The sequence below is a fragment of the Barbus barbus genome, assembly GCF_936440315.1.
Source record: "Barbus barbus genome assembly, chromosome: 47".
Classification (NCBI taxonomy): Eukaryota; Metazoa; Chordata; class Actinopteri; order Cypriniformes; family Cyprinidae; genus Barbus; species Barbus barbus.
In genome coordinates this window covers 3,618,346-3,762,524 of record NC_136725.1, presented here as the reverse complement: position 1 = coordinate 3,762,524, position 144,179 = coordinate 3,618,346, and the positions used below count along the sequence as shown (strand labels likewise).

The 144,179-nt window shown below is 37.4% G+C and overlaps 1 protein-coding gene across 1 annotated transcript; it reads right to left on the bottom strand.

The window, feature by feature from the left end:
- Nucleotides 1-30,640: 30,640 nt before the first annotated feature.
- Nucleotides 30,641-114,007, bottom strand: LOC306865524 (ephrin type-A receptor 5-like). The gene is made up of 17 exons (XM_079410185.1): nucleotides 113,741-114,007; nucleotides 108,734-108,798; nucleotides 98,264-98,927; nucleotides 75,750-75,905; nucleotides 74,341-74,676; nucleotides 58,134-58,258; nucleotides 55,761-55,920; nucleotides 53,975-54,077; nucleotides 45,566-45,633; nucleotides 44,572-44,697; nucleotides 43,254-43,439; nucleotides 42,861-42,922; nucleotides 39,775-39,984; nucleotides 38,423-38,572; nucleotides 33,511-33,704; nucleotides 32,325-32,480; nucleotides 30,641-31,545 (listed from the first exon to the last, which is right to left on the bottom strand). The coding sequence occupies exons 1-17, from the start codon at nucleotides 113,829-113,831 to the stop codon at nucleotides 31,440-31,442; spliced, it is 2,958 nt and encodes a 985-aa protein (XP_079266311.1). The 5' UTR covers nucleotides 113,832-114,007; the 3' UTR covers nucleotides 30,641-31,439.
- Between the last annotated feature and the right edge of the window lie 30,172 nt (nucleotides 114,008-144,179).

The window sequence follows — 144,179 nt, the reverse complement described above, 5'->3', positions numbered from 1 at the left end:
TCTTTGATTAATTATGTTAATTATGTATTTTATCTCATAATTTTTTTTTACCCTCAGATTTGTGTGATATTAAGTCACAATTGTGAGTCATAAAGTTGAATTTGTGTGATAGAAACTCGCAGTTCTGAGAAATTAAGTCAGAATTGTGAAATATAAACTTGCAAGAAAATATCAGTCTTTTGTTCTCCTCAGAATTAGACTTATTTTTTATGTTTTTATCAGCTGTTTGGACTCTCATTCTGACGGCACCCATTCACTGCAGAGGATCCATTGCTGAGCAAGTGATGGAAAGCTAAATTTTTGCAAATCTGATGAAGAAACAAACTCATCTACATCTTGGATGACCTGAGGGTGAGTAAATTTACAGCATTTTTTTTTTTTTTTTGGGGTGAACTATTCCTTTAATGCATTTAATAAAATATGCACTATATTATAATACTATACACTATTTCTCAACTTTTGCAATTGAAACTACACTACTACTGTCTTCTACTACACTGAACCCAGTCTAAAACCTGTTTGTTAGGTCTCCTCAGGCTTGGGTGTCATAAATATGTCATAAAAGTGTGTGTGCGTTCACATGTGTTTGCGTGCTTTACAGGGTTTGGGCATATGGGAGTAGCCCAGTTGGATTGGTAATAGAGCTGTCTCGTGCCTGACAGTGAGTACTGAAATCACTTTAGCAATTTCTTCCTTTGTCAGACGATTGAGGAGTAACTCGTCAAGCGGAGACGGCTGTTAGCGAGAGCCATGGCAGTATCGCTACACCTTCCCCAGGAGAAGGTGAGTCCTCATCCACTCTCCTCCTTTTCATCAGGTCATTAGTTCCAAACCCTGCTGCCTCACTGTCCTACCCAGCATCCTTTGGGAGAGCAGAGCAAAACCAAACCAGCAAGGAGAAAGGGAGGACATTTGTTAAGAGGAAGGAGGCAGATAATCACAAAGGCCACTTGAGTGGGAACTCGACAGTGAGAATTCCCACTGTAAGAGTGTGAAAAGAAAAGAGCTACACAGAGCCGTAGCGCCGGAAGCTCTCCTGTCAGAGGAATGATAAAAACGTTAAAGGGATTAAACTCTTTCTCCGAAGAGGCAAAGGAGACGGTGCTTTCTCAAACTAGTAATAAATAAATTAAAATGAGAAGAAAATAATCAACAGTACAAAAACAAAACACGATATATTACAGTAGTAATACACGTAAACAGTAAAATAGGTATTGTTATAGTTATCGTTCTTAGTGTGAGCTTTAATAGGTCGAACTATCATTGCGACAGTTAATTGCAGAACTATATATAGTATAGTGTTAAATTAAAGACACGAAGCAGAAAATTTTTTAGCTAAATTAGTAAAATTTGAAAAAGGAAAAAGGTAAAATTTACACTTTATATACTTTTCTAGTCATTTCTGTAACAGTAAATACTCTGTCAGGATGAATGAGTCTTTATTCTGCCCGTTTAAGTGTCTGTTGAGTTGTACTTGCAAAAGCCGACAACAAAAACCCAAACAAATCACTGATCAAATGTAAGAAAGAGTTTGTGTGAATGTCTAGCTCTTTTCTACAACACTTATTTTTTCTATTTCAGGGATGCTTATTTAAAATGCATTAGCCCATGGAAGGCACATAAAATATGCATCCTTTGGACTTTTCACCTTTTCAGAATTTATTTATTGTATAAATCAAAGGGAAATTGAGTCTTTTATGGGTAAAAACTCATCCATGTTTCATGAGGTGCCAGAAGCAAGACCTAGATAATAGAATCCCTATCACAGGCGCTTTGTGTTCGGCTCTACCTTTCCCCAGATTCCATTACATCTTGCACATTAAAAGGCATGCCACATTACAGGAGTGTTTCAAGTGTGCTTCACTGAGAAAATGCAATAAACAATCCACTAAGCTATTGTTTTAAGGTCCAAAGCATCTAGTTAGACTGCAAGATGTTCACAATTGCATAAATGAGCGCAGAATGACAACAAGCTTCTACAATATTGTAGAAAACTTATGGAGCATTACCTTATTCTACTGACATGATGCTATAAGCAACAGGATGATTATGCCTATAAAGCTCAAATGGGGCACTTGACTATGCCATACAGGCACTGTGCAAATTAAACACTGACGTTCAAAAGGGATGCAGGTTTTTAGGGCAATTTCTGTATGTCATTTTCAGATCACATGTTGAAAATGCACGCTTTAAATTTGTAACTGCAACATGGTATGAAACCCCTGTTGAAAAGTTTCTCATATTGCGTAATTGGAGTGTTTATTTATACTAAGTGTAAATAGCCCCCTTGTTGGCAGAGGCTATTTACACTAACCCCAAGGTGTGATTGGGGTAGTCTGGACTGCAAAAAACGGTTGTCAAAAATCAGTTTCAGTGGCAAAGAGGGTAAAGCGCGTGCTGCAGTGTTTTTGATGCGATCGACCCGAGTTTGAATCCAAACGTATTTGGTCTCTCTTTTCAAATCTCATATATCATTGGCAAGGCATTTATTTTCAATAGAAATTAAGGAAATAATCAAAAAGTTGAAAATAACGTATTGGGTAGGGTAAGGGCAGGTGTACGGAGAGCTTATATTGTCCCAGTGAGGTGGCATCCATTTAATAATTTGAATTAAAATGATAATTTACCCTACTTTACTATGTTACAATAAGTTATTATAACATACTGTTTTATAATGTACTACAATACTGCGGTTCAGATAATTGCCATTATCTATTATAGATAATTGCCAAGTAGTATAAATAGCAGAAAATCCTGCTATTTTAACATAGTGTAAATATAATCTAAAGCCTAGCTATTTGAACTTAGTGTAAATAACATAGCGCTAAAAAAATACTGTTATTTGCACTTAGTGTAAATAACATATTTCGCTAAGAAAATATGCTATTTTAATTTAGTATAAATAGCATTTAATTGCAGTTTACATTTACAAAAAGCCACAGCCTTATGCAATATAAACTGGTATTCATCATACAGGTTTTCCTTTGTAATCAGTCACAACTTAACACAGTCCCCAGGACAAATTAGCTATCAAAAGGCTAAAGTTAAAATGTAAAAAAAAAAAAATAAACTAGAAAAAACAAATTGTCGTGATTATGGTATGGTGAACATAAGTCTGTTCTGCCCGTTGTTATGTTAAAGTCTAGTCTCAATTTCATAGGGCTCCATCAAATGTAAACAAGCAAAAATACAAATTCAAAAATTCAAAATACAAACGTATATCTTAATTTCCATTCAGTATTTATTGTTGTGTTTTCCAGTAAATATTTTAGCCTTAGATTTGATTTATTGATATGCTTTGATATGATTGATTGATTGATGTTTACAAATCAAGAATATATTGAATATGTACATCTTGAATATCTAGAAAATTGAGTTTCCTTTCAAATTTCACTTTCATGTTCATTCTTTTTAGTTGATTACAGTTTTTTTCTAACAGCATCTAACAAAATGCTGCTAATAATAATAATTGTGATAATAAATAATAATGATTATGATGATGATAATAATAATAATAATAATATGCTAGTAAGATCTTTAAAAATGTTTAAAAATTAATTATTTTATTCAGTAAGGACATATTCAATAAGGACAGACAGATAGATAGATAGATAGATAGATAGATAGATAGATAGATAGATAGATAGATAGATAGATAGATAGATAGATAGATAGATAGATAGATAGATAGATAGATAGATAGATAGATAGATAGATAGATAGATTTTTTTTTTCCTCTCAAACAATGATATTTTAACTTCAAAAAGTCCAATGATGCTTAAAAACGATTAAACCAACTAAATTGATGAATTGGTAGGAGGTCAAATTGGTGTTTTTGCTGACGGAAAGTAACCCTGACTGCTACACCATTTTTTGATGATTGATTACAGTCATTAGTGGCGCCACTGTAGAACAGAGCAAATACAAAGTGTGATGAAAGGTTAACCTTCTGGTTCTGGCCACTACTGAGCCCAAAGTTCATTTCTCACTGTCAAGTGACTCAAGGTGAATTACGCCATGATGCATTGATAAGACCACAGCTGGCGAGCACTTCCCATGATATCATTCATTACATGTCACTGCTATCATGTCCTTTCAAAAGCATGCCATGAAATATATATATTTTATTTTATTTTATTTATCCTTTATTTAACCAGGAGAAGCCCATTGAGATTAAAAATCTATTTTACAAGGGAGACCTGGCCAAGATAGGCAGCTGAATTACATCACATCATTACATACATACAGAGACACACAAAAAACATGAAAATAAAGACTAATAAATTAATAGAAACAGTTTGAAAGCCAATTATGCACTTACAATGAAATCTCAATTAAAAACATTGACATGTGAGGGAGTCCAACTCAGAACATCTCATTCTTAACTTAAAAACACTCAAAGGAATCAATTTACTACGTTTTAAGTTGTTCTGCAGCAAATTCCATGTAAAGGGTGCAGAATAAACAAAGGCCCTTTTACCCAGCTCAGTACTGACATGTGGGACAGAAAACAAGACAACAGCCTGAGAACGGAGAGAGTAACGACCAGCACTTTTTTTCATAAGAAGTGAACATAAATAGGATGGAAGCACACCAAGAATAGCCTTATATATAAATGTATACCAATGACAGAGCCTCCGTGTGGCCAGAGCAGACCACCCTACACGAGAGTACAGCTCACAGTGGTGGCTGCGAGCTTTACAATTAGTAATAAATCTCAGCGATGCATGATAGGCTGCGTCAATCATATGAAGGCATTGAACAGATGAATGCATATATAATATATCACCATAGTCCAGCACAGATAAAAAAGTGGATGCCACTAACCATTTTTTAACATTAAAAGAAAAGCACAGCTTATTTCGAAAGTAAAAACCAAATTTTAGCCTCAACTTTCTCACTAGACAGTGAACATGAGGCTTAAATGATAGGCAATCATCAATAACAATACCAAGATACTTATAAGTATTTCACGTCCGTCAAGAGTAATCACTGAGGAAACATTCAGTGGTCTATTCTGAGGGTCAGTAAAGAGCATACGTTTGGTTTTGTCTGCATTGAGCACAAGTTTCAGCTGTAGCAAAGTGTTTTGGACCACAGTGAAAGCATTCTGTAAATGTTCAATGGCTTGTTTAAGAGAGGGTGCACAGCAGTAAATAACTGTGTCATCTGCATAAAAATTAAAGTTTGCATCAGACACATGCCGATCAAGGTTATTTATATAAATAGTAAATAAAGAGGGCCTAACACAGAGCCTTGTGGAACCCCTTTAAGGATTGGTAAAATACCAGATTGAACACCATCATGCTTAATGCACTGGGTTCTGTCACTAAGATAGTTTGAGAACCAAGAGACAGTATTCTCTGAAAACCCCGAGTTAAGAAGCCTAATCTTTAAAACATCATGATCAACCGTGTCAAAAGCTTTTGACAAATCAATAAAAAGTGATGCACAGTGCTGCTTCTTATCACGAGCAACAGAGATGTCATTTATCACCTTCATTGCAGCTGTAATGGTACTATGTTTTTTTCTAAAACCTGACTGAACTGGGGATAAAATGTCCTGTACATGCAGGAAGTCTTTCATCTGATCACTCACCAGGGATTCAAGCGTTTTGGCCAAAACAGACAAATTAGAAATTGGCCTGTAATTATTTAAATTTGACGGGTCACCCCCTTTCAATATTGGACAAACAAATGCAGATTTCCATATTTTGGGAATAGTGTTGCTCTCTAAAGTAAGATTAAAAAGGTACGTTAGAGGCTGTGCTACACAATCAGCAGCTATTTTTAAGAAATAGGGCTCTATAAGATCAGGTCCTGGAGGTTTTTCAGGAACCAGCCCCTTTAGGGCTTTTTGAACGTCAGCCACTAAGAATGGAGTGAGATTAAAGACACTTGTAGAGACTGGTACATCTCTACAAGGTGTCACAGTATCAGGACAAGCAGTGTCAAACAAAGAACCAGACTGAATAAAATGCTCATTAAAATGGTTCAATATCTCCAGCTTGTCATGAACTAATGCAGACTCTTTCATAATAAAAGAAGGAACATTAATGCTATCTTTGTTTAGAGAAAGTAATTTTATAGCCTTCCAAAATTTTCTGGGATCATTTAAGGTGTCAGTAGTGGCTGACAAATAAAAGTCAGATTTTGCTTTCTTAATAAAAGAAGAACATTTATTTCTTAACTGCCTAAAAACAAGCCAATCAGACGAAGAGCCCGTTTTTCTTGCTTTGGCCCAAGCTAATTTGCGGTCATGAAGAATATCTCCAAGCTCAGAGGAAAACCAGGGATTGTCCTGCCCCTTAACTCTAAATCTCTTTAGTGGGGCGTGTCTATTTATTACTTGCAAAAAACTATCCCGGAAAAAGATCCAGGCTGACTCCACATCGGGAATCAGCTCTATTCTACTCCAATCACAATTAAACAAATCATGGTAAAAACCCTGTTCATTAAATTTTTTGAGATTCCTCTTACATATTACGCGAGGTTTACATTTAGGCATCTTAGTATTCCTTACAGCAGCAACAACACAGTGGTCACAAACACCAACAGCAGAAAATTTGTGCGGGACATTAGTCAAAATGAAATCAATTAAGGTGGATTTCTCAAAGCACTTAAGATTTGGACGAGTGGGAGAATTGATTAGTTGTGTAAAATTGACAGAATCACAAAATGACTTAAATTAATCTGAACAAGGTTTCAGCCAGTCCCAGTTTAGATCACCTGCTAAAATAATTTCAGAGTAGTCCAGTCTGGATAAAAGTTGAATAAGAGTCTGCAATGCAGTACTCAGGGCAGAAGGAGGCCTATAGCACCCAACAACAGTAACATAAAGGCCCTTAGCCAATTCCACCTTCACTGCCAGAAATTCCAGCTGCTTACTGATTGATTCTGAGTAGACTAACTTCACATTAAATTTAGATTTAACATAAATGGCAACCCCACCACCCTTCCTTGGTCTGTCAGCACGAAACACGTTATAACCACCCATTCCAATATCCATATCAGTGATTGATTTTGTCAGCCAGGTTTCAGATAACACAACAATATCTGCATCTGTTAAATTCACCCAAATTCTAAGCAGATCCATTTTGGGTAACAAACTGCGAACATTAAGGTGAATTACACTCAAACCAGACATGGATTTCACATCAGATGGCAATGGAATACACTGCAACTCAGGGCCTGGATTTGGCTGCACATTGCCAGACAAAAGCAGCAATAAAATATTAACCATCTCCTTTTACCATCAGTATAAGAGGAATCTATAGAGTTTTTAAAATGAGAGTCCCAATAATATCTGCCATCAAATGCAAAATAGTCATTTAAAATCAAAAGATTTTGAAGCTGAAGTATATCTCTGGGTAGAAACCAGGATCAATTTAAGTCCTCTGCCAACTCTTTTGGCATTTGAGGGGAATGCACAAAGACTGAACAGTTTAATCCATAGGCTATGTCCAAAGAGCCACAATTGTTGTAAGATGTACTCACCCAGTATAAATCATCAGATGTTAGCTGGGCTGCTAGGGCCTAGAGAAGCAAGCAGAACCTCAAGATCCAAGTAAAACCTGGAAAGGCTAGCAGGGCCTCAGGATCCAAACAGAGCCTAGAGATGGTAACTGGGCTGCTAGGGCCTGGAGCCTAGTGATGGTAGCTGGGCTGCTAGGGCCTGCAGAGGCTAACAGGGCCTCAGGATCCAAATAAAGTCTGAAGATGGAAACCGGGCTGCTAGGGCCTGGAGCCTAGAGATGATAGCTGTGCTGGAACTGGGCTAGAGATGTAAGATGGTAACTAGGCTGCTAGGTCCTGGAGCCTAGAGATGGTAGCTGGGCTGCTAAGGCCTGGAGAGGCTAGCAGGGCCTCAAGATCCAAGTAGAGCCTGAAGATGGAAGCTGGGCTGCTAAGGCCTGGAGAGGCTAGAAGGTCCTCAGTATCCAAGCAGAGCCTGGAGATGGTAGCTGGGCTGCTAGAGCCTGTAGCCTGGAGATGGAAGCTGGGCTGCTAGGTCCTAGAGAGGCTAGGAGAGCCTCAGGATCCAAGCAGAGCCTGGAGATAGTAGCTGGGCTGCTAGGGCCTAGAGGGCTAGCAGGGCCTGCGGATTCTTGCGGGCTGTTAGCGCCTAGTTAAGCTAGGTGAATTACTGATGTAAACACCTAGCCTTAAATTTAACCATTTTTCTACAGCAAAGTAGTCCATAATCCAATAGAAATTATTTCATTTAAAAAACAAAAGACCTCAATCATAGAATCTACTAAAAATTACTCCAAATATGAGCATAAAAGCAAACAAAATGAGTATAGATAAAGGGACAAACACACATCAGACCACACATGCCGCCATCTTGGATTTTTATTTTTATATTATATATGTATATTTCCAAACTTTTATATGTATTTCTAAACTGAATATATAGAAGTAAATCTGAATAAATAAATGTAAATCTGAATATATAGTTATAATTCTGAATATATACATGTAAATATGAATATATATTTATAAGTCTGATTATATAGATGTAAATTGTTAATATATAGAAGTAAATCTGAATATATAGTTATAAGTCTGAATATATAGAAGTAAATCTGAATATATAGTTATAAGTCTGAATATGTGGAAGTAAATCTGAATATATGGTTGTAATTCTGAATATAGAAATGTAAATCTGAATATATAGTTATAAGTCTGAATGTAGAAATGTAAATTGTGAATATATAGAAGTAAATCTGAATATATGGTTATAATTCTAAATATATAAATGTAAATCTGAATATATAGTTATACATCTGAATATATAGAAGTAAATCTGAATATATATAGTTATAAATCTGAATATATAAATGTATTTTGTGACTATATATAAGTGAATTTGAATATATAGTTGTAATTTTGTATAAATAAATGTAAATTGTGAATATATAGATTTAGGCCTTTCAAGCACCTCACATCGGACAGGCAGTGTGCCATTCACAGCGAGAAGCTGCTCAGTGCTCTGAATGGCCTTTGATGCATCAGAGCAAGTGTGACAGATGTAGTAGCCCAGTCGCACACCTGGAAGTAAACTGGAGTTATTGATTGTTTCAATAGTATGCACAACAGTTAGAGTCCTTAAAGGTGAAATTTAATTTAATCTACAGGGAAATGAGGGAAGTCATGATTAGAAATTAAAACAATAGCATATTCACCTTTCTAATCTAGGAAATAGATTCTTATTCTTTTTCTGTATATAAACAACCTATGATACAGTTGTGTACAGTTTATAACAATCACTACATTTGTATGAACAATTAATAGGGCTTGATATTGACACTGTTTTTCAGATTTTATATGACTCTAACGCACTAGTTCTCGGTTAAACTGATATAAATTAGCTTATTCTAGCTGTTCTACTAAATTAACATATTCTAGTTACAGTGTCAATAGGCTATGATGAACAGCAATAACAATTGTGAAAACCTAAACCGATTTGCTTCTATATATTCAGAAATATAAGTATATATTCAGATTTACATTAATATATTCAGACTTATAACTATATATTCAGATTTACCTCTATATATTCACAATTGACATTTATATATTCAGATTTATAACCATATATTCAGCTTTACTTCTATATATTCAGACATAACTATATATTCAGATTTACTTCTATATATTCAGACATAACAATATATTCAGACTTATAACTATATATTCACAATTTACATTTATATATTCGGACTTATAACTATATATTCATAATTTACATTTATATATTCAGCTTTACTTCTATATATTCAGACATAACTATTTACATTTATATATTCATAATTTACATTTATATATTCAAATTTACTTCTATATATTCAGATTTTTATATAATTATTTCCTGTTTAGCACCTATATATATATATATAATATTTCCAAACTTTTGGAGGGCAGTGTATACACATATATACATATACATAGATACTGTCATGAATCTGGTCTGTGGACTTCAGTTTACTCACCACCAGAGGTCACTCCTCCATCACATTGACTCTTGCACCACACTACTGTTGCACTTCACCCACAAACTACAATTCCCATCATCCATTGCACTGACGACACATATACAGCTGCTTGCACTTATCACGCTCACACATGAGAATTATCAGACAATCACACATCCTACTTAAACCATGGACTTCCTCTTCCTCTGTGCCGAGTATTGTTCTGTGTATAGCACTCCGCTAGTGTTAGCTGCCTTACCGAGCCATTCTGTGTTTTTATGTTTAGTTCCAGTGTTGTACTGCATTTATAACTCTCCTAGTTTAAGCTGTGATACGGAACACACTTTGTTGTCATAGTCTTGCCCTGTGTGTATTTCTAGTGTTTTGATTCTTGCCCGTGTTTCCTGGATTTACCCTTTGCCTTGCCGTTTGGACTCTGTTTGCACCTCTCTTTTGGACTACTGCTCATAAACCTGGATTATCTCTCTGCCTTGCCCTGTTGGATATTGTTCGCCGATCGTCCACTCTCGCTAGCCCTAGGATTGCTCTGTGTCTTGTCCGTACCATACCTGTTTGCTGTTGTTTGACCCTGCCTGTTTATTGACTAGGTTTATAAATAAAAGCTTGCACTTGGATCCGCAAGTCTCACATCTCGTTCGCCCCGTTACAGAATACTCGGCCACACTAGGATCCAGCAGCTTTTCAGATGGACATTGGCCAGGTATGGACACAACTAAAACATTATTTGCCCTTAAACAAGGTCCATGATCACTGGATAACCATATTCAATAGTTTTTAGCCATTGCTCACTATTCAGAATTACTGGACATTATTTTGATAGAGATTTTCTGCGATGGCATAAACCCACCACTCAAGTCTAAGCTTAGACGCGAGGGTCCGCGTTCATCACTCAATCAGTTTCTGGACTATGCTCTGTTATCAGTCGGTTCCTCATTCACTGTGGGTGTCACGGAGGAGGAACGCGACATCGCATCCGTGCCGATAATGGCAGCTGCGGTGTTTAGTCAGTCGCCAGCTCTGGGACATTCGAGTTTATTGACTGTAACTCGTGAAATGGCAGCCGTACCCGAGCACACTCGCGTAATGGCGGCGACAAAGGAACCCGTTCACAAAATGGCGGCCACAACGATGCTCCGTCATGTCACAGCTGCCATTCATGAGTCCAACCAAGTCACAGATAATCTTCATGAGTCAAGTATCAACTGGTCTGCCAGAGTGTCACCACGTCTCCGCTGATCTGCCAGAGTGTCACCACGTCTCCGCTGATCTGCCAGAGTGTCACCACGTCTCCGCTGATCTGCCAGAGTGTCACCACGTCTCCGCTGATCTGCCAGAGTGTCACCACGTCTCCGCTGATCTGCCAGAGTGTCACCACGTCTCCGCTGATCTGCCAGAGTGTCACCACGTCTCCGCTGATCTGCCAGAGTGTCACCACGTTTCCGCTGATCTGCCAGAGTCTCTTCACGTCACCGCTAACCGTCCAGAACCATGTCACGTTACAGCTGAGCAGCCAGAGTCTTGTCACGTCCTATCTGTCACACCCAGATATTCAAGGTCAGTCCTTCAGTATCCTAATCTGGTATGCAGTGTGAGGGATGCACCACTGGTGTCCGCACGTGCAGCTGGTATCCCCAAACCAGCTCACTTTAACCCTCCTGTTCCTGCACTAATTCCCCTGTCCGAAGTGCTTCCCATGATTGGGATCGTTTTGTTGCGTTTGGGCTGCATACACCCCCTCGGAACTGACCCAGGCGATGGCACCCGCTGCAGCTTCTCCAGAGGTGGCAGCACATGCTGCAGAACCTCCCAAAGCGGCGGTGCTTGCTTCAGCTCATTGTATGGTGGTGGCGCCCAGCAATGTACTCTCAGCCTGTCATGTCAAGTCCTATGGATGGCTATGGAGGCCATCTGTGAATCCTCGTCCTGCCCTGTCACGGCTGTGGAGGCCGTCTGTGAGTCCGCATCCTGCCCTGTGACGGCTGTGGAGGCCGTCTGTGAATCCTTGTCCTGCCCTGTCACGGCTATGGAGGCCGTCTGTGAACTCTTTGCCTGTCCTGTTGCAGCCAAAAGGGCTGTCCCTGAATTCTCGTCCTGTCTTGTCGTGAATGTTTGTCACTTATGAATGTTTGTCCTGTTGTCAACCGGCCGAGGAGGCCATCTCTGAACTCTCGTCCTGTGCTGATTTTGAATTCTCCATTTGTCTAGTCTCATCTAATATATCCTAGTTTTAGCTGCAATACAGAACCCACTTTGTTGTCATAGTCTTGCCCTGTGTGTTTTTCTAGTGTTTTGATTCTTGCCCATGTTTCCTGGATTTACCCTTTGCCTTGCCGTTTGTACTCTGTTTGCACCTCTCTTGGACTACTGCTCGTATATCTGGATTATCTCTCTGCCTTGCTCTGTCGGATATTGTTTGCCAATCGTCCACTCTCGCTAGCCCTAGGATTGCTCTGTGTATTGCCCGTACCATACCTGTTTGCCGTTGTTTGACCCTGCCTGTTTATTGATTATGTTTATAAATAAAAGCTTGCACTTGGATAAGCACGTCTCATGTCTTGTTCGCCCCGTTACACATACACATATATATATATATATATATATATACACACACTGCCATCCAAAAGTTTGGAAACGCCCTAGAAAGTGGGGCTTTGGACAATATTGGCATGAATCCTTTTTGATTTGTGATAATGTTGCACTGGTAAGGGACAACACAAACTAAGAAAACATATTTCATTACATAAATATATACGTAGATGCGTCATTCGCGACTGCTTCTGTGGGCCGCTATACGTAAGCCATCTGCCATATTGTAGCGGTAAACTTGACGTCATTCACCATAGTAATCACTGAATATTCGAAAGATGCCATAATCATGCACAGAACGGCTCAACGGCTCTGTACGAACTTACAGTATGGTCAATGGCATCAAAAATACTGTTCCAAGATAGCGGCCACATCTACGTGCCTGGAGCTGTCGAATAGGGAATCTATATAGACCCTTTTAGAGCCGACGTCACAATTATGTCACAGTGCTAGCTGGAGGCAAAGCAAAGCGAAAACTGGAGGCGGCCAATTCAAACCAGCACAGATTTGGCTACATAAGGAGCTTAAAATATCATCTTGTTGTGATGTTGGGTGCCCGAATCGATGTTGTAGAGGCTCCAATTTGAAATATTAAGGCATACCTGATGCCACTGCCAGACAAAAAAACAACGAAAAATGCTCACGTTTGCAGCGCACACTTCTTATCAGAAAAGGTTAATGTATTGTCTTTTGTCGTTATGGGCGCGTCTAAAGATTTCTTATGCATCTCACTATGTCGTGTATGAAATAATGTCTGTGTGCATGTGTGTAAAACAACAAACTGACGATTTATATGCTTAATCATATGTAATTGTATACATCGTTGTGATTAATTGTGGCTTGGAATAAAAATGCAGCTGTAAAAATAGTTGCCTGCTGAAATTGAAATATATATAATCTTCATGACTAGGTAGACAAGGTGAGTTTGTTTTAAATATACACGTTAGATCTGAGTCACTCAACTGGAGGGAATCCTGCCAGATCGTCCATCCTTTGAGTTAAAGCATGGTCGGCCAATCTGGTTTCATCCGTTAAAGTTAACCTTTTCAAATTACAATCGCGGTCCTGGACAGTGCATCTATACCTTATATATGCAGGTAAAATCAGAATTTCTCCAGTTATTATTAAACAACAAGCTAAATAGACTTCATAGCTTGCGCTAATGAAGCGGTCAGGGGAATCTTTCTGCCTCCACCTAAGCTCCGCCCACAGAAAAACGTCACAATGTTTACTAACAGAAAAAGGGTCTATATGTCTATAGTTTGAGCTCTGGAGGACTTGAAATGTTCCTATGTACAGCGAGTTTTTGCAGCGGTGAGAAATTTAGCCACAGGCATGTTTGTTGATCTCTTGAACCTGATGACCAATCAGAGATGTTTAAGTTAGAATCTTTATATATGCATGCATATATATATATCAAATCAAATCAAATCACTTTTATTGTCACATCACCACAGCACATGTGCCTTCGTGAGTGAAATTCTTGAGAGCGTGCTCCAGACACTGCAGAAACAATTTACATATAGACATTACCATACATACGTACAGACTTATACAGATGACAATGTGTAATATACACATACATATACTCAGTACACACAGTGTACTATTAGACAGACATACAGTTACCGATACACATTATACACAGTATGTAGTACACATTCTACGTTATATACACACAGTAATATGCGAAGATGCAGCAGATTATATATAAACCGGATGTGCAAATGTCATGGATGTGCATTGGATGGTATCCAGTGCTGGCAAAAAGATTGTTGTATTTGTGCAGTAGTGTACTGGTAGTAGTGTACTACTTTTTGAATCCTTTTTGATTTGTGATAATTTTGCACTGGTAAGGGACATATATATATATATATATATATATATATATATATATATACACACATATACAGTATATATATATTACGACTAAATTTCATATTTGAAATAAATCACCAATGAAATCTGACAACAACTGCATCATAAGTGTTATTTATTTTGCTAAAATAGCATAAAAAAGGTTATTTCTCAGGCTAGACCAGCCAGTGCGCATGTGCAGTCCTAGGGGCACGTCTCAGAGCGCTGACTGTTTCTTTTGCAAATGGGACTTCTAATTGTGACGGTTCGAGGAGAACAGAGGACTCAAATGCAGAGGGTAGAGGTAACCAGCAGGTTTATTCTCCGAAAAGGTGAACAAAACAAATAACACAAACAAAACAGTGCGCAAGTCTCTGGGGTAATCCAGCTCAGAGAGGAGCGAGGCAGAGATCGGCAGTCCTTCTCTCTACGCGTCCTGGGGTACAGACAAAATAGACGTGAGTAACTCCAGTGCACAACACAATCACAGAACACAAAACAATCTACTGACAACAAGGGCTGGTCAGAAGAGAAATATAAAGGAGAGGGAAAATGAGCGACAGGTGGAATAGAATCAGCTTGTGACACGCACAGCCCCACCGCCAGATCAGTGCTGATTGCGCCCGTCACGAGCTGCTGAAAAAGACATGACAACACAGACGGCAGAGGGAGCCAGGAAGGCCATCTGACCCGTGACAGTACCCCTCCCCTCAGGAACGCCTCCTGGCGTCCCCGGAGGACTCACCATGACGCCGATGGAACTGGTCGATGAGAGCGCGATCCAGAATGTCGCGAGCCGGAACCCAGCATCTCTCCTCCGGACCATAACCCTCCCAGTCTACCAGGTATTGGTGACCTCTACCCCTACGCCTGACATCAATCAGCCGCCGTACCGTATAAGCCGGTGACCCTTCAATGAGTCTGGGGGGCGGGGGGGCAGAGGTCTGGGGCTGAAGGGGGGAGCGAATGACGGGTTTGATCTTAGATACATGAAAAACCGGATGAATCTTCTTAAAAGGGGGGGTTAACTTGAGTCGCACCGTCACCGGACTGAGCACCTTAGAAATTATGAATGGTCCAACGAATTTGGGTCCCAGTTTACGTGAGGGGAGTCTGAAGTGGAGGTCCTGAGAAGACAACCAAACCTTCTGACCGCACACGTAAAGTGGGGGCTTAGTACGGCGACGGTCCGCCGACGCTTTGTTCCTCTCGCCAGTCCGGATGAGGGCTTCTCTGGCGGTCCTCCAAGTACGGAGGCATCTCTGAATAAAGGCATGCGCGGACGGAACAACAGCGTCGGATTCCTGGGAGGGGAATAATGGTGGCTGGTAGCCTAAACAGCACTGGAAGGGAGACAAACCCGTAGACGAGACCGGAAGGGAGTTATGCGCGTACTCGACCATGGTTAATCTGGAACTCCAAGATGACGGTTCGGCAGACGCCACACAGCGCAGAACTCTCTCTAAGTCCTGGTTAGCACGCTCAGCCTGCCCGTTAGTCTGCGGGTGATAACCTGAGGATAAACTCGCAGTCGCCCCCAGCTGTCGACAGAATTCTGTCCAAAACTTAGACACAAACTGGGGACCCCTGTCAGAAACCACGTTCACCGGGAGGCCATGAATACGGAAAACGTGATCCAAGACAACAGTCGCTGTCTCCCTCGCTGAAGGTAATTTGGGGAGGGGAATGAAATGAGCCGCCTTAGAGAACCTGTCCACCACAGTGAGGACTACCGTCATGCCACTAGACGGGGGTAGGCCAGTGACGAAGTCCATTGCTATGTGTGACCAGGGCCGCGAAGGAACCGACAGTGGCTGGAGTAGCCCTGCTGGAGGTCGATTGGAGCCCTTCCCCGCAGCGCAAACCGGACAGGCAGACACGAACAAGCGGGCATCCCGCGCCATGGACGGCCACCAAAACCGCTGCTTGATTAACATGCGGGTACGAGTAGCTCCTGGGTCGCAAGCTAGCTTGGACGAGTGGCCCCACTGTAGGACGCTAGTTCGGACTGACTCGGGAACAAATAACAGACCCTCTGAGCATCCCGCGGGAATAGTGGTGCCACGAAGCGCCGTGCAGACCTTGGATTCCACCCCCCAAGTGACCGCCGCCACCACCCGTTCGGGAGGCAGAATGGGCACAGGGAGGATGGAACTAGCCTCAGTCTCAAAAATCCGCGACAATGCATCGGGTTTGCCATTCTTGGACCCCGGGCGGTAAGAGATGGTAAATCTAAACCTTCCGAAAAACAATGCCCAGCGAGCCTGCCGAGAATTTAGTCTCTTAGCGGTGCGGATGTATTCGAGGTTCTTGTGATCAGTCCAAACGATAAAAGGAACCCCCGTGCCCTCTAACCAGTGACGCCACTCCTCCAGTGCCAACTTGACAGCAAGTAACTCCCTATTCCCGATGTCGTAATTCCGTTCCGAGGGGGTTAAACGATGAGAAAAGAAGGCGCAGGGATGTATCCTCTCGTCCGAGGGTGATCTTTGGGATAAAATACCTCCGACCCCCACCTCTGACGCATCCACCTCCACAATGAACTGACGAGACGGGTCTGGTGTAGTTAAAATGGGAGCCGAAATGAAGCGACTCTTAAGATTCTCGAACGCAGTCTGAGCCTGCGACGACCAACTGAAACGCGTCCTAGTGGAGGTGAGATCAGTCAGAGGCAGGGCGACCTGACTAAAGTTCCGAATGAACCGCCTGTAAAAATTGGCAAACCCCAGAAATCGCTGGACCGCTCTACGACTATCTGGGGTGGGCCAATCAGCAACTGCTTCTACTTTGGCAGGATCCATCCGGATACCCTCGGGAGAGAGGATAAATCCCAGGAACGGAACCGACTGTGCGTGAAACTCGCACTTCTCAATCTTGATGAACAAACGATTCTCAAGTAGCCGCTGGAGCACTCGCCTGACGTGCTGGACATGATCGCGCTCGTTCTGGGAGAAGATCAGGATATCGTCGAGATAGACAAAAACAAACCGGTCGACCATGTCTCTGAGCACGTCATTGACGAGTGCCTGGAAAACCGCCGGGGAGTTGGAAAGCCCAAACGGCATGACCAAATACTCAAAGTGTCCCGTAGGGGTGTTAAAGGCGGTCTTCCATTCGTCCCCCTCCCTAATCCGAACTAAGTGATAAGCGTTGCGGAGGTCCAACTTCGTAAAAATGGCTGCCCCCTGCAAGAGCTCGAACGCGGATGACATCAACGGCAAAGGATAATGATTCTTCACCGTGATGTCATTCAACCCCCGATAGTCTATGCAGGGGCGCAACGAACCATCCTTCTTCCCCACGAAGAAGAACCCCGCCCCAGCAGGAGAGGAAGAGGGTCGAATGATGCCTGCTACCTGAGAATCGTGGATATATCTCTCCATGGCCTCCCTCTCAGGCCTAGACAGAGAGTATAGACGCCCCTTGGGCGGAGAAGTGCCAGGCAACAGGTCTATCGCACAGTCGTACGGGCGGTGCGGAGGCAGAGAAGAAGCTCGGGACTTACTGAACACCGCTCTCAAGTCATGGTAAGCCTCCGGTACATCCGCCAGACTCACCGGCTCCTCCTGCAACACAGAACAAGACATTAAAGGGGAAAAAGCTGCCCCCAAACACTGAGATAAACAGAAAGGGCTCCAACCCAACACGGAGTTAAGAGCCCAATCAATGTGGGGGTTGTGCTTAACCAGCCAGGTGTGTCCCAAAACCACAGGCGCAGTGGGTGAATGGATGAGGAGGAAACGAATCTCCTCAGCATGATTGCCAGAAAGTGTGAGTGTGACAAAATAGGTGACATGAGTAATCCTGGTGAGGAGGGTGCCGCAAAGTGTTCTAGCCGATATAGGCTCAGCCAGGGCCACAGACGGAAGTCTCAAGCGTGTGGCCAGCCCATAATCCATGAAATCACCCTCTGCTCCAGAGTCAATCAAAGCCACAACCTGATAAGCTGTCTCTTTAACCAGTATAGAGGCTTGAAACTCACAACGGCCGCCAGAGGGCAATTGAGTGCTAGTAACGCTCACCGTACGTGCTCCCTTGAGCGGTGAACGCCGTCTAGCTGCCGGGCACGATGCTGCCACGTGACCTGCCTCCCCGCAGTAGAGACATAGCTGGTTGTCGAGGCGATAACGCCGCTCTCTGATGGTCAACCGTGCTCTTCCGACCTGCATTGGCTCCTCCTCGGAAAAAACGAGATGTTGGAGGGGCGTGTCATTCGCCGCTCTTGACGCGACTCTAGTGACCAGCTCTGGGGAAAACCCGCTCCTCCGATGACGAGAACGGAGAGAAATCCGATTCTCTACTCTGATGGCGAGGTCGATGAGCCCATCCAGGCTCGAGGGTAATTCAAGGGAATAGATCTCATCCTTGATGTTTTCGGCCAGACCGTGAAGAAAGTGATCCCAAAGAGCTTTGTCGTTCCAGCCACAGGATGCCGCGAGTGTACGAAACTCGATAGAATAACTGGATACTGAACCCTCTCTCTGTCGTAGCAGCGTCAAGGTTCGTGCCGCCTCAGTTCCCTGAACCGAGCGATCAAACACCTTGCGTAGTTCTTCCGAGAAATTGTTAAAGGAGTAACAGCAGTCCTGCTCATTATCCCACATCGCCGTTCCCCATTCTCTCGCTTGCCCCACCAAGAGCGTGATGGTGAAGGCCACCTTAGACCGCTCCGTGGGAAAACAGGATGGCTGCAGTGAGAAAATCAGAGAGCATTGGGACAAAAAGGAGCGACATGTGTTGGGCTCACCCGAGTAAGAGGCAGGAGGATTGAGCCGTGGTTCGGCGTAACGGTTACTCCTTCCATCGGGATCGGGAGGAGGAATTGCCAAAGGAGTCGCGGGAGGGCTGGCGTGCAGCTGATCAAACCGCTCAACCAGCTGCTCGAGCTGGAGAGAGATCTCGGAATAAGCGCGGCGGGAAGCCGCAATCTCCTCCTGATGACGACCCAGAAGAACGCCCTGCTGCATCAGGGCTCGGCGCATCTCATCCTCCTCTGCTGTGTCCATAATTGGTCAGTAGATTCTGTGACGGTTCGAGGAGAACAGAGGACTCAAATGCAGAGGGTAGAGGTAACCAGCAGGTTTATTCTCCGAAAAGGTGAACAAAACAAATAACACAAACAAAACAGTGCGCAAGTCTCTGGGGTAATCCAGCTCAGAGAGGAGCGAGGCAGAGATCGGCAGTCCTTCTCTCTACGCGTCCTGGGGTACAGACAAAATAGACGTGAGTAACTCCAGTGCACAACACAATCACAGAACACAAAACAATCTACTGACAACAAGGGCTGGTCAGAAGAGAAATATAAAGGAGAGGGAAAATGAGCGACAGGTGGAATAGAATCAGCTTGTGACACGCACAGCCCCACCGCCAGATCAGTGCTGATTGCGCCCGTCACGAGCTGCTGAAAAAGACATGACAACACAGACGGCAGAGGGAGCCAGGAAGGCACCCTGACCCGTGACACTAATGGCAACTGCAGTGACGCGCTGACCTCACCGATTGGCTCCCCGATAGGGATTGGCTCTTTTGATCAGAAGGCGGGGCTTCGTTCGATAGAGCGGCCATATTCAGAGTTGCATTTTTCCCCATTCATAACTATATGAGTGAAAGCTTTTTAGTGATTGTAAAGTGAGCAGTCTTTTGCACTTTTTCGTGGCTATATAGCTATAATCTGTTGAATAAAAGTATTGTTTTTATTGATGCTAAGAGGACCGACGGCCGAAATGCTGCAAAGTTTTGGAAGTGACATCCAAATGCGTGATTCACTCTGAAGCTGTGACTGACGGTGATACTAGCACATGACAAAAATATGGCATGTCAAAATAGATAGGCTACGCGCAAAGTAAATGCAGACTAATAGATTAGCCTAGCCTACTAGAAAAATATTAATATATTTGTAAATGCAAATTCATGTAAATGTATTTTTTTTAAATTCCTATTATTTGTAAAAGTAATAATATAATAATAATAATAATAATATTCAAACATCTTTGCGAGAGAACGCAAAGTTTTGCGAGGGAAAGCAAACATCTTTGCGAGAGAACGCAAAAGTTTTGGGAGAGAACGCAAAAGATTTGAAAAGTATTTTTTCCTCCCACCCCAAATTTTTTTCAGCCACCCCGAAATCTTTCCACCACCATGAGCTCTAAGGGGCTCCATATGAAGCTGATGTTCAGGTAATTGTAAATATAATAATAATAATAATAATAATAATTTGTTACATTTATATTGCGCTTTACATGAAAGGGGGGGGTCTCCTCATCCACCACCAGTGTGCAGCATTCACCTGGATGATGCGATGGCAGCCATATTGCGCCAGAACGCCTTCCACACACCAGCTTACTGGTAGAGAGGAGACAGAGTGAAGAAGCCATTCAGTGTATGGGGACGATTAGGAGGCCATGATGGTCAGAGGCCAATGGGCAAATTTGGCCAGGATGCTAGGGTAACACCCCTACTCATTTTTTGAAGGACATCCTGGGATTTTTAATGACCACAGAGAGTCAGGACCTCGGTTTAACGTCTCATCCGAAGGAGCTTTTGGTGCATTTTACAGTATAGTGTCCCTGTCACTAAACTGGGGTGTTAGGACCCACACAGACCACAGGGTTATCACCCCCTGCTGGCCTCACTAACACCTCTTCCAGCAGCAACCTAGTTTTCCCAGGAGGTCTCCCATCCAGGTACTGACCAGGCTCAGCCCTGCTTAGCTTCAGTGGGCAACCAGTATTGGGCTGCAGGGTGATATGGCACCTATATATATATATATAAAAAATGAATTGTGTAACTGCAAATTAAAATTGTTTTATCCATTAAAATAGTATACAAAAACTGCAAACAACTAATGAACTGTGATTTTTATCGCCACATTTTTTATGATACATAAATCTCAATTTTAACAATAAAATGTAACATACAGACAGTGATGCATGGGCAACAACAATAATTTGCATAGTTCTGATCCGCAGTCTTAACATAATATGTGATCATGGACCACAAAACTTTGAAACTATATGCCTTCATTTAATTTAGCCTTAGAAAAATAAATGAAGAAATAAAAATAAAAATATTAAGCAATATGTAAAAATAAATATTAAATATTAACTGTTTGGCATTGATAATAATAAGGAAAATTCTAATATATATATATATATATATATTTTTTTTTTTTTTCATTTCTTTATATATATATATATATATAGAGAGAGAGACAGAGAGAGAGAGAGAGAAAATTTAATAAATTATGTAAATTAAAGCAATATGTAAATATAAATTTCAGTGGGTTATATATATATATATATATGCAAGACCTCTGCATTCTTGTTGCCAATTCCAGGAAAATTATACTATAACCCAGTAAATTGGGCAATCAAAGTTCCCAAGATACAGTATAATCCTCCACTACTACTCTGAAATATGATTCTTTTTTAACGGCGTTTTAAAGCATAACTGTGAGTCCATGCAGATGAATCACATGGCGTCCCTGATTGCTCTTGAAAGTGCTCCCATCTGGAGTTCGCTGACAGATGATGGAGCGTCCTGGACCACTCTGGCTCTGAAAACTCCCCTCGCTCATCAGTATAATGAGGACGATCATTTGTGAACTCATGCTGTGGCTTATGGCTGCCACCGGTGCTCTCAAGTGATTTCTGCTACAAGAACGTCCACACAGCTCATTACTTTGAATATGTCTGCATACCGCTACCAGGCCTGAGTGTCTCTGGGTAGTGAGGCAGAATAAGTAGGCTGCAATCACATTTGCTTCACCGCAGGCAAAGTGCTGTGTCATTCAGCAAAAACCAGCCTTATAAGCATTTAGATGCCTGTGTTCAAGAGAGTTTAATTCAATAGCAAGAACTTTGGGTTATGGGACAGTTGTTATGGTGGATTAAAGGAAAAGTTCACTCGAGAATTAAAATTTGTTCATTATTTACTTACCCTCATGTGGCTCTAAACCTTTCCCCCAATGGGACAGCACTTTTCCACACAAAAACGGTCTTTAAAAAAGCACAGTTATAGTGGTCCAAAACCTGGGGAATAAGAAATTGACACTTTTATTCAGCAAGGATGCATGAAAATGATCAAAAGTGACAGCAAAGACTTTTAAATATCAATTTCAAATATATGCTGCACAATATGCTGTTTTAAAAACAAGACCTAGCCATAACCCCTAAATTTCAACTACTGCTATTATTATTATTATTACTACTATAAAAACTGAAAACAAACAAAAAAATATTCATTATTTTTAAAAAATACATTGTATTTTTTGTGTTTTTAAATGATCTTTTTATGAAAATAAAATTTAGAAATGCATACAAATGTTTTAAATGTATAAAAATGTATATAAATATATATATATATTTATTTATTTAATTGTTTGTGAACAGAAACCACCATATTTATAGTAATAATAATATTTATAATAATAACAATAATAATGACAATAACTCTCACACACTTTGATGCCAAAGCACAATACATTTTACTATATTGGCTGAGCTTGATTTTAGCCACATTCCCTGCAGTTTTGATCAGGAAGTGCCAGTACAATGAATATTTAGATCCATTTTTTTGTTTTCTTTTTTTTTTCCCACAAAGCTATTGTATGACTTCATACAACTTGAAATATATTACAAATAGTTGTATAAACTGCTTTTGTTTTGATCACTATGAACTCTCTATCACTATGTCCTATTTTGTTTCACAGAAGAAAACAAAAAAACGACAGCATACAGTCTTGGAATGTCCTAATTATCAGAAAATGATGAAAAAAGGCTAATTTATGATTAAAGGCTTTTATTTATAATTTATGAGTGAACTACTCCTGAAAGTTTACATAGTCGCACATAATGGCTTCAACGCATTAGCAATCCTTTATGATCTGCAGAAAAGAAGCGTAGAAAAAGAGCATAAATCTAAAGAGAAAAGCTCAGGGAGTAGATAGAAGCGCTCGCCGTGCCCTCTGAACGCCAATGACAGTGCTCATTAGAAAGAAATAATGGCGCCCCTTACATGCATTGGCCATTATTAATATGCCTTAGCTTGGGGATGTCACAGGTTAACTGCTATTTCATTTCACCTTGGACGACCTCCAGCGAAACATACCTAATAACGCTGTCAGCTCCCCTGCTGACAATAGCAATTCCCACACTTACTACAGGGATAGCACACTTTTAAAACATGGGAGACCTTGAGAGTTCTGCTGAAGTGACAAACACAATGACTCTCATCACACACTCGTGCAGTCTGTCGTCACACACACCTTTCAGAGTCTCCTGGGCCTGTGCCTGCGGGTGCTCATAACACCGCAGAGGCTGGCGAGCGCAGGCTAGTGACAAAGGCTGGAATTATTAAGATCACACGTCGCGGCCAAGATCAATACGAGGGCATTGGCGGGTAAATAAGAGGGAAATAACACTAGAGCCTGGAGCAAAGGAGCATGTAATTGCACTGGCTGTTTATGGCAGGAAAGATGTTAGCCACACAGGCAGATTAGCATGCGCTAGACAAAAAAGGGTTACTGGGTAATTGGTTGCGAGATAAGATGAATAACAAAGGTTATTGGTGCTAGGTGGATAAATGGTACATTTAAGTCGAGTCTTAGAGAACTGTTGCTAAAAATGTTCCTTTTAAAGCTTAGCGCTAAGCTAATATTAGAGCTAAGTGAATTTCTGTTTTGTGATTTAAGGGTTTGGTGTGGACAGACTTTTTAGCGAATTTGTTATTAAAACATATTTTTATGAAAAATATATTTTGTGTTCTTACGTAAATGTCTTTCGTTTACTTTTAAACAATTACTTTAATAACTTGCAATATAATTAAATCTTTAGCAACATTTATGAACACATTTTATTTTACATTATTTTATTACACGATTACTTAGTTTTAATGACTAAAAGAAACATTGGATATTAAACACGAAGTAAACAGTGCTGAACAAAAGCAAACGTGAGATAAAAGTGCAATTGCTAAATCAGCCATGCCATTAGCTGCATTTCGATTACCCTTCTAATTTCGGAAATTGAAATTGCGAATTGAAAATATGCGCTAGTGCGGTGGCTGATATATACGTAAACCTATTGTAAACCTATCATAAACCAACCTCCATCACCATGACTTATCGTGAGAGAAAAAAAAAAAATCAGTTTTAGTCGCATAACATTGGTTAATGGAAACGCCATAATTTCGCAATAGTTTTTTTTTTTTTTTTAAGATATTTAGAAAATATCACAAAAGATTTTTGCAAATCTGTAAGGGAAACACAGCTATAATTTAGCTTTCTACAAATTTAAACTCTTTTATCGCAACTCTTCTTTCACAGGACGTGTACGTGAACGCTTAGCATCGCAAGTGTAACTCCATACCAGGTGTGCTATGGAGCATGTTTACTACATCAGCAAAGCAATATATATGGTGCAGATTATGTGATGTAAATGTTAAAATGTTAAAATGCAAATGTTAAAATGTAAAACATGCACTGTGGTGAAAGGCCATAACATGGCTATAGAGCAAAAAAACACACATTAAGCGGTAATTAATCATTTATTAATCAATAATGTGATTCAAACTTGCTCTAGTGTTTCAGCTGGAAACTGCTGTGTATAAATGTATAGGTTTGTTTTTAGAAATGTTTAGGTTTTGCAAACATAAGACAAATTTTTCCAATGAGCCTATGTTAAAAGAAAACGTTTTATTGAGCAGAGCCATTGATACAAAGAGTGTTAAAATACGCTTTTAGTAAAAACGTGTCATATAAACCCCCCAATCTGCCATGACTGGAGACACTCTGATGAAGGTCATTCATAATGATTAAAATCCAAATGATTCTTAAATGACCCAAGGGATTGTGGGTCTAGTGGCACCTCTATACATGAAAATTGCATTACCAGTCAAAGACACTGTCCAGGGACTCGAACCTCCAACATTAGCACAGACAGCCCGCGCCGCGAGCAATGAGCCATCAAAGGAACAATCAAATATGACGTGAGGCAAGGCAGCACTCGCAGATGAACAGTGCGGAGGGGTTTCCTGCCTATTGCTGATATGGAATCTTTGGCCATTTCGATATTTGATATATGACGATGCCCTTGAGGTTGAGAAACATGGATTGATAATTAACACCCAAGGCGATGTTTAGCAATGTGATTTCCCAAAGGAGCGCAATGGTTAGATGAGATTTTGTGTCATAACAAACAACTGGATTGGTGTGAAATACAAAAGAGGTGATATTAACATATATAGTAGCCTACATTTATTGGGAGTTTAAGGTAGCGAGTGGTGAAGAGGACTAGTGAAGCACTTGATGGAATGTAGTTTCAGGGTCATTCTACAAAATTGGTGGCTTTTGTTTCCCCTATTAATATGTGTGTAAATAATGACTTGAACAATAAAGAGTGAAAATCCAGAATGGACAGATTCCTATTAAAGTGACTGGATTTCAGCAAAAAGTTTGCCCAACAATAGTAAATATGACCACATTTTCTAACATTACATTTGCAATACTCGTTGGTCTATGTAGCATCTTGTGCCATTTTTTGTTTTTGTAAATAGTGAGTATATACACAAAAGTTTGTTCTGGTCCTCAAATCTGATTGGCTGAGAGGTCTTTCCAACCATGAGATATTCACTTAGTATTGGCAATATATCTCAGCTCACCAAAATTGTCACAATTTATTCTACATTTGACAGAACTTTCCTTTTTGAGTAAACTATCCTTTTAATTAAGTATTCATCTGTCCATTAGCTGTGAATCTTTTCAAATTTAAACGTACTGGTCACGTTTTAGATAAATTGAAAGAAGTGGAGCACATAATACCCAGATTTTCCAGAATCAAGCTTTACAATGGCCGTATGCACTTTATTCATAATGCACTGTTGTAATTATACACACTCTGAGAATTTTAATTAAGTGATTCAGATGCATTTGCAGCAATGGGGTCAAGACAGTCTTGTTAATTCCAGTCGTTCCTACGTAGCTAAAAATAAAACTATAAGTTATTCATGTAAGATTAATATAAGAATACAATTATTATTGAAAAACTCCTTATAGCAAAAGCATAACTTTATAGATGTATCTGTCAGTCTGGAAACCTTTTCATCTGTTAATCAGTGGAGGCTGAACTTCTACAAGTATATACCATACGCAAATACACCCTTGTGAAAAAGAAGCACATATTAGCATACTTTTAAAAAGTGTACTTATTACGGAAATCATAATTTAAAAGAATATACTTAAGTGTGACGTGAATGTAATGTTTTTGGGCATGTTAATAGTAATTAAATGAAACTGTATTATAGTTTAAATTGATAATAAATACAATTAGTTGATTTTTTTTTTTAATTAGTTGAATTATTTGCAACTTCATAATTATTTTTGTCTTTGAAATATGGTTAAAGTGTACTGTCGAATGGATTTAAAAGTCATGCATTTAAATATATGTGGAATTACACATTAGTTATGATGAAGTTGCAATTTAATACATTTAAAATGTAATAATAACACACTACCGTTATTATTATAATCAAGTACCCTACATGTGCTTAAGTATGTTAGTCAACACATCAAAATAAGTGTATTTTAAGATAAGAAGTATTAATTCTTCTTTAAATTGATGAAAAAAAAAATCTAATATTTAAAATGTACTTTAAAGAATTTTTTTTTAATTTGACATTATTATTAGAAACGGTACTTTTTAAAAGTCTACTTAAGTGTGTAAAAAAAAAAAAACAAAGTCATAAATTCAGTGCGATTAAGTGTATGTTTCATAAGGCCACAAACACAAATGCATTGCATTGCAAACATGCAGCCATATCGTTTATGTTATTCAAAGAATATCATAAACAATGTTTTTCTCGGCACTCAAGGGGGCGATAGAGTTGCTTTCAAATATGCCATTAAACTGAATGTGTTATCATTCAGCAGCCAGATATGCATGTCTGCAGTTTAGCAAACTGTGACTAACTTGCTCAGCAAGATTCAAACTGTTGCTCCACCATGGCAGTGGTAGACCTAAAAAGAAAACCAGCTGTAGAAAACAATTTTGCCAGGGTTCTTCAGTTCTGCTCCGAGGTTCATTTAGTATTGCAATTGCAATGCATTGCATAGATAACTCAGCAATATTGGGTTTCTCTCCAGTTTATTCCCAAAAAATATAAAATTTAATATATTACACTACAAAAGACATTTACACAACAAAACACACAGCAGAAGGTAATAGACAAACAATTATCACATAGAAACTACTTTTTTTTTTCTGTGCTTTTCTTTCTTTCCCCGCTCTTTATTGGACCAAATATGATAAAAGATTCAAACATCAGTCATTATGTTGATAAAATGCATTTGCAATACAGCTTACCAACACCATGCATATCATTTTGTACTGCTATAAATGTTTGGAAATAATTTGATGCAGTCAATATCAGTGTTTTATGCAAAAATCAATGTAATCAGCATAATGTATTTCGAAGTGTTTTTGGAGGGTGGATGGCTAATTTAACAAAGATCAAATAGGTTATACGGGTAAACTGTGTTACCTTGTTGTTATTCAGAATCACTGCAAGGTTCTTAATTGCAGCTACATTTGACATTTGCGTGTGTGAAAGAGATGTATTTTGTGTAACCACAATCATAAATGTCAAATGAAAGGCATAACTCTTCTATGTTTATGACTATAACTTAAAGTCATCCAGATTTACATATTCTGCCTGATAATAGAGAAAACATGCTTGTAAAACAATCAAACTGGCTTTTCATTCGGGCAGATATGGTCAATGGTTATGAACAAATATCACTACAATAAACAACAGTCACAAATCTGAACGCGCTCAAGGATTTTGCAATAATAAAGCATGGCATGTGGGTTGGTCGCATTAAATGTTTTTCAGTCTACAGTATCATTTTGAAAATAAAATGGGGTTAAAACACGTATAAATTCAAACTTAAGCCCATTTTTTACAAAGTGAATTTCAGTGCAAAATACAAAATGAAGAGTAAAGTTCATTGCACACTGGGTCCGAAATTGTCATGTGTATTTCCATTTTTATTTTTATTTTTTAGTATTCCTCATCCGTTCCAATTATAATGCATGCTACGGATGTGAAAACACAGAAAATCGAACCTTATCCGAATTTTTTTTTTTTTTATAAAAGGACGAAAATTTCAGAGGCAGTGTGTAAACGTGATTGACACAACGTGAGGTCGTATTTATTTTTTAACGTGCGAAGATTTCGGACAACAATTTTGGACTCAGTGTGCAATGACCTTAACTGCATTGCGTAAAAGTTCTAAGTATTTTATAGTAACATTCATCGCGACAAATATCAAATACTCGATACTCATTAAAAATAAATAAAAAATTGTGCTGATTTAGATTAATTGAACATTTGTAACTAACTGTCATTAAGATTTTTGACTATTATTAATTCTGATCAATTAACCTTTGATTAGCTCCTCGATATCTATGGATTTCCATAATGTACTCACATAATCACAGGCACCTGAGTACTTTTCAGTTGACTAATTAAGGAGCATTATGTTGCTAAGATCAAATTTCAAGAAATAAAAATGTTGAAAAAAATCTAACAGAGTGGACTTATTGAAAATATTATACTGACCATAATTATAAGCAATTTTAAGGTTTTGAAAAAAAAAAATTTAACACTTGAGCACTTATTAATACAATCTTGTGGCCTTTCAGTAGTTTTAATAGCATAATAATGTGCTGTAATAATTATGGACCTGAAATATGGGTAGAAATTACCTAATGTCTGTAATTTGGTTTTGAATGATTCGTTTCTGACTATGAGCCTTAACATTCAACATTTTATTTTATTAAGAAACCTATAAAGTAGTATCTATAATGCATGTGTGGCATGTTGTTGATTACCACAGACAATCATTTCAACTTGTACCTCAGTGCACGTAAAAATGGAAGACAATGGGATTGGGTGACAATAAAACGCTACTTCTGGTATTTGAGAATTCAGAAAAGGACACAGCTATAGCATGCAAGGCTAACTACATTGTTGTCATCATCTACTATGTGCAATGCTTTTGCTGATGCTCTGTAAAATGAGTCATTATGTTGAGAAGTTGTCCAACCAGAGATGTTCTTTACAATAATAAGAGCTTTCAAAGGAATAATTCACCCAAAAATGAAAATTTGATGAAAATGTCCTCATCCTTAGCACATCCAAGATCAAGATGAGTTTGTTTCTTCAACAGATTTACAGAAATGTGGCATCACATCACTTGCTCAACTATGGATCCACTGCAGTGAATGGGTGCTGTCAGAATTAGAGTTCTGTTTAGCTGATAAAAACATCACAATAATAATTAATGTCTTGTGAACTGTTACTTCTGATGCAAATATGAGTCTATAATCCATTATAACACTTCCTCCAGTGAAAATATCCATCTATCTTGTCTCTCACGCTTTTGGCTTCACAATATGTTAGCTGATGGACTGGAGTGGTGTGGATTATTGTGATATTTTTATCAGCAGTTTGGACTCTCATTCCGATGGCACCCATTCGCTGCAGAGCATCCACTGCTGAGCAAGTGATGTAAAGATACATTTCTACAAATCAGATGAAGAAACAAACTCATTTGCAAATTTTATGGCATGACGGTGAATATATTATCTACAAGTTTTAAGTTTTTGGTGAAATACTCCTGTTATGTTCCTGGCCTATCTGTCTATTTAATGTAAATATACACAATTCAATGCTTGCCTGTACACTGAGGGATGAGTCGTAATTATTGCCTATAGTAATCAACAAATGCACGTAGAATTTTAACTTAATTTCACTGATTTTGCTGACATACTGAACCAACTTAAAGCCAACATGAAATGATTTTCACAACCCATTTTACTTCCATAATGTGACACATTTCACTGGATCTGCTCTTGTTGCCTAAATAGAGAATTTTTGCAGCCTAGCTAACATCAGCCGAAAAAGAAAGTTGTTGCATATGGAGCAAGTTGAAGATTTTACAGAAAACAATTATAATTTGTGCAAAATAAAACCCAAAATCTGAATTAGGAAAGAAAAATAGGGTCCATTAATTTCATGTTGACTTTAATATCAACCTAGCTTTGAAAACTGAGCAAGGCAAAATTATGGGTAGCAGAATACAGTAAAGCTCACACATCAACGGTAAAACAATTGTTCATTTTCTATCTAAAGAAGCACTGAGAGGCAATATAAACATTTATTGACCGGACTGAATATACATAGTATGTTAGCCCACCTGTGCACTAAAGTATATCAACCTCACATGAACATGGATGGATGCATTTGAGCTCCACTTCAACTACGCAACTGTACACTATTTACACATAAAACACCAAAACATCAGTGGAACTAAAATAAATTTGTGGTTTTGAAACGTGTCACATTTTTGAAAACAAATACATTTCCTCTGTCCTTCACGACACAGATATCGTGCAAAGGGAAACCGATCCTGTCCATTGCTTTGTCCTCTTATTGAAACAAGGATGCAACAATTTAGTAGGAAGTAAAATCAACATCAAGCTCGAAATCTACTATTGCTTTGTTTAACACTGCCATACGTTTCCTGGGCTTGTGATATGACTTCAGTCTTGCTGTCTGAATTTGCCTCAGGTGAACTTGTTGTGAAAAAAAAAACATCCGAGCTGAAACCAACTGCAGTCTCTTCCGGAGGTAATAATATTGTTGAATGAGGTCATGGAAAAATGCTATACATTCAGCCCAGAGACACCTGATCCCAAGTCAGTAGTCCTGCCTGGAGATGTGCCACACTTTTCCAAACAACCACTCAACATTTCAGTCACATTCCTCCAGTCACTTTAGTTTGGAGGCTTTGCACAAACTAAACAGTAACCGTTTGTCCATCTATCCAGCCTTTTGTTTTCTTCATCAGTGTCAAATTTTTCATTAAATAGTTCCGTTCAATAAATAAGTGTCTGTAGAAAGTGCTAGGCTACTGCTGGAGGTTCCTCTGAGGCCGCTCTCAGATGGGCATAGTAGCGTTCATCATTTGGACTCGCATCTCCTGAATGCTGTTGAGGATCTTTTTCTGATGGCCGGCCAAAGTGACTCCGACCCTCCTAAGATCTCTGCAAAAGAACAATAAATCAGCAATTTTTATAGCTATAATATATATAACTGATAATGATTAAACAACCTAGAGTCAGTCGTAAATCAAATTTGATCTACTTGAACTGTACCAAACTTTATGGACTTGTTAAAACGGAACTTATTCTAATAATGAAAATAAATAGTTTAAATTCAGTTTTTGTCTGTAACAGCTACTTTTGCCTCTACTTTTGTTTCTTGTTGTTACACAAAATAAAAGAATGGATCTTTAAAAAGTTTGATTCTCAATTAGCATTGTTTCTGTTCATTTACATATCTATGACAACTAATTAAAATTAAATAACGTGGTTAAAAACGTTATTGTTAACAAAAACAGAAACGTTTCCCTTGACATCAAACCTGCTGGAACATGGTAACATCATAAATTAGAATTAAAGCAATATTTGACATAATGCTAATAAAAGTAATCAGGGTTATAATCCTCCATTCACTTATTTTGTACGGAAAAAACTATTAGTTCTAAAAACGTCAATTAGTGTTAAACTCTACCCTTTATTAAGTTTTTATTAGTGCAGCCTATTCTGAAAGAGCATAAAGAGACATTTCAATTGTGGAAACAATTAGCCTAAATAACAGTTCATTATTCTGCATCTCTTTAGCATCGTAAACTGTAGCAATTAACAGAAAGTGCTTCCAAATTCCCCAGGATCAAAACACTTTCAGTATACTTTAAATACGCTCATTTCTCAAGTACGTGAAAGGCAAAGAGGCTCAATGACCTCCACAACAGATGACTTACTCCAAGGTCATTTGAGTGACGACTTTCAGAGAAGTATATCCACTTTCCATGAAAAGCTCTGTGTATCGACCCATTTTTATGGCCTCTAACCATTCCTCCACCGATCTGAATACACAGCTCTCAGGGCTCCCATGCTCCACTAATAAATTGGACACTCTGCGGGAGAGACAGGTACAGTGGTGAACAAATGGATGTACAAGCTGACATTACAGTTCTAGGTGAAGGCTGGATAATAAAAACGTTTACAGATCCAAGCTGACTCAAAGCATAATACATCATCTAACAAGCTTCTGAGGTATATCCCACATTTATGATGCAAGTTTTCCCTTCAAAATTGTGTAATATGATAATAACTATGTTATGCTAATGTAATAACTATGTTATTATACTGCAATAACTGTTATTATACAAAAGTTTAAAACCAAACTGGAAATCTGACATTTCTTCATACAGTTCTTGACTAAACTCAAATTAGTTTAACAATTTTTTTTAATGGAATTTGCAATAGAAGTGTTATATTTAATTAAAAGCATTTTATCTGGGGTCCCAGACTTTTCAAGCCCACTGTGTGTGTGTGAGTGTATATATTCGGAACAAATATCTGTATGAAACTCATCTTATAATTCTGCTTTCATATACATGTTTAAATTAAATCGCATTAAGACAATACATATTAATATAATCAGTGATCTCTTGGCCACACTTGCTAATATTATCATCCAAGGCAAATAAAGAAAATTACGGTGCAATAGCGCAGCTCCTGAAACCTTCCCAGACTCCAAATCAATTTCATATTAAACCTGGACATAATTGCATAACACAATTACAGATAATGGACGATTCCAACATGTAAGAATACAGACCGCAAATGTATTCGATACGTATAATCACAGTAATTGGAAGTCATTTGCACACTGTCACTTCTGTTTAACGCGACATTAAATCACAAAATGTGAGAGCGTATTTGTCACCGGTGTCATTAAAGCTTGATTTCCTGTGACAGTCGTGTAGCAGGGTGGTTAACCCTCAGTTATCAGTGCTTCACAGACGTCACGTCATTTGTGATCTCACAGTCGATGTTAATCACATGCTGTAAATAACAGCTCAATTAGCATATACTCTGATGGGAACAGTAAAGAACGAGAACAATGGAACACAAATTAACCAATAACGGCTGGTCGTTTACCTGTTCGAAGGGTTAACTAGACCCTTTAGGCTGCTGGGATTGCGAATGAGTTTGTCCAGTAAGCTCACAATCTCCTCGAATTTGGGCCGGCTGTTCCTCTCTTTCTGCCAGCAGTCCATCATGAGATGATAGAGGGCAGTCGGACAGTCCATGGGGCCCGGCAGCCTGTAGTTCTCCTCCACTGCCTTTATCACCTGAGACAACAGAAGAGATTGCAGGCATTTTACATCATGTTCCACGATAAATATATGATGTGCATTCAGTGTCCGAACACGGATTGTTCTGCTTCATGAATTGTTGTTGAGAGCAGGTGCTGAATTCACACACCGACTTCGCCGTCTACTAGATGCTCTAAATGAACTGCCACCTAAAAACAGATTTATTTAGCTGTAATGCAATGATTTGTACAGCATTATTAATATTAATATAGCAAACAGGGTAACACTTTATTTTAAGGGGTCTTTGTTACACGTTACATGTGCTTACTATTATAAAAACAATAAATTATGCATAATTAGATGCAGGTAACCCTAAGCCAAACTCTAATCCTAACCCTAACCACATTATTTGTATTAAATTTATCAAAAGTGTCAGTAAAGTAGCCTGCTTTATAGGTTTTCAACTGTTTATATATATATGAACTTTATATACTATAAATAATTTATACGTTATTTGTACATAAAAATAAATTACTACAGAAATATTAAGCAGCTGAACAATTTTCAACATTGATAATAATCAGAAATGTTTCAGCAAATCAGCATATTATGATTTCACAATATTACTGTTTTTATGGCCTTTTCGATTGAATATATGCAGCATCAGTGAGCATAGGAATCATGTTTTAAATGGGATATAGCATGTAATTTTGTAGTATATCAGTTGACAGATATTATATATAATTAATGAAGATGTCTTGTTTGCCTTACAGGGTGAATGCGATATGTCTATTAGATCAGTTTGACTTTTTCTGCGATTCAAAAACTGGCAACAGAAATCAGAGCGTGAATCAACAAAGAGCATCTTCTCTCTAAAATCCCCCTCACTCCCACATCACGAAGAGCAGCAGCAGCTCAGAAAGCAATCCCTCGCGGAAAACACTCAGAGAGAGAAAACACAGACAGAGAAAGAGACCGACTGACAGACAAACAGAGCCAGAGAAACACACCAGTGTCTAGCTGAGCAGAGGAAGCCGAGATCTGAGGGGAACCCTCAAGAAACCGCTAAATAAAACATCAAATGACTCTCCCTTCCCAAGCGTGTGTGAAACAGATTAATGATGGAGCACAGAACGAGATGTGAGGCGCAGATGAAGCCGTCACTGGCAGCTGTAAAGGAGGAAAAAGGGCAGTCGTGCTTGATAAAACCGTGACTGCTATGTGCACCTCCTTCTGGGATATGCTGGGAAAACTTAGGCATTGCCTTGTGTTTCATCTCTGCCTGCAAATATACTTGTCATCTCATAAGCTGACATATGACATGAGCATCTACATAACAAAAGACAGAGATGCGGCTGTTCGCTGTGTACTGTGTGTTTTTCAATATCTGAGGCTGTAGTGCTTTAATAATAGTTAAATAGATGCTTGCGATTTGTAATGCCTTTAGTGCATTAACATTTATAGCTATTTGTATTTAACATTTAGGAGTATATGTTTGTTTATTCGGATAGACACTGATTCATAAACTGCCATATACAGTTTTTTTTTTGTTATTAATAGTTTTTATTACATCTATTTATACTTTTTTCAATCAAATGCTGTTATTTTGAACTTCTGTTTATCAATGAATCCTGAAAAAAAAAGTGTTTCCATTTTCCACAAAGATATGGAGCAGCACAACTGTTTTTATAACACTGATAATAATCAGAAATATTTCGTGATCAGCAAATCAGCATATTAGAATGATTTCTGAAGGATCACGTGGCACTGAAGACTGGAGTAATGATGCTGGGAATTCAGCTTTGATCACAGAAATTAATTTGATTTTAAAATTTGTTCAAGTAAAACAGAAAATTTTTTTATGTTTTAATAATATTTCACATTATTACTGTTTTATTGTATTTTATTATTAAATAAATGCAGGCCTGGTGAAAAAAAATGAAATGTTTACTTGAATTATGAAAACAATATTTACTTAATTCAGAAATTCTTGGAGACAATTTTGTTATTATTTATATTAATATTTTGTTAACATATTAACATAATATATATATATTGATTGATTGATTAAAACGTTTATTTCGAACATGTAAATAAATATAGTAAAAACAAAACAAAACAATACAACACAATACAAAATAATTTTAATTTATACATGTCCAAAAAGGAGTAGGAAGAAGCATCTGCTGTTTTAATCCTACCCCTTCTCCACTCCACGTTGATAATAATAATCAATAACAATAATCATCAAATCAACTTCATTGTAACAATAATCAATAACAATAATAATCAAATTAACTTAATAACTCTGTCGTCTCATCCTTGTCTTAATACACTCTTTTGACTTTCCTACATATATTTACAGTATCAACACAACCTAAGTAAAAACTAAGACTAAATAATCTGTGTGAACACCTAATCAAATCCGTTCTTCCTCCAGATACATTCTGAGAACCATACGTTTATACTGCTTTTTAAACTGGGTCACACTTGGGCAACATAGATTTTTTTGCAACATAGATCATGTTGTAATGTATTACCCCAAACCTCTGAGCAATAGTTTAAGTATGGTAATATTAATGCACTATAAAGAATGTAGAGTGATTTGTGGTCCAGAACATGCTTTGCTTTATTCAGTACTGATATACTTCTAGATAATTTATTATGTACATGGTTTATGTGAGATTTACAACGTAATTTATCATCTATTATCACCCCTATAAATTTATTTTCATCTACCCTTTCTATGTCCACACCATCTATCTGTATCTGAACTTGTGTACTCTTTTTACTATTTCCAAATAGCATACATTTAGTTTTATTAACATTTAATTATAATTTATTTATATCAAAACACCTTTTTAATTTACTAATTTCTGAAGCAATAGTCTCTAATATTCTTTTAAATCCTCCCCAGAACATACAATGTTTGTATCATCTGCGAACAAAACTAACTTTACTAATTTTGATACTTTACAGATATAATTTATATAAAGCAAAAATCACTTAGGACCCAGTACTGACCCCTGGGGGATGCCACAAGCAATGCTCAAGCACAAAGATGAATATTCCCCCAACTTCAAAAACTGTTTTCTGTTTCTTAAATAAGTTTTTACCAATTCCAATACTACCCCCCTTATCCCATACGTTCCAGTTTATTAATTAATAAATTATGATCAATTGTGTCAAAAGCTATATGGCTATATGTGTGTGTGTGTGTGTGTGAGTGTGTGTGTGAGAGAGAGAGGCCCTAGACTACAAAACCATAAGGGTCAATTTTTCGAAATTGAGATTTATACACCATCTGAAAGTTGAATAAATAAGCTTTCCATTGATGTATGTAATTATTTATTTAAATTTCAGTTATGAGTTATTTATTTTTATTTTTTTTCAATATCCCTGGTATACACTTTTCTAAGCTGCTCATATGTTATTAGTTACTATATGCATCAGTGTCTATCCAGTGAGATCATATTTGTAATTAGACAGAGACAAGGAAACAATAGATGACGTCAGCTTCTGGTAAAAGCTACTGTACATAATGTATTTTAAAGAAACTCTATGCCTGATCCGAACTCCATTACACTGGCAGATTTCTGTCTACAGAGAGCTGATGCTCTTTCCGTGCAGAAAAGCTAAGAGTAAAATTATTGTGGCCAAAACCTGAAACTCCCATTTTCAACCCGAATATCCATTACCCAGCATCCTGTGTGCTCCTTTTCTGCCGTTAAGCAGGTGACCTTTGACTGGACCGCAGGCAGATGTACTGCGGTGGGAGAAAGAGTTCATCCAGCCCCAACCCAACCCCAAAATCTACATGGATCTCCCCCGCTGATGGTGTTCGATATGTCAGTTCAACTCAGATTTTACCCTCGCTTCCTGATCTATTTATAGACATCAGCATTCTATTGCTCTCATTTCCCCTAAGGCAAATACGAGAGAGCATGTGAGCGCTTAAAAACGGCCATGGGAAGCAATTATTGTGGTATAGTGTTAAAAGACTGCAGGGGAAAACTGCACTTTGGCTTCACCGCTGCCCAGAGACTGAATCGTTTCATAAATGTATGCTTTATCATCACTGGATATACCATAGTATTATATTTACAAAAATAACTTGTGTCAAGTGATTAAATTCTAAATTTAAAGTAATTAATTGTGCCTAAGAAATTACCCCCCAAAAGATCACTAAAAGCCATTATTGTGCTAAATAAGAAAAACATTGAATAGACAATTGTATTTTAATATTTAAATGATAATTTTTTAAAATAAAACGATACTCAATATGAAACACAAATCACCAGTAGGTGGCATCAAGTCACTGTCTTAATAAACAAGTACTTCAGACATGCATTCAACTGATTTGTTCAAATGGCTGATTCACTTAGAAACAAAGCAAATGACTGCCTTTATGAATGAGTCACTGAATTATTCACTCAATTGATTCATTCAAATGGCCAATTCATTTAGAAACGAAGTAATCGACTGTCTTTATGAATGAGTCACTGAATCATTCACCACTCGATTAAAAAAAAGTTAATTCATTCAGTAACAAAACACTGGTGTGTGTTGCTCGAAAAGACAACTGGACAACTGACTGTAACTATTTCCGTTTGCGAAATTGAACAAAACATACAATACTGACAATATTGTGTCTAAAATTGAACACAATTTTCACTTATAAAGACACTATGTAGTCCCAATAAGACCACATATGAACTGCAATTTAATCGAATTTTGGGCTCATTTCGACCTACGTCTTGATTGCTCATCTCCCAGTATGGTCTCTCGCCGTAAGACATCACTTCCCACATCACAATGCCATAGCTCCACACGTCACTGGCTGAGGTGAACTTCCTGTAGGCGATGGCCTCTGGTGCCGTCCACCTGATGGGAATCTTTCCTCCCTGCAAAACAAACAGCTTGCTGAAATCTCACATCATCTCACATCAGAAACATGTCTTGTCAGAGCATCTTAACGGGTGATTATCGCTGGGAAAGAATGGTGTCAGGCTGTGAAATGTGACAGGAAGCATTAGGTCTGTGGACGGCTGCTGCATGCTAATCGCTAATTGACTGTCCCGGTGTTAGCGCTCTCCTTCTCTGACGGCACTGAGGAGACATGTCTTAATTTACTTTGCCGACAGTTCACACAGCCATAAAACACTTCCCTCAGTGTTACTTTGACACACCAAAACAAGAAACAGACGACAAAGAGCGCTATGCTATGCTAATTATGACAGCCACCACTAAACCTCTAATTATCCTCTTTCAGAAAAAGGCAGCTCCATTTTCAGGGCTCAACAATAATTAGTTCTCACTGTGGAATACATTTTTTCTTGCTCTGGTATTTTTCATTACGTTCATCAGCAAGTCTTTGACAAGAACTGCCATAGAATCAGATAACACCAAATTCTGTCTTAGAAAATACTTAAGAAAATGCTTGAGAACATTAAAAAAAAAAAAAAAAACATTCTTAAAATTTATTTTCAAATATTCTAATTTTTATTTAATTTTTTGATAAGATATTTGCGAATCTGGCCCCTTGAATAATTTTAGCACCCTTCAGTAAAATAGCTATGTAACTCAGTGCAATGCCATCCAAAATATGCAAGTCTGACTTTGCAGATCAATTCAGTATTAATGATTATTTTTGCCACAGAATGAATGAATGAATGAATGAATGAAAGAAATTTCAAAATGTCAGAATTGTGAGAGTTGTGAGATAAAAAGTTGCAATTGTGAGATGTAAACATTATAACTTGATATTTATAACTTGCGAATGTGTGAAATATAAACTTAATTCTGACAATTCTATGGTGGAAATAAGCATCCATAGTTCAGGGTTCATTCATAGTTCTAGGTTGTGTAGGATGCAGAAGATGATTTTGTAGTGCCTGTAATGCACTCTGCGACAGAAGCGTCCAGCTTAATATGTTACTGCAATATCAGAGAGCAGGAAGACAACAATATTGAAAAGTAGGGTGCTAGTGGCACTGGGTTTGACTACGGGCTTAAAACAAAGCCCTGCTGCGAAGTAGCTAATAGATGCGAGATGTAGTAGGTTAGCCGTTAGCGTGATTCAGCATTTATCCTCTGTAACACGTACGCGGGTTGTGTAGGCCGCCTCTGGGTCGTCCTCTAGCACTCTTGACAAGCCGAAGTCGGACACCTTACACACCAGGTTGCTGTTGACCAGGATGTTGCGGGCAGCCAGGTCACGATGCACATAGCCCATCTCGGAGAGGTAGCGCATGCCAGAAGCAATGCCACGCAGCATGCCGACCAACTGGATGACAGTGAACTGACCGTCGTTCTTCTGTTGGAGCAGTAAAGACATATATTATACATGAATATAAGCATAATACATAAAGAATGAATGCTTATACTTCAGAAAGAAAATCAGGAGTAATCAGGTATATCAACTCTTCATATATATATATATATATATATATTAGAGATGCAGAGATATATCGGCCAACAATCAATATCGGCAGATAAAAGCAATTTATTTCACTATCGGCCATCGGCTTCAAAATCAGCAGATGATCAGGGCCGATTATATCCTGTCAATAAAAAGGCAGCGTAAAACCGTGTCAGGCTACAACTCATACTGTGAGTGAAGAAAATCTCTGTTGAATTTAGGGCTGTCAAAATTTATTTAACTATAGGACATTAACAGTTAAAAAAAGCGACATTAAAACAGGCTCTATTTGACCAGATTAATCACTCTTAGTTAAAGCCAGCATTGCCAGATCCGCAGTTTTTCTTTACACCAAGCATTTGTACCACACCTCACATCCAATAATCACAAAGAGTTCTGTGCTTTCTTACTTCTGATAAGAAACAAACTCTCAGCTTTCAAATCCTGTACATTCTTTCACGAAATACAAACAACGAATGCCGTTCTGACGCTTTTCAATGTGACGTGAAAGATCGCTATTGCATGTCAGTTCAAGTTCAAGTCTCTTCCGCAAAATACACATGAAAGTACTTCATAAGATGTTGAAAGATACAGTATGGCTTACCAAAATTTATCATGTCTGTCTAATGTAATGGGGGGGGGGGTCGTTTGAGTTTTCCCTCTTTTCCTCGCTTTCCTTCAGTTTTAAATAGCCTGCAAGTGCTATCTGCGTTTTACTTTCACTTTCAAATTAGTGGCAACTCGGCAGTTGTTTGCTATTAGTTCGTTTGAGTTTTCCCTCTTTCCCTCACTTTTCTTCACTTTTAAATAGCCTATTTTAGAAAAGCACCGTGCACATTTTACTTTCACTTTTAAATTTGCGTCGGTTCTGTATCAAACACTTCTTTTTAGGTTGTTTGAGTTTCCCCTCTTTCCCTCACTTTCATTTGCTTAAATAGCTCATAAAAGCATCACCTGCATTTTACTTTCACTTTTAAATTAGCAGCAATTCGGCATCAATTGCTTGAATTCAATTCAAGCAACAACAACATACAACATAGAACACAGAACTTTTATTAACAAAATTAATAAAAATACACCATGCTATGCCTGATATAAAATAACAAATAACTTACACAAAGTTTAAATAGGTATACAAAACAAAAAATCAGTAAAAAATGAGGAACAAATAATTATAAAACATAGAACGTTTATTAGCAAAATGAATAAGGATGTTTGAAGGCACGGACGACATACACCTTGATGCAAAACAATGAAAAAAAAAATACACCGTTTAAATAAAGTAAAAATCAGCAAATACTGTGGAACCAAATAAATGAGAAACAAATGTTTAAAAAAACTTGCATTATCACGTGGATTAATGGCAGAAGTCAACAGACTTCTCAAAATCCAAAATATTTTTAAAACAGGCGCTTTTACATTTCGTTTTGAAACTCTTCCGCCGTTGTCTTGTCTTTTTCGCCTCACTCTTCTTGACAGTCAGCTCGACTCACTCTCCACACATGATAAATGAAATCTGATCTGTAATGCGTGAATGTCGTACGTTTGGTGCGCTGAATTGAGCAGCCAGGTTCAGTTTTAATTTTAGTGTCCTCTAACTGAATAAAATGAATTTTATTACTATAAAAAAATCAAAACGACGGTGGGGGACGGTGCCGCGGTGGGCAAGTGATGTAACCGGTGTTGCGGCTTAACACCGCCAACACCGTCTATCACAGCAAGCCTAAAAAGTACAACAATAATAAAACAGTATGTTACAAACTAACTTATATAATGTAATTAACATAAACAAATAAGATAGGCATAGGGTACACCAGAACGTTTAGCAAACACTGAGGAATCAAATAAATGAAAAACATTTAAAGAAAGCGTAACGTGAGATAAACAGCAAAGACAAAACCAACATGTTCACCTTCTCTGGTTTAAGAAGCAGTCTTTTATTTTACTTTCACTTGAAAATCAAATTCGCGTAATTTTTGCCGCTGGTGCTGACGCAGCGAGTATAAACCAGGCTCTGCTCTCAAAGAGAACTCATACATATTTTACAAGGTGGCTAATTTGTATGAATTCGTACGACCTCACTCGTACTAATTCATATGATTTTTGCTTAAACGTATGTATTTTAAGAGTTGCCAGTTGGTATAAATTTGTACTAATGACCTACACCTAACCCCACCCCTAAACCTACCTGTCCCTGGGGTTTAGACAAATCGTACTAAATCATACAAGTGAGGTCGTACGAATTTGTACGAATTAGCCATATATATATATATATATATATATATATATATATATATATATATATATATGGTACAATGGGCCTAGAGGCCCCCCTTAAGAAAAAAACGTGCTATTCACTGCGCCTAAAATGTATAATTGCAGAAAAATATATATGTTGTATTGAACATTAGAAACAAATATATATAAGAATAAAGGAATATTTTTGAGAAACAAATATAATCCTATATTTCATGAAAAATGCAAAAACTTAATAAAATAATAAAAAATGTGTATGGATTTTCTCATTCACAAAACACAATAACTGGGTAATAACTAGGTACTAACACTGAACCATCCCCTAAACCTAATCCTAACCCATGTTGTTACTTTATATTTTCCAGTGTTCTTAGGCAAGTACACTGTAAGTACAGTTATGTACTGTAAAATAAAGTACAACCAGTGTGACTAAACGTAACTGTAATTATTCATGACATTCCCATAAAATTCACATAATGATTATTTACTGTACTTCCAAAAAGCAGAAAATGTACCTTCAAAAAGGTGTCCAGGGATCCATTCTCCATATATTCTGTTATTATCATCACTGGTTTACCTTACAGAAATACATCACACATAGATTTCAGCTTCAAGGTCATTGTTATGTTACTGTAATGTGACATTTTCTACATTAAACTGGTAACATACAAAATGTGTGTTGTGTGGTAACATCTAATTAACTGCTTGTATTTAGATCCAAAAACATTATTTAACATTACTGAATCAACCTAAACATATTAGGTTACACCAGCAAAACTAAACTGAAGGGTAAAAGCTGGTATAAGCAGCTCTTTAAGATAACAAATGCAGGTTAATGCTTTTTTACAGTGTAATACTGAAACAATCATCTCAAAAGCGATCATAATCAAAGGCATCCCGGCACTCACTCTTGGTGACGACCCCCTTGAGGTGGATGATGTTGGGATGCTCGAACTGGCCCATGATGCTGGCCTCGCCCAGGAAGTCCCTCCTCTGCTTCTCGGTGTAACCAGCTTTCAGAGTTTTAATAGCCACTGGGATCTCTCTCTTCCCTGGCAGGCGCAGCAAACCACTGCACACCTCACCGAACTCACCTGCAACCGCAAGCAGAGCCATCAGTGAACAGCGGCATGCAAAGAGCCAGACAATGAAACGCCTCATTGTGCTCGGGCAGATTTCCCTCGCGAAGCCACAAAGTGCAAAGCTGCTGAGGGATGAACTCACTTCCTTCTGAATGAATAAAGTCTGGCAGTGAATGCCTGTATTTATAATGTAACACTTTCAGAGCAGGATTTGAAACTGAACGTTTAGCCCAAACCTCTTGTTTTAAGAAGGTTACTATATTTTTTTATTGGAAAAGAAGAAACAGAATAATGAACTAGATTAAAAAGTCTGTCAAGACAAACTTTACATTGGCTTGAAAAAGCCTGACCTGAAAGTCTGAAGTAGAATCAATAGCTTTAATTAGGAGGTTTGAAGTTTGAAATAGTTAAACCTTGAAAGGGATAGTTCACCCAAAAATTAAAATTTGGTGTTAATTTAGGCATCGGAAAGTGAGATTTGATTGAGTAACTTGCAGATCTGAGCTGCCTTCGAGCATTGAACTGTTTCAGACAGTTCAGTCCGAACTGGTTCAATTAGTTCACCAAAAAGAATCGGTTCAAAAGAATGATTCATTTGTGAACTCACTCTGGACCATTTGCTTGAGACTCTGGATTACAGGTAATACGGTTTTAAATAATGTCCAGTTTCTTAGACCGATTTATTCACTTCATAAGATCTCAATATACTGCCAGAAGACACGGGTATTAATTTTGTGAAACCTTGATATGATTATTTTTTCTCAAAGTGACTTTAGCAGCTGACTTGCATTTTATGAATCACCAAGGAAAAATCTTACTGTTCTACTGAAGAACAAAAGTCACCTACATCTTGGATGGCCTGAGGGTGAGTAAATTAACATCAAATTTTCATTTTTGGGTGAACTATCCCTTTAAGTAGTGGTTGCTAGGGTGTTGCTAGGCAGTTTCTCAAGCCAACATAATGATCCACAGTATCTAAACAGATTTCATCTCATACAAACGCTGCACAGTCAGTCCTAAAGATGAGATATGAAAACCAAACCTTCTCACATTCTCCTTCTCAGTGGTGAAAGTTCCTCATGTAAGTTAATTGTACTTCTGTTCCTAAGGCCTGTTTTGGTTTAGTCGCTCATAACTCACTCACCGGCTCCAATAACCCGCTCAATGGTGATACAGGACACATCAATCTCCTTGGCAAACTCGTGGACGGCCTGGTTGGGATCTTCGTAGGTGTGAGGATCGATATACATGCGGACCGCTGGGAATTTGACTGTGATGAAGAGAGAGAGGAGGCAATGTTGAATTCTGGTCCTTCGCAGCTCTGGGGTTGGGTTATGTGATGTAACACGAGAGGATGTGCGCAGGAGATGCTGCTTGAGCTTTCATCTCTAGAGACCCTGTTTGTTCTTCCCTGCTGCGCCAAGCACAACATGTTGATGGATTGCTTTAGGACTACATAATAAGAATCCACCAAAATATGCCACACGTCTGTGTGTCACTGTATTATTGTGTACGTGGTTAGTGTGGTTGTAGCCTAATGGGCCAGTAAGGTTTGCGGGTTACAGATGGGTGTCTCAGTAACTGCAATGTTACTAAACAAAGAATTTAAGTATATGGGATTTTTTGTCAGTCCTTCTATCACTAATCAGTGAATAATAATAATAATAATAATAATAATAATAGTTTAACAAAATATGACTAAAAATCTAAATTTCTGTCAAAAATGTTGTAATTTTATTAATAAAAACATAATTTATTATTATTATTGTTATTATTATTCCCTGATTGTAAATATAATAATAATAATAATAATAATAATATTTATTAATACTTGGCAAACCTTGGCAGGGAAATTATTTATATTCTCTTTATATTTTCTGTTTGCATGGCAATATTTATGTATATATATATATATATATATATATATATATATATATATATATATATATATATATATATATATATATATATATATATATATATATATATAATAAGGGGTGTAAAACTGCTGCTAAAGTAAAAATCATTCATGCCCAACCGTCCTGACGTCATATTTAAGCTTATGAGAGGATAAGACTAGCCCACTGAACTCTGGCTGAACCCAGACGTGTCTGTCTGTCTGTTTCAGTTAGACTTACTGTGTCCATTGTGGAAGTGCATCTTCTCCTCGTCCGGGTCTTGCTTGGCTTTACTGTAGCCACAACGTCTGTGAAAAAGAAGAGCTGTGTTACTCTTTATACAGCACAGTTTTCCTTTCTCTAAAAGCCATTTCTCTGAAAAAAAAAACAGCCCTGCACTCATTTCCTTAATTGAACGGCCTGATAGAGAGAGGAGGGCTAGTAAACAGAGAGAATACGGGATGGTAATGGTTTTATCTGCTTTCAGCACAAGAATCCTCCAGAGAGGACTATCCAAACATGCACACATGCAGTATGACAGCAGTAAGTGAACCCAATGCATCACAGCTTTATCTGCCAGTAGTGTTTGTATGTGTGAAAAGAGCAAGTGAACATTCACACACAATAAACTGCAGAAACAAGGCTATATCTGCTTCAGATCGGAGATACAGACATCATTTTGCAAACAAGATGAGTGAAAACACAATTATTAGTGCATAAATATTAATTATTATTAAAAATATAAACATATACATTTTATTTATATTTTATTACTGATTTAAAATTATTGTCATAAAGTTATATGATAAATGTTATTAACTATAATTAAAATAAATGTATTAGAATGTAATGTAATTAATTTGATTATATTTTAAACCAGATTTAAAATGGAAAATAAATTTATAAATAAATGAATGAATGAATGAATGAATGAATAAATAATCGTACATATAATTATAATAAACTAACTAAAATAACAGACAATATAAAGATAAAAACTGATAAAACACTGATACTAAAATCACACTTTTTTAAACAAATGACAGTGTGAATTATTATTAATAATATAATTAATAATAATAGTTTTGAATATTATTCTAGAGTTTGAATAGCATACTACCACACTTTTTTTTGTTGCAGTATGGGAATTTTCTGCATGTGTACTGTGCATGTTGCCAGGAAAACTGTATTCAATATGCAAATATAAATGTGATTGTGTACTTGGCAAATATAGTGGATATGCATATTTCCTACTGTTTCCTTGGCAGCTTTCAGTATACATAATGCAGTATCCTAGTTCTCCCACAGTCTATAAAATAGCATTTACCGGACGCTTACTATGAATGTTAGTTTATGGCCCAGTTTTGTACAATTCCAAACAAGCCATTTCCCTTTCAGGCCGACCCTGCTCTGTTTAGGGGTATATTGTAGCCAATTGTTCTTATATGTATGTGTGTGTGCCCCGTGGGATTTGGCTGTATGGCTGCAGCCTAAGGGGAGATACACATGCAGAGCTGATGAGTCCGACCAGCATGTCAACCCTGAAGCCCTGCCTCTTCCTGCGCTCGACTTTCTTCGGATGAATTTGATTGGACCTCTGTGCTGTCACTCAATCTGACATATTAAGCTACGAAACCAGTCCTAACTGGAAGAAAAGCTACTCCTCTGAGTAGTATAAGCTTTATATGTTTATAAGGCTGCATGTATTTAATTAAAATACACAGTACAAATGCTGCTGAAAATTTAGCTTTGCATCACAGGGATAAATTACATTTAAAATATATTCAAATAGAAAACAGCTATTTTAAATTGTAAAAATTAGGGATGCACCGATGTATCGGCTGCCGATATTTATTGGATGATTTTGTATTATTTTAAAGCTATCGGCATATCGGAAATAACAAAAAAAGGGCAGATACCAATGGTTTATTAATTAACTGCATGGAGACAATGTGTTACATGTCTGTTGCATAATCCAACGTTTTTCTCTGGGCAAAATAATTAAATACTTGCCAAAACTAGGGATGTAATGATTACCGGTTTGACGATAAATCATGATAAAATTCCCCACGGTTAGTATTACCGTTTCATATTTTAATTATCATTAAAACCGTATTCGATTACCGCGATCTGAACAACTCACGATAAATAAATTCTGTCCAGCATAAAGCAGAGTGTAACAGTCTCAAGAGCGCACGGCAGCAGAGTAGTTTCATTCTGAGTGAAAACAGGCAGGAAAAACTGTTAGGTTTTAAAAGAGTGCTGAGGGAATTATACAAATGAATATATCAGTGAATTAATTATATGAATGTACCTCTGAAGGATCTGACTGTCTTCAGAAACGATTCGATGGCATTTTGTTTTCATCTTAGCTCCATGTAATACCTGAAGGAAGTGTTCCTAAACACAATACTGCTTTGTTCGCGGAGTTCACGGGAATCAGCTGTAATTCAGCTTTTAAATATAAAGCACCACCTGCTGTCAGAGAGTGGATTTACAGACACTTATTTACATTCAGCCTGTGGGCAGTTTCTGTCTGGCCAAAAAACGGACCAAATGTGCATGCCCTGCTGTAAATTTTAACCGGTTGATGAAAAACAAGCTTATATGGATTCTACACATTTAAACAATTCAGATAAGCTATATAGAATTATTTATGGAGCAGATAAGTTATAGAGAGTTGGACTTGTAACCTGAAGGTCATGGGTTCGAGTCTCCGGCCGGCAGGAATTGTAGATGGGGGGAGTGAATGTCCAGCGCTCTCTCCACCCTTAATACCACGACTGAGGTGCCCTTGAGCAAGGCACCGAACCCCCAACTGCTCCCCGGGCGCTGCAGCATAAAATGGCTGCCCACTGCTCCGGGTGTATGTTCACGGTGTGTGTGTGTTCACTGCTGTGTGTGTGTGTGTTCACTGCTGTGTGTGTGCACGTTGGATGGGTTAAATGCAGAGCACGAATTCCGAGTATGGGTCACCATACTTGGCTGAATGTCACTTCACATGTTCACTACTGTGTGTGCACGTTGGATGGGTTCAATGCAGAGCACTAATTCTGAGTATGGGTCACCATACTTGGCCAAACACCACTTCCCCCCCTCCCCTTCCCCTTATTAATCAATTATCATTTTGACTTAACTCTTTTCTTTAAAGGCTGAAATGTGAGGTTTACCTTTATATGAAACTTTTTCAAAGCTTTATTTGAACATTTACATTATTTATTTGAACATGCTATTAAACTGGTGTCAGTCAAGTTGTCATTTAAAATCCAGACCTCATTGGTAATGTTATTGTTTTAGTGATTATGCAAACAAAAATTCATTTTATTTGCTGTTTGTTAAGTATAAAACTTGGTGAAGTGATTTATGTATCGGTACTTTTTTAACATCTCCAGCACATTTTAACAATACCGTGATAATAATGATAACCGTGATAATTTTGGTCACTATAATCGTGATGAGAAAGTTTCATACCGGTACATCCCTAGCCAAAACAAAATAAAATCTGTACAAAATATAGTTTGTCAGACAGCATAGTAGTACGGTCAATGCAAGTGACGCTGTGACGCTATACACAAAATATATTTCACTTAAATCATTAACAGATTATCAAAATGAAAACAAATTGTGCTGAGTTTGGATCATTGTAACGTGCTCCTAAGTTCACGGAAAGCAAATTGAGACGGCAGAAAGCAGTTTTCTTTATTTTGCAAAAGCTTTACAGTTTTGAATCGCCTCGGCGACTTACATGCACATACAAAATATTTTTGCTAACTTGACATCGCAGCCTGTTCTTTATCAAAGTAAAATACAGTTATATTATTTTTTTTTTAATTTTTTTTAAGCCCTGCTTTATGCAATTGACCAATATTGGTGTCGGAATAGTTGTTTGTTAAAATCGGTATTGGTATCGGTAAAAAAATCCTATCGGTGCATCCCTAGTAATAATATTTCACAATATTACTGTTTTACCACCTTGGTAAGCATAAAATGAATGCTAGTCTATTTTACAATAGTCTAAAAAAACATTTAAATGGACCGGTAATATTTATTATTATAATTTTGTTGTTGTTGTTTGCAAGAAACAAATACTTTTATTCAAGGGACATAATTGTTAAATTGATCAAAAGTGTCCGTAAATATATTTATAATGAAAAAAAAGTAAACAACCATGGATAAATGCGTCATAAATATATGAGAATATGAAAATATGAAATATCAACTGTTTTCAAAAGTATACTAATTATTTATTTACTTACTTAATATTTGTATATTGCTTTATTGATTGACTTATTTATTTGAGCAGCAAATCATCATATTCAAATGATTTCTGAAGGAACATGTGACACTGAAGACTGGTGTAATGATGCTGAAATTTCAGCTTTGCATCACAGGAATAAATTACATTTCACAATATACTGTTGTTTTAAATTATAATAATATTTAATAATAATTCTGTTATTTTTGGCAAAATATATGTTGGTAAAATAAAGTGTGAATTTATGTACATTCTCAGCCAATGTCCTCAACTCAACCCAAAATCTTCACAGCATCACCTTCAAATGTCTGCGAGGATGGTTCTCTGACAGCTTTACTAACAGCCTTGTCCAGCAGGAGCTTGTTCTCCAGACAGCCTGCTGTAATGGCCTTCTGACGGAGCCCTGTAGCTCATTCATGAATACGTCTTGACCTAGTAAGGCCAAAGAGGCTATTAACAACCCTGATTGCTTCCTGCAGGAGAGAGCGTGCTTCAAACCCATCTGTGACATGAAAGGTGACGGAAGTGTCAAGGCTGTGGCCCGAGTGATACACTGATATACACTTTAAGAGTAATTGCCTGAAACCGTCGCACCCTTGAGGGAGATCCTAACCCTTGCTTAAACAATTCAACTGCCTTTCAAGTGGCTTGTGAGAATTCAGCCGGCTGATGTCTGCTTGAGGTCTTGCTCTCGTTCCAATTGTCAATCTCGATGAGGATTTGACAGGATCAAATTAAAGGCTGCGCCTCGGTTCAAGGGTAAGGCGAGACGAACACTGTTTGAGGTTAACATTAGAGAGTTCTCCACTGACAGACATTCAAAACCTTGAAAAAGTTTGCTTAATTTTATTGAATGTGCACTTGTAATGTACTTCAGATCTTACAAAAATATTAAAAATATTAATCTTATATGCACTATATTACCAAAAGTATTGGGTCACCCCCTTCTAATGAACATGTTTGACTGCTTTAGTAATTTATATGAGTACAAATATTAATGTTTAAGCATATAATGATATTCTAGGGAATTGTGTGCTTCTAATTTTATAGCAACAGTTTGGACAGAACCCTTTTCTATTCTAACATGACAGTGCCTCTGTGTATAAGACACGGTTCAAAAAGACATGATTGATTGAGTCAGTGTGGAAGAACTTGACCGGTCTGCAGAAAGCCAAGTCCTGATCCCAGCTGAACACCTCTGGTGTGACTTTATATGCAGACCTTGAGCCAAAAACTCATCACCAAACACCAATGACTTGTATATAAGGGTACTGTCATTTTAGACACGTCCAAAACTGTTGTAACAGAGATGGAAATACAATTTTTAAATACATGAATTATGTTTCCATCTTTGTTGCCACAGTTTTGTTAGTGCCTTTTTCTGTTTTAAAGAAGGAGGTGTCCCAACACTTTTGTCCTTATAGTGTCCTATACAAGTCATAGGTGTTTGTTGATGAGATTTTGGCTCAAGGTCTGCACTTAAAGTCACACCAGAGGTGTTCAGCTGGGATCAGGACTTGGCTTTCTGCAGACCAGTCAAGTTCTTCCACACTGAACAGGTCATGAAATAACTGTGATCAACCACATTATTTTAGAAAGCTGAGTTAAATTTCAAACAGGCCAAACCCAGGCCTGATTACTGCCAAACCTGTTGAATCTAGAAATCACTTAAATAGAACCTGTCCGACAAAGTGAAGCACGCTTAAAGAGCAACACATCATGCCACGATCTAAAGAAATTCAAGAACCGATGAGAAATAAAATAGTTGACATGTATTAGTCTGGAAAGGGTTATACTGCCATTTCTAAGGTTTTGGGACTCCAGTGAACCACGATCAGAGCCATTATCAACAAATGGAGAAAACTTGGAACAGTGGTGAACCTTTCCAGGAATGGCGAACCTACAAAAATTACTCCAAGAGTGCAACGACGACTCATCCTTCAGAACCTAGACAACTTGCCATAATTTATGGAACCATATATTCTGCACTCTATCAGAAAATCCTGAAGGAAAATGTCTGGCCGTCAGTTTGTGACCTCAAGCTCAAGCGCACTTGGTTTATGCAGCAGGACAATGATCCCAAACACAGCAGCAAGTCCACCTCTGAATGGCTCAAGAAAAACAAAATGAAGGTTTTGGAGTGGCCAAATAAAATCCGGACTTAAATCCGTTTGAGATGATTTGGCATGACCTTAAACAGTTCATTCATGCTCGAAAACCCTCCAATGTGGCGGAATTAAAACAATTCTGCAAAGAAGAGTGGGCCAAAATTCCTCCCCAGCAATGTGGAAGACTCATTGCCAGTTATCGCAAATGCTTGATTGCAGTTGTTTCTGAAAAGGGTGGCATGACCGGTTATTAGATTTAGGGGGCAATTACTTTTTCACGTAGTGCCAAGCAGGTTTGGACAGCTTTTTTCCCTTAATAAATGAAATCATTATTTCAAAACTGCATTTTGTATTTACTCGGGTTATCTTTGTGTAATATTAAAATGTGTTTGATGATCTGAATCATTCAAGTGTGACAAATATGCAAAAAAACAAAAACAAAAAAAAAAACTGGAAGGGGGCAAAAACTTTTTAACACCACTGTATGTATATAATATATATATATATATATATATATATATATATATATATATATATAACAAATAAATATTCTTCTGAGGTAGAATAGAGGTGTTTTGCCGTTAAATCAAACATTTACAGCTTAAGTTCATGTATATATTCCTTGGACGCAGGAAATCATTTTTCCAGACTATCCCTCTTTTAATTTCAAACTCAATATTTCATTTATTTAGAATAAACTTTGCATTTCATAAGCACAAACAAAGATGAACACACATTTATATCTGCACCTACTGCCCTCCCAGTGTAATTCCAGTAAATTGCAGACTGTTTATTGTAGATAGACAGAACGCGTCTCAGTTTGTTTCCTCTAGCCAGCGAGGACAATAGCATTCATTACTGTCTCATTTTAAAATGTTGTGCCTGAAATGTTAAATAGGACAGCATTGTATGAATCAGGATATTGTTGTTGGCTCCTCGTCTTTCTCTGCCATTGTGTTTTGTGTTTGTGCAAACAAATCTCCCGACGCTGTTTACATTAAGAAGCAAACAGGCACATATTTTCCTTACTGTTGAACTGAGGCCAGGGATCAGAGATGTAGATACATATGTGAGGTCTTTAACTAGCTCAATACATGACAGCTAAAACTGACCGATAAATTGATTTATATGTTAAATGTATTCTCATGGCTAAAAAGATGGCATTTTATATAAAGCTGTATAAACATATATTACATTTGAACAGCTATAATTACAGATATTTAATAATTATGTAATGTACAGATACAGATAATTATGTAATTCCATTTTTCCCTCCCACGTTTCTCATTTCGTGAACTTTAGTAGAAATGTCTGTATATGATGTGGTTAGTTTTAGACAAATACCACAATTATTAGGTTATAATCAGCAAAATTCCAAAAGTTATGAGGCCTCCTTCCAATATTGTAAGAAGCTTTCAGAATATTCCAGTAATTTTGTTTCTGATGACAACTTACCCCAGTTTTACTTTAGCAACAAAAATGTAGTAATTACATGAATTTCAGTGATTTTATCACTTTTGTCTTGATGTATCTATTGTTTTATTATAATAATTTGTGATTAGAGTTATTACTTAATTGAGGCTTTTTTGAAAAGAAAAAATGATTATCAAAATAATCATATAATTATATAATAATAATCAAAATAATGATATAAAAACAATTATAAAAATAAATACTGTAGTATTTTAAACATGCATTTATTGTCTAAAATAATGCAGCGATATTTATTTATTTATTTGCTTACTTTGTATTGTATTGTATTGTGCTTCATATTGACTTGACTCACTTGACTTTAACATTTGTAGATAAGGATCGAACTGTAAGACATAAGTTATGTTCTGAGGAAATCAAGTCTCACATGCATCAAACATCACACTTATCTGTCAAAGCAACTGATGGGCAAGCCGTGCTAAATACTTATGCGTTTGTTTGAAGTGCTTGATATAAAGCATGTCTCGTCATGTTTGTGACAGCTTGTGTCATGCACTTTTCCTGCAAGCTCTGCTGTTTTCCAGAAGCGTTTTGTCCATAGAAATGCATATTCACTACTGTAAAGTCACATGACAGACTGATGGATTTTCTGTGCACAAACCTGATTAACTGATAATCGTTGTTGATTATTTTCATTATTAGTTTGACTAGTTGTTGCAGCGCTACTTGTTATGATTTGAAACAAACCATTCACATCATTTATAGCAAACATTTGTGAAATAGTCCGTTATGGATTGTTCTGGAATGGATTTTTCAAATAAAAGCCACTTGGATTTTGTTATGACGTGTTCTTACCTGCCACTCATCAGGAAACCTGTGACCAATGCGATGAGGATGATGGCCACAGTAACAGCGACAGCGATGATGGGCACCTGACCCTGATCACTGGAGGCCGCTACTGCTGGAACAGACACCAGAGAAACACAAGAGCACGTTTGAGAGTTCATCACAATCACTACCTTGTTTCTTGCTAAATTCATAAGGAATTACTGTAAGTGTTGAGTGTGACATCCATTATTACCCACACCCAACATATGTGGCATGCTAATGCAAAATTTAGTTAATGTGTGGTCGGAGATGTGCACACTATAACAATGTTTTAGAAATGTTCCAGTTTATGGGATCTCTTGAGTCACAAATGCTAATAATTACATAAAGCTATATAAAAATCCATGTTAGGGATGCGGAATTCTCCATGATGTCCCAACTAATCAAACACAGTTGTCTGAACAAAGAATTTTAAATTGAACAATGTTGCTGAAATGGGTTTGTGAGTTCCCAGCATGCATTACAATATATGAATAAATAATGCTGTTACTGTTATTGGATTATTGTTTCAATGTTTGCTGACTTCTTAAATTTTTTTTGTTTTGATATGCATCAGCATTCTCAAAGTTTGAGTCTCAAGCGTTGACGCCTATCCAAACCTCCCATATAGCTTTGCTTTGTAAGGTAATTGCACCTTCAGAAACCAAAATAGCATTGTTTAATTCACATATAATCCTATTATATCCTATAACCTATAAATAAATGTCCAATTAATTAATATATAGAGATAAGAAAAAGTATGTGAACCCATTGGAATCGATTGTTTTTTTTGCATTAATTGGTATAACTGGCATGCCATCTGATTTTTATCAAAGTCACAAGTATATATATATATATATATATATATACTTATACAGAAAATAGAATACAGGTAATCACAACGAGGTAAAGTTCACTTACATTTCCCACAACACTACAAATATTTAATAGATTGCGTTTAATAAGACACAAAATAGTATACCTGTTTGTGTGTTGTTAGCTTAAGCATATTGTGTTTGTCTATATGTGTGACTTTGATGAAGATCAGATGAGATTTGATGACAAATAATGCAGAGAAACAACCAATTCCAATGAGTTACACATTTCTTCTTACTATTTGTGACCCTGGACCACAAAACCAGTCATAAGTGTCAATTTTTCGAAATTTAGACTTCTACTTCATCTGAAAGCTGAATAAATAAGCATTGATGTCTTGTTTGTTATGATAGGACAATATTTGGCAGAGATACAACTATTTGAAAATCTGGAATCTGAGGGTGCAAAAAAATCAAAATACTGAAAAAATCGTCTTTAAAGTTGTCCAAATGAAGTCCTTAGCAATGCATATTACTAATTAAAAACGAAGCTGTGATATATTTATGGTAGGAAATTCACAAAATATCTTCATGGAACATGATCTTCACTTAATATCCTAATTATTTTTGGCATAAAAGAAAATGGATCATTTTGACCCATACATATATCAAAGATCACAGATCCATTTATTGTGTTACAAACTGAACATTTGTTAAACAAGATATCTGTATTGGCCTCAGTGAATTTACTGGCCAAATGTAGCATTTATTTTGCATTTACCGAACAAAGTAGCCAAATCAAATTAGCAATACTTAAGGCCATTTTAAAGACAATAGTTGAGAAAACCCCAACAATCTGAAACCATAAAGTTATTTTGAGTTCTTTTACAATGACTTTTTCTGACTGTGGCTCATCAATTTACAAAAAAAATATATATTTTTTGTCATGTTTCACTTACAGTAAGGGCTTGTTTCAAACTCAAAGCGGCGGCTGAAGCCTCCGTAGCCTGCGGAAGTGCGTGCTCTGATTTGAAAGATGTACGCTGAGGAAGGTTTAAGGCCATCCAACAAAACATTGGTCTCCTTTGACTTGATGATGGTATAGCTTGTTTCCTGATCCTACAGAGCCACCAAAAGACAAGGGAAGACAAAAACGGTCAGAGAGGGAGAGAATGAGGGATAAAGGCCTTCGGTCCCAGGAGAGAACGGCAAAGTGTGTGTGCTGTGGCCAGTAGTGAGGATCGGTTTCATGGTCTTCATTGGCTTTGTTTTAAAGCCCTGTGTTAAGTGCTCTGTCCATTAGCTTTCATACGAGCGGCCACGGGTCTTCATAGCTTTTTCGTTTTCTAAGTGCATCGTATCAGTGTTTCACAGAACGCTCCACAACACTGAGGTCATGAGGAGCCGAGGCTCATTTACAGACGTATTCTGTCTTTAAATGGCTCAACAAAGCAACCGGCAAATCCTGCGAGGTGAGGAGCAATCAGAGACGCGATCGGAAAAGGGATTTAGTTTCGGGCTTTGTGAGGATTGTCGCCAGCGGGGTGATCGACTGAGACGCCCAACAACAGCCCTGCCGCTGGTAACTTCACTTAATTAGAGGATGAATCCTGTCTTTTGGAGGAATTTTGAATAGTATACTGGTCACTGTTTTCCATGCATTAACAATGACTATGGACTAGAGATTTCAAGCTTGTAAAAGGAAACCAAAGGCCAGATTTACTAACGTGCATCAGCACTAATGCTTGTTTGGTGTTGAAAAAACTACTTTCATGATTCACTAAATATTTGCTGTGAAACTTTAGCGATTATATAAAGTGTGCACGTGGTTATTTTTATGGCTGACCTTATTTCATATGCATTTGTATGAGTGATGTTTCTGTGTGTAACTGAAACTGTGACAGTTGTGCTGTGAGAACAAGAAGAAATAAACATTAAAACAAATTCTTTTTTGGTTTTGTTTTTTGGAGTTCTGTACATTTCATAAAAAAAATAAAATAAAATTCAGCCGACTTAAAATTTTAAGGCAACCAGCTTCAGCAGATTTTTGAGTTTGCTCAACTTGTTTTTTTAAGTTTATACAACAAAAAGTTGAGAATCTCCTACAAAAATAAGTTGAGAGAACTCTGCTTAAAAAAGCTGCTTGTCTTAAAATTTTAAGTTAAGGCTCAACTTTTTTTTCTTTTTTTTACAGTTTCACAAGTTCGCACTAACATAGAATATGATTGAGCAATTAGTAAGCATATTTGGCGTGCTGTCAGGAGGGAGGGCTCCGAGCTCGGGATAGAGCCCGAACCCAGAGAACTCCCCCCCTCATCCCAAGAATGGGATGAAGTTAGATTGGAGTGCGGAGTTGTGGTGGATGCTGGAAAACTGTCATAGAACAGAGGTGAGTTGGCTGTATATATATATATATACACCTGATGTGCTGACGAGCTCCACCTGGGCCAGACTGATTATCTGATCGTGCTCCTCCCGAACCTTGTTAATACAACATCATGTGTTTATTAGTGCTTATAAAGCACATATTCTGCATGATAATATTCTATATCCCTAAATACCTAAACTTAACAACCACCTTACTGACTATTAATAAGCAGCAAATTAGGAGTTTATTGAAGCAAAAGTCATAGCAATTGGTTTGTTAATAGCGAGAATTGGACCTTAAAATAAAGTGTGACTGTTAATACATTAAATGGAACCTCATTGTAAAATGTTACCAAAAATCTTTAACATTCTGAAATTCATGTTTTGTTTAGTTTTTTCCTTATAAACATTTTACTGAAATTTACACAGACAATTTAATTGTATGATTTTTCAGGATTATTTGAGGAATAGAACATTCTAAATATCAGCATTTATTTAAAAATAAAAGTCTTTTGCACCACATAAATGCATTTACTGTCACTTTTATTCAGTGAAAATGCATCTTTCAATAAATCTTACCAAAACCTTTGAATGGCAATGTATCATGGTTTCCTCAAAAGTACAACTGTTTTCAACATTAATAATAATCAGAAATGTTTTTTGAGCAGCAAATCGGCATATTAGAATGATTTTTGAAGGATCATGTGACACTAAGGAGTCATGATGCTGAAAATTCAGCTTTGATCACAGAAATAAATTACATTTTAACATACATAGAAAACTGTTATTTTAATTTGTAACAATATTTCACAACTTTACCGTTTTACTGTATTTTTTTTATCAAATAAATGCAGTCCTGGTGAGCAGAAGTGACACCCTGTAGCGTATCTTATATAATTGTCTTTGTTTCTTTTGATTTTGGGGTGAAATGTAACCTGGGAATGTTTACAGCATTCAGTATTTACCTTCTCAAAATACTTGATCTCATACTCCAGGATGATGCCGTTGGGTCGGTCGGGTTCTTGCCAGGACACTGCGATACTATTCTTTGCCGTCTTGCCTTTCTTCACCACGGTTATAGGAGATGGAGCTGGGAACAAAACAGTTACATCTCACCTTACTTTTCACCTCAAATCAAGAAGAAAATGTATTTGGTTGCGTGATGCAGTGAAGCCGTGATGCAATGTGCTGTAATTGTCATTTGAAGGTTTCCAAGTCTGTATACTTGAGACTTATATTTGATAAGTCCAACCCCTCAGCAATTCCTAATTAAATGAAGATATCATATTGTGCTAATTACTTGAATGAGTTTCATAAAGTTTATAGAAAAAGCAATTCAGAAATATGAAATATTCCACACTTCAGTGGCAGAGACAACCAGAGAGAATGTCTTTCATCTTAAATACTCGGTTTCTTTGAGAAAATGCTTTGAACGTGGATTCAGGCAATGACATGCTTTAATGTTTGTACAACCTAATTATCGCAGATGACAAATGCATGGTGAAATCTGTCCTGATTTACCTCCTTCCCATAAAGTCCCAGACATAGCATCACTCTCAACAAGTATGAAATTGTTTTATAGGTTATATCATTGGTCCATAAAAGAGGATGAGTGATGCTACTTAGAATAACTTTGTTAAATATTCACAATATTATATTATAGTGGAGTTTAAACTCTATGTGGCAAGAGTGCTTTTGAAATACTGAGTTTATATTGCTAAATAGAACATTACATATATTTCACTGGGTGAACTGCATTTTTTGTATCTTAAAATCTCTCTAATGTATAACCTCAAGTGTCTATGGCCGTTGAATGCTTGAATCTGATTGGCTGGTAAAAGGTCCTTACAGCCTAAAACAGCAAAAGAACCAAAACCCACAACAACACTGGCCAAACAAATAAATATAGTTAACAAAAGGTTAAAAATTACAGATCTTGTCCATGTTTTTGCCACAAAATTACATTTTATTATGTACAGAGTGCACATACTCTATCTCTATAACACACGTTAACATACGCGCTAATGTTGTTAGCGCTACTCTGATGATTTTATCAGTAAAATAGTTTAACAACTTATAAACTACATGACTTCTCACAAGCGAGGTAACAACAACGGCACTGATCGGGAAGAAAATTAACTTAAAGTTTCACTAAAACTCTCTCTCGCTCACTTTCTCTCGCTCTCTCATAACTTAGTTATTAACTGTATTAGTCTGCTATCAGTTACTAGGTTTAAAATTACGTTTAGGAATTAGAAATGGAGGCGTTGGATGAGATGTGGAAGAAATAATCCTACTCACAATAGCAATTTAAGTAGAAAAACAAGTGGACAAATGACTTGAAATATATCATCTGATCTGTGTGTGTGTGTGCGTGTGCGTGTGTGTGTGTGTGTGTGTGTGTGTGTGCAATAAAATGCTATAATAAAACAAACAAACAAACAAACAAATCTCATTTGTAATAAAAAAACATGTCTTTAAAAAGTACAATATTTTTAAATACAACTATTACTATATATTTAAATAAATAAACTACTTAAAAAATAATAAAATATTGTGAAACATCATTACTAGTTAATTTTATTGTATTTATGTTTTTATTTAATTTGCAAAAGCAATTATACAACTGGAGGATGTTTAAAAAAAAAGACAACATCTCACTTCTAAAAGGATGTAAACTTGAAAAAAGGACACAAAAGCAATGTATTACTATCAGAACTATATCATAAACATAGTCCATACAATGCATGCACTATATACCAAGTCATCGGACGGCAGAAACAGCTTTAAAAAACATTTTAAGGAGCAAATTTTATTGGATCAATGACTCATTCAAGAACCTGGGCTGCGTTTCCCGAAACCTTCTTAATGCTACATCGTTCTTAAGTTGTACCTTAAGCTGTACCTTATCGTTAATACGTGTTTCCCGAAACGTTCTTAGTTAAGTATACCTTCTGTAAGTCATTATTTTGCAAGGTTTGTCTGAACCACTCTTAGCTATACCTTAGCGCTGTTCACAGTTCACTCCGCTAGTGGCCACCACTGTGCAAAAAGCTTCTTCACATTTCAGTCGATACGATTGTAATTCTGTGACAAGACAAAGTGCAGAACCACATAAATATTACAAATCTAAAGTTGTAATACACCCAGCGTTCCATTAATTGCAGTGTATTTATGTAAAAATTGGGGAAGTCGTGGCCTAATGGTTAGAGAGTCGGACTCGTAATCCAAAGGTTGCGGGTTCGAGTCTCGGGCCGGCAGGAATTGCAGGTGGGGGGAGTGAATGTACAGCGCTCTCTCCACCCTCAATACCACGACTGAGGTGCCCTTGAGCAAGGCACCGAACCCCAACTGCTCCCTGGGTGCCGCAGCATAAATGGCTGCCCACTGCTCCGGGTGTGTGTTCACGGTGTGTGTGTGTTCACTGCTGTGTGTGTGTGTGTGTGCACGTTGGATGGGTTAAATGCAGAGCACGAATTCCGAGTATGTGAACTTCGTAGCGGAGTACCATACTTGGCAGTATGTCACTTCACACTCACTAAAAAATTTAAATGTCATTATACTGATGGTTGTTAGTTTTTTTCCATTATAATATACAAAGACACATCGGCTGGCAAACCATTAAGAAGCACATAATTAGGAGTCTATTTAAAGGGAATGAATGCGATGGGGAGTTTGGTCAATCTATACGGCAGCGAGACAGCGAATAGTTGTCCTAAAATCAAAGACGGCTGCGTCCACAAAGCCAGTAAGTGTACATGCACTATTTCATAAAAGAAAACTTTAGTCCCCTGGCTTCCATGTCAGAAGATAAAATGCTACAAAAATTTTGCCTGCCATGGGAGCAAATTCAGCAGCTTTTACATCTTGTTGGTCCAACTTTGTCAAGACAAACTCGACGGAGCTACCCCCTAAGCCCCAAAATTCAGCTGCTGGCGTCTCTCCGTTTTTATGCTGTTGGGAGTTTTCTGGAGGTTTTTGGGGATGGATATGGGATGAGTAAGACCTCGGTGTGACTGTGTGTTCATTCATTCACAAACATCCTGCTCCGTCACGCCACCGTTTATATATGTATGCCTTTAGTCAGGCAGAAAGTGATGGAGGCACATCAAGGCTTCCATGCCATTGTGGGTGTCCCGTGAGTAATTGGCCTGGTGGACGGGACACTTGTCCCCATCGTCACCCCATCAGCGCTCGACCAGGCCTTCATAATACACATGAACAAGAAAATATAATAGACCCTTTCAAAAGCAAGCGAAGCCAAACAGCCAGTTAATGTTGGTTAAGGCAGAATAGCCTACTTTTGATAAATGCAGTTTCTACTATTTCTAAAATGCTTCTTTATAATGAACATCACTTTCTCAATACTTTACCCGCTCAATAACGCTAGGAGCTCCTGTATATAGTGAACAATCGATTCTCGAGCCATCGATATCAACCTATTCAGCACCTTCGCCATGGACAGCACCTGCTAACGTCGCACGTAAGAAGGTTTACCTTAAGCAACATCCTAAGGCATAGTTCGAGGAACACACCTAGGAAAGGTATACCCCTAGTTAAGGTGTACCTTTAGAGTTTTCGTAGCGCGCTAAGAGACACCGTTATCAGGAAACGCAGCCCAGATCACGCCAAGTTTTGTGAGTCAACTTCATTCAAAATAGTCAAACTAAAAGAACAAATTTAATTATTCTGTACACAAATCTTAGATACTTATTGCTTTTTCTTTTTTGTTTCCTCTTTTCTTGACTGCTAAAATGAGGTATCATGGTATCATCTTATGCAATGATTCATATATACTTTGTGGCTAAAGTGCGAAGACTTTATACTGTTACTAGTTCCTATATTGCACTGTTGGCATTCTAAGAAAAACTCATAAAACTCACATCCTGTGTAGAACAAACACTTAAAACTTTAAATTCAATTGTTGATTTTCCAAATTCTTTCTCTTCTGCTTCTCAGTTTTCCTCCAATACGACTGTGTTTGGTGTCACTAGTATGAGAACACACATAAAAAGCCCCTATCTGTCTATACGTGGAGCGCTGAAATCAAACCCGCCTTTATATTCCTCAACAGAAGTGTCGGACTGTGTCCATGAGATAAATCGCGTTTAAGTTCTCTGGATGATCCCTCAGGCGCTGATCCAATAGCTCAATAGAAGCCCATGATAGGAAAGCAAAGAAAAGTCTTTTTCCCCCATCCCCTCTTTCCCAAACAAAGAGTAACTGTATCCTTTCTGCTCAGACAAAACTGTAATCATTCCTATCTTAAAAGCCTGAAACGGTATACTTGGCAACCTGATCTTCAGGCCTGCAGGAGAAGAGAGGTATTGTGGAGGGTAGATGGGCCACTTAAATGGTCTGGCAGCCTGTTAAATGTTTGACTTTCAGTCAGGCGGGAGATGCGGCCCTTTGAGTTATTGATTCTCAATAATCCTTAAGGTCAGCACAGGGAATTTTGATCTATATTGGTGATGGCAAGAAACAAAAACATCAGCAGGGAATCCATCAAACAAAATAGTCATGATGTGTGACAGAGAGTGAGAATATATATCCAAACGCACAAATGTAGGTAGCCCCATGCAAAATCTTTGCCCACAGAATGTTTTACACAGAATCTGAACGCCTGTAATTCACACATCGTATATTATATGGGATCTTTCTGTTGAAGTTTAAAAGGATAACTCACCTAAAAATTAAAATGCTGTCACTATTTACTAACACTCATGTCATTCAAAACAATATTCAGAATAAAGATATTTTTAATACGCTTTTTGTACATCCATTAAAAGTCCACAACCAAACTTTGTAAGCTTCAAAAAGTACATAAAGACATCATAAAAGCAACCCATACAAATTAAGTCATTTAATACAAAGAGACATGCAGTTTTAGCTTTATATGATGAAAACATTATTCAATATAGGTTTGGAAAAAAGTGAACAAATGATGACAGAATTTTGATATGTGTGTGAACTGTCTCTTTAACATGATTCAGGGTTTGTATGTAAAAAACAAACAAACAAACTAAAAAGAACCCATAAAATTTACAGTAAAAAAAGAAAAAAAAAAAAGCTGTGGTTGCCAGAAAATGGTAATAAATAAACAAACAAATAAATAAATAATTAAAATAAAATAAAATAAAATAAATGTAGTGTGTAGATACTTTAAAGTAGTCAAATTACAATTAATCAGTTGTATTAGTACATGTTGGAATTAATATTAACTATGATTTCATGGCCTAATGGATAGAGAGTTGGACTTGTAACCCGAAGGTCGTGGGTTCGAGTCTCAGGTCCGGCAGGGATTGTAGGTGGGGGGAGTGAATAACCAACACTCTCTCCACCCTCAATACCACAACTGAGGTGAGACCCTTGAGCAAGGCACCAAACCCCCAACTGCTCCCCGGGCAGTTGGGGGTTCGAGCACAAATTCTGACCATACTTGGCCACACACCACTTCCCTTTAATTAATGCTTTAGATGTATTTTACATTGATTGTTCTTGTTCTTGTTAACTAAGGTTAACTAAGGGAGATTGTTGTGAAGTGTTAAATCTTTCTTAAAAAATATACTGAATTCCACCTTAAAAACACAGGAGATAAAGTCACATGATGAATAAAAGTTAATCACAAGTAGTCATACACACAAACACAAAACACCGTTATGGTTACACAACTTATTTTCCACATCCAAAAATGTTTAATTCAACTGTGTTTTACTATAAATGTTCCATTAGATCTATTACAGATTTTTTTTTTTTACATATTATTATGGATTTATTTGATGATACTTTTAGTTACAAGTAAATGTAAACCTCATTTCACTGTATACAAAAATGTGTGCAGATTTGTCGTAGACCTATACGACAGCGAAAACCTCCTCTGTGTGAAATTTCACAGTCCTATTTTTAGCTCAGTGAGAAATTTCATCTACTGTAGCATGCTTTGCGGAATACATTGTGGACCGTCTAATAACTGTAATAAAACCAGATACTGTTTATTTTATAGCTTGAACTGGATCTTTCCCATTTCCAAAAGACCACAGTCAGTAAATTAAAACACTGTGAGTTGCGAAACAAAATACAGTCAGCTATGAAATGCAAAGGTAATAAAGTCCTCGACAGTCTCATCACCAGTGACAGCTCACAGTGCAAAGGTCCCGCCAAAGTGCCACCTCTCAGTTCATTAACAGATGGAACGCCAGCCTTCTCTGGAAAGCGTGTCAGAGGAAGTGTGATGATCACACTCTGATTAATGCCTCCAAATGGGAAGTGTTGCATTCATCTAGTGTGAGAATCTTCTAACTCACAAAGGCTTGATTCAGTATCTGCGCCAGCCAAAGAAACAGCATGAAATGTCACTACTTCCACACCGAACTCATGTAGCAAAGTATTTTTGTCTTCTTTTTTTTTTTTTTTCACACAACCCGAGCTGCTTTAGCTTAGTTAATTGCAGCTGTCAACAAGAATCCAGCTTAGCGTGAGCAGCATCAAATACCCACATCACTTCCTGGTTGTACAACACTGACTGCAGGCAGTATTGGGTTTTGTGTAGGCGGAATCTTCCAAGCAAATATTTGCATGTGATTTAATTGAAGTTAGCATGCCGGGCCGTGGTTTTCATCTGGGTAAGAAAGGTCATCTCCTCCGTTCCGGCCCCGAATGACTGCCAGCACCAGGATCTCGACAGGCCGTGTGTTTGTAAACAAGTGTTGTTTGGGGAGCCCTGCCGAGAAGCAAGATGAAAAACCTCTGGCAGAGCCGAGCGGCCCATCGGCCAAATCTAGGCCTGAGATATGACTCCTGCCAACAGATGCCTGTGCCAGCCAGAGGCCTGGCCTGAGAACTATGAACTACCAAACACAATCTTAACTGTTTGCCAGACGTATCTGCCCTGATGCATAACATCTGGCTAGACAGATTCTAAGACAATGCCAACATATTTTCTTAACCAGTACTATCATAGTCTATTCAAAAGTGTGGGTTTTTGAAATATTCTTCAACAAGGCCGCATTTATTTGATCAAAATTACAGTAAAATGGTAATATCGTGAACTAGTATTGTGATTTAAAATATAATTTTTCTATTTTAATATATTTTAAAATGTTTTTATTTCTGTTCTTTTTCAGCATCACTACTCCAGTCTTCAGTGTCACATGATCCTTCAGAAATCATTCTAATATGCTGATTTGCTGCTACCTACATTTCTGTGAAACTTAAACAAATGTATTTATACATACGAATCGCTGCCGTTTCAAGTTCAAATGAACACTAGAGGCAGTAAAACTCACACGACTTTTATTCCTTTTCACACAAAGTATGATTTGCAGGTCCACAGTTTCGATTAATAAAGCCTAATTTTCACACAGTTACTTGAGGAATATTACGTTATGAATTCTAAACAATTTTAACATACTGCACGATTTGAAAACTGATACTTTTGAGTATTTCATCACATATACAGCTTTATATGCATGAGTTTTCGAATTCAGTAGGTTTGCTCAGTAGCTTACGCGATACGGTGTTGCACTTGAGCGATGAAGAGCTCTGGTACAAAATTTATTGTATTAGAAAAGTATTCATTTCTTACTTTTAAACTTTCAAATTTAACCCTCTGGGGCCCGCCGTATCGCCGGCGATACGAACTCGGTTTTTTTACGATAAGTGCAAAAGACATTAAAAGTACTCTGTTGATTTTGGTCACACAAATAAGTGTTATACATCAATTGAAACTGTTAAGTGTCTACTTTTTTTTGAGTACACTCACGATTACAACAAAACTTTGTGGTTTTGGAAAAAAAAAGAAAACCAACAGGATGCGCTCTCTGTCTTCTCCGTCTCCGCGATATGTTTATAGTAACGCGTCACTAAAATGAAGTGTAACTCAGCGAATACTCAACACAGAAACATGAGAGTTATATCTATAGAAAGCCTAAAGTGTCTGCTTTCAAACAAAGTAAGTGTTATCGAAAACAAATGTTCTGTGATAAAGTAATCAGTATGAAACCGACACGATGTTCAGTCTGTCCAGTCTAACTCATTATTTCTAATGTGATCCCGCCCCCTCGTGTTCACATGTAAATAACCACGTGACGCGCGCGCTTGGAGACGCCCAACAACAAACAATCACGAGACTCTGTTGCTGCTCGTTTCTGGAAGGAGACGCGCTGAGTAAAGGCTGGATTCACCTCAGAATAAGTGCAAGAGTTCATACAGAAGATCGATCTGAGTAAGTAATGCTTTTTTGCATTAGTTAGCGTGTTATTGTGACAAACTTGAACGCGTTTAGTTGGGGTTTTCCCAACCGACAACATGATGAATGCTACGCATCTAAGAATGTTTAGAAGAATATTTAATGTTCACAAATAGATTTAATAGCGTGCTAAACAATAACAATTAGTTTCTCAGATATAAAATATCCTTTTTTATGGTACAAAGTACATCCTTTTGTGGTTCACAGCATACATGAGTCTATGGCTGCAGAATCATAACAGCTTCTATAAAACCATACATACTAGGCTGTATGACTACAAAATCATAGTTGTTTTGTCCCAAACTGTAATTCCAGACTACAGTGTTTGAATATGATGGGCACTTCATTGTATTTAAATTTCTTATGGCACGATGATGTAAAACAATAAAAGTAATATGAGAGTACATTGTAACATGATGAATGCTACGAGTCTAAGTATGTTTACAACATGTTTATTATTAATAGTCTTCTCTGTTCAAAAATATATTATAATAGCGTGCTAAACAATAATAAATAGTTTCTCAGATATAAAATATAATTTTTTATAGTACAAAGTACATCCTTTTGTAGTCCACAGCATACTTGAGTCTAGTGCTGCAGAATCATAACAGCTTCTATAAAATCATGCATACTAGGCTATATGACTACACAATCATAGTTGTTTTTTTCCCCAAACTGTTGTTTTCATGCTCTGTATAAAACAATACAAGTAATATGAGAGTACATTGTAACATGATGAATACTACGAGTCTGTTTAGAACATGTTTATTATTAATAGCCTACTCTGTTCAAAAATAGATTTTAATAACGTACTAAACAATAATAATTAGTTTCTCAGATATAAAATGATTTTTTTTGTGTATGATAGTACAAAGCATGCATGAGTCTATGCTCACAAATGTTTTTTTTTTTTGGTTGTTTGTATTTTTTTGGATCAGGTACCTGAACCACAGATGAATCCTGATGACTTTCTTCAAGATGTTTTCCTCTGAGAGCGCTGTACCAACATCAGATGGTCAACTACACTGATATTCTATGGTAAAACAAGATCCTTGGCTACTGATTGTGTTTTTTTCTTCTTGAATCCATGGAAATAAGTAAATATCAGGTATTTGTTTCACTTGTTGAACAGAATCTGTTGCTGGAATAACTCAAAGTCTGTTCACATCTCTGTGGTTAGATCAGTGTGCACAATAATGTGTCTTTGACTTTCATTATGTATGTTTTGATTATACTGTGTTGTAAATAAAATACAAATCATTTAAAAAACCCAATTTTTTCAGTCTCCTCACACTCTCTTACCTGCCTCAGTCACAGTCACACTGATGGGCCATTAGCAGCTTTAGGGGAGGGCCCTTTGTCTCTCAGGTGAAAATCACTTACTATTCAAGGCTATTACCACTCCCTCGCATATACGCTTTAGATCACAAAACATGTCTTTAAAAATTTAAATCAATATATTGTTTTCTGTGAATGAGTAAGCTGAATGATTTTCACATAATTGTGAAGTAAATATTCTATCTTAGAAGACTGATTACTCAAAAGTCTTATTCAGGATGATTTAGTGTGGCTTTTATGGCCTTATTTCAGCTACATTATTTTCCCCAAAACTTACTAACCACGCATAATATTTTTTTTCTAAGAAATGCAGACATGTACATCCATCTTGGTCACATATTATTGTAGCACAGTTTGTGCTGAATACAAAAAAAATTACATGTTGGTCAATAGTATGATTTAAGAAGCTGAAATAAGCACAAATATCAGGGCATGTCAACACATCTCAAGGGCCCCAAAATGACCTCAGACCCCAGAGGGTTAAAACAAAAAAATTCTGAAAATTCGATAGAAATTGCTAGTAAATCAATTACAGTTAAGGCAAGAAACACAACAAATTAAACATGACATTTCAATGTAGCAAAACTGAAATTGTATTTTCTTGAAAAACATACTTTAATAATCTTTATTTTTTATTTTATTTTAACTTTAAAAATATTACATTGTACTTTGAAACTGTAGTTTGTAGTTACAAGTTACTCATCATTGAAAGTAGTCAAACTAAAGTCCAGATATTCTTTTAAAAAGCATAATTAGACATGTAGCTACAGCCTACGAACAGAACATAGCTAACAACACTCAAGAACTGAATTGATTTTTGCATTGATTCCGTTGCATGATCTGGACAAATAAATCCCTTTATTGGCATGAACAGGAATTTGTAACGGTATGTTTATACAACAACAATGTAAAAGCAGAAAAAAGTTTTTCCTTTACATTTTTGAAAAGTTTGTGTATAGATGACAACATTGCCAAAACACTCTACGGAAATTACAAAAAAATGCTGTTCTATTCATGCCAGTGCACATTCGCATTCTTCTACAAAGCTAAAGAGTGGTAAATACACATAATTTGATTACACATTTCTGTAGTTTACACATTGACAATAACTGTCATTTTCAAAAAATTTGCACTTTTAGGCCCCCAAATCACTGTTGTAAAAAAATGGTACTGTGAAAAAAAACGATGTTGTGATGTTAGCAAGCATATTTTGATATTAGCTCGCTTAGCTGTAAAGCTGTATGTGTAAAAAAAAAAAAAAAAAAAGTGACAACTGATTGGTCTCATGGCATAAACGTACCTGTGTGCACTTTTTAGCGAGACCTTTTTCGTACCTTACTGCACGTTTTGCCTGAGTTTCAAAGATAAATCTCCACTGAGTGGCGCTAAACCATGGGTTCAAGACGTAAACCCTGGCACGTTTTTATTACGTTGATATAGGTACGTATTGCAATGTTTTTAATTACGTTGCTTCGGGTACATATTGTGGCGTTTCAGAATTCAAATATCTGGGGACCGTCGCTAAAAATGAATGCTCTATCGTGTTAGAAATATGCCCTACACCAAACCCAACCCTAAACCTACCCGATAGTGTTGACAAATGCAAAACTGATATAAAAACGCATTTGTTGATGCAACCGTGCTATTTGAACTTCCTTATCTGCAGATTTTAACTGTTTTGTCAAACCGTAGTTACTCCGGTAGAACACCTCTCAAGGACGCCTCCGTACCCCGTGAGCAACCGAACAAACCTACCGTCTATGAAAGCCCATAGATATGAAGCTGGATATTTGTGATGCTAATGTTAAAAATAATCAGTTTTCAAAATTGTTTTGAAGTCATAACATGATATTCTTCAAGTTATTGTGTGAAAATTACGCTTTATTAATCAAAACTAAATTTGTGTGAAAAGAAATAAAAGGCGTCGGAGTTTTACTGCCTCTAGTGTTCATTTCTTTTGGAAACTGCAGTGACATGTACTTATTGGTACGTATTTCGCATCTCGCTAAAAAGTGTGCCCAGGTACGTTTATGCCATAGGACCAGGTAGCATAAACGTCATTGAAAAACTACAGTTTTAAAAATGACTGTCACACAATTGAAAGTTAGCTGCGTCGGTACTTTTAGTTAGTTACTCTCTAAATTCGATCAGGTCACCATCTGCAGATACTCAAATAATCCAGTGCCGGAAGTGCTGAGTTTAGTAAAGCACAAGTGCTCACAGCCGCGTACCAGAAGAGCTTTGCTGAGAGGCTTTGAGAATACTTAGTGTCACAACTCTTTTCAGACCGACACGTCATGCACTCAGCTGTCAATGAGAAAATAGTCAAAGCTCACAAAATAATTCAGCAAAACGAGCCCCACAAATTCCTCCACTCATGCGTCTGCCGACATTTAGGAAAAGCACTTGAGAGGCACGCCAATGCTACGTGCTAATCACTCGCACCTGCAAACTATTCAGTTTGTTTTGAAATCCCGCTCGAAAATGCTAGAAATTAGCGCGCATTTGATCAACCTGTACAATCTGCTCCCGGTTCTAAAAATCCCAGCACTTGTGAAGTAAAAACAGAATTTATGTCATCGACGTCTTTGTAAAGATGTGCATTAGCGAGCTAGCGTTCCGCACACAAGCTTTGTTGACTATGCGTGGTGACTCGCCTTGTGCTGCAAAAATTATAATTTTGCTTGTCATAATTAATAGTGTTTTAAAGAGCATAATTCCTCTGTTGATTTGAGAGTAACTTAATGAGCTGAGCAGATGTTGAAGTCGTCTCTTCAGGGGGAAAATACTGTAGCCTCACAGGCCCAGTGAAATAAATTAGCACCCTAAGACTGTTTCTGTACGCCTCGTAACCGCATCTGCTGCGCTTTTGTGACAGAGATGCATCGGCACGGAAATAGGCACAAATATTATGTTAAATATTTCTCCCTAAATTAGAATGCAGCGGCCGTGTGTAAAGGTTGCAAAAAAAAAAGGCCTGAGAGTTTAGGATAATGGATTACGCAAAGTGAAAATAAATGTTCTTTGCCTGACGGCACCTGCGCCTCTTATTGCGTTGCAGCGCTGTGGGTCTGTAAGCTGGAGCGACTCTGCCTTATTCCAATATTGATTTATTGGTCACTAACGGGTTGAAGATGTCATGGTGTTTAGCATTGCTTTGATTGTCACAACCTTCAATAATGATTGATCAGTGCTACACAGCCAGTGGCATTTCATTTGATAGATAGATCATTTCTGTTATCCAGAACTTAAAAAAAGAATACAATGTATGTTTGTGTTGCAATTTAAGAAGGTATTTATGTTAAAAGGGTAAATATGACACATTATAACTTGATTATTAAACACATTGGCCCAAAAAAAAAGAAACAGGATCGTAACAATATTATTACAATGTTATTACTATGCTATTATCATACTAATCTTTGGTATGCAATTATATCAAACATTAAATGAAATATTATTATAGAGATACAAATCAACTAATAGCATGAATCTCAGAATCCATCAAATGCACTTCTAATGCTTAGTGATGTTTGTTTCCCCTCAAAAATGATGCACACATCTAAATCAAGTAAAAACTGTTTTACCAGAAACAATTGATTACAAACATTTAGAGTAAAACAAACAAATATATAAACAAATAAGTAAATAAATAAATAGAATGATACTTAATAAACTACCAGTTTTTGAATCAACCCATTGATGTTTAATTCAGTGATATGTTAGTATGATTTATATACTACTACAGTATTTATTAATATTTGAAATAAGATTTTATTGTTATATTTTTAATCTTAATCTTAGTTTAAGTTTTAGTCATTTTATGTGTTCTTATCTTCATATAAGGAGCCTTCATCTAAAATAAAGTAAAAAGAAGTATATTTATTCATCTAAAATGATTTATATAAACATGGGTTATAATTTACTTGAAGGTGTCCTTGTTACAGTGAATTATACATTTAAGTACTGAGTAATATTAATTGACTACATGTACTTACTGTATGTGACCCTGGACCACAAAACCAGTCTTAAGTCACACGGGTATATTTGAAGCAATAGCAAAAAATACATTGTATGGGTCAAAATGATTGATTTTTCTTTCATGCCAAAAATCATTAGGATATTAAGTAAAGATCATGTTCCATGAAGATATTTTGTAAATTTGCTACTGTAAATATATCAAAACTTAATTTTTGATTAGTAATATGCATTGCTAAGAACTTCATTTGAACAACTTTAAAGGAGATTTTCTCAATATTTAGATTTTTTTGCACTCTCAGATTCCAGATTTTTAAATATTTGTATCTCTGCCAAATATTGTCCTGTCCTAAAGACCCTTATGACTGGTTTTGTGGTCCAGGGTCACATATGGTTAGGGTTAGGATTAGGGTTACTTGCATGTATGCATAAATTATTGTTATTATAATAGTAAGTACATGTAACGTGTAACAAGGGCACCTTAAAATAAAGTGTTCCCAAAAATGATTTTGGTATTTGAAATAAAGCTGAAATAAAATGAAATTTCAGCTTCATTTCAGTTACCAAAAGCATTTTTAATAATTTGAGTTTTAACAACACAACATTAATTATGATACTGTTATAAAAAAATCTAATATGATTTCCATCTTCCATAAAAGTTGTCAGTGTAATATTTTAACCGATACTTTATATTAAGCCATGAACATAATGTACTGCATTGTAGGGATGTCCCAGAATGTGATTGCTTTGAATGTGGGCCTACAAAAGATCCTCAAACAGAGTTGTGCTTCAAACGAGGGAAGACAAAAGCAAGATAATGGAAAAGTGATTTTCAGTCAGTCTACACAGCGGAAGCCTGTATTCTCCCTCAATATTTCAATAGCCCATCACCTTCAGACAGTCAAGCACCTTTGTGAGCACGTCTGGTCTCAGAACTCCAGCCAAACCTCTCGCTTAGCCTCCAGCCATCCAGTTCACATAAAACATGACCGCTACTCGACACATCAACCAAACGGATTATCCTGACCACGCCGGCAGAGCGCTAAGCATTCACTGCAACCTGTGCTCGCCTCACGCAAAACCCTTCATTTCAAAGACGCCTTATCAACACCAACACTGCCACGATCCACATAACACTCTCTCTCTCTCTCTCTCTCTCTCTCACACACACACACACACACACACACACACAGATGAGTCCCTACCCCAATCCCCAGCAATTACAGACCCTCTCTCAGATAAAGCCGATTACGCTTCAGAGTCCATTAGGGTCATCATCATCTTAATGAAAAGTCAATAGCAGTCAGAAAAAGGTGCCACTGTATTGAAAAGTGTTTAGGGCCAGTTCACACCCTCTTATTTATGTGACAAAGACGTCAAATGTCGACCACAAAATTAGTTGTATGAATTGACTAGTGAGTTTTTTTGTTTGTTATTTTTAACTGTTGTTTTATAGCCAAGATGTAATACAATTTTACTTTATTCGAATTTTCCCTATTATTATGCACATTATTCTAAATTAAAATCTAATTACTTCCACTATCTCTGAAATGATTTTCCTTTTCTTATAATATGAACAAGGCCATGTGAGCGGGGATAAATGACATTAACCAATATTATCATGCTGTAGAAAAGATAAATCACTTTTAATATTGTTTAATATCTCAACTATTTCTGCAAAAATAATGGCTCTTTATCGGCATCCAAATAACTTTTTCCATTCCACAAAAATATGGTTAGCGTGTACTGTTAAATATACGGACAGGCATTTATGATAAACTACCATATACTTATATAAGAATAAAATATAATTATATAACATTGTTTATATTTAAACTTGCATGTCTTTATTTAAATAGATTTGTAATTACACATTTAATATGATGAAGCTGCACCTTCGTCCAATCAAAATGGATTATTTATATATTATACTGTACATGTGCTATAGTATATTAGTCAACATATCAAAATAAGTATACTATAAAATAAGCATCAAATGATTATTAAAACATAAGGATTAAAAATGAAAAAAAAAAAAAATTATTTAACATTATTACCAAATGCACTTTTTGAGTGTGCTAAGTGTTAATCTTTAAGTATGCTTTAAGTATGCTATTATTATTATTATTATTATTATTTTATTAACATTATATTATCTGCAAATCCAGTTTATTATTATACTTTAAAGATTTGAGGAACATTAATGTACATCCAATACAATTAAATGCACTTCCTTTTCACAGGGGCCAACAAATGATCATTTGAGCTCCATACTTATATTTGTTCTAAGGCATTTGAAATATTAAACAAAACATAACTAGAACTGCATTAAGCCTCATTATGGACTACAAAAGACTACGTCTGCAAATATAGTTTATGTTTAAAATAGACACTTGTCCTGATCCAGTCAAATCCAATGCAAAGATCAAATGACGCCCCATCCTACATTATTTCCAGCCAAATATTACAGTTTCACTCTTAAATGTGTCGCATTACATAAATTAAATGATTTGCAAATGCCATTTTAAGCTCTTGTGGACAGCATGAACTTTGTCATGTTAAGATTTAGCATGTAATAGGAACAATTCCAGAGGGACAAATCTACTCACCGGCCTGGTTGGTGGTGACATTGAGCGAGACGTACTGCCTCAAAGGGACAGTTAGCTCCGACACCCCGTTCATAGCCTCCACCTCAAAGGTGTAGTTGGTGTGAGCCAGGAGATCCATGACCATGACGGAGGTGTTCTTCAGACCAGTCCGCTGGGGCAGATATCGCACATGACTTCCACACGGCTCGTACTGGCCCGAGTCTGTGCTGATCTTACTGCACACAATGTTGTATCGAACATCCTTCCGACCGCCCGTCTCTTCTGGAGCGCTCCACTCCAAGAAGACACTGGTCTCGTTCACGTTGGAAATAGCGTTACGTGGGGCCGAAGGTGGCTCTGCAGGATAATAAAGAATCATAACCAAATTATAAATATTATACCAAAACATATGGCATATCAGTACACTTAAAGGGATAGTTCAGCCAAAAAATGAAAATTTGCTGTTCATTTTCTCATCCCCTTGGATCTCATCCAAGATGTTTTTTTTGTTTGTTTGTTTTTTAAATAGAGCAAAGATGATTTTTTGTTGAAACCATGGTCTTTGGTGGTTCATAAAATGCAAGTTAATGGCTACCAGCATTTCTAAAAAAACTCATCAAGTAACAAAATTAAGGCTCCTGACTATATATTGAGGTCTTATGAAGCGAAACAGTCAGTCTGTGCAAGAAACTGAACATTATTTACAACATCAGGCAATGGCGAAATCCAATTCTTTTTCCACAAACTGGTTCTTTCGGACAGTTTGTTTCAATTACTGGTTCAAATAACCGATTCACCCGTTCGTTTACATAATCATGCAATGACATAACATATACACAATTATTTTAAAGTACCCAATAATGATATGAAACATGGACATAGCTCATCAGTTTAACTGTTTCCTCAGTTCAGTGACTGTTGGAGCAACTGGAGCACTGAATTGATTCATTCATCATAGTATCATATACACTGGTATTTTGGCTCATTTCGAGTTGGGGTAACTGTCAGGCGTCCGAAAGTGAGTTTTGATTCAGTAACTTGTAGATCTATGCTGTTCGAACTGTTTTAGATGGTTCAGTCCGATTTGGTGAACTGGTTCAACTAGTTTAATAATGGTCAACTAGGTAATAATGTTGTAAATAATGTTCAGTTTCTTGCACAGACCGATTGTTTCGCTTCATAAGATCTCAATATATCCTCAGGAGCCACAGGTATTCATTTTGTGTTTTTGACTCTCAAAGTGCTGGTTGCCTTGCATTTTATGAATTACCAAGGACCACAGATTTAGCTAAAAATTGCTCTGCTTAAAAAAACTAAACAAAAAAAAAACAACGACAACAACAATCATCTTGGATGGCCTGAAAGTGAGAAAAATAACAGCACATTTTAATTTCTGGGTGAACTATCCCTTTAATGGAAGCAGCTCTTACTTGTGCAGGCCATGTTGGTGGGGTCCGTTTCGGTCCGGTAGTATCCCTGCTCACACTGACAGGAGGTGGAGGACTCCACTTTGGTGAAACTTCTGGGAGGACATTTACTGCAGCTTTTGGTCTGAAGAGCTGATCGGTAAAAGCCTGGCTTGCACACTGCAGAGATATCAAGCACAACAGGGAGGTGATTACATTACTAATGCCATCGATCAGTGCCTTTGTACTGCTTCTTCAGACCTGATGAGAAAATTTAGTCATTAAACTCAAACATGCAACAACTTCATTAAAAAGAGCAGGTGCTTATTTCAATAGAGAGCTGATGCTTTGAACACACAGGGTTTAATGAATAGCCTACTTTTTGGTCTTGGCTATCAGCCCAAAATTTGTATTTTACTGGATTTATAAATGATGGGAAACATTTCCTTTGCATAATGTTACTGAATTATAAATAATTAGCATCTGTTTATTTTAAATGTTAATTGTATTGATGTGCAAGGCAAACGGGTAGAAAATAAATACTGTAGTTTTTTTTAGGGTTGGTTCGATTTTTTTATTTTATTTTATATTTATGTGATGTAAAACTGAATTTTCAGCTTCATTACTTCAGTCTCAGTGTCACATGAGAGTAGTATTTGTAACATTATGAATGTCTTTACTGGAACTTTTGATCAATTTAATCCATCTTTCCTGAATAGAGTATTAATTTAATTAAAACTGACACAAACTTTTAAATTGTAGTTAATATTAATGATGGTTAGCAGAATGATCTGCTCTTTTCCATGCAATGAAAGTGCACTGGGACTAGGGCTATCAAGCTAATAAATCAATTAAATAAATAAACAAATAAATAAAATAAAATTTAATCCAATATGTTGAAAGTCTTGCTCAATGAGATTCATCTGTGAAATATCTTTTGCATATGGCACATAAACATATATTATAAGAGGTTTGGTGTCAGTTATGATGAATAGGATTTGAGAGTTACAGTATGGTGGAAGGCAATTACTTATTTATTTTTTTAGCATGTTCCTCAATTAAAGTTACTAAAGTAGCATATTAGTGAGTGAGACTGTGATTTTGTCATTTTAGGAGCTTTTGATTTTTTTTCAGTGAAAGAACAGTCTGAACATGTTGCTAAACTTCTCCAAATGGTTCTGAATGGCATATGGGTAAGTAAACAATAACTTAAGTTATTTTTTTAGTTTTTTTTAGGTGAACTGTTCCTTTAAAAACAATGGTATGTATGATCTTCACCCGTTCACTCATCAAACACCACACTCACCAGCCTCTTACACAGCAACATTCCCAGAAAGCATGAAAACCACAATTAACAGTGTTACACCCACAAGTGGGACAGATGGATTCAGTATATTTGCAATGCTTCTCCATTCAGGACAGGTGCTTATGCACGGCAGACACCCTGTCAGCGCAAAATACATTTAGATAATGTATTGCCATGGAGAGAGAGAGATAGATTATCAATGGCCTCGGCAGTCCAAAGTGCACACAAAGACATTAATTAAAGCCTCCCTGGTGTGCATTAAGAGGCAGACAGCAGAGGTGCGCGGTGAATTCAACCCAACTCTGAGCCACGGCGAGAACAAGCCAAGCTGAAAGAGGTGGCTAATGCAGAATAATATGATATATAATATCATTCAGCATTTAAGTATTATTAATGGGCTGTATTCAGCACTTCTGTAATATTTTATTCTTTTCCCTGAAGTCCACTTTAGTGCAACAAAACAGTTGTAGTTTTACTACTTTGCCTTAAAAGTCAACATGAAATCAAAAGTAAGCCTATTTACTTTTTAATACGCATTCCATCTTATTGTAAAAGATTTATCACTTCATTCCAAAGAAAAATTTTATAACCTGCTTGGCCTCTTTTCTTTTTGGCTTGACGTCACCACCTGGCTCCATTCTGGTGTGTATCACTAATATATATATATATATATAAATTATATAAAATATAAATTATCTCTTATGATTGTTCCATTCACACCAGCAATGATTCCTATAAAGATAACTATAACAATAACTAGTGTCCAAAAAGTTGAGTGTATTCTAATCGGTTGTCAGTGTTTTTATTGTTCATACGCTGATAAAAAAAAAAAATTCATCCTGAACCATTAAGTTCATTCGCATTGTTATTGTTATAGTTGTGATGTGGACTTCCCTATTCTCAGGAATTAGATTGATTTTATAACTTTATAGTTATTATATATTATAATTATTCCTGTGCTCAATTCTCTCTTCATCTGTTGCCAAATCTCGTGAACTAAAGCAGGGTAAAATTCTGTTATGACTTTCTCTTCTGCATGAGCAACATATCCATCTTTTTCAGGGTGGCAGTGCTGTGGCCTCCAGACGAGATTTGCTCAGCTGTAGCCGCCTGTCTGAGGCCGTAAATAGATCATCTTTGCCCCATTGGCAGCGTTTAGGCCAGACCATCCTCACATGAGCTAAATGGATTGCTTGTTTTAGGTTAATATGGTGAAAAATTGTGTTTCAAAAAAGAAAGATATGCATACAGGTTTGGAGTGAAATGAGGGTGACCAAATGACAGAATTTTCATTTTTAGGTAACTATCGCTTTAAAATCAGTCAGACTTGGTCTCCTGTTGTTGCTAACAGGTGCTAACAGGAATTGACTCTAAATTACATACAACTCTAAGTGACCTTGCAATTAGCATTAACCTGCGTCCTGCTGGAAAACACTAAAAGATTCTAAAGCTCACAGTCTTATTATATATCTAAATGGCCATGAAAGGGCAAACACAGAGTGGATACAGTTTTCCAACAGCATGAGCATAGTGAGATCATCTGTTATTCATACAATATATGACATTTGTATGAAACTATATGCATTGAAAAGCACTATGCAAATAAATTTGAATCTATGAGTACTGAGTCACTGGGTATTGTGAAAAAATAAAATTATATATATATATATATATATATATATATATATATATATATATATACAGTCATGGTCAGAATTATTGGCACCCTTGGTAAATATAATCAAAGAAGGCTGTGAAAATTAATCTGCATTGTTAATCCTTTTGATCGTTTATTTGAAAAATTCACAAAAATTGAACCTTTCATTGGATAATAAGAATTTAAAATGGGGGGAAATATCATTATGAAATAAATGTTTTTTTCTCTAAAACACATTGGCCACAATTAATGGCATCCTTTTATTCAGTAATTTTTGAAACCTCTATTTACCAATTTAGCAGTTCTAAATTTTCTCCTATAATGCCTGATGAGGTTTAGGATGATATAGACACACGTCCTCTTCCAGGCAGTTTAGGAACATTTTCTGTTGATTGGAAATTCTTAATTAATGCCCTGATGGTGGAAATTTTTCTTAAAGCCACTTCACTAATTTGTGAAGCTCAATTATCTTTTACTGCACATCAGAAATATATTCTTTGGTTTTTCTCATTGTGATGGATGATTAAGGGAATTTGGGCTTTGTTTTCCCTCCTATTTACATTTCTGTGAAACAGGAAGCCATGGCTGGATAATTTCATGTTCATAATCACCCTGGAGTGCTCAAAATTGTGAATATGAATGGGAATATTCTTCAGAGATATTTTATTCATAAGAATTTCTAGGGGTACCGATAAGTGTGTCCAACATGTATTTGAGAAAAAACATTTATTTCATAATGAGATTTTCCCTCATATTCAATGGTTTTAGTTCAATGAAAGGTTATATATGTACGCACACACGCATATCAGCTCAGTGTGAAAAGGTCTTCATTTAAACCTTCTGTCATCTGACCATGATCCATTTAGATGCGAAGACAAGCTGACAGATTCAGATCACGACACAGCAAAATACATTTTTCTACTCTTCACTCAACTCCACATAGCATAATCCCTGCAAACGACACGTGGCATTATGATCTAAAAGCCCATGTTAATGGGAACCAGACGAGTTTTGATTAAATAAAGCATTGGTGCTGGGCTGCACTAATGGAGCTTGTAGGAACCTTTGATTGCATTACACACAGAGCTGGTGTGCATTCGATCGGACACACGTGTCTTTATTAAATGAACAACTCAGGCGACAAGATTATTCAACAGTATATCTGCATAATGAAGTCACAAGACAAGTATATATCTGTTCTGACATGCTCAACTCATACCAGTACAGAACGGATATTTAAAAATATCAAAAAATTCATTTTTCATGAAATTGTTTTGTGAACCGTGCAGATACCTCCTTGAAGATTAGAAAGAAAATGCATTCTGTTTACAAAAGTGCTTGAAGCTATAATCCAATAGCTCCAAAAGGATGGATTTGGAAGTTTTATTTTATGTATTTATTTATTCGAATCTCTGAATATCTTGTCATGCAACATTAGACTAGGAAACACAATGCTGAAATCTTTCATAACACGACCAAGGGGCTTTTTTTTTTTTGGCTGATTTCATTGTACTTATTGATTTAGCATGCTGTAGATATCTAGCACTGAAAGCATTTGGATGTATTTGTATTGATTTGTAAACTGACTAGAATCATTTTTTTTTTATCTATTTTGTTATTATTATGTTTTTTAGTACAACATAACTTCATGGATATGTTGTTTTTTTTTCTCCATTTTTTGGCAAGCCTGTTAACAACAGTGAGAAAACAACAAAGCAGAAATTAAAGCATTCCCAGATGAAACTCGGGATAACAGAAACATTATACGGTTGATTATATAACATCAGAATTAAAAGAATGAAACTGGGTCATAGACAGGCATTAGTGAAGTGACATACTGCCAAGTATGGTGACCCATACCAGGAATTCGTGCTCTGCATTTAACCCATCCAACGTGCACACACACAGCAGTGAACACACACACACACAGCAGTGAACACACACACACCGTGAACACACACCCGGAGCAGTGGGCAGCCATTTATGCTGCAGCGCCCGGGGAGCAGTTGCGGGTTCGGTGCCTTGCTCAAGGGCACCTCAGTCGTGGTATTGAGGGTGGAGAGAGCGCTGGACATTCACTCCCCCCACCTACAATCCCTGCCGGCCCAAGACTCGAACCCACAACATTTGGATTACGAGTCCGACTCTCTAACCATTAGGCCACGACTTATATAAGCATCGCCATTTTATAATTAGACATGAGGAACGCAATGTAAGGCTTAGATAACATTATCACTTTTTAATGGATGTGCTTTTCTCTATGATTGCAGTCAGAGTCTTGGCATGTTTTTTGTAAAAAAAAATAAATAAAATAAATAAATAAAATAAAAATATTTATATTTATATTTATAATAGTTTATAATATTTTCTAAATGTATAAGTTTTACCAGCCTTGAAAGAGGCAGCAAAAACCTAAATTCCGATATAATTTCTTTCATGCTGTACCGAATGGCCATTGAGAGTCTGTTTTATGATGAGCTCTCCTGATATGACCCAGACCCACACACACCACTCACACACACACACACACACACACACACACACACACACACACATCTGATAGCCAGCCGCTCTGTTTATCACCTCTCAATGGTTCAGTCTTTTGTGAGACCTGCTCACAACCTCGATTCATCACTGTCACCAGGCTCTTTCAATGCTGACACACACACACACACACACATACATACACACGCATGCACGCACGATCTTATCGCTCTTCAGCTTGGTGGTAACTCAATCATCACCTCATGTCTCTCCAACACAAGAGAGCTGAAGATGTCACAGCAATTCTGTGTTTTGCCTGTGAAACGAGAAAAATGACTTCATTGTTGTCAGTCAGTCGCTTATTAACTGAGATGACAATGACAGCAGAAACGTTAGCTATTTTATTTTCATGTCAGAGAACTTTGTTCAAATTTCCATTTCAAATACAGCTGTCAATCAATTAAACATTTGAATTAAATTAAGCATATTACGTTAATACTGTATCTGTATTTGTATTGTTACTTACTTTTTATTTATGTATGTATGTATTATATAAAAATATAAAATAATAATGAATTTAATGTGTTCAATTGACTACTCTATGTAAACCAGCAGCAAAACAAAACTTCCACCATGTTCATTCATTCATTCATTTGTTAATTCGTTGAAAAATAAATAAAGAAATACATCCATCCATGCATGCATACATACATACATACATACATAAACAGACAGGCAGACAAATAAATAAATAGACTAAACACTGAATAAGGCACAATAACAGTAAATTAAAACATGATGATATATAAATATGTTTTTTTGGAATAGATTGTTTTTATTTTAATATCACTGATATTATTAATATATTATATTTTTTATATAGTTCTATTATTATTATTATTATTATTATTGTTGTTGTTGTTGTTGTTCTTGCTATTATTTTTGCATTTTTAGAAACAACATCACACCACATCTAACCCAAACAACAACCCACCAAACAACGACAGATGCTAAATATTATCCCTTCAAGCAAAACGCTGGCCATGAAATGTGGAAATCGCTCTGGTGCACTTTGGCCTTGACTTGAATGTGATGTGATTTGGACATGCTCGACTGCAGGGTCTCATTGACGATGCAGGGATGATCACTGCTCACTCTGGAGGGAGTCCAGCCAAAGTCATCATGCGCTGCGCACAAGGCTAATAGGTCATTAATATGCAGCAAACAGTGCTGGGCCTGGCAATTAACGAGCTGCAAGGATCTCAATATGTGCACCTTTAATAGAGAGACATTCTGAGACAAGATCTGTTGATTAATAAGCTTTTATATTTACCAGAGTAAAAAAAGTGTTTCTAACAAGCTTTGATAGCAGATATGTCCAATAATTGAAACTGTGATGCTCGCTATATTTCGGTTAACGAAAACTAATTGGCTGGAGAACATTATGATGAAAGCAGTTTATAAATGCCCTGACAAATAGATTTGAATAATAAGAAGTGAGTATTTGACATCCATTTAATAAATGACACATTGAGTTAAATGTTAGAATAGAATAGTCTGTTGCTTAATTGTATGTACTTTAAGGTGGTGGCGATCGACGATAGAATAGTGTTTCAACAATAGTCAGTCAGAGATCGCCTGTGGCTGATGCCACTGATGATAGCAAGACGATTATTATTATTATCAGGCTAGTAATGCTATATAATTAATATTTGTTCCATTATATGGATGTGAGTCTAACATTTTTTTTTTATGTTACTGCTTGTTTAAGAACATTGAGTGAACATTCAAAACTAACGTTCTCATTTGTAAAATGATAAAATATAATGTTCCCTTAACATTTGTATAGCTAAAACAAAAACTTTGTTTAAATCATAAATAAATATATACTCCTCGCCCTCCGCGCTGCCGCTGCCCAACGAGTGCCGCTGCCAGATCCCCGTGCACAAGCCACTCAGCTGATGCCTAAGATGACGGCCCATGACGATGTGGAAAATTACCTCCAGATGTTCGAGGCCATCGCAGTTCGGGAAGATTGGCCGCGAGAGGACTGGGCGCGGATTTTAGCCCCTCTCTTGACTGGAGAAGCGCAACGCATGTATTTCGCGATGACCCCAGACCAGAGTGAATCTTATGACGAATTACGGAGAGAAGTCCTTGCCCGAGTTGGTCTCTCACCAGTCTGTGCGGCGCAGCTCTTCCAGGATTGGGAGTATAAATCAACGCTTCCCGCCCGCGCTCAAGCCGCCGATCTCACGCTGCTGGCCCATCACTGGTTGCTCGCTGGGGGTCCCACCGCACGCCAAGTCGCCGAACGGGTCGTCATCGATAAACTGCTGAGGGCTCTCCCACGCCCACATCGGCTGGCAGCTGGCATGAGGAATCCGCTCACCACTGAAGAGCTCGTTGAGGCCATCGAGTTGGCGGAGGCCACCCAACATCGAGAGGCTGGAGAGCGAGTGCCACCGTTTCCTCGGAGGGTGGTCCAGGAGCGGCACACGCCGGAGGGCACCATGCGACCGGTAAGCAGGCCGGCGGCTCCCGGGCCCCAGGATGAACCCATGCCTACCGAGGCCCCCCGGTCACCCAATAGGGCCTGCCTGGCCGGCTGAGCAGTCCGCCGCGAACCACCCCGGGCGGCACCACGGACCAAAGTAAAGGTGAACGGACGGCCGTTCCTAGCCCTCCTCGACTCTGGCAGCGCCGTGAGCCTTGTCCAGCCCTCCGTCCTACCCCCGCGGACTGAGTCAAAGGCTACCCTAGCCATCACCTGTGTTCACGGAGACACACGTCAGGTCCCCGTCCGGCGAGTGAACATCTCTGCGGCCCAGGGGGGCTGGCCAGTAGAAGTTGGTATTGTGAAGGACCTGCCCGTGCCCGTCCTCCTGGGAAGGGACTGGCCCGGCTTAGACCAGCTGCTCGCAGCCGCCGCCCAGCCAGCCGGGAGCCGCCACCATCAGAGACGGAGACGCAGTGCCCGCGGCCGCCCCGTGCTGCTAACGACGGACAGCGCTAAAGACGGTGAGTCCCCCTCCCACAGTTCTAATTTCTATTTTGATGTCTTCCAGCAAGTGACGGGAGGGGGCGCTTTCGCAAAAGAGCAGCTCGGGGACGACCGCCTAAAACACTACTGGGTACAAGTGAGGGTACTCGAGGGAGAAGAGGTGCAACCGGGCCCCCACCCAGTCCCTCATTTCGTGGTTCAGAATGGCCTGCTGTACTGTGTTGCCCAGCGGAGGGGGGAGGAAAGAAAGCTGCTGGTGGTGCCGCGGTCCAAGACTGCAGTGGTGCTGGAACTAGCACACACACACCCGATGGCCGGACATCTGGGAGCCCAAAACACCACCCAGCGCATACGGGATCGTTTTCACTGGCCGGGCCTGGAGGCCGATGTGAAAAGATTTTGTCAAGCCTGCCCGAACTGTCAGCGAACCGCGCCACAGACACCTCCCCCCAGTCCGCTGATTCCGCTGCCCATCATCGAGGTGCCCTTCGAGCGCATCGGGATGGATCTCATAGGGCCGCTGCCAAAGTCCGCTTGGGGGCACGAACACATACTGGTGATAGTCGACTATGCCACCCGATACCCCGAGGCCATTCCCCTCCGCAAGGCCACATCCAAGGCCATTGCTCAGGAGCTGTTCCTGCTCAGCAGCCGAGTCGGCATCCCAGCGGAGATACTGACCGACCAGGGCACGCCGTTCATGTCCCGGCTAATGGCGGACCTCTGTCGCCTCCTCAAAGTGAAACAAATCAGGACCTCTGTCTATCACCCCCAAACCGACGGCTTAGTGGAATGGTTTAACCAAACGCTCAAGCGGATGCTCTGACGCGTAGCGGCCGAAGACAAACGTGACTGGGACAAAATGCTGCCATATGTGCTCTTTGGAATCCGGGAAGTACCCCAGGCTTCCACCGGCTTCGCGCCTTTCGAGCTCTTATTTGGCCGCCAACCGAGGGGTCTTTTGGATGTGGCAAAGGAAGCCTGGGAGCAGCAACCGGCCGCGCACCGTTCAACTATTGAGCATGTCCGAGACATGAGGGAGAGGATCGACAGAGTGATGCCGTTGGTACGGGAACATCTCGTAAAAGCTCAACAGGCCCAACTACGCCATTACAACCGGGCCGCCCAGCCACGGGAGTTCCAGACGGGTGACCACGTAATGGTTCTGGTCCCAACGTCCACCTGCAAGTTCTTGGCCTCGTGGCAGTGGCCCTATACGGTGACCGAAAGAATTGGACCCGTCACCTATCGAGTCCGCCAGCCCGGCCGCAGGAAGGAAGACCAGCTATATCATGTCAACCTCTTGAAGCGCTGGGTGGGAACTGGAGCCCAGGTCTCTGCCCTTGCCACCTCGGACCCCGTGGTTGTCGACGTCAACCCCCACCTCTCGGCGGCCCAGAAGAAGGAGCTACAATGTCTGGTCAGTCAGTTCTCCGATGTGTTCTCCCCCCTGTCCGGACGGACCAACGTCATTCAGCACGATGTCAGAGTACCAGCAGGAATCGTTGTCAAGCAGCGGCCCTATCGTGTCCCGGAGGCTCGGCGACACGCCATCGAGGAAGGTATACAGGAGATGCTGAGGTTAGGGGTAATCGAACCGTCTCGCAGCCCATGGTCCAGCCCCATCGTCATGGTACCGAAGCCTGATGGCACCCTCCGTTTCTGTAACGACTACCGCCGTCTGAATGAGGTCTCCGAATTCGACAGCTACCCCATGCCTCGAGTGGATGAGCTGATAGAACGTCTGGGGAGAGCCCGGTATATTTCAACTTTGGATCGCACCAAGGGATACTGGCAGGTGCCACTGACAGAGGACGCCAAAGCTAAGACCGCCTTCTCGACCCTTAGCGGCCACTGGCAGTACCGGGTTCTTCCCTTCGGCCTTCACGGGGCCCCAGCGACCTTCCAACGCCTGATGGACGTCCTGCTGCGGCCCCACCAGACCTATGCCGCTGCCTATATAGACGACGTTGTCATCCACTCAGAGAGCTGGGAGGAACATCTGGAGCGCCTACGGAGGGTGCTAACGGAGCTACGACGGGCTGGACTGACCGCCAACCCCCGGAAGTGCCATCTTGCCCTGTTCGAAGCCAAGTACCTGGGCTTCCAGGTGGGTCGGGGCTTTGTCAGACCTCAGGAAAAGAAAGTGACGGCCATCCTCTCAGCTCCGCGACCCACCACCAAGACTCAGGTACGAGCTTTTTTGGGGTTGGCGGGATATTATCGCTGTTTTATCCCTAACTTCTCCTCCTTAGCGGCCCCCCTGACAGACCTGACCCGGAAGGGACAGCCGGAAAAGGTCTCATGGAGCCCCGAGGTGGCCCAGGCGTTTCAACAGATAAAAACAGCGCTCACCTCAGAGCCCGTATTATGGGCCCCGGATTTCGGCTGTCCCTTCCTCCTACAGACAGATGCGTCTGACACCGGATTGGGAGCAGTCCTCTCCCAAGTAGTGGACGGTGAGGAACATCCGGTGGTCTACATCAGTCGAAAGCTGACCCCAGCAGAGCGTCGCTACGCCACAGTCGAACGGGAAGCGTTGGCCGTCAAGTGGGCGGTCCTGGAGCTCAGGTACTATCTCCTCGGACGCAAATTCACCCTCATCACTGACCACGCTCCCCTACAGTGGATGGCATGGGCTAAGGATACCAACGCAAGAGTGACTCGATGGTTCCTGGCGCTCCAGGACTTCCACTTCATCGTACGACATCGGGCGGGGTCGGCCAACGCCAACGCGGACGGACTCTCCCGGGTCTGGGCAGCTTTCGCAGGTCTGTCAGGGTTCACCTCCCATCCACCCCTAATTTCCCCTTTGTCTCGCAGGACCAGGACAACGCTTAGTTGGGAGTGTGACGCGTGTCCCGAGCGCTCGTCAGCGTCGCCCTGGAAACAAAGGAGAAACACCTGTGCACCATCACCGGCGGGCCGGCCACACCTGAGATCAATTAACCTCCGGCCTCAAAAGCCGCTGTGAGACACACTACGGAGAGAGATCTCCTGACGGCTCCACAACTAATGCCTTGCAATCTTCTCTTTCCCAGAAAGCAGCGTGTGACCGGCCTGCCCAACCACGAGTGCATCACCACAAGGGATCACGCTTGGGGACCACACGAGGAGACACAGAAAAGCACCGCACGGAGCACGTCACTTTGCACCAGCACATCTTGTAAATAAAGCCACCCTCCGGGGACTTGTTTCACTGACTCTATCTTGTCGTGTGTTCCTTCACCCCGTTACAATATATATATATATATATATATATATATATATATATATATATATATATATATGTATATGGTAACACTATTTTACGGTTACACCTATTAGTTGCTTATTAGCATGCATATTACTAGAATATTAGCCTTGTATTAGTGCTAAATAAGCACATATATATGCCTTAATAAAGTGTTACCATATATATATATATATATATATATATATATATATATATATATATATATATATACATACATACACACACACACACACACACACACACACACATATATATATAGATATAGATATATACATGCATATACATACATACATTATATATATATATATATATATATATATATATATATATATATATATATATACATACATATGCATGTATAACTGAAGAGGAACATTACCAAAACTGAATTGATCAGAACTGTTATTGACTATTTGGACTAATTGGAATCTGAGCCAGAATCACTACATTCCTTAAGATTTCCATCTCTAGCTGAAATCTATGCTAACATCAATGTGTCAAACAAAAACCAGTCAAAAAACATAAACTTGCTTTTGCAACAATGCATTTTAAAACAGAAACAGACAGCGAAGTAAAGCATAACAATGGTACCCCAGACGGCTATTGAGCACCACCAATAAACATCCTTTTCCTGTGTTTAACGTCCTGTGAGTAAACGCCACTATAAACCAATACATTCAAATCACAATATGCAAACATGTGATTGGCGGCTGCTAGTGTTGGTCTTTGTGCTCGGCTATTGTGGAGGCCAAACTTGTGTATTTTTCCTCAATGCTGTGTTTGAATAGAGGGCCGGACTGAAGCTGATTTATGGCATAGCAAATCTGCTATCTAAATTCCATTATGTCAATGACATCGAGTTGGACGCCTGCTAATACTCACAGCATGTCATCTGCTATAGGCAGGCCTGAAAACACATCAGAAATGTCATTGTTGGGTTTTGTCATTCATTGTGAGATATGAAAAGCGCTTAGATGGGATGTAATGCTACACTATTTACTACACAAAAATGGGAAAAATCAATTAGATTCTCTCCATTTTTGGTACAAACTGGTTCAAACGAAATCCTGCCAAAATCCACCAAAATTATAGATCATTAAATAATCAGTCTGAGGGTTGCATTCCATTAAACTCAGACATCCAGAATTGACAGCTTCTTTCTGAATATATGACAACAAGGGAGCATCCTTAGATCTTATACTTATAGTTTAGAAACTTCAAATTATGAAAATCTCAAAAACAGGTGTTTGAAATTACACTACACTGCAGTTTAGTTGACTGTTTAAGCAAATAACATGGATTAATAAATCAAAGTTCCCACATTTACATGACAGTAAAACCTGTTTAGCAGATAAAGGCATGAAAACACGGTAAATGATTTCCTCTGAAACAAATGCTAGCATTGCTGTTTGTTTATATGTAATCTTCTGATGAATATCCCATATCTGACTTGAATGAAACGCAGGATAAGGATCATGTATGTTGACATCTACAGTGTTTAGACAGTAAACGCTAAAATATCAATGGTTAACCAATGTTTTGATGATTCAACAGCTTTTGATTCAGGTTTTCATTTTTCGTTTTGATAAAATACCCCAAAACATATTCAAAAGCAGTGATTAGCATTCAGAAACTGTAGCGTGCTGCTTGTAAAAGGAATAAAGGAATTGTGTGCAGGTGCTGCAGGTATTGAAAGGGAATATAATAGGGACAACAAATTGACATAATTATGCATAATTGCAACATTTCCGTCATTTTATCTAGTTCAGTTATTCTCAAATGGTGGGTCGCCACCCCAAAAAACAGGTTGGAGATCTATTCTGACAGCAGGACGAGAGAGAGAGAGCGAGAGAGAGAGAGAGAGAGAGAGATAAATACAATAAAACTGTGCTAAAAACAAATACTAACATGCAGCTAATTTTACAATACATAATTATGCAAAGTGAGGAAAGCCAATAAAGTCAGTCTTGGATTGGCATTGGCACAAATTAATTTGTCGCTTGATATTAAAGCAAATGCTTAAAAAGTTTTTGCCCCTGTGTTTGTTCGATGCATTCTCTGAATCAGCACTTTTGTAAATTTCATGATCATAATTCTGCATATTGCATTAAAATTAGCCATATAAATGGTTCAAAGTATAATGAATTAAACAAATTAAAAGTTAAAAATCTAAATGATGGTTGAGTCATAAAGCAAGTTAATAAACATTAAAGTAAATAAATAACTAAATAAATGAATAACTAACTAAATAAATAAATATTGTATTTTAATAAAATAAAAAAATGTATAAAAATATTATGTTAAATAAATAAATATTATAATTTAATCTAATAAAGCAAATGTATAAAAAATATTATGTTAAATAATAATGATAATAATAATAATAAATATCCTGGTGATGTTACTGAATTTTACATTTAGTAATCTATCTATCTATCTATCTATCTATCTATCTATCTATCTATCTATCTATCTATCTATCTATCTATCTATCTATCTGTATGTATATATATATATATATATATATATATATATATATATATATAACAAAAGTCATTGAAACATGTAGGGGTATGTAAACAGAGATAGCTTCTCAGCGTGTTTGAATAAGGCAAAACATGTGCTTGATTTGCATTTGACTGCAACTCCAAAATAACCTCCAAAGACCTTGCATTTCTTTAGTGTCAATGCAGACCTAGTTTGCTCAAGAACAACCTACATACCACACTTCAGTCTGCTCAGATCAATGTTCACCCACACATAATCACATCAGAAATGCTTATCCCACACACAACTGCCATCTAAAAATAATATGAATCAAACCAGGGACATGTTAGACACGTCTGACCTGTGAAAAACCTGCAACCGTGAAACTCGGCGTCGACTAACATGATTGTGAAGTAACTGCAGAATGGTGGTGTGCAGGAGGAAATGCTGAATTAAACACGACCCGGGTGGCTTCTCGCGCAGCAGCGAGTGTGGACGGCTCAGGCTGTGTCATTTTCACTTGTATGTGTGAAGCTGGGCTTCTTTCTCCAGCGGGGCCCACAGACGGGGTGAGAAGACTTTCTGGATGAAGCTGTCATTTCCTGACTCTCAAGAAGAGCCGACGTACCACTTTCAGAGAGACATCTCTGCACTGCAGTCTGCAGCAGTGGGTGAAATCACAGGTAGAACGGCTTACAAATGAGCCCATAAAAAAATCCTATTAAATTCTCATACTGAAGGCACAGGAAAATGTAGTCAATCACTATAAAATTACCATCCTACTGAAGAAGCAAGCCGTTTATGAACAGTGCATTGAAATAAATCAATCACTAATTCGGTTTCTATACTTCTATGATATTACATGCCATAAATGATTGTGAAATTGTCAGCTGATATGAAAAATACGAAGAATAATTCATCCAAAATAGAAAATCCTGTTATGATTTACTGCCATGAGGTCATTTAAAACATGTGACTTGCTTTCCTCCATAAAACACAAAAGACTTTTAGCAGAATGTTCATGCTGCTCTTTTCCATTTGACAAAACATATACATATAAAATGACCTAAGGCTGTCAAGCTCTAAAAAGGATAAAAAAAATAGATAAATAAAGAGATAAAAAGCCTTGTCTACTAAATATTGTTATATTCATATTCTCTGAATACGTTTTGAAGAATATTCACACTACAGAACATTCACACTGCATACAAGGACAGTTTATATTGATTATGACTTTCAAGTTAAAATACTTAATGCATATTGACATATAATCAGATTCGCAATATGGCTTATTGTGATTATCAAAACACAAAGACTGTGATATAATTCAACACATGCACTGCATGTTAAACTAAATGTTTAATTAAAATGAGTTAAAAAAATAAAATAAAAGTAATGTTAAACATTTGAAAATGAAGTGAATAAGTGAATATGATTTAATTTTAAAGTTGTACTATAAAATAGTTATTAACGCTATTAAATTTTCAAGCAGTATTATTACAACAGTAGCCTAATATGTATTTGATAAAATGTATTATTATTATGTAACTTTTTTTAAATAATCACAATACAGTTCACAATAATCATATTTATTTTATTGCGATATTGAATAAATCATAAAAGAATGTGGCCTACGATAAGTGGAAAATGATTTTATTAAAGGTAAAAGTATTTAATTTAATTTAATTTACAGTCATATTTTATTCTAAACTCTAATCTCTCTCTCTCTCTCTCTCTCTCTCTCTATATATATATATATATATATATATATATATATAAGCTATTCCTCCTGTAATAAAATCTGTAATAACTTATTAATAATTTTCTTATTGTCAGACACACAGTGGAAATAACACCCTCCACATTTCTCTAAATCTAAGATGGCGCCGCAGATGGCAGCTACTGTGCGTTGGTCTTCAGTGTTTGTAGTGTTTTTGTTTGTTTTTCCTGTTTTCTGTTACTCAAATACGATCAGTTTTACCAGGGATGACCTGCTGAACATTCGGCAGAACACACCACAAAATATTTTACCGGATTTTGACTACTCGGACGTTTTTGCTGGACATTGTAATTGGCGGAGCCGTAGCTCTGGTCAAACGCTTCAGGACGCGCAGACGGGGGAAGCGAGCCGGCGCGCTCGTGAAGGTTCGCCAGCGTGGATTTCGAATGCCGTTGCCTAGCATCCATCTGGCGAATCTCCGCTCTCTACCCAACAAAACGGACAAACTCCTTCTGCTCTCCCGGACAAACAAGGATTTTTCTAACTCTGCTGCTCTGTGTTTCATGGAAACCTGGCTAAATGGCGACATTGGGAATCAACGGGGAAATCGTGCGGCGGCGGGACGTGCTTTTACATCAATGAAAGGTGGTGTACAGATGTAACTATGTTAAAGAAGATGTGCTGTTCAGATCTAGAAACGCTCTTCATTAACTGCAAGCCGTTCTATTCGCCGCGGGAGTTCTGCTCGTTCATTCTCGTGAGTGTCTACATTCCACCGCAAGCGCACGTGAGCACAGCTTTACAGAAACTCGCTGATCTGATCACAGAGAGTGAGCAACAACATCCGGACTCTGTTTTAATCATTCTCGGGGACTTTAATAAAGCAAATCTCTCCCGCGAACTGCCAAAATACAGACAGCACATCACATGTCCCACAAGAGACAGTAATATACTGGATCACTGTTACACAACAATAAAGGACGCATATCACTCGGTTCCACGAGCAGCTTTAGGACTCGCTGATCACTGTTTGGTTCATCTTATTCCATCCTACAGGCAGAAACTTAAATCTGCAAAACCTGTATTAAGAACTATTAAAAGATGGACTAATGAAACAGAGCGGGATCTACAAGCCTGTTTCTCTCTCACTGATTGGACTGTTTTTGAAATGCTGCCAACTATCTGGACGAGCTCACAGAGACTGTAACATCATATATCAGTTTCTGTGAGGATATGTGCATTCCTACCAGGACTCATTTAACCTACAACAATGACAAACCATGGTTCACTGCAAAACTCAGACAGCTCCATCAGGGCAAAGAAGATGCTTACACTAATGGGGATAAAGTCATTTATAAACAGGCCAGATACACACTGGAATAGGAGATCAGAGTGGCAAAGAGGAATTATTCTGACAAGCTCAGGAAAAAATGATCTTCCAGTGATCCAGCTTCAGTGTGGAAAGGTATGAAAGATACCACCAGTTACAAGTCACCATCCCCCAGTGCTCTGGAGAATCAACAACTGGCAGACAATTTGAATGACTTTTACTGTAGGTTTGAAAAAACAACCCACACCCGCCATGAACACCTCTCACACAACCAGGTGGCCCCCATCTTCACACAGATCTTCAACAGATCACTGGAGCTGTGCAAAGTCCGCTCATGCTTCAAACGCTCCACCATCATCCCCGTCCCAAAGAAATCCAAAATTACTGGACTTAATGACTTATTCACCACACTTGCTTAATTTATTTGTATCAATTTTTTTTATTTAAAATTTGCACATATCAGACCTTTACACACATAATTGTCTATATTATATATTGTGTTTTTTGCTGTTTTAGTACATTGCCTATTTGGATATTTGTATTATTCTTTATTATCTGTGTCCTGTCCTGTTGCTGTCTTTCTGTAGCACTGTGGAGCTTCTGTCACTAAAACAAATTCCTCGTATGTGTAAACATACTTGGCCTATAAAGCTCATTCTGATTCTGATTCTGAAAACCAAGCCAGTTCTTGTCTCCCGATGCTGTTAGCATGATGTGCTCTCCAAAATATCTTCGTCTTTGGTACATTTCCACAGTAACTCAGTCCCTTGGTATGCAGAGAGTGACCGGATCGAGTTTGACATCTGCAGCAGTAACGGCTGACAGGAATGAAAATAGAGGGAGATCAGGAGATCCAGCTCTTTCAGAAAGCTTCCGGCCTGGAGAGCCGACTCAATCCCACAGAGAGCCGAACGCCGTCCCATCCACAATCCTGTACTTCACTCACACCTCCACAGGCCTGGCAGGACAGTCATTGCCAATTAGTTTGTTATGTCCACTGCTGTTCATTTGTATGAGACATTTATTTAATTTTATATTTAATTTTGCTGCAAATTATATGAATTCTCAGTTCAGCCCTGTGTGATATGGCTACATCGAGACAGCAGATTCCTTTCCCTTCCATCTCCACTGCTTTATTAATCTTTTGTCTGACATGCACTGAGGATTTTAAGAGGACGTGGAAATATTACATTACATCAAGACTCTGGATTTAATCTAAACACTGTGTTGGTCTATATTTATCAGAATCTATTGGAATTGAATTAATATTATTTAAGTTCAAACATTGTGTGTTTTATTTTTCTAGATTTTTACATTAATCAGAAAACAGTGGTATAGAGTCTATACTATAGACACACCAGTCAGATGAAATGAACTGCTCATAGTCTGAGAGCAAAAATACAAAGATGTAACCCGCTGCTTAACTAGCATAGTATGATGCACTGTTGAATAAACAACTAATAGATAGTCAAGACACTTTGCTGCACATCTGACATTCAAATCTGTTGGTTATAACTGTTGTTAATGATGTCAAGCAGGTGGTGGAATGATAACTTCTGCTAATGAATCAGCTCAAGATCAAATTTAGGTCAGATTATTGCTGTAAATATCAGCGTTGCCATTTTTGTTGTTATTTTGCTTTATTTGCACAGGTTTCTGACAATGTAAACAAGATTTCACGCAACAAGTCAAAAGTCTGGCTATGTGAGACAAAATGTGTCATACATTTATAAAGGCAAAAGGATGCTTGACTCTATAATAGTCACATACTGTAGACATTATACTATGAGTGCAAAGGCATGTTCTCGACATGAACAATAAATAGGCTTTAACTACAAAGTTGTAAAAAATGTTCTAAACTTAAAGGTGGGGTATGTATTTTTTCAAAAACGCTTTAGAAAACTTAGTCAGGGCCAAGTACCAAAACAAACTTGTAGCCAATCAGCAGTAAGGGGCGTGTCTACTCGTGATGCATTGGAGAGAACTCTCAGTGCACAGGACGAACATTAGCTGAGCCGAGCGATGGCAGAAAGATAGTCTATACTGGACGCGACAAAGCGGCCGTTGAAAATCATTTGAAATTTGTGTCAATATGTCATAAATAGAATGCGGCAGCAGTTTACTGTCAGGATCCAGTGTCGACAGCATCACTGATTATAATGAGTTCTATAGTATTTTGTTGCTCCGCCCCGCAGCGCAAGTAGGGCCCATGTAAATATCAGATCAGCTTTCCAGCGCTGGAGAGAACTCAAGGAGCGGGAAGGCCTGCGATCGGGCGCCGAGGTTGGTTTGTTTGTTCTCGATAGGTGAGTAAAATTGGGTTGCGTACGTTTGTGTGGGGCGGAGCTATCAAAATAGGGGCGAAACCCTTCTGGGGTAGGGGTGTGTTTGTTTTGGTGATTTGAAATATCAACATTGGCTACCAGAAATCACTTACCCCACCTTTAAAGGTGCAGTCTCATTTAACACTGTTGGCGAATATTTTGTGCAGGCAAAATCCAGTCGTTTAAGTTGGAAACCACATTATTTGCACAAAATTTCCCTTCACAGGTTTGAAAATGATTGTAACACTTTTGACAACAGACAATCAACCTTTTTTGTCCTCAAAATTTCACTAATGTGACCATAACCTAAGAAAAGAGCAGACACTACAACATTAAAGATAATGGCATAGAGGAACGATATAACTGGAATCATTTTCAGAGCGTTTTCAGATCGTCCATTGATGTGAAGGCTAACATAGTTATCACTACACTTAGTGTGAACGGGTCTTTCCTGCTGGGTAATTGCATAAGCTGTCGTAGTTTAACTCATAAAATCTATTCTATTCTAATTGCAAGAGGTACAAATTCTCATCGAGGCCATCAACTTCTACATTATTTCTATTCTAGTCTGATAAAATGTCCTATTTATTTGACAAACTGAATGAATTCAGCATGTCTCCCTAAAGAGCAGCCAGACAGCCCCTTTCCTCTTTATCTCAGGTGACTGTCATGTTTACATTAATTTTATAATTGTCTGCATGAAACATTTGAATAGAAACAGTGGATGTACCCACACCCACAGCTCCGGTGCTCATTGTACCATTTTGCCCACTGAATTGCAGCCCGTCCTCCAGACAAAAGCCCTGAAAGCATTTCCGACACTTTGTCGCCTGGTCTGCTTGGAAACCTGGCCAACTGCACAAACCAACTCCCTGTAAAGCTTACATTGCACAGGCACCGGACATTCCCTCAGGACAGCTCAATGGAAATTAATTCACACAGAAATATCACACTGCGCTCAAAAAGAACCCTTATCGCAAAGCGCCAACTTTGGCAGCAGACAAAGGAAGCAATCTGAGGAGAGGAGGAGGAGGATGAAGGCACCGTTTCATTCACAGGACACACTGTCCTCCTCCACTGCTGGAGCGTGGACCCCTCGATCACTTCCTGTCTCCTCTATCCAAACTATCATTATATCCTCTGGGCTCCAGTGGTGTGGATGGGGGTTGGGTAAAGCCATCAAAACTAAAGACAGAGAAAACTGCACCTCATTTATGACTGGTAGCATAATGATTAAAAAGGAAACAAATTGAAAATTAAAATGTTGCTACTATTTAACCATGTTGTTCTAAATCTGAAAAAGTAAGAAGAATCTTATGTTGCTCTTTTCGATATAACAACAATTCATAGTGCTCATGCAAGCTCGTGTAAAGTATTTAGAATAGCACTAGATCTGAGGGCTACAAGAGCATCGGTTTGCACAGCATCTAAAGAATGTAAGAGAACTGCCACTAAAGAGAAAAGAAATGGACAAGCTAATAGTGTCAAATTGTTAAGTCAGTTGTTTGATTTTGCGGTTGTGGTAATTTTATGTATATTACTTGCTTTCATTGAATTTCCTTGCTCTTTCTGCCATTATATAAGTCATATAATGGATATTGTAGAGATACTGACATCAGTCATTAATAAATCCCATCAACGATGTACAGTGTTTACTAATAACCACTATAGCAACCCTATAACAACTATTTATTTGAAGCCACTCGGCATCAACAAACCAAATTAAGACTTTAACATTTTTGAATGATTATTTTATTATTTTTCATTGTAAAGTTCTACTATTAACAAGTCTTATAAGTATAGATTTTTTTTTTTACGCTAGTCTCAAAGTAAGCCTTTTCCTAAAAAAAGGATTTTTAACCATAATTGTTTGATAAATTATTTGATAAAATTACATGCATTTTATTATAAAATTACAATTATTTGATAAACTTTGTAAATATATTTCCAAATTAAAAACACATTTGGTGTTGCAGTACCTCATTTATTCATTTACTTTTTTTTGCCAATTCAATTTTCCTGGTTTTATATAATGCTGTTATTTATTTATCCATCCATTCATTCATTGATTGATTGATTCATTCATTCATTCATTCATTCATTCATTCATTCATTCATTCATTCATGTACAGTATTTCTTTCTTTCTTTCTTTCTTTGATGGACTGCAATACATCAGTCAAATTTGAGTTTTCTTTGTCATTAGAGTCTGGCAGCAATAATTTTGCATAGACACAAAGAATGGCAATAATTTATATAGAAAAAATGTTTACTGAGAGACTAATACAAACTGAACCATTATGGTTTGATTTTGGTGGAGTTTCCTGGAACAAATTGAGCCCACCTACAGTATCTAAAACAACATTTTCCTGTCAAATCTTGAATACATTTCCTTTCAGAAGTTAATATTTGCGAGGCACAAACATTTTGCACACACTTCACATTACTTTCAGACTCTCTGAATGCAAGTGTGTTGCAGCGTAAATGGTGTTATTTAAAACAATAAACTCTACAATATCTGGCATGAAGTGGGCTGCCATCCAGTTAGATTCATTGTATTGCTTAACTCAGAGAATCATCTGCCTGTCATTCTTATACTTTCTGACAGCTGTTACACTACCAAGCCACTCCTACCATGATTAACGCTGCCTCTCAGCACTGAGTCACGTAAATCCTTCTAACCATCTTGAGAAAGTATCTTAAATACCCGCGAGTGCTCTAAGTACCTTAAATATGCACACAGCCATTATAAACATCTCAAATATAAACTCCGTCTGCCATAATACATGAGAAATGCAAACCGTAAAATTACTAGATTGTGAAATGAATGTCACAGTCTGCCCACACCACACAAAGAGGTCAGGTTCTCATCAGCGTGTGTGACATTCAGAGACGCAGTTCAAGGGGATACGTCACACACGTGCGGCATTGGCAGCGCTTGCATTTGCATAATAATGAAGATGTTCACCAACCTTGACAGGAGCCATTAACTTCCTCATGGCCCGCCTGGCACATGCACCTCCCAATGGGCACCAGCCACTCCCCCTCCGCGCTGCAATGCATTCTGGGAAGTTCATCAGCCACCGAGTTGTTGACACAGGTCCCTGACACCTCCAGAAGCTGGGAGGAATCTGCCCCAGTTATAGTATCCGGGAAGAGGGCCAAATTCCTGACAACAAAAGGACACATTTTGTAGAAGACACGGACGGACACGAGCGCGATACACGCGCCTAGGTCTTGGAAAGCCAGGTAGAAGCCTTTCTTTGTCAACGGACCCAGATCCCGAACTTCCGTGTTCAGCTTCAAGACTCTGTCTCCGAGATCAAGCTCCGTGAAGCTCTCGTCAGCCGCGATGGTGTCGATCTTCGTGTATTGGTTTTCCCGAATATTCCTCCTTTCCTCGTCGTTGGTTTCGTAATAGTAGACATTGAAAGTCTCCTTGCATGTGCCCAGACCGCCGGGGAGACTGTTGCAGTCCCGTAGAGTGAACTTGAGCTCCACGAACACTCGCTGGGCACCTTGGTTTAATATGAGGTTCGTCTGCAACCAGTTATTCTGGTTGTGCTCCATCACCTTACACACCTGGTACGTGTGGATGGGCGCGTAGTTCTCGTCCACCTCTCCAATTTCTTCCCACTAAAGAACAAGGAGAGAAAAAGCAGATCAAAAAGAGTTCATTTTTCATTCATTTTTGGGGATTTTTATGCCTTTTGTTTGAGAGGATAGTTCAAGGCCGCATTCACACTGCAGTTCTTGATGACCAATTCAGATTTTTTGATTATATCAGATTTTTTTCTGATTACCTGCTTATTTATTCTTTTAAAAGTGACCCCTATCTGATATCTGCATTTGCACTATACACTTGGCAAAACAACCCAGGGTGGACGTATTGACAGGTTGCCAGGTCTGGGAAATAAAACCAGCCCCATTGCTATTCAAAACTGATCACATTTTTTATGGTTTTCCCTCCAGTGGGGGTCCCTCTACATATAAATAGCAGGGTTAGATCACTTTAACCCATGGCAACAGTGTAAAAGTAGCCAAATTCCAGCGGAAAACTGCAGACTTGGCAACACTGCCCAGAAAAACGTCCACCTGCATTGATATCATTTCCTACCATCGCTTTTTCAATGACGTACATCTCACATTCAAGGGAATATCCGATCTGTCCACTTACATAGCAGACGCACACTAATGCACATATCCAGATTTATTCATATCATATTTATCTCCACATATGAATATGTACTGTACATAGGGCCAAAAAGAGGACCACAAGTTGGGACTCAAACTGTAGTCAGTCAAAGTACTGTTCCACTATCTGTCAGAGCACTTTCCACAAGGCCATGGCTCTGACAAAAGCACTTCTGATTGAACCTTTGAAGTGGTTCCCTGCCCTAGACCTGATGTACCCAATACATTTTGTATGTTTCCCAAATCAAACTCTTCTGAATCGATTCATTAGCTCATAAGTAGAGACACCATTTTCAACTACAACAGAAAACTTTTTTATGCGTTTTGGCCATTCATTTACACAATAATGGCATTTTGGGAGCCTGAAAATAAATTTTTTTGAAAATTGGTTTCAAAGTGCAAGTTTTTGAAAACAATGACATTATTGTCTCCATGTAAAAAAACCTCCAAAAAACATGAATTTGTGAAAAAGGTGACGTCATGCGCATGCGTATTATGTGTTCATTCTATAGGTTTGTGCACAGATGCGTAGATTTACTTTACAAAGTGAGATTGCCATCTACTGGCCTGGCATGAATATAACAGTATTGTCTGCATGCAAAATTTTTCAAAAACTGAAAAATGTTTCCATTTTTAGTACAATCATTGTCATGTAATTGTACCCCAAGACCTGAAATGGGTGTGTCTGATAAGAGTAGTTGCACGGTCTAGGAACCTTGGCTGCTTTGAATGGCCAAGGCCCACCCTAGAAGCCATACAACTGGCAGGTGAAGCAACCAATCACATTTTGTTTTGTGCCACATGCAAACGTCCCTGCAAAAACTGACCGGTGTGTAAAACTCTTGGGACATATTTAAAGAGTCTATGCCACAAACTTTAAATATTTCACATACTTGAATATACATACATAAACATACATAAAATGTAGGGTTATTTGAGACAAGGAAAAAAAAAAAAAACTATATATATATGACATGTTAATAGTAGAAAGTCCTGGTAGAGGGGAAAACACGCGCACACACACACACACACACAACAATAAACATTCTGCCAGTAAAATTCCATTAAACACTATACTGATATAATAGTACGACAACCCTTAAAGCACATTGTGGCACATTCACGCACCACAACTGCCACATCTAACAAAATATGCCTGTATGCTTTGCTGTCCGTAGAGATGCTCAATAACAATACATCAGGTGGCAGAGAGATTGAAAAAACAATCTGCCAGCTATAATCTACGCAGTCAGGAGGCTTGTAACATGGCAGTTAACAAAGCAAGACCTCAGAATGCACCCCGAGGGCCCGAGTGGCCCTTCAGCGCTCTTCAAACGCACAGTCAATGACCAGAGAGACCCTCCCGAGGACTCATATTACCTCTGCCTGACGCTCTCTGAATGTGAGCGATTGTGAGCTGTGTGGACAGTAGAAGAACTGAAGTCTGGACCGCTGGGAGTCATTCAGTGTGTGCTAACAGACTGAAAACGCATTCCCTATACTTAGTATGACTTAAGGTGTAGTCACACTGCACTTTTCATTCCAATGACTTTCATTCACACGCATGTGAATGCAGGAGAGCGGAAATGCAAGCTCAAGCAAAGTTGTTTCGCATTTCGCTGAGCTCTAAAGTTCAGGACTGGTGAACTTTGACCTGTGAATTCGTATCATGTGAAACCATTTGACCAATAGAAGATTGATACATCACAGCATGGCCTTGTAGCTGAATTAAAAGAACATAAATGTAAAACTGCAGCGCTGCAGGACAGTGCAGTAGACTGTATGTTTGTACATTTTGGATTGAAGCATCTGAAGTCATTTTGAATGCTCAAATGTAGTGTGAGCATGGCTTTACTGTTAGAAGGTGTACAAATTATTACGTGCTACATAGGCAGTAATTTTTGTCAATATGGAAATGTCATAACTGCTTCAAAATGTATTAACAAAATACATTAAACAAGGGGCCTTTATTTCAAATGGCTTAGTCATAGTTTGTTTTTTCAGTACATCTTTGTGGAAAATGTGTATGTTTAGTATACTTTTAAAAAGAGTATTTATTATTGAAATAATATACTTTATAAGAATACACTTAATGTAAACTGAATTTAATGTTTTCAAGCACGTAACGGCATGTTAACGGCAATTAAATAAAAAAACATATTATAGTTCAAATTTATATTAAATCCAATTAGCTGAAATTTAGAGTGTTTTTGAGCTTCTTAAGTAGGATATAAGTACAATTAATATGTAATTTTACAATTACTTCTATTGTCTGTTGAAACAAGCATTTATGGTAAATTAAATATGCTTTAATGTTATTTCTATTGAAGGCCATGTGTCATTTATTTAAATATGTGTAAAGATGAAGTTGCAATTTAGTACATTTATAATATATTAACATTAAATGTAATAGAACATAACACTATAGTTAAAATTATACTCAAGTGCTTTAATATTTTAGTCAACAGATCAAAAAAATGTTATATATACTTTTAATATACTTTGAGGTACCGTATATTCAGTGTACTTTTTAAAATTGCATTTAGAAAGTATATATTCTAAGTACACTTAAGCGGCCTTATTTAATTATTTATTTAATATTATTTTAATAGTTATATCAAGTATCCCTGTACAACAGTTCACTACAAGTGCATATTCAATGCAGCTAAGCACTTCTTTTTCATAAGCTTTTAAAGATCATAATTTACTCCATTTGTTAAAATATTCAGTATACAATAGAGCACACTGAATATTTTCCAGTTACAGGAAAATATTAACAAGATTTTTTAAACTAAGTAATCAGTATCTGTGCTTTGCAAAGCATAGGCTATTTAAAGCACATTCAATAATTAATTGGTTTAATGAACCATTCAACCTTTAGTCAAGTTTGAATTCTAAGAAACCTATGGATTGCTTATTTTATTAATTGTGCCCACTAATGTATAATGTTGACATGGAATTATTTATATACATTATTTTGTATCTTTCATAAAATTCCAACATGCGTTTCAAAGTCACAGCTTTAGCAGATCTCATTTGAAAAACTTAACCATAAATCCATTTCCCTGTACCATTACCGCTCTTCCCTTTTCTCAAGTTCAACAATCAAAGGACATTCACAGCACATTTTAATTTCATTCCAATCAGCCAAATGTCCATATTACCATATGAATTTTACTCGAGGTGATCATATATAGCAAAGGGCCCCATGGTTATGAATCAGGACCAGAATGATGCAGAAAAGTGCGTGTCACAGATTTCTCCAATATGAGTCAGTGTGGCCACGATCTTGTAAATTGCATTGGCAAAGCTGCAATTTAGGGAAAGCTGCCATTTGAAATGAAAATGGGCCTGTGCGAATTTGGATCATGTAGCTATCCAAGGGCGTTTGAATATTCGTTTCAACCTCTCATGTGAAAATACATTACTAATACAGGCACTCTGGGACGACAACATTTTCTGACACATGGATGAAGATGAATAGATAATTCAAAAAGGCTTTCATTACAAACACCAGATTGAGAAGGGATATTGCACGAGGATGTGTGTCACATCTGTGGTAGTGATAACATGAATCATATCAAGCCAAAGATTGAAATGGCACACCTGGACATCAGCCTTTTTGGTGGCCCTAGCATGCTAATGCATACCATTTATTAAAAATCTGACAATCCATAACCCATTGTTTGTTGCATACAGTATGAATCTGAAATTCCTTGTGACTGATTTGGAATATACGAATAGCAAACCGCACATGAAGACTCAACTCATTGTTTTCAACAGTGTTTGAGTTAGCATGTTGCTAAGCTAACAGTAATTCTCCAAACAGCATGAAAACACACAAGTATTAAGAAACATAATATGTCTGTAACTACTTTGAACAGTATGTTTCAATATTGAATGAAATATGTGTTTGTTTATACGCAACATTATACACCAACTTGGATTTGTTTTAATATAGATTATTGTGATGCATTATGGGAATACATGAAGGATACATACAATGCAGTCTTAAAATCTGGTAAAAAACAAACAACCAAAACACCCCAAAACAGAGGTAGTCTATTTCCTGTATATTTTTCAGAATACTGATTGATTAGCCGCTATAGGTAAATAACTACAGTAGGAATAAAAAGAAACAAAAAGCTCATTAGCTTGTTTTTAAAAATACCAGAGGATGAACAAATGTATTATGGGTTTGGAAGGACATGACAGTGGGTAACTAATGGCATATTTTCATATTTGGGTGGACTATCCCATTAACAACAGCAGTCAGTGGTGTCCATATACAGTATATACTATTATGTGTCAGAAATGGTTTAACAAACCATATGAAAAATAACCATATCATTTATTTTTCTTTGCTCGTTCACTTGTCAGGCCTTCCGCATACAAAGTTCTGTGAACCATCATCAGTCAAACTCTCTTTCCTACCATCCCCTACTGAGACCCTCTCCATTTTCTCATTCTCGCCATCTAAATCCTTCCCTCCGCTATCCCGGCACACTTATTTACCAATGCTTTCTGCTCCTAAAACCCTCAATTCTCCCAGTGTGAGTTAGCGTGTGCTATAAGCATGCATTTACCCATAAAACCCAGCTCCCAGAGGACTTCCTCCTCGGCTTATTACCGGAGCTGCACTGCAGAGAACGAGCAAGTACGACCCACTGCCTTTCAAAAAATAACCCGTCATTACCCACCAATCACCATCACCCAGCCATCCCTGTCATTGCCGCCCAGGGTCCACAGGGGGCGGAGCTGAACATGACTGACAGGCAGGGTTGAAAACAGCTCCCTGCTATGATTCTGGCTGAATGTCTTTGCGTGAGAGTGTGGTGGAACATGTGAATGTGACTTTTCAGGGTGGGTGGAGCAGCTCCTCTGTTGAGCATCACGTCAATGTGTTTTTCCCCTTCGGTAAGAGGCAGCGGTGTGAGCCAGAGGTGCCCTAGGCCTGCACAAAGCCCGGATTTAGCTGAGCTCCTGTAAACCGCTTCGTTGACTTGGCAAATCTGGCCCGCTCTGACAGCGGTTAAAGCAGCATGAAGCCAGGGTTGAAAACAAACAAACCGGGAAGAAAAGATAATCGTTGGCGTTTTGTGATGTACCTGCCAGTACAGATTGCTGATTGTAGATCCAAAAGCCTTTGAGTCTTCAAAAACCAGCATTTGACCCAATTGCGTTACTGACATAAATCATGCAAACAAGAATTTAAACTGTTGTTATTTAACAGCTTCGTTTCAAAATCTAGTGAGCTGCCTACTTAGACAGCATTTTAGGGAACAATTGTATGCTACTATATCATCTAAAACACTGATGATCTAAAAGAAGATATTTGTGTGTAACCAATCAATCGCTGGTCCCTGTTGAGTTCCATAGCATTTTGTCCATATTATGGAAGTCAGTGGGGGCCAACAACTGTTTGGCTGCACACATTCTTCAAAATATGTTCTCGCATGTCTCACAGAAGAAAGAAATGCATGCAGATTTGGAACAACAAGGGGGTGAGTGGGTGGGAGAAAGTTTTTTGGAGGTATTATATAAGAATGCATAGTAAGCCTAATCCATAGGTCGTTTAGGTTTCTCTTCATTTGTTAAAACCCTGAATAGCTGTTAACCAATACCTACATACATTAAGAGGGTTTATCCGCCATATTTCACATTTGCAGTGTAAGTGACCGGCTTTACTGAGTCTCTTGAAACTGCTGAGCTGTTGCTAAATCTCACACTCCAGACGCTCTGTTGAATTAATATGATTGTGAGTGTAGTCTACTCTAACAACATCCCAAGCCTCCCGGAAACCAGCATCTCCTCCCTAACTCACATAATCAATCTGAAATCTCCTGGGAATTTTCCAACCTTTATTAAAAAAAAAAGAATTATGTAAGTGTTTCATTTCACGTGGGAACTCCCTCTCTAACTGCAGTTTGTATGGTGATGTACAAAATACTGTGTACTTTCTGTACACATTTACTGCATCACTTTTCTTGTACAATGAACAAAAATAAAAAATAAAACAATTGTTAAGTTTTCAAACTGGGTTTCTTTCATTCTTTTTGAATTTGTGCTATGGTAGAAAATGGTAATGATTCAGTATAATGGTACATATCAAGTTATTACCATCTGATATTGTCACCTTAGTATGATACAATATATATATTTTTTGTTTTGTTTTTTGTTAAAGGTAATTTAAAAAAAAATATATATGGATGTACAAACAGCTAAATAGTTTAACATAAACGTAACAACGTTTTTGGGAAGTCGCACCACATGATGTTTTACAACCTCAACTTTGTCTTGTCATGAATAAAAAATAATAAAAAAAAGTTACATTATTTAATAATGTTATTATTGGCTTAGGTCTGTAAGTTGCTATACAATTCCTTTCTTTTTTTTCTTTTTTTTTTCCCTCCTAAAAAGTCGCACCACAGTACTTGATTTGGCTGACAGATATTTTGCTAATTTGTATTTTTTTCAAAAAAAAAAAAATGTAATGACCTGATTTCAAATGAAAAATTTGACACACTATTTCCTTGTGTATCACTGTATAGCTGCTTTGAAACAATCTATATTTTTAATCTATTTCAAATACATGGATGAAACAAAAAATGGCAATATATTAATATAAAAAATGGCAATATATTAATATCAAATACTACTATTAATGTTATGATTAATCATATTTATAACATTAAAATTAAGATTAATAGTAGTATTTAATATGTGTCTGATATTGTTACCTGGTAATCTAGTCTGTGAAAGCTAACATGTTCCTACTTAACATAAAGGCATTTTGTACCTTAATTTCTTTGGAAATGATATTGGAAAAGAATAATTATTTTTTTTTTACTTAAATTTGAAGGACATAATTGACTTTGAATGAATGAATGAATGTCCTCTTTACAACATGGCTTGAAAAATCTATGAAAAAAATCTACCTATTAACAACTAAACCAAATCACCCAGCGCTTAAAGTCAACTGTTTGATCAAATCTCGACACGTCTTGCATAATTGCGATTCTAGTTAACATCCCAGTCTTGCTGACATAATCTCAGACGGCACGTGTCACCCTTGAGTAATTTGAACATCTAATAATAGAGCAAAAATCATTTAATCTCAATAGCCATTGAGGAGGATGTGAAAAGCTCTCTGCTGTATCTGACATTGATTTATCGCTCTCCAGATTTCACATCATATTCAGGATATCACGAAAGGATGTTTGTATTTCCATCTGAAAGGAGGAATGATCGCCTCCCTTAACAGGTGTTATCCAGCGTGCCTGGAGACTTTAGCATCTATTGTCGGCCTGTATTGTTGCATTGGAGGGCAGGTGCAGGTAAGCACAATGCAAGCGCACTTTTTTACCATCACAACAGGAAACTGAATTAAGCTATAACTGCACACTGTCAACACTGGACGCAGGCCACGCTAGATAACAATAAAGGCCTCTAAACAGCAGCTGGGACGAGCAAGCTGATATTGAGAATGGAGACATCACAATGTTTGCACAGTCCTAAAGCAAACACACTTTTCTAATCAAAATCTCAAAAACCAAAACTAGAAGTGAGCGCTGGGTCAGTCCCTAAGGGTATACAACAGTTGCCATCTGCGATAATATCATAATGGTTGTGTTGATATGCAAGCTGACATTATTGAGTATATATCTCACTCACTTTGCAAAAAAACAGACAAAAACATGCCTTGAGTATCCAAAATCATTGACTGTGTGAAGAAGCCTTTAGGACGCAGTTAAAATGCGACGATAATTCAAGTTATGAAAGCAAAAATTATCCCTGCAAAGGTTTGCGTTTTTATTTTATTTATATAGTTAAGTAATATCAAACAAGAAACAGTTCCGTTTTCCTAAATATTAGCGCGTAGGTGTGATCGCAAATGTCATATACAACAGTTCACCAAACACAAATTACATTTTAGACACAATATTGTCTTTTTTGTTGTTTTACTGAAGAAAATAGTATCAAACAAAGCCAGAGCATGTCTCAGAGCAACAGATAGTGATATTTCGATCGTGAATAAACGAATTGAACGAATTGCTTGAATGAATGATCCAATGAATCACTCATTAAGACAGGGATTCGTCGCCACCTACTGGCGTATTTATTTATTTGTCCATGACAGGCCTAAACCTACATAAACCCGTTTCTGACACAAAAAATAAATAAACAAACAAATAAATAAAGGTATTTGCTACTTTTTATCTAACAATTCCGATTTTTTCCCCCACTGACTTAAGTCACAATTGTGAGAAATTAAGTCTTGCAATTGTGACTTTTTTCAGAACTGCAAGTTTTTATCTCACAATTATGACTTTATAGCACACTATTGTGAGTTATAAAGTCATAAATGAGAGATATAAACTCAAAATTGTAAGAAAACATATCCTAATTTTGACTACATATCTTTCAATAGCAAATTTATTTCGTGCAATTCTGACTTTATAGCTAGCAATTGCGAGTTCATATCGAACAATTCTGAGAACTGTCTGACGGTAAGTTTTTTCCTTTTCTTTTTTTAAGTGGTGAAAATGGGCTTCCATATAGTACCATAAATATCCCAATAAACATTGAGCTATACATTTCTGTCAATATCACACAGCCCTAGTTGGTGCACTATTCTTGTAACAGTAAACTGGGTGATGTCATGATAAGAAGTTAACATGATGGCGTTGCTTGTTTTTTGGGTTTAAAAACATTTTGATACTGACAGACCTGAAGCAATACTGGAATATGTATTTTCATGTTCTGTTCAAGTTTGTAGTTACTTATTCCTGTCAGCCTGTCAAAAACTACCGAGATACTCAACACAGGTTTCTTTTCTGCTGACAAACCATTTCATGTAGCTTCAGCTTTCTTCACTTTGGTATTCTCAATGGAAATAGGGAAACACAAAAACAGATATGTATATAAAGTTGGCCATTTGTCATTAAAATTCAGCACCTTGTTTACCAATCGGCTGGCTCGACAGAGTGTCACAAAGAAATTAGAACAGCAGGTTTAGTGTATCTTTATGCCTCTTTTAGAGCAAAAAAGGGCTTTCCCTTCTTCTCTGTTTGTCTCTGACCTCTTGTAGTCCCTCTCTCTCTGTGCTGCGCTCTCTCCACATTCTATTATTTTTCACTTTGAAACTCTCTTTTCTTTCCGTCGAGGGAATCTGAGACCTTGAGATGTTCTCCTAAGCAGGCTCTTAACTCAAAGTGCAGAGAGACAGGAAGATGTGTGGAACTCACCCCATTCTTCGGGTAGGCGACCCACCCCAGGTCACCAATTACAGAGCGAGAGTCCAGCAAGTTCACTGCAGGAGAACGAGAAACGGGGACAAATCAATGATCTGGAGTTGTAAAAGCAATATAGAAAGAACATTTATATGCAGATCACAGATCACATTAGATGTTCTTTATCACAACATCGTCTTGCATCTTGTTCATTTTTATAGTTTTCGGTAGCACTTTATTTTACAGTGCCTTTGTTACATGCACTTACTGTGGTAATAACAGTAAATTATACATAATTACAAGCAACTATAACTAAACCAAACTCTAACTATACTAAGTACATGTTGTTAACTATTATATTCAGTGCTTGAAGTGGGCCGGTACGGTGATGTGCGAGATGACATTATTGAGTGTATATTTTTACGCAGTACCAGCACTTCTATATTTTAGCCTTTAGAGTACCTGCACTTCTGACATGTTGCCGGTACGCAGAGTAAAATCGTCAGGGTCTGGGTGATTAGGCTATATGATTCCATATATGATTAGAAATTATATAGAAACTATGTAAATCACACCCAGGCGGGATCACCTCTCATCTCGACCAATCATGTGAATGAATGCAAGAGTCGGTCTACTTCATTGTGTGGAGCGCGAGAGCATGTCAGGGGAGGCGCGCGGAGTAGTAGAATAATTAATTATCGATTACTAATTTGAATCAGTACTTTAAAATGAAAATCATATCTTAAAATGAAAAGAAGCAGGCTTTTGCAATCACATCATTTTAAACCGTAAACTCCTGGAAAGTCCAAGGATCCAGTGAACGAATTCAAACAATAAGCTCAAAACAGCGCTAATGCAGAGAAAACACGGCCGATTTCATCAGCGATTACGGAGAGACTTACGTCCAGATGTCAGTAAAATTATTCTTTTCAGTGTGTATTTGGCTTAAAAGCAAGAGTGGTTTATAATGCACGCTGATTATGCGGTGGTCAGATTTAGCGATTCTGAATGGATCCGTATATTAAAGGCAGGTGACTTAGTGTCTTTGGCGGCTCCCTGTGGTCCTGTTTGGTATTGCAGCTTAACTTGTGCTAATTTGTATTGAAAACTTTTATTTAGTTATTGATTGATCAATTGTGGAAATATACATACATTGTGAATTATTAAAAAGTACTTATTTATTTAATATAAATAAATGGGGGGGGGGGGGGTACCGACACTTCTATTTTTCCACTTCAAGCACTGATTATATTACATAATAGTTACAATAGAATTACACTGTAACAATGACAACTTAAAATGAAGGGCAAACTGGATTTCTGTACATACACTGTACACACATTCTTCAGTTTTTTTCTTTTCTTATTTTTAATTACATCATAATTACACAATCATATTTTATCTTTTTTTCTTTTTCTTTGTATCCCTTAATAACAATGTAGTTTCAGTCTATTTGTTTTCATAAGTAAAGCACATATGAATATAATGTAAATCAATTGAAAATGTAACATTTGTGACCCTGGACCGCAAAACCAGTATTAAGTGTACATTTTTCGAAATTGAGGTTTATACATTATATGAAAGCTGAATAAGCATTCCATTGATATATGGTTTGTTATGTTAGGACAATATTTGGCCGAGATACAACTATTTGAAAATCTGGAATCTGAGGGTGCAAAAAAAAAAAAAAAAAAAAAAAAATACTGAGAAAATCACCTTTAAAGTTGTCTAAATTAAGTCATGATATATTTAGGGTAAGACATTTACAAAATATCTTCATGGAACATGATCTTTACTTAATATCCTAAGGATTTTTGGCATAAAAGAAAAATCTAATTTTGACCCATACAATGTATTTTTGGTTATTGCTACAAATATACCCCAGCGACTTAAGACTGGTTTTGTGCTCCAGGGTCACATTTTATTAAACATATTTAATCTGTTTTATTCAAAGAAAATAAAATTACATATATATATATATATATATATATATATATACACATACATTATATATATATATATATATATATATATATATATATATATACATACATACATACATATATCATTTTCTTTGAATAAAACAGATTAAATATGTTTAATAAAATGTATGTCAAATGTTTCAGATGATAGCAATTTCTTTATATTGTAACAGGTCCAAATTTAATAATGACTTCGGTCAAAAATGCAATTACAAAATAATACTAAAATAAATAAAAAATCTAATAAATATAAAAAATCTAATAAAATAAATATATAAATGTAATAAATAAAACAAAAAGTCAAAGTCTTATGATATAGGGGAAAAAAATGGCGTCAGAAAATATTATGTATCCAGACACTTCACATCTGAATACCTGCAAAAACAAATGAGATCACATGGGCTTGTTGTAATATTAATCTAAATGTTGCAGAACAATGCGGAAAATCATTTGAAAATACCCTATAGAAAATCTAAAAGAACATAGAATAATATCTGTTGTATAATCTTTGCCCTTGGTTATATTGAGTGCACATTCTATTAAACAAGCCAGTCTTTCTAGATTATTGTGCCAGTATTTGATACCCAGAGTAGGTCACAGGTTCTTTTTTTATCTGCTGGAACCTTTTACGAATGAGTACCGCCACAGCTAATTAGATGACCTTTACATTCACAGTCCGATCAGGGCTGAATTTGAATTTGACCTTGTGTTGATCAAAGGTTGTTGATCAAAACAACAAGCTAATGACTAAGAGATGTCACAATGGTGCTATAATAGAAGATTTAAAAGGGTAAAGATTAGTTCATCAGAACTTCTGAAATTTAAAGCATATTTAGAATCATTTTTCCACTTCATGCCTTAATAATTAAGACAAACAGCTGGATGAGGAAAATGGTTATTGATCTTAAATATTAGGTAACCTCAAATTTGATAACCATTTGTGAGAAGACTAAAATACATTTACATTGAATCTGTGTCCTATTTAAATGTTTCTAAATGTGTTTCTTTTGAATGACAGACATTGATGTACATTGTCCTACTTAAACTGAAAAATATCCTGGGGAGAATCGCATAAATCTAATTAGCAGGAAGAAATACAGTTCTGAACTAGATAAAAGAGAGGTTATGTCCATCCTTAGGCAAATACAAATGTCGAAAGAGGTGCATATGTGGAATTCAGGAAGGAAAAAATACACTTTAAACCTGAAAATAGACAAACATAGAAGATTAGTATGTTGCAGAATATGTAACGTAAATATTCGGATTTGTTGCCTTTCTGCTTTGGAATATTCAAGGTTAAACAGTCCAGTTATACTGTGACTGCAAACATTGTCAATGTTCATTTGAAAGTGCATTACAGATTACAGTTCACAGCATGTCACAGCTCTCCGAATCGACAGGTTTGTCGATTCTAGCAGACATGCCGCTATTGTGATTTTGGAGTGGCCGATGTCCTTGCGCGTCTGCTGGGCCATTGTGCCAGCCTGTGTAGGCACCCGAGCGCCCTCCCCCATCCTGCTCTCATTTTTATTGTGCCATCATCAGCACACAATCAATCAACTCATCCCCACACTTGTCATTGCACTATCCATATGCTGACTTCAGCTCATTCGAATATTTACATATTCTATAGTCTGCGCACTCCAGCTCGAGTGATAAATTGGAACACATCAATTTTACTTGCAGATAATTTGTTGACATTTCCCATGGTATGAATGGGTGTTTTTTTTTTTTTTTTTTTTTTTTATGTGCGCTAGCTAAAACGTCCAGTAACTTGAAAGGGTTTCACAGGAATACAGTTTTGTATTCTGGGAAATAAAGCTGTAAAATATGGAATATGATTTGTAGTCGTGCCTGCTGTTCTCTGACCACTACAAAGCAAATTTAGAGAACTTTGATGAAGCCGTGTCTGTGTTTCCTTTGTCTTTACGCCTCTAATGCAAATGCAGCATCCCACGTGTGCACATCAGCTCTCACAAAAAAAAAAGACGTCATATTTATTTACCAAAAGTGCTGTTGTGGTCCAATGCAACAGAGATATTTTAGTTAGTGAATTTAACCTTTGAAAATGAAAGATTCATTTAAAACCTTCATGAAGTTCCTCATCTATCTTTCTTTGTTTGCGCTTTAGAAATTGTATTATAGGCATTACATTTCATCTTTCGTTTTAATATCTATATCTTGAAAGATTATGCTACAACAGGTCTTTAATAGACCATTGAATTGACTTTTGAATAGTCATTGAATAGTGCTTTCATTCTGATCTGAGCTGTGATTGTGAATGGATGTTCTTACTGAACAATACGGTTCATAAAATCTTTAAAGGGACGCAGTGAACATGTTCAAAGGCAATGAAGTGATTCACGATATACTTTATGAATTCATGTTTTCATAGTGAATTGAGATGTTTAGAAACCACCTGGCTGGGAGTTTGGTGAACTGTAATCACTGATCTTCACATGAACTTCTGCTCCATTAAAAGGTCTGGTGTGAAATCATTGCTGGCTTTATGGATAATATATTACGTAATGCTTCACATATGATATTTCATGCTGTGTAGAGAACATTTCTGTTGGAGAACCATACACATCATATGCCACAAACCTATAGACCTATAAAACGTTCTGGAGAAGATCTGTCAGGTTTTTGATGCATTGATATATGTGGTCACTTCTGCGTGTCTAAAATAATGGTTCTATTTAAAACCAAACAGTTTCATAGTCTAATGCCATTTTAGAACCTTTTTAAGTTCTACTAACAACTTCTTAAAATTATTTTCTGAAAAATAAAAAATAAATAAAAAAACACTGTATGGTAATAAAGTAGCGAACTCCGAAACTAACGCTCGGATCAAATGAATCTTTAATTTAACATTAAGAACTTTAAGAACCATATAGCAACCCAAGGACCGTATGGAGCCAAAACACGGTTCTTGATCTGAAGAGCGTTCTTTGCTGAACCTTCATTTCCAGAACTGTATAGGCGGAATGTCAACCATCAATCCCTGCAAACAACACCGTTCCCAGATCCAGCGTCTTACCTTCATTACTGGGAATGCAGAAAGTCCTGAACGCGCCGAGACTGAAGACGCAAATCCAGGCGATGTAACTCCACCGTGAACGCATGCTCATCGACTGAAGAAATGTGCCAAATGAATGAAAGTACTGGACTCACATCAGCACCGAGACGATCCTGAGAGAGTTACGGAGGACATGAGGAGCGCGGAAGGTAGTTGCGCAGGAATAAAAGCACATTTGAGCGCAGAGTGTTGATTGTTGAAGCGCTCCGGTTTGAGACTCGCGGAGCTGTCAGACACCCACACAGCCGACAGCATGAGGAGGAGGAGGAGGAGCAAACGATTACAGCTCTCCAATAGACATCGATGACTGCTCATGACACCAGACTCATCCAGACTAATGAAGGTGTAAGTCAGACGAATTATGCTAAACATTGACAGCTATGTGCACATCAGTCGTATATTATATTGATTGTGTTGGATTGATATACGCTGCAATTTCCCTAATGCGAGTAATGAAGCAACACTTTCTATTAAGCCTGCATGTTATTTAATAATTCCATATAATATGCATTTTTGAGGTAAAGAGTATAGACTCGGTAACATTGTATATCCTGTACATAGACATAGCATCATAAACAATCTTAATGCATTATAAATCTATAAAGTCCACCTAATTTTAATTCAAATCACACAATATATCATAAGACAATCTATCTATCTATCTATCTATCTATCTATCTATCTATCTATCTATCTATCTATCTATCTATCTATCTATCTATCTATCTATCTATCTATCATCTATCTATCTATCCATTCGTCTATTTATCCATCCATTCATCTACCCTCAATCAATTTATCTGTTGATCTATCAGTCTACTCATCCATCCATTATTCTATCGATTTATCTATTGATCTATCAATTTATTCATCTCTCTATCAATCCATCCATCCATCAATTTATCTGTTCATCTTTCAATCTGTTCATCAATCTATCTATCCATCCATACATGCATCTATTGATATATCAATCTTTCCACTCATCCACTCATCCATCCATCCATCTATTGATTTATCTTTTGATATATCAATCAATCTATCATCCGTCCATCCTTCTATTGATTTATCTATTGATCAATCTATCAATCTATCCATATATCAATCTATTGATCCACCAATCTAGTAATCCATCCATCCATCCATCCATCCATCCATCTATTGATCTGTCCATCCATCCTTCTATCAATTTATCTATTGATCTATCCATCCATCCATCTATCCATGTATGCTTCAGATACTATCTATCTATCTATCTATCTATCTATCTATCTATCTATCTATCTATCTATCTATCTATCTATCTATCTATCTATCTATCTATCTATCTATCTATCTATCTATCTATCTACATAAAATATCTCAAAATATAAACAGCTGGAATATTGTGCAAAAAAGTTTGTGACATTAATATTGCATTATATGTACATCTATGTAGTGTGTTGTTACATTAAATGTAAAAAAAAAAACATTCAGGGTTAAAATGTTTTTATTTACAAGTAATGTCTGATAATTTGGCTGATTTACTGACACATTAAACTATAACTATTCCTTAAAACAACAAGCTTGTGCAACATACAAATGTAAAGGTTTCCAAAAGCAGGTGTGTATTCACAGAGCAAATGTGATTTAAGCTCACATGGCCTTTTTTCTGTAGCTCTACTTTTCACTGCGTTCTTAAAATCCAAATTTAAGCCGAAGCAGCACTTCCACCCACAAGATAAATGTAGCTCAATGACTGCAGTTCAATCTCTTTCATCTGCATGATTATACATATTCCCGTGCCGTGCCCTCCCGACACATCCCACGCTCCTCAGCGCTTGTCCTCATTCACCAGACACTCAGAGAAATTCAGCAGCCGAGATCAGACCCAAGCTCCTCCTGAGTTCAAAACGACAAGCTGAAGAACAACAGCGAAGGGCTTTGTCTTCAGATGTCAACAAAATCAGACGAGGAAAGAGTTGGCACATACAAACCAATCCATAACAACACCATTGTCTCGGTTTCATGTGACATCACAAAATCATGGTCAGAATCTGATACTAAATGTCTCGATCACAATAAAAAATAAGGCCCAGACCTCTGCAAAAGTCTTTAAATCTGATTAAATGTATTAAAGACAATCTGTCTAATTTAAGGTGTTCACATTGGGATTCTGAGCACACCTATGCATCGCTGAGTCATTGATAGGCGGTTGCTGCTGTATAAACTGCCAAAAGTCACTTCAGAGTCTTAACCCTTCCTTCAAAGTAAGTTTAATTGCATCTTTTGCAATGCTGGAAAGGATCCGCCAAGACATGAAAACATCCAATAATATCAGCGAGGCTTGTCTTAACAAGCTACACAAATGACAAAAAACAAGCTGGAAATAGATGGGTTACAGTATGTGTTTGGTTAAAATGCACAAAGATTTTTTTGGAGTACTGCATGCAAAGATTTCCTGCAGATCTAGTTATATTTCATTTAAAATGAACAAGCTGCCACTTCTAAATGAAAGAGTGAACTGGACTTGTCATGGACTGCAGCGAAGCCCAGGCCTGTGTGATCCTGAAGCAGCAGGGTCTTTGCCGCTGCACTCAGAGGGGAAGCTCGGTTTGGGCAGACACAGCTGAGCTGTCGCTACTGATAATCGTGTCCTGACATTAAAGAGAGCGAGGACTTGGACAAAAGTACAGGAAGAGGAACAGTCTGAGAGTCAGCGCACAGTCTGAGAGCAGCACACTGGTGCATTGTGGGATGCAGAGTGTGACTCAGAAGCCAGTGGGTAGTCATGACAGACAAAATACAAACTATAATGGTTCGACATAAGAGTGCATTTCACAGAACCGTTTTACACACTAAAAACGTTTTGTGATGACATTCTTGTTACAGCTCTCTGAGTGGTCAATCACTGCATTATGCAGTCAAGCATTTTTTTTTTTTTTTTGTATTAATGTCCAGTGCAGACAATAAATGTCTGATAGTTTCATGTCTCTCATACAACAATTTGGACTCAATGGCATATCCTTTCATTTGGTCACTAGCCATAAATGTGCAGGAAAAAAGTACCTCCGTTTCACACCAGGCTGCTGATCAGGGTTTATTATACAACGACTGCCCGATTCTACATTTTTTACATTTAAAACCTGACTATAGGTTTTAAGTGTCAGATAAGGTAGAAAAACTTGTTTCCATGCACTTTTTTTCCATACATTTTATGACATTTAGTTGCACAATCCAGGTTCAGGGCTATCAAGGTAAGTTTGAAATTAGTTTGAGCAAAGTTTTTAGGTTTAAGAAGATGGATTTTTGTTTAGCAGTGATCATCACAATGGTAACTTACTATTCTGGATAAAAGACATGATTAATCAGCTGTGAGCAAAGTGACATTTATCTGATGTAATAAAGCCACTCCAAATTAAAGCAGTTCACAATAGCGTTTTAGAGATGAAATTCTCCAATTTTGCTGCTAATGCTTTATTTTATTTATTGGTTACACTTTAATTCAATAGTTACTATAAGTATTTTTGCAAATACATGTCAGCTAACTCAGAGTATTAGTAGAATGTTAGGTTAGGATAAGTTGAAGAAGTACTTGAAAAGTTACTTATATTCAATAGAATGTGAAAAAAAAAGTTTTATCTTTCTATTTGATACAATATATTATCCTTATGCCCAGTTTCACAAGCTAAGCTTAAGCCTAGTCCCAGACTAAAATGCATGTATGAGATGTCTTAACTGAAAGCAACTTGTACTGACATATCGTAAAAGTAAAATATGTCACTCACCAAGCTTTTGTAATTCTTAAGCTTTTACATGTTTTCTTTGTTTAGTTAACTATATCTCTCAGATAAGAAGTGAAACAAACTGATGCTCTCCATGTTTCACTGCATGCGCTGATCCAGAGTCATTATTAAACTCTGGATCAAACCTTGAATTGGCAGAGCATTGTTATAGCGAGTGTTGTGAACCTGCTGAACCTGATCCAAACCCGTTTTGATAGTTTTGTCAACTCTAAACCTACTCACAACCCCACTAAACTGTGAGTAACAGGCCATGATATTTTGATTTCTATATGTACTCGCCACTTTTGTAAACTTGACAAGTGGCGTTGAAGTTCCTAATTGTGCATTTCACTTCAATTGTGTCTCTATTGTCCGAACATGAAGCTCACGGAGTCACTGGTCACTGGTCACTGCCAGGGTTTTTCTCCCTTCTATTCAAAGAGCTTGACAGTGTGACAGTGAAGAATAGCAATGATTGATCACCTCATTGTTACACACGATTTCATTAACAATGAAAACCAAAGCAGTTTGGAGGCTTTCAAAAACCTCCCATTTCCAAGGGTGATTTAGTCTTTAAATGAAACTGAGAGAATTACTTCATGAAATTACTCTGAAACAAGATTGTTGGTTGTCCATGTAAAAGTCGCTGCCATCGTGCTAGGCTGTTTGTGATTTCCAGAGCGTTGCTATAGAGTTCTGAGTGATTTTCGAATGCTGCTATGCAGTTGCTAGGATGTTATGAGCAGTTTCTGAAGCATTGTCAAGGGATTGGTTGCTGGACTGAAGGGCCTGTTCACACCATAAATGCTAACTTTATAGATAAGTTTAACCATAACTATATTAGCATTCTTGGCGTAAAGAGACCTTAAGAGTAAACAATGGAAGCATTTCCAGCCGTTTCCAACATGGAATTATATCTGAGTTACAGAGTAATCTGAGTTTATCTGAAAACTCTTGAGTTCTCACAATTTTGAGTATACATATCACAATTTCAAATTTACATTTCACATTTCCAAGTTTAAGTCTTAAAATTTTGAGTTTATATCTTACAATTTCGAGTTAAAATCTCACAATTCCAAGATTAAATCTCACCACTCTGAGTTTATATTTAAAAAAATCCAAGTTTACATCTCACAGTTTCCAGTTTACATCTCACAATTTTAAGTTTGTATCCAACAATTCCAAGTTTAAATCTCACAATTTTGAGTTTATATCTAACAATTCTCATTTTTGAGTAAAAAATTAAAATCCCCATTTTAAATACTTGCATTATTTTCTTAGTATGTACATTTAGTTTCCCCCATTTGTTCTTATTCCTGAGCTCAAGAGAGTCTCTCCTTAGAGAAAACATCTCTGAGTAACAGGGATGCTTGCCTTATCGCTAATGAGCATTACAACGAAACTCTACTGAGAATATCCTTACAAAATTAAATATTTAGTGCTTTAAATTGAGATTACTACAGCCAATGACCGAGTCTTTACATACATCTCAATATAACCTGAAAGAGATATTGAGAGTAATCCATTGCAGCATGTTTTTAAGCCGGTCCTTGAGCATGTTGGAGGCTCCTGAGGTAACACTGTGAAACTCAAGCATATGGTGAGTGTGTGAGCTGCATACGAGCTGCTACAGAGAAGAAACAGACCAGACGTCTGCTGCACCGCGTCACTGTATGACACCACTGCCAGCTGCAATTCACTCGCATCCAAAGATGTTATTTCCATCTCATATGCTAATTCTGAATGCATACTTTTTATTATTTAATTGCAGAACTAGATTCTTCATTACAAGTTAACCCCGGGTGCTCTGCTATCAAATGCAATTTGCAAATTCCCACTTGCTGTCGGGATTGTGGGTGAAAGGCTTAACCCCCTATGGTGAAGTTCGGCTGAGATCTTCCTATGATGTTATAAAACACCAATACTATCCAACTAGTCATGACTGAATATTTGTGCTATTAGAATTCTTCTATTCAGTACACGGTGCAGCAAAAAAATAGCAAATTCTATTGTCAAATCTGCGGCAAATCTGCATGACTAACATCAAACCCCTTGCAAAATATTCATGGAGAAGTCTTTTGCCCTCACATCAAATTTTCAGTTGCATGAACTACTACCGAATCGACTGCATTGTGCCTTCAATTTTGCCTCCAAACAACATTGGTCCTACCATGGATATGGATCTCAGCAGAAACCCCCACTTTCATAAAGTACTGCAAAGGATGCAATGAAAACAATCTGTGTACATTTCACATTTTTACATACATTGGTGGCATATTTTGTTTGGATTGGTATCTAGTGCATTTTTTTTAACCGCATAATGCTTACAATCACCAGTCCGCAGTAGTTTTCTTGTAGTCCAATGTTTTTTGTTTTATTTGCAACTTCGAAAACTAATTTTCACAGTTGTTGTTGACACAGCTAGACTGAAGAAATCCAGCTGTCCTGTCTATGAAAGTCTATTGTGATCTCTTCTACTGCCATATTTTCAAATAAAATATTAAGTTGCAGATAACACACTCTCATGCCAGTTTGCAACTGTTTTGTGAAATGGTGGTGAATAAGTGCATTCAAATTCGAAGGATCTTATTTGTATGTTTTTGGACGATCTGCTCATCCCCTACTGAGAGTTAGGTTTACATGTGGACTTGCTTACTTTTATTCTCAAAATCAAATGTTTGCATACAAATCAAATCGTATGCATTCACACAAAATCGACAATTTTTACAATACATGACCCTGGAGCACAAAACCACTGGGGTATATTTGTAGCAATAGCCAAAAATAAATAGTATGGGTCAAAATTATTGATTTTTCTTTTATGCCAAAAATCCTTTTGTAGATTTTCTACTGTAAATATATCAAAACGTAATTTTTGATTAGTAATATGCATAGCTAAGAACTTCATTTGGACAACTTTAAAGGCAATTTTCTCATTATTTTTGCTTTTTTGCACGCTCAGATTCCAGATTTTCAAATAGTTGTATCTCAGCCAAGTGTAGTGCTATCCTAACAAATTATACATCAATAGAAAGCTTATTTACTCAGTATAAACCCTTATGACTGGTTTTGTGGTCTAATGTGTATATGTGTTTTTCTTAGGAGATCAAGTTTTTATAGAGGCTGTTGGAGTTATGTAGGTATTGTAGTAATGCAAACTGAACAAATAACATGCAATTACTTATATTAGTTGATTTTGTTTAGTTTTTCAAATCAAAAGTAAAGTTTTTGGTACAAAGTATTCCGAATTTTCAATCTTATCAAGTGTTGTCACTGCAAATCATTGATTTCATTTTGCTAGTATGAAGGTGCAGAACATTTACCGTGGCTCAGTGAAATTTTGCAGGTACATTTAAATGGGAATCTGCTCATTTGAGGGGAACAAATGTTCCCCATGCAGATTTCGCAAAAGGGTCAGTGTTGACATGACTCGTTCATGTGATTTTGCCATGTTGACCAACAAAAACCTGCTTGGTTTGACAGTGAATTCTGTGTGAGCAGTTCTCCATACGTTGCTACACTATTGAAAATAGACAATGCACTTGTATTGCCTGCAAAATAAAAAAAAAAAACTAACAAGTACTGTAGTGCAACTGATAAATATTTAATGTAGTGTAACTACTTTATAAGTACTGTAGATTGGTACGTGCAAATCCCCAAAACTACACACATTTGATATCAGGGTCATTCAGAGCTTCATTATTCTGAAAGGATGCCACAAAGACATTCTGTCTTTAATTAAAACCATCATAAACAACATGTGTAGGGTGGAAATGAATAATAGATGTAGACAGCACTCATTATGTTACCTTTGAACCAGTGGCTGTGAATAATCATATATGACACACATACGCATTTTGTCGCAAAGACACTGTGAAATTCTGTGTGCAGGAATTGTTGCATCATTATATATATTAGATTTTCAAAATGTAGCTATAAAGTTCATTCATCACGGATATGAGCAGACATTTGCATATTATCCCAATCTATCAACTAATAATTACTCAGAGACGCGTCTGGGGTTGCTGGTAAATGCCGAGGAGGGTTGGTTTGGGCCATGAACTGCCAGACCCAGCTGTCTGAATCACAAATCTTCTTAGTCCAAAGGGAGGGGGAGGAGACCAGTGGGCTGTTAAAACCGTCTGTTAGTGTGTGTGAGTACTGTACGTCTCACACAGAAACATTCCTGTCCCCATAGTACACTGCAAAGCATCTGATACTTTGACAGTGGCCCTAGGTTCTGGGCTGCAAAGACAGACCAACAACATTTGGTCCTGGGTTACAGTGGTTGGCCTGTGTTTTCCTGCTAGATAACCTGACGTTGCACATGCATATCACTCTTCTAATCACATGACCCACGACACTGATTGGACCTCAGGGATTTGGGAACATGAGGAGACTTAGCTGATGAGTGTATAGCGGTTCAGCCTGCCAAAATACTTACAATGTCATTAGTGGCATATGGACCGGATCTACACCTGGTTGGGACTATAAACAGGGAACTCATTGATGTTATAACTGTTTATAACTATGTAATAAATGTATTATTAATAGTGTATAATAATTATATTGTGTTTATATTAATATACTATTTTACTAAATCCAAGACACATACAAATTTACTTTTAAAATTGCTTCAAAAACACAGTAAAAAAGCATATTTCATGTAAATTATATGCTACTTTTAATTAATAATCACCTTTTTATTATTATGCCTATGTTCGAAATGGTTGTATGTACTTCTGCTTACTGCATATTTTATTCTACGTTAAATAGAATAAATAATAGTATGATTTTCTTAGCCTGAAATTTGACCACCACATTGCATGTGTGAGTTAACAATTTAAAAATATAGGGGGAAAAGTATTGTAATTATTTATAAGTAATATTTCAGAATAAAATTTAATTTAAAATAAAATAATTTAATTTAAATGTAATAAAATAGTTTATTATTATTATTATTGGTATTATTATTATCATCCATACTACTACTACTACTACTACTACTAATAATAATAATAACAACAACAATAACAGCACCATAAGTTCTCATTAATGTTGGTTGATGCATTAACAAATATTATCTAAAAAATAGCAATACATAATATAGCTGTTACTGTATTTATTAATGTTAGTTACTAAAAAAATACAAATATTCACTGTTAGTTAATGCAGCTCAGGTCCATTAAATAATATTCAAAGATGCAAATTACAACGTTTGATTTTAATAATGCATTAGTAAATTTCGGAGTTGACATGAACTAAGATGAAATGATCTTGTATTTTTTATATTTTTCATTGTTAATTTATGTTAACTACTGTAATTAACTAATATTATCAAATTTAACCTTATAAAGTTTTGCAATAATAATAATAATAATTAATAATAATAATAATAAGAATTCTAAATTGCAGAATACAATTTTGAATCTAGATCTACGTATGGAAAAGCAAATAAGAACGGAGTAAAGTTAGTTAACAACATGATTGGTTTAGGTTTAGTTGTTATTACCATAGTAAGTACATGTAACAATTTCACTGCATAATAAAGTGTTGCCAAAATTTGCAAATTTAAAAATGATAATTAAAATAATAAAGAAAACAAGTCAACAAATACATCTATGAGAAATTTAATATTACATAATATTATCAAACATAATATATTTGATCTTTTACAGTATATCCAGTAAGTCATCATTTGTTTCATAATTTTATGTGATTATGTAATATTTGTAATACAAAAAAAAAACCCTAAGAGATGATATGCAAACTGGTGTGTCCATGCTGTATAATTGCTATTTGTGTGACACTGGTAAAGGATCTGGCTGCACTTGGCAGGGCAAGGGCAATTAAAACTTGAAAGGGCAGAAAGAAATAGAGTTGGAAAAAAATGGCATGGCTTCCTCCTGCCAAAGCCTGCCACATCTAGTTAACAGCTGAGCTAAAATAGCTTTGTTAGGTGTTAAGAGACAGCTCATCAGTGCAGGCATTTATGAAACTGGGGGAAAGCTGCAGACTGCTCTGTGAGGAAAAAAGACAATGCTCCCCAGTCTATAACAATGCACAGCCTCATCTCCATAATCCCCCTCGTCTTGATCGCAGGAAGAGAGAGGGGAAGAAGTTACGCGCACGCACGCAGACCCAGCCGGCTGTGTCATTGCTGACAGCTTTATTAAATGCGAAGGGCTGAATTGCTGTGTGTTCACCAGCTTTGCCATTTGGACTAGTAGAGAATTGTGGGAGTGTGATGGCAATTGACCCCGATGCACACACAGGACATCAAATGCGTTTTCTCCCCATGCGACCGCCGGCTTTCACAGTGAAGTGATTAGCCTGCCGCAGACGGCCGAATCCTGTTACACACATCTGAAGTTCAGCTGCAGGCCTCGGAAAATTAGATCGACTATATTGTGCGTGGAATGAATTATTTGGTGCAGGACATTAAACAATATGGATGGAAAAATTGAGGTTTATTTTTTATTTGATTTTATAGGGCAGTATTTTGTAATTGTTGAATACACATATAGTCGTGGCACGAATTGGGCTGGTTGGGTTTCTCAGATAAATAACAGTATTGAGAGTAAACCTAAGAATGACTTAGTTATACAGTTATACTTGGGTTATAAAGTGAGCTAGAAGAAAGTATTTTAACCCAATAAAGCCTATACTGTGTCATGCTTCACGCACAGATTTCTAAAGCCTCTAAATGATCAACATGATCAAAACAAACAAAATTTGTTATAGAATCTGTTTGTACTACATGCCTTCTGTCATCTATTTAATAGTTTATAATTTCTTCGCAAAAAGCGCTTTTTTTTTTTTAAGATTTTTATGAAGTAAACATAAGAACTTTTATATTGTTAGTAATATTTCAACAGCTACTGCACTGAAGCAGCTTAGGTTTATTTAATTATCCATGCATGATTTTTCAGAAAAATCATGTTAAAAGGTAAATATCAAATATAATTGAGGGACATTTGTCATTACTGTATCAATACTGCATTACTGTTAATCATATGTTTTGAAACAGCTGAGCTAACGATGTAAATACCATCTCACTAAGACATATTACTGGGAGATACAGTATAGAGTGACAACTGATATGTATATGCATGTTATGCAAATGTATTAAAATATAATCTTACTTTTTGCCCATACAAATATCAGCATCTGCACCAAATTGCATATTTTTCCCCATTTTGAACATCTGAATATTTTTTTCCTACTAATGTATGAGCTCAATATTCTCACTATATTATACAATATGAGAGGAAAAAATTAAATAATTAAAAATGTTGTCTAATTTGTCTATTCAGAAAAAAAATTAATAATAATAATTAAATTAATTAAATTAATTCCTTTTATATTAGGTATAGATTTTAATATTATTTTATCATCTTTTTTAATAGGTAACAATGTTGTAAATCTAATTTTTCTGAGCATTTTTTTTTTCAATAACTGTAACTGAATAATTAAGCTTTTTAGATAATTTTATTTATTTATAATGCCATTTGATCAAATTTTCTTATCTAATGGTATCTGGATTTTTTATTTATTTTTTCGCCACACCATAAATTTCACAGAAAGGTTATAATGCTTCAATTGCTCTGTAACGAATGGAAATGGGATACAATTCCTCCTTGAAGTCCAATGAGGCGTGCAAATGATAACCAGACGCTGCGCACTTCTATAGACACGTATGAAAAAGGTCAGGATCTGCATTCATTAAGCATCTTAACAGAACAGCTGATTTATGATTAGACATGCATACATATTATATCCACTATTAGCTAAGAAAAAAATACAAGTGATCCTGAAAGAGCTTGTCTACAGTGAGCTTGTTATATGGCTCTTTGCACCTGTCTATCATCACAGGTGTGTGATTGCATCATGCTTTAATGCGCTAATGACCATACAGATCTGACAAATACCTCTCAGACAGCGAGCTCAAGTTTTGCCTTCAAATCATCCATTACCTCATAGTGTATCATTAGGGAGGGGTGTTTTCTTTCTGAAGGGCTCTCTGACCTCTAAAGTAGACATGGTGATAAATGGAGCTTTAGGAGGAAACTCTGAACTTGTCCTCAAAAAAAAAAAAAAAAAAAAAAAAAAAAAAGATTACAAAGAGCAAAAATTGCTTTGGTGTGCCACAGAATAAAAAAGGTAAGCAGAAATCGTCTTTATAGGCTTATCAGAACGGACAAAGTCTCTTTTACCTTATAATATGTTTATGAATATAAATATATAATTTTGTAATGAGATAGACAGGCAGTTACAGTAAAAGTGGGCTCTCCACTTTGCAATGTGACCGTATCCATTTCAAGGGACTAATTTGTTTATGAAAACAATTATTTCATCATATAATATACTCCCGGTCATCAGACAGTCTGAGTGCATGTCGATATGGAGACGATTGTTATCATCTTGTAAACGTTATAAAAGTAATCTGATCATGACAAACTGATACTTCCTTTGTTTTTATGGCTTTGTTTTCTGGGAGGCGCTGCAAACACGATGTACCACACAAACAAGGTTGGACTATTAAGATCTAGACCGTAGCATGTTTGGGAAGATAATACAAATGGTTTCACTGTAAAATGCTGTAAAACTATATAACAGCGGTCATTAGAACTTTATTGTGAGTACAGCAACTATAAAGATATACAGTATTGTTCAAAAGGTTAGTAGGTCCTTTTAAAGAAGAAGTACACTTGCCAAGGCGGAATTTATTTGATTAAAGTCAAACAGTAATATTTTGATATATTATTATTATAATGAAAAATAACTGTTTTCTATTGTAAAATATGTTAACATATAACAATACATTGTACGAGGGAGGAATTAATTTAAATGTACTAAAAATACTTAAAATCACACTTAAAATAATACAATAGCTTTGAGTGAGTAACAGACCAAACCAGTCTCTTATGCTCACCAAGGCAGCATTTATATGATAAAAAAACAGCAATATTGTAAAATAGTATTACAATTTAAAATAACTGCCTTTTATGTGAATATATGTTAAAATGTAATTTATTTCTGTGATCAAAGCTGAATTTTCAGCATCATTACTCCAGTCTTCAGTGTCACATGATCCTTCAGAAATCAGTATAATATTCTGATTTGCTGCTTAAGAATCAATGTTAATAAAAGATCAGAAATTTAAGTTATACATTTTTATTGTTTATAATTTGGAAGGTATAAACTTGCAATTCTGAGAAGAAAAATCTGAACTGTGCTATATTTGCTGTTTTTACCACCATGGAAATAAAAAGGGTAATTGTGACTTTTCATACCACAATTCCGACTTTTCTTCTCGCAATTCTGAGAAAGTTCTGATAAAAGTCAAAATATCCTTTCAAATTTTTTTGGATATTGGATATTTTACAAGCAACATGATACAATTGTCATAGTAAACATAAACCAGACATGGGACACTATATCGCAGAACACATGCGATATGTAATGCCATGTTGTCCTGTGCAAAGTCTGAACTGTGTCTGAACCACAATAACAGCACATGCAATATAGATAAGAATGAAAACGTCCTATCCTTTTCATTAATGAGGTGAAGGAAAGAACAAAACAACGCTCCCTGACAACAAAGTCCAGGTGTGCTAACAATAGACCACACATGGGAAAGTGTAAACATTGTGTTTCTTCCCAACAATCAGGCAGACTAATCTCAAGTGTTTTTCACCTGTGAAACACATTTCTTCACTTTCATTGGCAGAGAACGTATTCCTAAGGACAGCTCCGGTGGACTCTGAACCCCTGGGAATGGCTGTACTCCACTGAGTGTTTGTCAGACAGAGATAGAGAGAGAGAGAGAGAGAGAGAGAGAGAGAGAGATCACCATTAGTGTAAGAAAGGTCAGTATGTCCTGCTACCCTTTCAGCTCTAAATGGACTACTAGAATATTACCATCCATTATTACAGCTGAAAATCAGACATCATAAATGTTTTCATTAATAAACTGAGGTTTTTATTTCAAACTGTACAACTAGAGTAGTGATTTTTAAACAAACTACTAGCTATGAGAATTTGAGCCCTGTCCAGTAGTTGGGTTGTTGATAATATATAACACTGCCCACTGTTACATCCCTGTCAAAATCATGTTTTGACTATTATTATGCTTTTCCCTTTGGAGATTCTCAAGTTCTGACAGTAGGACCTTCAGTAGTATAATATAACCAGAATTTGACTGCCACCATAAAGTCTGGTTCACATTGTATTTATTCAGGCCATAAAGTAAAGTCAAATTTATTTGTATAGCGCTTTTCAAAATACTCATTGCTTAAATGGAGCTTTACAAAAAAATCACGACGTTTAATGTTCATCATTTCTTATTTTCATGCCTTATAGTTGATTTTACACAATAATGTAGTTACATTTTACAACAACACAAACAATCAAGCAATTAAGATTTGCTATATAGAATATATAGCTCTACACAAAAGTACTGTATGTATGTGGATAAAGTTGAACATACTTATGCATACAACTTTATATAAAGAGCTGGGTTATAATATAGTTACATGTTACAAAAATCAGGCAATTATGATTTGCTATGTTGTATATATCTCTACTGTGTGTATCCAAGTAAGGATGGATATACTTATAGCAGTTGTATGAATGAAAAATGATTAATTCATTAATTAATTTGAGTTATTTATTCATTATGTGGTGATACTGAAAAATATGAAACATCTAGGTTTTTGTTTAAATATTTGGTTCAACATGTATATTTGTTCAATTTATAACAATTTGGTGCATTGACCACATACTTAACCACGGAAGACTCATTTGAAGACATGTTGATACCAGATATCATAATTATATATATATATATATATATATATATATATATATGTATATATACAGTGGTGTGAAAAAAGTGTTGGCCCCCTTCCTGATTTTTTTGCATGTTTGTCACACTTTAATGTTTCAGATCATCAAACAAATTTAAATATGAATCAAAGATAACACAACATGCAGTTTTAAATGAAGGTTTTTTTTATTATGAAGGAAAACAAAATCCAAACCCACATGGCCCTGTGTGAAAAAGCGCTTGCACCCCCGTTAAAACATAACTGGTTTATCACACCTCAGTTCAGTTTCTCTAGCCACACCCAGGCCTGATTACTGCCACACCTGTTCGCAATCAAGAAATCACTTAAATAGGACCTGCCTGACAAAGTGAAGTAGACTACAATATCCTTAAAAGCTACACATCATGTTCCAAAGAAATTCAGGAACAAATGAGAAAGGAAGTAATTGATGATCCCCAAGACTTTTGGGAAAATACTCTGTGGACTGACGAGACAAAAGTTGAACTTTTTGGAAGGTGTGTGTCCCATTACATCTGGCGTAAAAGTAACACAGCATTTCAGAAAAAGAACATCATACCAACAGTAAAATATGGTGGTGGTAGTGTGATGGTCTGGGGCTGTTTTGCTGCTTCAGGACCTGGAAGACTTGCTGTGATAAATGGAAACATGAATTCAGCTGTCTACCAAAAAATCCTGAAGGACAATGTCCGGCCATCTCTTCGTGACCTGAAGCTGAAGCGAACTTGGGTTCTGCAGCAGTACAATGATCCAAAACACACCAGCAAATCCACCTCTGAATGGCTGAAGAAAAACAAAATGAAGGCTTTGGAGTGGCCTAGTCAAAGTCCTGACCTGAATCCTATTGAGAAGCTGTGGCATGACCTTAAAAAGGCGGTTCATGCTCGAAAACCCTCCAATGTGGCTGAATTACAACAATTCTGCCAAGATGAGTGGGCCACAATTCCTCCACAGCGCTGTAACAGACTCATTGCAAGTTATCGCAAACGCTTGATTGCAGTTGTTGCTGCTAAGGGTAGCCCAACCAGTTATTAGGTTTAGGGGGCAAGCACTTTTTCACTCAGGGCCATGTGGGTTTCGATTTTGTTTTCCCTTCATAATCAAAAACTGCATGTTGTGTTTACTTGTTTTATCTTTGATTAATATTTAAATTTGTTTGATGATCTGAAACATTGAAGTGTGACAAACATGCAAAAAAATAACAAAAATCAGGAAGGGGGCCAACATTTTTTCACATCACTGTGTATATATATATATATATATATATATATATAAATAGATGACATTAAAAAAAATAAATTAAAGGAAATAAATAGGAAATATGTTAAAATGCAGAGGTGGAAAGTCACGAATTGCATTTACTCGCATTACTGTAATTGAGTAGTTTTTAAAGTAATTTTTAAAATCTGTAATTTTACTTAAGTATATTATGTTTGAAGTATTGTAATTCGCTACACTTCAAAACACATTAATTACTGAGTTAAAAAAAAAAGGTCTCCCTGGAAACTACTGCAGTAAATAATGGGCAGGAGAACAACCTGGCGTTAAAATCACAAGAAGGATGCAGATGGACAAGACCGGCAGACCCAGCTGAAAACGAAACCCCGCTGTATTCTGCTGAAGTTGAACTCGAAGGAAATGAAGTGAACCCCTGGCCATATTTATGCTCTATTATGCAGTGTAAGCTGTGTTTGCTTAGGGAGACCAAACTAGCAGCTTATAAAATCTCGACATCAACCCTTCACAAGCATGTAGAGGTAAGGCAAATACTTGCATCATTGCATTGGTGGTTAAAATGAAGCTTTGACAGTTTAGCAAACGGTTTTGCACAATTTAGCCAAAAAGACAGTGGTGCAGGGTGTGCGATTTATATCATCTGTGATAATATCGTTATTGTTGTTTTAATGATGTGCGATTTGACATCTGTATTTTGCCAAAAACCAAACAAAACATTCCTACAGAGTGCCGTGAAGTCTTAGACTAGTGCGCGCATGGATTTAGAGTGTGTTCTTTCACTGCGTGATTCAGTCTGTTAAAATGCATTTAGAATGATCACAAAATTGAAGATATAGGGGCAGAAAATGTATATATTGATATGATTTCATATAGTAAATCAATAATCACACAAAGATTTTTTTCTCCAAACATCTGCATAATACATATAGATTTTTTACAACAGTTCAATAATCAAGAAGTTAATTAAGAGACTTGGGTTTTAGACACCATATTGCCTGTTTTTGCTCTATTTAGATAATAAAAATAATTCTAAGCACAGCCACCATAGCACAGTTTTGCATTTCTGAGCAATGATGGTGTTTCGTTCCTGAATGAATCAACCGTTTAAAGACAAAAGATTTATCTATGGTATGTTTTTATTCTGTTATGACATCCCATCCTTTGCCTGAACATTCAACTCCACTGAAGAGATGAGATTTTTGGATGGGTTTTGTCATTGCGGTTAGCAGTTTCCTGCCCCCCACCCCTGAGTTCCGAGCAAAACGTGGCAGTTATGAGCAGCAGGCGATTTTCTCGATGGTCACGTCTGTCTCTCTTGCAGTCAGTGTCCTCTGCCCTCAGCCGTTGGCACGATTGTGTCTCCCCGGCTAGTCCTGTCAATCAGCAGCCAGAGGCAGATGGCCAGGCCTGTGGATGGAGGCAACCAGTTGCCTGTGAGCAGCCCCCCAGCTATCCCCACCTTAATGGAAAGCAGAGGAGGATGGAGACATACAATGCTGATGATGCCATGATCTCAACAGTCTGCAAACATTCCCACATCTGACATGCTCTGAAAGGAGCCTGAAGCCTTTCATTGACACTGTGGCGTGATGGAGCCGTGCCAAGCCAGCATGTAGCGCTGCCAGGATGCGTGATGGGAACTATTGCACCCTATAACATAATTTGTTAGATTGGTTAACACACTGTTATTCAGCCTAGCAAACCATTCTCAGATTTTGGGCATCAGATCTATCAGTAATTGATGAAATTTATTCATAAATACCATCTAGATGGGACTAATAAAGTCATGAATTGATCTGAATTCATCAGCAAATCTGAACAAGTGGGAAACACATGAAGTAAATACATATTGATGTTTTATGGCTAAATTAAAAAGAAAAAAATTATATAAACATGTTTGTTAAACATTATGACTACTATATTGTAGGCTTGTAATGAATGATTAGCATAATTTATCATTTGTTTAAATGTAGAGGGGAATTATGGTGTATAAAGTGTGAAATTATTATGTATTATGCAATACTGTAATAATAAACATCGTTCTTGTCTAGCGTTTTGAAAACACTTCATTAATTTTCTGTCAATTAGTTGGGGTCTTGAATGACTATGTGTGATGTCTAAAAGTGGAGTTCAAATGAATAAGTTTTTAAAAAGTAAATTCTTGTTAAAGTATTTAAAAATACATTCTTTATCATTTAATGAAGTTGGAATACATTAATTTTGACAGGTAGAGTGGCAGCTGCTCTCAGTGGACACTCAGTCTAAAAACTCACTTGCATTGAGATTTATGAAAAAGACCATTTAGAATACGTCTTTGGGAAAATAATTGAAATTTTAAGGAAAATATTGTGAAATGTATTTTATTTTCATTCATTTCTTGTAATTCCAATCAAATGCATTGCATAAGTATACAAAACCAATATGTTTGCATGACTGTCTCTATTGTAATGTTTACGTGCACATCAGCAAAATAAATAAACACTATGTTTTACATGTTCTTCATAATTACAGCCTTGGGAAACAACATAATATTTTACCTGCATCATATAGATCATGAATAAAATAAATAAATCAGCAATTAAATTTAGGAATATTTAAGTACAGTGTCATGTGCTTAACCTGCCAAATTATTATTTTTGTTCATGCTCAAAAGGAATTTGTTATGCTTTTCACAGGCCTTTTGGAGGGTTTTCCCCCCCTTGAACTCAAGAAAAAATGTTATCTTTTAAATCGACGACTGTGGAAGTTTTTTAAAGACTTCTGAGAATTTACATTACATTTGCATGCCAGTGTGGTTAATGGCATTAAGGCGTTTCTCTATGTACTCAGCACTTCTGTACCTCTTCATTATCTCTGAAGATCCTGTAGATTTCCATTCTTTAGATCTATAATTATCTTCCAACTGCAAAAAGAGAATACATTGTGCTCACAAGCATAATTCATTGTTTAAAACTAATAATACTAGATATCTCTTTGCGGCCTAATGAAGATATTACTGGGAAGGAAGCTTGGTGAGATGCATAAATCCAAAAATTTACTTGACATTCCCCGAAATTTTCCACTCAGCTGCAGCTCTGAAATCCCATTTTACATTACACATATTTGAATTTGTATGTTTGCATATTTGAAACATGACTTTTGATATTAATGATGTCAAACCTGGTTTGACACATCCATTTTGAACCTGCGTGCAGATGTGGATAATATATCTAAGCCTTCAAACTTCAAAGGACCATAAATTATCACCATTAAGCAGGACTCTTAAACTTAGGATGTTCCACTCTATATTAGCACCGAATCAAAAACGGCTCAGCTACAGCGAAAGCAACGTGCTGCTTTCAAAACATTTCACTGTTTATAATCATACTCATTCCTTATCCCAGTGTGATATCTCTTAAAATATTGCTAAGATCAGCTGGTAGTACTGGTTGGTTATAGCTCCCAGTGTTTCTAGCCACTGTATGAATTCCAAATTCATCTTTATTCAGCTTATATGGACCACCTGCAGTTCATTTACTGACTGTCTGGTGAATATTGCACACAAAATTGACAAGAGCTGCCAATTCCTATCAGATTTGCTCGCTTTAAACAGCTTCCAAGAGTTAGGTGCAGCAATCCACCTGGAAACGAAACCATTTTTACTTGGGTAGTTTTGATAGAATGAACACTTGAGGAAGCTAATCATTGCACTTGCCAAAGTTTTGCCAGGTTAGAGGCATCAGATCCTTCAAGGAGACTCTGAGTTAGGTCTTTTACTGTGGGTGATTCTTGGCTAGAATATAAGCTGTAATGTGGGCCAGACTTTATGCCGACGGTCAAAAGTTTACACAATACTACTCTCTACGCTTAGGCAGGGGTAGCCAGCCCTGCACCTGGAAAGCTAAGATCCTGCAGAGTTTAGCTCCAACCCTAATCAAACACACCTGAACCAGCTAATGAAGGTGTTCAGGATTACTTGAAAATCACAGGCAGGTGTGTTGAAGCAGGGTTGGAACTGAAGTATGGAAGGTAGGACTACCCTTGCTCCAGGGGACTAAAGGAAAAATAGTCACACACTTTTGAAAATCAAATAATAAAACCGACACTAGAGAGCATGTGAACTAAACATCCGTGAGCAGAAATGCCTACTCTGCTTCTTTGTCTGAGAATTAATCTGTATTTAATTCTGGCTAGAAGGTAGTTGTAGACTTGCACTGCTGTGCATCCTTCCATCTATCTTCCAAACCACCTGTCCTATTCAGGGGGCATTTGCAGCCAATCTCATCATCTCAGACCATAGGCAGGGAAACACCCTGGATGCACCCTGACCTGTATGTCTTTGGATTGTGAGGGAAACCTAAACACCTGGTACATAGAAACAAAGGGAGAACATTCAAACTCCACACAGAAAAGCCTCCTGGTTCAGCCCGGCCTCAAACTAGGGACCTTTTGAGGTGACAGTACTACCCACTGAGCCACCATGCTGGTCTAATTATATTTAAATATTAGGGGCTTTCCCATGTATTTCTAGGAACTAGCCAGCAGGGTGTTTCCTAGAGAACCAATTTCTCCCTTGGGCCGTTTTCCTGGTTGTATTCACACCGGCAGTGGGAACTCTGAAGCGGTCGACAGCAATGTCTTTATTCACTGTATTTACAAAACGTCAGCAACCAGTAAATGGAGGACGCCGTGATTGGAGCTATTTTTGTTGTGTTTCATGGGTATTTTGATAACGGAGATGGAATGTAAATGCACAATTTACGCAACTGAGAGAGCATGAAAATCTGGCTAAATCTCCTATGACAACTTGCAGTGTTACATATCATGGAGGCTGAGAAAAGAATTCAATGCTGCACACAACAGGTAGCTAAATGTCGTTATCTCTGTTTTCCACGATCATGGAGTAAAATAATTTTTTAGTTTGAAAAATGCCGGGTAGCCGGTGTTTTGTATGCGTTTGGCCAATCCGCATACACTTACATCATCGGCAGGTCCTATAGAACTGTTTTAGACCCTACTCTGAAATAGGAGGCAATTTAATTCCCCCAAACGGAGCTCCTGTTCCTGCGGTGCGAACACACCAAAAAGCAGGAACTTCCGGCAATAGTTCTAGGAAATATGAAAAGGTTCCTCCGCTGCGAAAGCCCCTTGTAATTAAACTATTTTTGATCCATTTTGGTCAGATGGTCATGGGGAAGTTCCTCATCAGAATCAGCTGGCCCAAAGTGGACCGGAGGTGGTTGCATAAACTGTTTGGACTAGTCTTAAGTTAATCACCTATTTTTTTTCTCTTCAAGACTGGTCATAACTTTTTAAAATTAAATTATGAAAAACTAGATTGTTCTTATTTGGATTGGAAAAGTAAGACTGATTAACCCTTGGGAACTGCTAGTTGGTCAAACTAGTTCTTAAGACACAGTCTTAACATAGTGGCTAAGTTTGTGCAACTGGCCCCAGATCTTATGCTGAATGTGTGACTACGTGAAACAAATATTTGATAATGTGGAGATTTTCTATGGTGCTGGTCCTCACTCATGGTCTGAGATGGACTGGTCATACAACCCAGGTGTTTACCTGCCTACAGCCCCAAGAAACTGGGATAAGCTCCAGCATCCTGTGACCCTACATGGGACAAGTGGTTTGGAAAAGAGCGATAGTTCTTATTCACATTCCAGGAGTGCCTCAGAACTGCACATATTTGATGTCTCCTTAACCTGATCCACAGTGTATGGCTTTGGTCGTTTGAACCACATAATATGGCTTTACTGCAACGGATTGCTCTAATAAATTAAGGTTAGAGATGCAAGACTTAGAATCCCCTGATTTGCTTTTTCATATTTCTAAATGACTTCACTGTCTGTTTTATGCTATCACCATCAAAGCTGTCCATGTTGAAAATAAAACTGCATATATTGGTTAGGTATGTTTTGAAGCATGGCTGCTGGTTTGAGATGGTTTAAGATAGCCCTTAGCTGGTTTAAACTGGTTCTTAGCTGGTAATGTGATGGTCCTAAGCTGGTCCTAAGCAACTAGCTCCTGCTCAGGACCAGCTCATGACCAGCTAAGGACCAGCTCAAACCAGCAGCTATGCTTCAAAACATACCTAACCAATATATGCTGGATTTTGCAACAGGGGTTATAAGGACCTCAAGGGACCTTCACAAACATACTCTTTACTCCTTCTGTGCCACTGTGTTTGAGACCACAAATATATTGTCCTGAGTTTCATTTTGCCACACTGGTGATAATAGATCAGGGTCTTGCCCAGATTCAGATAGCGTTGATTAATAAAGCAGAGCGCTTAACTTTGTGTGGGTAAACACACTTTGTAACCTACACTTACACTTCTCTGTTGGATCAATAATTCATTGCCGGCGATGATTCTTTCATGAGACTTGCTGCACATTATTCATGCTGGGCTGCAGAAAGTAGGACACATATAGAGTGAGTGAGCTAGCGCTGCTAGTATAAGGATGAGAATATCACTGAAACTCACAGGCTTCAATCGAGGGGGGAGGGTGAACGCTCAAAGACGTCTAAATTAGAGAGTTAGCAGGTTTGTGGTTGACACAAAGATCGAGCAGGGTAGCTGGAGAACCTTGGTGGCCTACATTTGCAGTATAACCTGAGCCAGGAAGAGGAATCGTCTGTGTGTGGGATGAAGACATCTCAGGTGTTGAATAAATGTTCAGGCAGCAGTTTTCTTTGCTGTCGTTAGCTCAAGGGCAGTGTGTGTTCAAGAAAGGCAACGGCGCACACATCGTGCTGCAAGAGGTGAATCTCGGGAGGGAGTGTGTGTACGATGGAGAGAGAGAGAGAGAGAGAGTGATAGGATGTGATGTTTTTGGGCTGTAACAATGTCAGAAACCATCTGGTTTTATAGTTGGTGGCACAAGATGCTGGTGTGTGGAGAAATAATATATAACAACCAAAAACCCCAGCGGGGGCAAACATTTCTGCAGCATTTCTGGTTCCATTGACATTAAACAGATGACAGGGGAAGACAAGCCTAACAGAATGCATTGACATTTGAGAGGCATTATTTTGTTGGGGCCTCACAGAGACCATGTAATTGTTGCTGTACAGTACGTAGCCTGAATTACAATCACCATGTGCTTATTGTTATGAATTTACTTAGTGTTGCTATAGACCAGACGGCATGCCCACAGCCTGTTCACTGCCGCTTTGTGCATATTGCCAACAAAACTGGCAAGAAGTTGTGGAAAATCGCAAGCTCCAGTCAGATTGGCAGACTCCCTCTTAAAAATAAAAGTTGTTTAATGCCATCAGTGATTCCAAAAATGTATTTTAACGTCCTTGAAACCTCTCGACTGCACAAAAGTTTGTTCATAGTCAATGTTCTTCAGACAAAGAAAAATATGGTTCTTCACTAAAAGGTTCTTTAGTACTGTAGTTCTCAATTTCTGTCCTGGGGACTTCCTGCTCTGCACATTTTGTTTGTATCTCTTATCTGATACACTCCCATTCGGAAGGGCTCATACCTATGCCCTAATTCCTTCAAAGGGTTTACCCTCCGGAGTGAGAGCTTCGAAGGGCTGAAGGATGCAGGGGACCAAACAACTGTTTGTTGAAGTGCCCTTCTGCGTCATCACACGGAGGCGCCGTCATCATGCAAAGAATCAGTGCAAAGGATCATGGGGGCCCGAAGTGGCCATCAGTTGTACCCTTCGAAATCCTTCATTCTGAAGGGCCCTTTGAAGTGGCTAATTTTGAGCACAATTTTGGAACGATACTTCAATATGGCGGCCATGATTGTTTTCACTCCGAAGTGCCCATCGGAGGGCGATATATCCTGTTTGCTCTCGCTCCTAACGAGCTGATGATCTGTGTGTGCAGAGCAGGGGTCCCCAGAACTGAAATTGAGAACCAATGCTATAGCAAACCCAAAATGGTTCTTCTTTGGCATCGTTGCAGAAACTAGAAGCTTTATTTTTAAGAGTGTATTATGCAACCATTTTTTACAACTGTATTTACCAGGTGAACATACAAGCACTTTTTATATATTTTAACAGCGGTAGAAAGAGTATGAAAATATTATACTCAAGTAAAAGTACCATTACATTAATTAAATTGTACTTAAGTATAAGTAAAAGTACCAGTCTAAAAATCTACTCAAGTAAAAGTACAAAGTTGCTCATTTAAAATGTACTCAGAGTAAAAATTACTTACATTTTACAAGTTACATTTTATCAGTGGGAGGGATGCAAAAATGGGATAGGCCAAGGGTGTCAAACTCTAATTAAACACATCTGATCCAGCTAATCTAATCATTTAGGCTTATTTGAAAACTACATGGTATGTGTGTTGGAGCAGGGTTGGACTAAACTCTGCAGGGCTGTGGCCCTTCATGAACTGAGTTTAACTCCACTGGGATAGGCCAGTGGATATAAATATCAAACTAGTTTTTTTAATTAAAGGAATCAGTTATTTAGAATAATAAGACATGTGGGCTGTTACCAGGCAAATTAAATCAGTATCAACAAAATTCATCTTTGAAACACAGAAGCTTCATAGTGGCATAGATGTTTTTACACACTGTTTAATGCAGGACATGCATATATCTGCAGTTACAAATGCAGAAATAATGTTTTGTTATATAAGCTAAAATGTTGAATACTCATTTTAAATGATAAACACACACACACACACATATATATATATATATATATATATATATATATACACGTGTATATTTTTATTTAGAATTCTTTTTTTTCATATACTAAGTATAACATATTTGTTGACATATCACTTAAGGATTATATAAATTATAATTAAACTTTATTTGGAGTATTTCTTTATGACACAATGCACATTTCTAAATAGTATGCCTAAAATGTGTTTTAATATCACTATTAATAAGGAATGTATGATCTTTGAATAATATCAGTCTTTAAATGCAAGATATTCAAAGTGTACCTGAAGTAAACTTGCAATATTTCCACTATAGCACTTTAGCACAAATATGTTTAAACATACATTTAGTTGGACCTGCAGCACACATTTAAAGTGCATTAAGCCCAAAATTAGTTGTTCCAATTAAGCACACTTTAAGTAGTTTACCAAAAGTACAATTGTAAAGTATTTTTATTAATATATATAAATAGGTAAATGTATTTGTAGAATACATAGCACAAAATAAATGTATTTCAAATGTATTTTCTGCTGAATCTAGGGGTGTTTTCTTCTTCTTCTATCAAATAAACAAAAATAGAAATAAACAATTGAGATATATAAAATGAAAAAAAATTAGAAAAGAGATCAAACATGCTTATTGCTATTATTAAATATTAAAATATATCTATAATAACTGAAAACCTGACACATATTTTAAAACCAATGTTTCTTTCTTTCTTTTGATCAGTGGGATAAGCTGTACCTCGGGAGAAATGATTTGAAATAGATTGTTGTTTATTGTGGTGGTGTAATGGATTATTATTTTAAGATCGCCGGTTGATCGAGTGTTGCAATCATTCGTTTGATGTCTTTGAAGACGTTCCCCATAAACACGGACTGCTTCACCCAGGCTTTTACAGTACACCTTCAACAGACAACAGTCTTTAAAATTTCATAAACGCTGCTGCAATAACCTCAGTGTGAATATTTCAAAGTGTTGTATGGAAAATGTACTGTGAGTGCAAATAAGAAACAATAAACAGTGCAGAGATACTGAATCATATGGTTAAGAAGTATGAAATCATCTGAATTTATTTCTATTTAGCGTTTTACTAGAAAAGGCTTACTTGAGGAGCAGCTAAAGATGAATATTTTCACTGTGTTGTTATTAACTGAAGTGGAATTGTATTGTTAATGCAACGGTTGTTTGTTTTCAGAAAGACTGTAAGTGGAAAGTTACACTAGAAAAGCATATGTAACAATTTACATAACAGCTAAATGGTTTAAAAGTCAAATATTGATCATATAGTGTACAAATCATTCATACAATGTAATAACACATTAATTAGGCATTAATAGCTACCACAATCGGCTTTTTGTTAGTGCTATCTAACGTATTAGGTTGCACTTTATTTTAAGGTGTCCTTGTTGCAGTGTTTTTATGCAGTTAATTACTAGTGACAATAAATAACAACATGCAGGTGCCTTATCATGGGGTTAGGGTTAGCTGATTATGCATAATTTACTGTTGTTACTTTAATAGGTGACATGTATAACAAGCACATTATAAAATAAAGTGTTACCAAGTATTGCAATAGATCTATATTTTCCAAAATGTAAATTTTAGAACATAAATTAATCACAGAAATAACAGATGAAGGATTGTGTTATGCCTCATGACTCAGAAAGCTCTTAATGTGAAACGTATTAATGCAGAAATACAAATCTAAAAACGGTCACACTTTATATTAGGTGGCCTTAACTACTATGTACTTACGTCAAAAATAAGTACAATGTACTTATTGTGGTCATATTGCATTGCAAAACACTTCTGCTGCTATTGAGGTGGGATACGGGTAAGGTTAGGGATAGGTTTGGTGGTATGGGTAGGTTTAAGGGTGAGTTAAGGTGTAAGGGATGGGCCAACAGTGTAATTATAAATGTAATTAGAGAAATTCATTGCAGATGTAATTGCATATAGGTAATTTTAAAAATATAAGTACAATGTAAAAGCATTTAAATACACAATAAGTGCATCGTACCAAATTATTAATTTAAATGTAAGCACATAGTAGTTAAGGCCACTTAATATAAACTGGGACCCTAAAAACAAATTAGATTACTGAGAAATAAAAGTTCAGTAAGCTGTTTCCTAATTCCACCACTGCATATCCACAGCAGTACATGATCGTTACACAGATCCTCTTTGCACAGCACAATGAAAAAAAAAAAAACACCATTATATAAATACACAGCAGATGTTATCAGAACAACTGTATTTGACTGTGTTTTCCTGCAGTAGGAAGTATTAAATCAATAGATATTTGTCTCTTGGTGAATAAGATGTGTCTAGGTTAGCCATAACTGCTGATATAGATCATACAAAGACTGCAAATTCAAATCTGACAGAAAACTGGCACAATCAGCATTTCTCCTCTCCTAAAAAAAAAAATCTTTATCAGATTTGAAGGCAGCTCATTTAATCTAAAGGAAGTCTAACTGTTTTCTCATTATTGATTGTTTCTCAGTTTGCATTTAATTGGCTGTCGTCCTCTGATTTGAGTTTATCACCGTACTGAAATTATGTGGAGATCCTTCTCACATGAGGATACTGTCACAATAAGGTAGCTTTTAGTCGTTATCTTCTTTAAAATAGCTTTCATTTAATCTGATCTCATATTTACATTGCTAATCATTTGATACAGTATGCATATTATGTACATGCATAATTACATTTAAAGTACTTGAATTTAATAAGCACATGTATTTATGCTGTTAACTCGCCCCATAAGTGTAACCCATCCTTTAGCATTTACTCTTATACTTAAGCTGCATACCTCAAACTGATTAACAGTATATGTGGAAATTTTCCAAAACAAAATGTAGGCTAGTTACACAGAAAATTCTTAGATTTGTAGGTATTTCATATTAGTACTTAGTACTGTAGTTAAATATATATTGCATAATAAAATGTCCCAGCAGTTATCATCTCTTGAAGCCAAAAGCTGTGTGTTTCTAAGAAACAATTCCATCAAGCTGCTTTTAACTGTCGCTTCCATAATATTACTTTTCTGCTGAATCAGGAGAGAAATCTGTACAGATGCATATTTTGGCAACACCTCAATGATCTATTTATATCATACAATCATGCAGCTTTTCACTTCACAAGATTTTAATTGATGGACTGGAGTGGTGTGGATTACTTGGGAATTATTGTATGTTGTTATGAGCTGTTTGGACTCTCATTCTGACGGCACCCATTCACTGCAGAGGATTAGTTGGTGAGCAAGTGATGCAAGTCTACATTTGTCCAAATCTGTTCCTATGAAGACATAAACTCATCTACATCTTGGATGGTCTAAGAGTAAGGACAATTTTTGCAAATGTTATATAAAGCCACCTAATACACTTAAATACAACAGTTCCAAAAAGGGATTTTCACAGCCAACACCATAAAAAAAAAAAAAAAAAACAGGGTCCCCAAATTGTCAGGGTTCTGTCACTTTGGTCTAATTTATTCATGTTTTGTGACGGAGCCCTGACACTCCCTTGTCTTGTTTTCTGGTGAGCGCACGGCTTCGAGTGTGCTCGAGCTGCGCGCTCTGTTTCATGTTGGGGCGTGGTGTTCGGATCCCGGCACTCCTGTTTTGTTCAGACTCGGTTCTGGTTTCGTGTCGGGGTTTGGACACTCACGCTCCAGATTTGTTCTTGCTGGGGAGCGTGCGATTTCGAGTTCGCTCAGGCCGTGCGCTCCTCTGTCCTCTGTGTGTGTGTGTTTTGTTCGTTTTGTTTTGATGCTTTTTCTCGTTTTGTTTTGCTCTGTGTTGCACGCAGCTGGTGTTTTTTCACTGGCTGCTGCTTTCATGTTTGTTTTTGGGAAAACGCGGCTTATGAGTCTTCTCATTAGCTGCGTGTTCGTGTCCTGTTTTGCACATGGCTAGTGATTTGTTTTGCTGGCCATGTGCTTGTGTTTTTGTTTTGTTTGAGCACATGGCTGGTCTTGTTTAGTTCTATGTGCCATGTGCTCTCATGTCAATTGTCTTGACCCCACCCACCTTGTTTCCTGATTATTAGTTAATTTGCCCCACCTGTTACCTCATTACTCTCCTCATTTGCTCCCCTTATAATCTCTTTGTGTTTGCAGTCCTGTGCCGGTTCGTCGTCGACCTTACCCTGGTGAAGTCCTGTCCTGCCTTGCCTTGTCCTGCCTTGCCAGTCTGTTTTCCCCTACGGGGTAGTTTTTGTTTGTTTATTTTATTTTATAATTAATAAAGCCCTATTTTCCTCCAGCAATTGAGTCCTCGCTCTATCCCTTCACTCAACCCTGACACAAATAACTTTTTAGTAAACAGTTCTTAGAAAAAACAAACAAAAAAATCTCTCTCTCTCTCTCTCTCTCTCTCTCTCTCTATATATATATATATATATACACACAGTGGTGTGAAAAAGTGTTCCCTTCCTGATTTTTTTTTTTTACATGTTTGTCACACTTTAATGTTTCAGATCATCAAACAAATTTAAATATTAATCAAAGATAAAACAAGTAAACACAACATGTAGTTTTTGAATGAAGTCTTTTATTATGAAAACAAAATCGAAACCCACATGGCCCTGTGTGAAAATCTGCTTGCCCCCTAAACCTAATAACTGGTTGGGCTACCCTTAGCAGCAACAACTGCAATCAAGCGTTTGCGATAACTTGCAATGAGTCTGTTACAGCGCTGTGGAGGAATTTTGGCCCACTCATCTTGGCAGAATTGTTGTAATTCAGCCACATTGGAGGGTTTTCGAGCATGAACCGCCTTTTTAAGGTCATGCCACAGCTTCTCAATAGGATTCAGGTCAGGACTTTGACTAGGCCACTCCAAAGTCTTCATTTTGTTTTTCTTCAGCCATTCAGAGGTGGATTTGCTGGTGTGTTTTGGATCATTGTACTGCTGCAGAATCCAAGTTCGCTTCAGCTTGAGGTCACGAATAGATGGCCGGATCAGGATTTTTTGGTAGACAGCTGAATTCATGGTTCATTTATCACAGCAAGTCTTCCAGGTCCTGAAGCAGCAAAACAGCCCCAGACCATCACACTACCACCACCATATTTTACTGTTGGTATGATGTTCTTTTTCTGAAATGCTGTGTTACTTTTACGCCAGATGTAATGGGACACACACCTTCCAAAAAGTTCAACTTTTGTCTCGTCAGTCCACAGAGTATTTTCCCAAAAGTCTTGGGGATCATCAAGATGTTTTTTGGCAAAACTGAGACGAGCCTTTATGTTCTTTTTGCTAAGCAGTGGTTTTCGTCTTGAAACTCTGCCATGCAGGCCATTTTTGCCCAGTCTCTTTCTTATGGTAGAGTCATGAACACTGACCTTAACTAAGGCAAGTGAGGCCTGCAGTTCTTTAGATGTTGTTGTGGGGTCTTGTGACCTCTTGGATGAGTCGTCGCTGCGCTCTTGGGGTAATTTTGGTCGGCCAGCCACTCCTGGGAAGGTTCACCACTGTTCCATGTTTTCGCCATTTGTGGATAATGGCTCTCACTGTGGTTCGCTGGAGTCCCAAATCTTTAGAAATAGCTTTATAACCTTTTCCAGACTGATAGATCTCAATTACTTTCTTTCTCATTTGTTCCTGAATTTCTTTGGATCTCAACATGATGTGTGGCTTTTGAGGATCTTTTGGTCTACTTCACTTTGTCAGGCAGGTCCTATTTAAGGGAGTATTACTGTGGCAGTAATCAGGCCTGGGTGTGGCTAGAGAAACTGAACTCAGGTGTGATTAAACCACAGTTCTGTTTTAACAAGGGGGGGGGGGGCATTTTTTCACACAGGGCCATGTGGGTTTAGATTTTGTTTTCCCTTCAAAAAAAAAAAAAAAAAACATTTAAAAACTGCATGTTGTGTTTACTTGTGTTATCTTTGATTAATGTTTAAATTTGTTT

Bases quoted from the DNA above. Each gene is read 5' to 3' on its own strand.
- LOC306865524 (XM_079410185.1), bottom strand. From the start codon at position 113,831: ATGAGCATGCGTTCACGGTGGAGTTACATCGCCTGGATTTGCGTCTTC. The intron at 43,440-44,571 runs GTGAGTGAGTTA...TTGCGGTTGCAG, and splicing joins TGAGCGGGTTATTGGAGCCG to GTGAGTTCGGTGAGGTGTGC. The intron at 32,481-33,510 runs GTAAACGACCAG...TCTCTCCCGCAG, and splicing joins CTAGTTAACCCTTCGAACAG to AGTGTCCAATTTATTAGTGG.